General features: G+C 46.2%; 1 protein-coding gene across 1 annotated transcript; it reads right to left on the reverse strand.

Moving 5' to 3' along the window:
- Nucleotides 1-11429: 11429 nt before the first annotated feature.
- On the reverse strand, nt 11430-117149 carry Pxdn (peroxidasin). The gene is made up of 23 exons (XM_004656870.2): nt 116929-117149; nt 64900-64971; nt 63918-63989; nt 59731-59802; nt 56394-56465; nt 56014-56085; nt 52840-53009; nt 52458-52575; nt 49321-49490; nt 42182-42454; nt 40779-40895; nt 39444-39602; nt 35731-35843; nt 34750-34906; nt 33245-33353; nt 32481-32638; nt 27107-28610; nt 23328-23462; nt 22321-22529; nt 17164-17284; nt 16757-16886; nt 14559-14672; nt 11430-13648 (listed from the first exon to the last, which is right to left on the reverse strand). Exons 1-23 carry the CDS (start codon nt 117117-117119, stop codon nt 13547-13549), a joined length of 4410 nt encoding a protein of 1469 aa, XP_004656927.1. The 5' UTR covers nt 117120-117149; the 3' UTR covers nt 11430-13546.
- Between the last annotated feature and the right edge of the window lie 19730 nt (nt 117150-136879).

A 136879-nucleotide genomic window follows, 5' to 3' on the forward strand; every position in this document is an offset into this window, starting at 1 on the left:
TAGCCTCAAACTCACAGCGATCTTCCTGCCTCTACCTCCCAAGTACTGGGATTAAAGAAGTGTGCCACCCCGCCTGCCTTGAATCTGATATAAAATGATGGCTCAAGTATCTTTTCTCAGGCTGTGCAGGGCCTCTTAGTCCAACATTCACTTTCTGCCCACAAGGGTCCCTCATTCTGAAGTGTGACTCTTTGAGATGATATGTAGTTGACATGTACTTTAAAAAAAAATCATTCAGTCACATTTTTATAGAATTTAGACCATGAACATATAATGTCATCACTAATACAGCTGGGTTCTGAATGACCACTTCAATTTTTTTCTGTTTTCATTCTTGTTTCTGCTCTCCCTTAGATCATGTCATCTTTGTTTACATGCTGACATTTTACAAACCCCTTGGAAGTCTTGTTCAGCAGCTGCTCTAGGGCTTGCAGTATGTAGTAACCTGTCTGCTCTGCTTGGCATCGAGGGGGTTCCACCTTGTGTAACTGAGGGAACCTTTCATCTGGAGTCACGGATTTCACATGTGTGAACAGTGAACACCGCAGTAGTGCTGTGGATTTAGCTCCCCACGCTCATACAAGTGTAGAGACCCAAGGGGGATAAAAATACTTGCCCAGATACCTATCATTTCTGTTCTTTTTCTACATCCCTCAGGGGCCACATCTTCACCAGCACTTTCTGTTTGCCTGAAGAACTTCCCTTACAACTTTGGTTATACTATCTGATTGGTGACAAATCCTTTATTTATTTTCCTTTATTGGGTCAAGTGTCAGGACTTCGTAATCATCCCTGGTGGATGTTTTTGTTGCATGTAGAATTACTGGTCACTTTCTCTCAACACATCACAATATTTAGCCTTCTAAGAAAGTACCTATCATCTGGATCATTGTTCCCCTATGTAGAACAAGTTTCTCCCACTTGTTTGTAGAACTACAGTTCAAGGAATTAGACTGACCTGTGTGGAGTATGTTAGCTACCACAGAACTTTCACATTGGAGCCCACCCCTCCCACCCTACCTCATCCTGTGAGAGGCTCAAGGCTTTTTCAGCTGCTGCACCTCCTAGCTGAGGACACTGACGCCCAGGGAGGCCAGGCTGCTTGGAGCTCTGAGACTTCCCCACTCTCAGGCCACAATAAATAAAAAGCACATGCCATACTGGGAGAGAGGAGAGCAAGGGAGCAGCGATGAGTCATCCCTGGGAACCAGCAGCAGGGCACTGGGGAAACAGCACCAACACAGACCTGGATCATGAGCTCCCAGGACACTCCTGGTAATGCAGAAGTGGAGATGAAAATGAGGTGGAGTTTATAAAGCAAACTTGGGATGGAAGCATCTAAACACATTTGGCTTGTGGGTAAGAATCTAGGCTCTGTGAGCAAGGGGAACCTTTGGTGAATGCCTGGCCTCTTCTTCCTAGAAGAGAAAGACCAGACTTGAAACTAAGACTCATAGACATGGGCCAGTTTAACACTCACCACACAAAAGCTCATTTCAAATGTAAGTTGCTTCAAGGAATTTGGCTGTGTCTCTGGGAACATTTATATACAAAGAGCTGTGTTGGACCTCAGTATATCTTCCAAATATCAATTTTTGTGCCCATCTTATGACAAAAGGCATAGGCCTGTAGTATTAAAATTAACTTCAGACAATTTTGATAAAAGAAAAATGTTTTCTGAAATTTTAGTAAGTGTAAAAATATCTTAATTATTATTTTAATTACTCTTGAAGGAATTGTAAACAAAACAGAGCCAACCCTTGTACTCCTCAATTAAGCATGACATTGGAGGAATGGAATTTGAACTTCCTCGAAGCTTGCCAAGGGTTTCCACAGGCTTCTCAGCTGTAATTAGTGTTGCCCTGCTGAGGACTGAGAAAGAGAAATGAGGGAGGGAGGGAGAGGGGAGGAGAAAGAGAAGCAAAGACAAGTGGGGAAAGGAGAATTAGAGTCAGAGAGAGAAAGAGAGAAAGAGAGAGAGAGAGAGAGAGAGAGAGAGAGGGAGGGAGGGAGGGAGAGGATAGAAACAGAATGAGAGGTGGAGAGAGATGAATTATTTAAGGAAATTAACCCACAGGGGGAAATTCTACATACTGTCCACCCTTGCTTTTCTAGAAACAGGGCTGCTGGGTCCTCTAACAAGCACACAGTTAAGTTCTTAATGAACTGAAAACTTCCAGAGAGGTTGCCCATCTGCATTCCCACCATAAATGAGACTTCCCAATCCTCTACATGCTTCTTGGCATCCATTTTGTCATTTTTTTAAAATTCTGGCCATTCAAAGCAATTTCCCTTCCTGCTGGCTAACTGCTTGACCATCTGTTCAGATGTTGAATTGCTTTCCTTCCTTCCTTCCATCCTCTGTGGTGAAGTGTCTGTTAAGATAGTTGTGCTCATTTTAGACTGGATTGTCTTTCTTCTATTAGGAGCTCCTTACCCAATACAAGACTCTTGGTGAATATGTGATTTGCAGACATTGTTACATACGCTGTAGTGCGTCTTTTCGGTTTCTTCATGTGTTTTCATGGAACAATTTTGGGGAGAAGGCACAGTGGATTAAGTGCTTACTGTGTGAGCATGAGGACCAGAGTTTGAATCCCCAGCACTAATATAAAATGCTGGGCATGGTGGCAGGAGAGGGTGACCCCAGCACTGGGGAGATAGAGACAAGGGGATCCCTAGGGCTCACTCGCTAGCTTGCTAGCTAAGTCAGTGAGGTGTGGGCTCAGTGTGAGACCCTGCCTTTCTCTGGTTCCCACTCGCTCACACATTCATACAAGCATGCATGCACACCACACACATATATGTCAGTTCTTGAACTTTGTATTGACAACTTCCATAAGTACAAACAATATATCATGATCATAATACCTTCCCCCCACCCTCCCAACACACCCCTCCACTGAATCCCTTCTTTTTCCATCTAGTCTGTCTTCTATTTTGATCTCATGATTTCAAAAAACAACAAAACTACTTTGAGGAAAAATTACTGATTTTTTTGTCGATGTGTAATGTTCCTGTGAATATGTTTCTGTGTAGCCCAACATGACAAAGACTTCTTAAACCCCGTCTCCTTCTGGAAGTTTTAGTTTTGCGTCATACACCGAATGCTACGGTGAGGAGATACATAGATGAACCGCCTGTGGGACCGGTGCTCTAGGATCCAGCGAGGAGGCTCCTGAGGACTACTTCATATTCCTTGGAGAAGCTTGAGGGTGCGGCCGTTCTTTGTTGCCCAGACTCGCCACAGTGGCACTTTCTGGGCTTCCTGTTTCCTGAGGGCTAGCAAGACCATCATTTCACAGCAAGGGCCTGGACTTGGTGGCGTGTTAACCCTGGTTTGTGTTGCGCACCCATCAGTATGCATGTGACATCACCTTCCCACACTGCTTCTCCTCAACCTGGGAGGGAAGGGCCACACAGATAACGGATTTGTCCTTTGTGATGACTGCAAAGGCCCCCAGTGCTGCTCCCAGATGCCACAACTGCTTTCCTGGTATGCTCGAGGCCAGCCAAGGTCTCCTGTTTCCTGAGAGGGGTTTGTCTCATAGAGGCATAGGCCATGGCAGGCTGTCTGCCCTTTTCCTCTTTCTTCATGGCTATAGGTAACTGAACTGACCACGGGGTTCTATTCCTTCCTCCAGAGGTGGGTCTCATATGAGGACCACACATATTGGCTTGAAGGAGCTGATGTGAATTTGGAAGTTGAGGTAGGTTGAGAAACAACTGTTTTGATTCCTGCCTAAGCTGCGTAAGCCTCACCCAAGGTGACTTGACTTCCAGTTGAGCTTGGGCTTCTGTCTCCTCACCTGCTCTTGTAGTATTCTCTGAGATCCTTGACGCTCCCTTTCTTCCAGCACACAGGCACCTGTCCTGGGGAAGCTCTCAGCCCCACTGTCAGAGCCCTATAGTCAACAACTTCCTCCCTAGTCTCAGGGATTTCTGGGACTGTACTTATCTATCACACATCTTCTGGATGGGCAAACATTATGCATTTCTCCGGCCACTCTTCTATTCCTCAGTGTGATGCCTGCGTGTGAGCAGTATTACCACATCATCCAGAACTGAAGGCTACACCTCTGAGAAGCAGCAGATATAAGACTTTACTCCAAGCAGTTGGCTGGGACGCTGTGCAGAAAGAACTCTTGACCTGTGCATTTTATGAGAAGAAATGTGGAGACCATCTATCCTGGAGGCTAGAAAGTGACAGAAAGAATCTGGGGACAGGCAGAGAAGAAATTAAAGTATTTTGGATGGTCGTCACTTGGGCACAAACAACCACCATGCTCGCAGCTGGAAGGCTGCTCTTCACACAGTTCTAAGTGCCAACTTAGCCTGCACTCACTTGCACTGTCTCCTCATGCTGGGCCATGCCAGGAGCCCATGTACTTGTGGCTCTTTATGGGGTCCTTAGGACTGGTGAAGATACCGCCTTCCTATTCTAATGTCTTTGTTGTACATTTCCTTCATGTTCCCCTGCTCCTTCTTGCCTATGTAGACCTTCCACCACTCTCCTGAGTTTCAGCAGATACTAGCATCCTAAATGCTGTTCTTGCCCCAGAGGTCCACCAGGCCCTTTTCCCCACCTGTGGCAATGTAGCCAAGAGGGATGTCCTCTGGCTGTGTGGTTGACATAAGGCTGCTAATTGTGGGCTCTAGCACATCACCCCTCTCCAAATACTTCAAATCCCTTAAGGCATCCCTAGAGGCTCAGTCAACTTATAATTTAGGACAACCTTCCCTTGCTAATCTGCTGCCTCCCTGGGAACCCTTGATCTCCCTCTTCTAGGACACTTTGATGGCTTATACTGACTGTCCATTTGAAGGAACTTGAATCCTGTTAGGGATTATGTAGTTTAGGCTAGCCTCTGGGCATGCTCATGAGGAGGGATTGTCTTGATCTGGATAATTGAGGTGAGAAGGCACTATTCCGTGGGCTGTGGTCCTGGACAGTATGAAAAGGAGGGGAACACCAGCATTCCTTGCTCTCTCCTTCCTCACCGCGGCAGAATTTGACCAGCCCTTCCATGCTGAGCTACAACCTGAAATAAACCTGTTCTCCCTTACATTAGCTTTGCCAGTCATTTTGTCCCAGCAACAAGGTTTGTTTGTTTCTAGTCTACATGCAATCTACATTTAATCTGTTCAGTTTATAGCCAACCCATACCAGTATGTCTTGTCTACATCTTGGGCAATATCTAGTTTGTTTTTTCTCTATCTTTATCTAGTCTGTCTTGTCCATATCTAGACTACATCTACTCAATAGCTAGCCTATATTCTATATCTAACATGTATCTAGCCTATATCCAGTGTAAATCTACACTCCACTGACACCCATGCAGGCTACATCTATATTAGGTTTACATTTGCTTACATATCTCTGGAGCTCGACTCTGAGCCAGAGATAGATAAATATGGGCTGAGTGAGCAACTGAAGGAAGGGTGGCAAGTTGTGACAGTCTTGAAAATTTCTTGGGATTTGGTATCACTATGGAAACAAACCTCCAATTTGTCTGTCAGAGAGTTTCTAGATTAGGGTAACTGAGGCAGGATGACCCATCCTGTAAGCAGCACCATTCCACAAGCCCAGGTCTGGAGTGTATGAAAACAGGAAGCGAGTGGAGCACTGGCATTCATCTCTCTGCCTCCTGAGTGTGGCTGCCCCGTGACCATCTGCCTCCTGCTCCTGCGGCCATGCCTTTCCGCCATGATGGACTGTATAACCTCAAACTGTAAGCCTTCCTCCCTAAGTTATTGCTTATTCTGTCACAATAACAAGGAAAGTAACTAATTCATCAATGACAAGGTACACCTAACCTAGGGCACACTTTCAGTCTGTTACCAGATTGGGGGGAGGACCTCACTACTTCCTGTTTGCGCAGCCAGTCCTGGCAGGAGCATGTGCACATAGCAAAGCTTTGAGTCCCTGCATACAAAAACACAGGGGCACTTGTCCAGGGTCCAAATGAAGAAAAACTCATGGACTTTGGGAAGGAGAGATAGCTTAGTGGTTAAGGCACTTGCCTGCAAAGCCTAAGGACCCAGGTTCAATTCCCCAGTACCCACGTAAGCACAAGATGGCACATGCATCTGAAGTTCATTTGTAGTAGCTACAGGCCCTAGTGCATCCATTCACTCTTTCTCTGCCTTTTTCTCTTTCAAGAATTAAAAAGCAAAGAAAAAAATCTCATGGACTTTATTTTGAAGAGGTAGGCTTCCAATTAACCTCACACACAGAGCTGTTTGACCCCTAAACTCTCGCATGTGCACAGGTTGAGTTTTGCCCAAGTTTGCAGGCCAGGCCCTGGTCAGGGTGCGAAGCACTCCAGGGTTTCCCACCAAGCTGTTCCCTGGCAGCAGACATATTTGCATTCCTTTCTTTCCCACTTGCATTACCTTGCTTAATGGAAAGAAATCATACAAGTTAGGCAATTATATATGAAGACATTGAGGCTACCACTGGGTTATATAGCCTGCCTGAGCTCCAACAGCAATTAACTCTTCCCCAATTTCAAGTGTTCAGAGGTGTTATTGGCTGTGACTGCCCACATGCACAGACGCAGTCAATTAGGAGGAAGCAGAGTCAGTGAAGACTCTTAAACAAGGTAAAAATCCAGGGAGAAGATAGGATGTGCATGGTGCACTTGTCTCCATCTGTCTAGAGATAAGGGCTGCTCAGGAAGGATAAGCAGGGACAAACGCATGCTGGGCATGTTCCCAGAAACTGCTCACTGTGGACAGAGGTTGAATGCTGGAGGAGACGCAAGGGTACTTCAAAGAATGACAACGAAGACAGACTACTGACACAGAAAGCTATGTTTGGGAGGCAATGGGAATTGTCCCATAGGAAGGAGGGGCTCTGATGGGCTGGGCCACTGGGAATGGCCTGGGTACAAAGGGCAATGTTGGCCTCTGGGGGACCTAAGCTATCAGCCACTGCTCTCTGATTAGACAGAATTTTTTTTTTTTTTCTAACTTCATTGCCTTTGACTGAGCATGTAAAGGAAGCACGGTGCCCAGCATCTCTTCCCTTGTCTGAGAGGACACAGAGCAGGGTCTCTATGCCAGACGTCCACAGGGGTGCAGTTGTGTTACAGTGTGCATGCAAAAGTGGCCTAGGTGGGCGAGGGTGGGCACCTCATGTTGTCTGCATAGCAAGCCTGCAGGGCAGGTGTGTAATCACCTCTGCCTTACAAATGGAAACAAAACAGGATTTTAAAAGGCTGCATGACTCAGCCAAGGTCACAGAATGAGCACATGGTGGTCAGGCCTTTGGCTGGCAGGAGAGAAATCACATTTCAAGCTTTTATGTTCTCAAGGTCAGTGATTAACCTTCCCACCCAAGGGAGGTCCAGTGAGCTCTGCAAGTTTACTGAGACCCACAGTTTGAACACAGTGTACAATGAGTCAGTTTTAATTTAATGCGGATGCTTAGGCTTGGGGAAGTGAAGAGCGCCAGAGAAATGAAGGCTGACACTCCTGACTTACAGAAGAGCTCAGGACCCTGGGGGGGGGGGGTGGGTGGAGATAGAGCCCCTGACAGCCACACCGGGACCCCCAAGAAACCTTGTGGCCAGGTGCAGCACAGAGCCCCTGGGGACCTGCCCCTTCCTCCTGCTGCCAGCTCTGAGTCAGTGATGAGCAACCGTGACCAGTGGCCTCCTCTGAGATGAGTCCCCTTGCAGTCATGTTTAAGGAACACAAACACAATGTCTTCCAGGAACTTCCTCGGAAGCTTCAAGGCCAGGCTCAGTGTGTATATCCTGCCTGGCTGGGCTTAGTGAGGACAAAACAAGGAAATCCATTTGCATGCCGGGAAGCATGTAGATGACTTAGAAGCCATGGAATAATGATGTCTGGGGCCATTTACTTTACGACTTTCAACTGTGTGTTAGTTAACCAATAAAGGCTTTGGTAAAACACATAAAAAATAAAGCTTTCCATGACACTTAGAGATTCATTGTTAGAAAGGGAAAGAAAATATAAAAATGGCTGTGGATGCCATATAACCAGCTTTCTATGTCTTGCTGCCTCGCTTCCCCAACATCGTACATCTCATGTTCACTTGGTAGCTGTTCCATAACGGTCTGCCTCGTGTGCCTTCACGAAAGCTTGTGTCAGCTCTGCAATCAGTTTCTGTGTTCTGTCTGTCTAGACTATACACTTTTGTTCTTTACCTTTCTTGGACTTCTGTAATAGAAAATTCACACTAATTTCTTTTTTGTTATTATTTTCCGAGGTAGGGTCTCACTCTAGCTCAGGCTAACCTGGAATTCACTATGGAGTCTCAGGGTGGCCTCAAATTCTTGACGATCCTCCTACCTCTGCCTCCCAAGTGCTGGGATTAAAAGCGTGCACCACCACGCCTGGCACATTGGTTTTTATTTTTATTTTTGTAATGTGTGCATGTGGGTTTGCTTAGGCGGAGGCCAGAGGACAACCATAGGTGTCATCCCTAGGAATACTGTCCACCTTAAAAAAAAGAAAAAGCTTTTATTTATTTATGACGGGACAGGAGTGGGGGGACAGAGAATGGGCACACTAGGGCCTCTAGCCGCTGAAAATAATTCCAGACATATGTGCCACTCTGTGCATCTGGCTTACCTGGGTTCTGGGCCTTAACCACTAAGCCATTTCCCCAGCCCTGCCTTTTTTTCTTTTGAGATGGGGTTTCTCATTGGTCTGATGCTCACCAATTAGGCTAGAATGGTTGGCTAGTGAGCACCAGGGATCCTATCTGCCTCCCTAGTGCTAGAACATTACTATGCCCAAGGTTTATTTTTCTTTGTTCGTTTTGAGGTGGAGTTTCACTCTAACCTAGGCTGACCTGGAATTCACTATTTAGTCACAGGGTGGCCTTGGCCTTGAACTCAGGGCGATCCTCTTACCTCTGCCTCCTGAATGCTGGGATTAAAGGTGTGTACCACCACAGCTGGCGACCAATGTTTTGATGAGTTCGGGGGATCAAATTCAGGTTCTCCTGCTTGTAAAACAAAGCACTGTACCGACTGAGCCGTCTCAATTCAAGGCGTACCAATTCAGTTAGTATTTGACAGTCATTGCACAAGATGAAGACACACAAAAGCTCCATCCTCACAAACACTGAGCCTCCTGCAGCACAGCTGCATCTGGTATGTGGCTTTATGGACCAGGTACATTCAACATGATAATGGAAAAAATGTACTTCAAGGTCTTTGGTAAACTGGAGAAGTTTTAGGATGTAATGGAAAACACAGCGGAGCAGATGATGGGGTTTTCCAACTTCACTTCCTTCCTCTGGAGTCCCAGTAGTTTGAGTAAAGAAAACCAGACACTCTAATAGGAAATGCAGACCGAGCTATTTGTAATGAAACCCACAAACAAAGAGGCCCAGTCTTAACTAGATCCAAGCACACCACCTTGCCATAGATGCCGCCAGGTCTAGGGCTGAGAATGTTTGTTGCTATGAACACAGACCAAGAGAAAGTTTTAGCCAAAAGGCACAAACCTCCACACCTGAAGTAGGGTTTAGAGGCTCTTCCAGGCCTTTGTCGCACTCACCAGGGCGTTCAAGAAAGCTGGGGACGCCCTTGCCAGGCACGTGGGGCCTGCTCTCCTGTGCTCAGACTGCGCCCACACGGGCTGTAGGGCCATTTTCAGTGGCTTTACCCAATCCCTCCCCTCACCGCGTAGCTCGTCAGTCTTGAAACTCTTGAGATCTAGTCAAGACAAAGTACTCCACATTACACTTGTCATTCTAAGAAAATAAGGGGTGGCTGCACTCTACTAGTAATCCATTTTTTAAAACTTTTTATTTTTATTTATTTTACTTTATTATTATTTATTTTTATTTCTGGTTTTTCGAGGTAGGATCTCACTCTGGTTCAGGCTGACCTGGAATTAACTATGTAGTCTCAGGGTGGCCTCGAACTCATGGTGATCCTCCTACCTCTGCCTTCCAAGTGTGGGGATTAAAGGTGTGTGCCACCACGCCTGGCCTATTTATAATGCATTTTTTAAAAATATATTTTATTTTTATTTATTTGAGAGAGAGAGAGAGAGAGAGAGAGAGAGAGAGAGAGAGAGAGAATGGACGCACCAGGGCCTCTAGCCACTGAATATGAACTCCAGATGTGCATGCCACCAGGTGTATCTGGCTTATGTGGACACTAGGGAATTCAACCTGGATCCTTAGGCTTCATAGGTATGCTCCTTAACTGCTAAGCCCTCTCTCCAGCCCTATGTGTAATTTATTTATTTATTTAATTATTTTTTCATTTCTCGAGGTAGGGCCTCACTCTAGCCAAGCTGACCTGGAATTCACTATGTAGTCTCAGGGTGGCCTCGACACACAGTGATTCTCCTACCTACCTCTGTCTCCTGAGTGCTGGGATTAAAGATGTGTGACACCACGCCTGGCCCTATGAGTAATTCTTGATGGCTGTAAAAGTTGATTCAGGGCATATGGCTTCATGTGAGCAGGCTCCACCACCCAGTGTGGCCCAGGTATGGCATGCTAGCTTGCTGGTACAACTCGGCACAGAATTCTATGTAGCCTCTCCTATAGCAAGGAAAGTTCATGTAAGCATTTTTTCCTTAAAGTTCTGAGATGATCTGGCAATTTCAAAATCCACACTGCATCTTCCTTCCCATGACAGACACAGAACTGTCTTTCCTGCCACTGTGAAGATGGCATCATCCCCTGTGCTTTCTTCACAGCAGCATTCTCTTTGAGCTCCACCAAAGTGTAGGTTACCTTGGAACAGCTGAAGGCCACACACAAGCCAGGTGCACGGAAAACTTGACGTCAGTGCGAGGTGACTTCCCTAACCTGTGCTCCTGCTTGGGGAAGGTAGAGGCTGCCCACCTGCCCACACTTCCCAGGGGGCCAGATGCACTGTGCATTTCTTGACAAATGAACATCTTGGTCCACACCACAGAAATTCAGGCTTGTCCTGGGAGCCCAGCCCACCTGAGTTATATATAAAACATGGTGCAGGTCTGGTTAATGTATCCTCAAAAAGAGGAGCCCAACTTAACGAAGGCCCTTCTCTTTTGCTTTGTGTGGTGTATATATGCATGTTGTGTGTGTGTACAAAAGTGTGTATGTGTGTGCAGTCCATGGTGTCATCCTTCAGTTACTCTGTATGTTTCTTTGTGAGACAGCTCTTATTGGCCTGTAGCTTACCAGTTAGGCTAAACTGGCTGGCCAGCAAACTCCAGGGACCTTCCAGTCTCTGCCTCCCGAGCACAGGATTACAAGCACACGCTCCATGGCTAGGATTTTTATGTAGGTCCTTGGTGCTGTAGGCACTGTAATGACTGAGCCATCTCCCCAGCCCTTCTTGCACGTTTGTTCCTCATACCGACTCACGGTGCAGCTCTGGATGGTGCAGGGCTGACTTTCTTAGCAAGTTATTGTTTCCAGGTAAAACACAAACAGCATTCGCCACTTGACAACGTGGCCCTTTTATTTGAACTGAAAGGCATCACTACAAAGTGCAAACACCTCTTTGGTAATGTACTGAATACAATGAACATGAAACTGGCATTTGGCTGCTGGCAACAGTTAGAAGAGAATTAAATGTGTACACTCCGCTTCATGTCCCAGCAGCCTCAGAAAGTGGATGCTCGGCGAGGTCGCCTGGACACTGCCCACTGCGCTGGCAATGAGGCTGGGATGTTGCCACGGCAAGTGCACAGATTTGAGTTGCAGAAGTTAACGTTCAGCTTCCCCCATCGGTTCAGAGCACAAAGCCCTCCATACACCTGCCTTGCGCCAGGAACACCTGTCTCAGCCACTGCCCCCAAGACCTGTGCGAGATGGCACCGCACATGGCACAGGCTCTGCTGTCATTGCTACGCCTGAGCAACTACACAGCCATTACAGCTCAAGCCAACACGTTTTCTACTTCAAAGGAGTCTGTTCTGAAATCTGATCACAAATTTGACTTAATATTTCAAAAGACATCTCAGCTCCCAGAAACACCAGCTTCTGATTATCATTCTGATATGAAGATAAAACAAGGAAACCATGTCTCTACATGCAATGCTGAACACGCCCATGGCTGGGTGTTGCCTGCGCCTGTGGCGCCCAGCAGTCCTGCACACCAAGCCTTGTGTCTGGGGGAAGATGCCCCACCACAGGGATCACACAATCTTCATACTGGGCTTCAGCCTCCCTTCCCAGTATGTTCCAGATGCTGCAGAGAGCCTCACTTCTCCCCACCCCAAAATAATCTCGCTAAAATGACCCCCATTTCACACCTCTTCACTTGGCACTGACTCTCCTGTATCCTCAGAGTCTTCCTCTCAGCCCCTGGGCAGGTGGTCCAGACTTTCATGTTCCTGAACTCACAGTGGCTGGTACAGTGCCTGACACAACGTGTGTTGAGTGACATTTGCTTGTTCAGGGAAGACTGCTGAACAAAGAGAACTTTGTTGTGAGAACAGAGTATAAAGTTTTGGTCAAATAAAAAAAAAAAAAAAAAGACCATGAGGTATGGTAGTTGTTTTTCACTGAATTAAAAAAACAACAAAAAAAAAACCTTTTTGCATAGTGGAAATGATTTTTCTGCTACATCTAACATCTAAAAACTGGGCAATTTTTTAATAAAGCATTATTCATTTGAAAAGCACACATGAGGTATAGGGATTGTCTTGTTTAAAACATTCACACAGTATGAGTTTCTGACATTCAGATTGCCTGCATGTCGCTAGTTGGAAGGACCTGGAAAGTAGCTCACACTCCGCGCTGCGTGCTCTGGAGCCAAAGCAGGCAGTGGTTAAAGGCAGTCCAGGAGGTCCCCAGACACTGCATGGCATGTAAGGATGTCATATTCAGTTCATAGGAGCAACAGAAATAATCCTATGTCTGGATGTGGCAAATGATGTGACAACTGTGTGTAGAAGGAGCCAACAAGTTCCCAACATGAGGAACTGCTTGGTTTCATTGTTAAATGCTAATGGGCTGAGAAATGTTAAAGACACTGAAGGGAAAGGTGGCAGACATTAAGGAGAGGACAGGAGAGAGCCCGAGAGTCCCTGTGGGAATTCTATTCTAGCTCAGGACACTCTTAGAAGGTTCTGTTCTGTTTGCCAAATGATTCTCTTTAAATGCAGCCTGTGATATTCTAGTGGCTCCTGCCATGTCACCACTTGTGGGCCACACCTGTGCAGAAGGCTCTGCCCTCAGAGCCAGGAAGAGGGACCTCCAAAGACCTCCGGCATCAAACAGAATTGGGGACATTGGGCAGAGTCAATTTAGGAGTCCACGTGACTTAACTGTGCGACTTAATGGTAGCACCTATTTTTCATTTCAAAAAAATTAAATAAAAACCTGAGAAGTCTAACATGAAGTGAGGAGCAGAGCCTGCACCCCTTCCTGTCTGCTGAGTTTCCTTCTATGAACACAGGTCCAAAGCAGCCTGGGTTGCGTCTGTGACAGCACAGTGGAGTCCTGAAACGTCTGGGATCCTGACATGGCCTGTAGTCTGCAAGTCCCTGTTTCACCGTCTAAGCTGATGAAGACTGCAGACCAGCGTGGAGGAGCTCAGCTTAGGGAAGCCTAAGGCTTTGCACAAACTGGACAACACACTCCTTCCACTTTCACGGGCTCTGAACAGGCTGCAGGTTGGCAAGCTTCCACGAAGCAGGTGACCTGGCCATCCTGGAGGAAAGAGATGCAGGCCCATCATTCCTGGGATCCCCCACATGCCCCCACTCCTCCTATTGTTAGCGTGTAGCTGCTCTGCCCAGGTCCCACCTCTGCTGGCACTGTGACAGATGACAACTCTCAGTGGGTTTCCTGGCTACCAACACTTCCTCTGAAGGCTTTGGCTACCACTGGACCATCCCTTCTCACACTGCGAGGCCCAGGCTCACAACCCTGGTCTGCACCCCCACCCCATCCCCTAGACAATGCTGCCAGAAAGAAGGCCAGGGAGAAGTGCAGGGCCCAGTTCTCCCCTCTTGTGGACTGCCTTTCCCCACCCAGGTAGTCCAGAGACACTGGAGTACTCTGAAGGGCCCTGCAAAGGGACAAAAACTATCTTCTGCAGGTGCTTGGTCAGCCCTCACCCTCATCATGCTGCCCGCCAGGTGCTCGGTTCTGAGCTAACCTCTTCCTGACGCTGCAGCTGGACCTTTGCCCACAGCCAAGACCAAGGCACTCCTAGCTACCTACCTGGTTGGTACCTCTTCCAAAAGACAGACTTGGCTACCGTGGTGACCTCAAGTAAGGCCAAGGCAGAGTTGTGGGTGGGGGGCAGTAAACTGCTCCCTTTGGGAGGAGGGAGAGCCCCAGCTGCTGAGTTGACATGCATTCCGTCCATGCCATGGGAAGCTTGTGCCCACCCAAGTGCCCCTGCTTGCCCTTCCAAGGGGCCGTCCAGTGTCTGAGAGCAGCCATGCTGAAGGGCTGGGCCAGCAGCACCTCATGTGCAGCGCAGCAGCCACTGAGGGGAGCGCTTGCTGGTGCTCCCACGGGAAAACAGAGGCCAGCGCCAGAGGTGACTTGGTTCAACATTCGGGCCACCCACTCCCCAGGTGTGATGTGTGAAGACAGAACCCATACTCACTTTACACTCACAAACTGTGCATGTGTCTTTTTTCCACTTTGTGTTGTTGGCATGTGACTCTCCACTGGCATCCACACACTCTGTGGTGCTGAGCCGAGACTCCAAGTTGTTGATCTGCAGCAAGGCACAAGGCAGGCCTGGTCACTTCCGAGCAGAAGCAGAGCTCGTACCGAACATACGTGTCAGAGCAACAGTGTGGCTCTCACTAAGCACATTCTTTTTTTTTTTTTTTTTTTTTTGAGGTAGGGTCTCAGTCTAGCTCCCTCTGACCTGGATTAAAGGCATGTGTCACCATGCCCAGCTTTCACTGAATACATTCTTAAGCAACAGTATGGTTGGTACTTGCCCATTCCTAACAGCAGAGTTCTGGAGTGATCTTATAGAACACCAAATTTCCTCTACACAGATGGGGGCCATCCAAAGTGCCTGACCAGATGATCTGAGCACGGAGGATCTGATGTCAGAGGGCATGAAGTGTAAAACAGGTTACAAAAAAAAAAAAAAAGACGGGCTGGGGAGGTAGTTCGGTTGGCAGAGTGCCCTGGTTCCTTCCCCAGCTCCGCATAAAGCTGGTCCCAGTGATGCATGCCTGTATTCCCTGCCTCCAAGTGGAAGAGGTAGGAAGATGGAGTAGAAGTTCAAGGTCATTCTTGGTTACATAGTAAATTTAAGATGAGCTTCAGCTACACGAGAACCCTGTGGGGGGGGGGGGTGGGAAGGAAGGAAAAAACGGGAGGGAGAAGGGAAAAAGGGATGGACTTTGGAAATAAAGATGCACTCTGCGAGTGATGACAGAAACCTTCTGCACCTGTAATTTCAAAGCAGTGGAAGATAATGACTGGCCATTCTCAAAAGTGTGAGAAGACTGGTTATCTCTAGGTTCAAGTGTCCTTCTTTTCCTAGGGATAGAGCACAGCTTTGCAGCCAGAAAACAGGATGCCCTTTCTGCCTCCCCAGTAGCCAGGTGTAGTCACTGACTGAGGCAGGGGTTGCCCATGGGCAGTGTCCTGATGGGAGTGAAGCATGGAATGCCCAGGGTTATGTCCTCCCTTTCCTGGGCTTTCATGAAGAGCAGTAAGAGGCCAAGGTCCCTGCTACAGAGGCCCAACAGCCCCAGACCCACCACCACTGAGAGGGTGGAGTGGGAACTCATGGCCACACTGGCAGATGGTCAGTCTCTCCCACAGCTGACGCCTGAACAGCCTCGGCATAGGGACAGAGCCAGACTCAAGAATCCCAAGAACCGGGCTGCAGAGATGGCTTAGTGATTAAGGGCTTGCCTGTGAAGCCTAAGGACCCCGGTTCGAGGCTCGTTTCCCCAGGACCCACGTTAGCCAGATGCACAAGGGGGTGCATGTGTCTGGAGTTCATTTGCAGTGGCTAGAAGTCCTGGCTCACCCATTTTCTCTCTCTCTCTCTCTGTCCCTCTTTCTCTGTCTGTCACTCTCAAATAAATAAATAATAAACAAAAAAGTTTTTTAAAAAGAATCCCAAGAACCAGCTGCTGGCATCAGGCCACTTCCTGGCACCATCTCTGTATGACCCAAATGCACATATGTCTCTACACCACAACCCAGGCAAATACACACACATGTGCGTGTGTGTCTATGTGATCACTGGGTGCACACTCCCCTTTATTTAGCCTAAGGTCTCAGCCTGTACTTTCTTAAGAACAGGCCTTTGGTATAACAACCTGGGGACTAGAAGAGGCCTAAGGAGGCTCCTTGGGCAGAGACAGACAGAGAGAGAGAGAGAGAGAGAGAGACCTATACATCCTCAGCCAGACGTCCTACTCCGGCACACAACCTGGATGCCAGGTACAGTCAGCCCAGTTATTCCTGAAAAAGTAGTTCACCAGCAGGAATTCAAGTTTGCCTTCTCCCATGTTTAGGCCTGTTGTTTCTGGGAGCTTGGGTCTGCACCAGCTGACCTCTTCAACAATACCCCCTGTCTGGCAGCCCCAAGTCCAGAGACACTGAATACCCACTGTGTACCCGTGGGAGACTGGAGGATGGAGGCTCTATGCAGCTCAGCTGGAGAAAACCACGCTCAGAAACAGCTGTTTCTGCAGGCCCTGGGCACAGCTGGCACCTTCAAGGTTACCCAGAATCAAAAGGTCTCTGGGCAGCTGGGAGGCAGAAGGCCTGCTGCTGAGGGGCTCACTCACAGAGGTAGACTGAGGCTTGGGCTGGCCTTACCTGTCTTCTCAGGTCTGTGATGATCTTTTGCATTTCCACAACAAACTCCTTGAAGTCATTTGTCACTGGTCCTTCCAAGTATTCATGGGAGATCGATGTGGCATTGCTGTGACGTTTGGCATGCTTTACACTAAAGGGAAGGAGAAGCAGCAAACTGTCAACCCACGGGTTCCAGCTACCACTACTGAGTGTGTACCCTCTGTGGGGCTCCCAGCACAGAACACTGCTGCCCAGCATGGGTGGACAGGACATAGGACCTGTTCCCCTACGCACCATGAGACATCCCTGCTGGAGCTGAATTGGGCCAGCAAAGAGCATAAACAGACAGAAAGACCTCAGCTTCGGCCAGGTACCCCCTCCCCCGACCCATGGGTGGACCTCACTTCACAGCCACCCCTGAGATGCACCTCAATGCCTTCCGTGGTCTTGTTCTCTTGGTAGGCTTATCCTCCTCGTAGCTGAATTCCAGAGATCGTCTGCCCCGGAAATGGAAGGGAAATGCGTTGAATTGTCCCCTGGTCCTGCAGTCTGATGAGAACGCAGAAAGGGGCACGTCAAACACAGAGGATTCTAATTTAGGATAAACTTCCATCAGGTTAAATATGAACATTCTTTTGGCACGTGCATGTGTGTACTTATGTGTGAGCTGGTCTGTGTGGTGTACAAGTGTGTGCAAGTGAAGCACCCCATGCACACACAAAGACCAAAGGAGAACACCTTCTGTCCCATCCAACTCTCCTCCGCACATTTCCTTGAGGCAGTAGCTCACTGATTTTAGGAGCTTGCTGGGTTGTTTTTTGTGTGAGCCCCAGTAATTCTCTGGTCATTTCTCCTCACAAGACTAAGGTTACAGATGTGTGTAGCTACACTCAGCTGTTTCTGTGGGTGCTAGAGTTTCAAACTTGGGTGGTCTCAGGCCACTCAGGCCTGCATGCTTGCACTGAGGCACTTTTAACCAGTGAGCCATCTCTCTAGTCCACCATGGACTATTTTTTATGGCACATGTCAATGCACCTCTTGGGACACCTTTTGTCGGAAGGGAATGGAGGGGTCTCATGGAACCAACAACGGGTCTGTGGATCTGGTCCCCTGCTGCTTTGGGATCAGTGTCCATGACTGCCAACAGCTGTAAGCAGGTCTTCCTGAGGATAGACAACCCCATTCCATGGCATCCTAGACATTCCCAGTGCCCTCCTGCAACCCACACAACAAGACCTAGGCACTCTTCCTGAATCTACTCTCATCTGTGGTCCTCCCAGCCATCAGTTAGCACTTTGAGCTCTAAGGTCTTATTATCAAGCTCACATCCATCTACAACAAGCCCTGGTGAATCCCAAACACCTCCTTACCTTGGCTAAGGCCACCTTCCTAAAGCACAGATATGGGGAGGAGCTCAGCGTTCCTGCCTACATCATCCATTCATCTAAGCCCTTGGTTTTTACTTGTGTCTTGTGTCTCCTCTTCCCCCAGGAAAAGCCTAGCTCAAAATGAAGACAAAAGCCAAAGGGAATCTTTCCAAATTCTAAAGTCTTAAGGCAGCATGGGGGGCAGAAATACTACAAGATAAACACTTAGAAGAAATAAATGGAGGCCACGTGGTCTCCCTCAGCTGAGTAGCAGAGATGTTCTGCTCTTGGTGCTCCTGTCTGCGACTAGAAAGGAAAGGGCAAGTGTTCAAGACACTCAGGGACTTACTTCTGACCACGTAGCGATCCCAAGCAAACTATAATTTATAGTCACAGCTCATTATCTGATCTGATCATTATCAGATTCAGGAGGCTAGATCTGACCACTGTACCTGTTCACCAGTTAGCCCTGAGCAGAGACACAATGGCTGCCAGGTCACAGCCATGAGGACAGTCATGTCTCCCCAAGTTTTCCAGCACCTGAGGTCAGGCAACTCCAGGCTCACCATTCTGAAAGGGGGCAAGAATGATTCAGACTCTAAACCCTTCCCCCTACGGTGTGGCTTTCTGCAGTCATGAACATAGCTGGGCAGCAAGTGCCTTCACTGCTGAGGTTGACCGGGCCTAGCAGCCCTGACCTGAGAGCTACGCATTCACAACCCAAGAACAAGGCTATAGACGGCACTGAGGTGAGACTCAGTGGTAGCTGTGAGGTGTGGCTCACCAGTGGTGGACACCAGGCATAAGCTCACTGTCGGTTTATGCTCACTGCTGGGACCCTGGGACAAGTGTACTGACTGCCTTTTCCTCAGGCATGGGCACAACTGGGCCACACTTCCCAGTCCTGGCATATACTAGCTGCATCCTGCCTGCCCCCAGTGCAGCCCCACATCCAATGCTGGTGTTGATGTGAAAGTAGATGTGTTCACAGCTCAAATACACTGGACCAACCAAGTACCTGGGAAGTTCTGTGTGAATAGCAGAAAGTGTACTGTGATCCTAACCACCACTTAAACAACATGTCCTACCTAGGAGGCAGCAGTTTTACAGGTGACATAGTCTTCCAGCCAGGGCTTTGTATGGCTGGAGAAAAAGCTTGCTGAAAGGGAGGAAAATGTTCATATTCTAACTGAGGTCCCATTTTTAACCCTTCATCATTCACTTGATCAAACACTCACTGGAATGTTAGGCAAACATTTTTAAGAAGTCATCAATGATTTGACACACTAATGCCGCTTGCCTCCTAATATGGTATGCTGAGAAGAACACAGCCCTGCCTGTCTCAACGATTCCCCAGTGCTGCCTGTCGGCAAAATGTGCATAGACCCACTTGAAAGGTGATCAACAAAAGGGCCCAGATGAAGACAGATGGAGAACTCTTTAGGTTTAGTCCAGGCTAGGAACTTTAGGAGAAACTAAGTCAGGGCCTGGGTGGAACGTAGCAATAGGACACAATATAATACAAAAGAGCACTGGATCAAATGGAAGAATCTGAGTAAGGTTAAGAAGTTATATCATGATTATATCTGTGTTAAATTTTCCAGTTTTTATGACACTTAAGCAAATTATTTAGGAGCATAATGGCAGAGTCTCTGCTACTTTCTGGGCTGGCTCAGAGAAACATGGACATTTATTTATTTACTACACAGAGGTATATGTGCACAGCACACAAAACATACACACACATGCAAATAGTTAAAAACCAACTGGAAAATGTTAACAGTAGGTGACTCTAGGTAGGTGAGGCAGTGGACTTCTTTGCAGTGTTTCAGTACTCACTGAAACCATGTAACACTGCATGTGCACGCAAGTCCTCACGAAGAGGCTCCCATTTTCACCCAGGCTGAAGGAAAGGTCCCTGCCGTGCCTCAGGAGAAGCTGCTTGGGGCTCTTGGGTTCATGGCTATCATTGTTAGTGCTGTGATGGAGGGGACGTGCCAAGAAGTGTGTCAAATGCCTTTTTCAAAATTGAGTTACAAATAAACAGCAACTGATACTTGACCCTGTCAGACTTTAACTCTTTTCATTTGCTACTACTATATTGTCAAATTGGCTTTGAGTTAAAGTAAAAGCCAGTAAATTTGCAAAATTTGGACTTACGTCAGGCTTGGGCCAAGCCTGCTATTTTAAGAGGCACAGTATCTGGAAGAACTGTGTCAGTAAGAGCTTCAGACACTGAGCCTCAGCGGCAGCCTAGGCCAACAGGGCGTAGGAGACCAAGACAAAGCCCACCCCAGAGATAGCCTCTTCCAAGACTCGATTTTGTAGCGAAAGAGTGAGACCTGGCTTCACTCCTTCTAAGCGAGTGAGACCTGGCTTCACTCCTTCTAAGCAGGGCCTGGTAATGTTATCACCAGACAGAGGTTCTGTATCTGAGAATAAGAAGAATTGGCCTTTCCCACGATTTTCCAAAGAGCAGTTTTCTGCAAACAGAACTCTCTGCTATGCCTGTGGAAAGGCAGTTAAAGTGGAAAAACCAAGGAGAACATAAAAAAAAAAAACAAGCAAAACAGATACTACTTTCCCACAAGTGTGATCACATGATTGCTAAGTGATTGAAAAATTGGATATGCAACAAGCAGTATTCATTTTTATACAACTTCTAATATATAAAGATTCTTTTCTCTCAGAGAGGAGACAGACAAAAAAAAATCTGATTGTGGCATACACACACACACACACACACACACACACACGGCATATTCATATATACTCCCAGAAAGATGCACACACACAAACACACATCCTCTCAGGGGACATTAAAGGCAGATTTAACCCAGAATCAATACTTACTAGGTTAAGCAAAATTCTGAACGACTATCTTAGGAGAAAGGGTAACACTAGTGCTGAAGTCTCCCTGCCTCTGCTCAGGCTGTAAGTGCCTACTTTCTCCAGGCCATCTGAGGAGCGAGGTAGGGCTGAGTGGCAGGTATATATACCCTGTCCCATGTGTGGCTGGGTCTCTCCATCCTCCTGACTCCTCTCCTCACCACAAACTGTAGGTCACTCACTCAGTTTGGATTGCAAACATGCCTGGCTTTAATATCTATAGGGCCCTGATCATAGTTTGAATAAAGCCAAAATTGCATACAAGTTAGAAACTGGAAGCTGAGGTTAACCACTTGAGGGACTGTGGAATGCAAAGTGAGAACAAGGCTGTAGAACAGTCCCCACAGGAAGTTTGTGGCTGCTAGAGCTGCCAGCTCACGGTGGCCCAGTGCATGAGATGGACAGCCACAGCAAGGAGCAGACGTTCCAGGCTGACCACACCACAGAGCTTTCACCATGGGGCTTCGAGTCCTGATGGCCAAGCTCCTTATGTCCACGGGACAGCCTTTACTTCTTCAGAAGGAAGACACTCTGGAATTCTTCCCCCCGTAACTTAGCACAGCAGCTGTCTAAGGGTAGACTGCTATGCTTACTGTTTGAGTAGATGCTTATTTCTCAGCCTTTGTGAGTATGGATACACAGACTAACACAGGAGCAGTCACACTCAGATAGATACTGGGTTAAATTTTAGGAAGGACATACTCAAGTTTTATATTTAGTTGTCTTGAGTATCAGGTGCTTCTGAAAATGATAATGAGCTGAAAGGTTCTTTTAGTGACATTCTAGTCCATGTATTAATGATGATATTGGAGTCTAACCTACGTGCTGACAGAAGATACTCGGCATATGCAACTATTGACAGTTACGATCACAAACAATTCTAATAGTAGTGGGTGTGTTTACTCTGCACACTTATGACTCAGTTGCTGGTACATTTACTGTGCTATACATTTATTGTCTTTCAGTGTACTCCTACTTAAAGTCATGAAGCAATCCTCCATATCCTGTAGGCAGTAGCCTAGAGCTTCTGGTGTGTCTTAAGTCTCCTGAATGCAAGAGGCAATTAGGAGTGACTTCCCCACACAGCCTCACTCTATGCTGCCCGCACAGTGAAACCTCCTGACAACAACCCATTTCTTAGAACATGTATCCCCTTTTTAAGTGATGCTCCCCTTTGGAGATATAACACAATTAAGTACCACCAAACGCCATTTCCCCTGCTCGCCATCATGATAATACAAGCATTCAGCTTTCACAGAATGGGGAAAAAAAAAAAAAAAAAAGAACCAGGAAAAGGTGGGGAGGGGGCAGTGTGCTGACACTGTATACCTTCACAGCAGTCCTGCCATACCCGGAGGTCCACCCTGGGGATGTCCTCACAGCTGCTGTAGCCATGTGGGAACTCTGCCACCCTGAACACATCCGGCTGCACACGCGTGATGTTGTCTGAGTTGTCACACAGGACCCTGGCCAGGGACGTCTGTTTGAGCTGTGTCAACTGAGCGGGGGAGAACACACCTGGGTTCTCGTACCACAACCTGTATGAGAAGAGAGTGAATTCACTGGGGTCTGCAGCAACAGGGACACACCACAGGTCACAGGGACTGAGAAGGTTCCTCCAACCATACAGAAATGGTGGCTTCCATCAGCAGCAATTAAAAAATGCATCAGTGCCGGGCGTGGTGGCGCATGCCTTTAATCCCGGCACTCAGGAGGCAGAGGTAGGAGGATCACAGTGAGTTCGAGGCCATCCTGAGACTACATAGTGAATTCCAGGTCAGCCTGGACCAGGGTGAGACCCTAAATCTAAAAACCAAAAATAAAAAATAAAAAAATGCATCAGATACTGCCCAATTTTCCAACCCCCAAAATTAGAGAAAGCAAAAAGTCTGGTATGTAAAAGAAAACAAATTAACCCTTCTGACTAGCAAGAGAGAAAACATATCACTTTTCAAAACCACAGTGATGGTAGGAAGTGAAACTCATGTATCACAAATCCACCACCTTTCCTCTACGTTAAAGTAAACTAATTAACATTTATTAGACTGAAAATGAAAATAAATTTTGTCAGAACGTGTAAACCTCCCAGCACTTGGGAGGCTGAGGCAGGAGGTTTGCTATGAAAAGAATGAATAAAAAAGAAAGTCTAACCCCTTAGATTCCCACAAAGATTCAGCTGCATGGCCATCCCTTGAAGGCTTCCAAGAACATTAATGTTCTCACTGGCTTCAAGGATCGACCACGCCCAGGTCATAGATCCTCATTCTCTGCAAGCCCAGCTCCTCTCTGCCCAATCACAGGAACAGTGGCAGAAAACAGGGTCCTCGAGTGCCTACCTGTCCCCGTCCCGCAGTCGCCGAAACTGTGTGCTGAGCAGGCACATGAGTGTAGGCCCCAGGCGGCTTCCAGGGACAAGGTCTTCCACCATGAGGGCTGGGAACAGATCAATGTTCAGAGTCGAGCCATACAGCCTGCGGTAAAAGAACAGAAACTGAGATCTGCCTAGCAGAGCTGCCTTACGTGACACCAGCAAGTGTGAAAAGTCCCTGTTCCCACCTTATTACACATTAATGTTTCACTTACCAGAAAATTCATCACTATTTCTTTTTAGAGTAATTAATTTATTTCTTTGTGGGTGTGCACATGTGTGTGCAAGAGCCTTCTGCCATTGCCTGTGCCACCGTTCAGCTTAAGTGGGCGGCTTGGGAATTAAACACAGGCCGACAGGCTATGCAAGTACAAGCAAGAGCCTTAGCCACTGGGTTATCTTCCCAGTCCCTCATTGTTAGTACTTTCAAACATCTTGCTATCATATTTTAAATAGTTTTCAGGGGCTGTGGAGCTGGCTCCATGGGTCAAATGCTTGATACACCATTATGAGAACCTGAATTTAGGCTCTAACACCTATAGTCAGTCATTGTGGCATGTGCCTGTAATTCTAGCACTGAGAAGGCAGACACAAGGGATCCCTCGGATTTGCTGACGAGGTAGTCTAGGCAGACTGGTGAGCTCCATTTTCAGCGCAAGACCCTGTCTCACAAACTAAGATGGAAGGAGACATCCAATGTCAATCTCTGGCCTCCACATGCATGGGCACGTACGATACACATGTACCTATGCACATGTGAATACAGGTAAAGCAGCACAAAAACCACACCCATGCCAACTAAAATAATTTTCTATTTTCTCTTATAGATTTCTATGAATAAATAAATGTATATGTATTTTCTATAGAAGACAACTTGAAAAGGCAAGAAAAGATAAGAAAATTAAAGTACAGCCTTTCCTGCGCTCCAAGGAGAACCAGCCAACTTGCCAGTGCATGCTGTCTTTCTCCATAAGCACATAAACAACATGCATATTAAAGTGCATAAATACAGACATAATTGAAAGATGATACTGCATTCTACCATCTATTGAAAATGTCTGTACTGTAACATAAATGCTGACTAATCAGACAGGGTAGGTGTCTGATGAGGTTTAAGCTCTCAAAAATATTAAGGACAAGTAGTCCCATCAGATCCTTCAATCACATTCAAAGAACTGCAAATATCCACACCTCACTGTTATCTAATCATTTACAGTTTCCTAGGAGCTCATGAAGCAGCATGTGGTACTGGTTCCACCTGCTACTCAAAGCTTTGCTAAGAGTTTCTGACCTCCATCACTTTTCCCACCAAGCACAGCGGCAGTGGAATACCACATGTGACATGTACCACTGAACAGACATGATGCATTTAGGGCTAGTGACCAAGGTTGTTCATCTTGCAAGTAGAATCAACCTGCTTTTACCTGCCAAACACAAACTGCTCATTTCTGTCAATGTTCTTGCACTAAAAGCTCCAAAACGCTCTAGGAAGTCACCTGTCAGGAACCTGGAGTGGTTCCAGTTTTGCTGTGTGGACATCAGACACCAATGCCTTCCCAGAACACCTGCTTCTCCTCACCTGTCCTGCCTCCTACCTGTAAAGGGATTCCAAGGGGTTGAAGGACGTGCCCTCACACCTCTTGGAATAGTCTCAATGGTACGCCAGAGCTTGTTTCAGAGGGGCCTGGGGACCCTGGCTTGCAGGTTGAAATGCACACCAAGGGGGAAGCCCAGGCTCGGCTCAGCCCTCCACCCCAGGATGCCCTGAAACAAAGTGGTTGCTAGTACAGTAGAAGAATGCCCAGCTCCCCCATGGAAGCAATCTTAGAAGGCCCAGCTTTCATCACCACTCAGCTCTCCTGTTTACATCTGGTTTCTCCTCTCAGGAACTAGTCACAGAAATAAATAAGTTGAGTGATTCCGTGCATGGGAGAGGAAGATTTATGTTTTCCAGGGGCCTCTTGCCTGTGACCAGCCCAGGGCTGCCATGTCCAGCAGCTCTGAGAGGTTCTGAAATGGTCTGTTAAGAAATAAATGACTGGAAAAGTCGACTGCAGCCGTCTGGACGGGAACAAAGGGGGACATTGAACTGTATGAGAAACACAGACGGAGAGCATAAATCCTAATTAAGCAAAACTGTGACAAAAAATATGTTCTCCCTGTGGAGAACCTGCATGTTTCCCCTGCCAGTAACCTAACACGGTGGCTTAAGTGAGCAGTGGAATACAGGAGGTGTAACACTCATTCAGAACTTGTAGAAAATTACAAGTAAGAACTCTTTACTGGAGAAGGCCCAGGTCTGACCTGCACTGGTATCTTATCATTGCTGTTAGTTACGACCATGTAGGGTGAGCCACGAGAAGTTCTAGAACGCTCGGGAGGTAGGGGGGAGGAGGAAAGTTCGTTCTCTTTGTGGGAACTGGCAGCTCCTACATGCACAATGGCTGAGACTGGATTTGCAAATCTAAGGACTACAAAGAACTGTTCCAGGAAAACTCTCATAAATGCTTTTAAGTTCTCAGAAGACCAAGGCAGGGCTGGGGGGCGGGGTGCTCCGAGGGATAGCACTTGCCATTGGAGCATGAGGGCCTGAGTTTGATCCATAGCATCCATTGTAAAAACAAACAAAACAATACAATACAATGAAAAACAAAAACTTGAGGGCTGGAGAAATGGCTCAGTGGTTAAGGCACTTGCCTGCAAAGCCTAAGGACCCAGGTTTCAAGTCCCCAGGACCCACATAAGCTAGATGCACAAAGTGGCGCATGTATCTAGAGTTTGTTTGCAGTGGCTTGAGGCCCTGGTGTGCTCATTCTCTCTATCTGCCTGCCTCTTTCTTAAAATAAAATAAGGCCATGCATGCCTATAATCCCAGTCCTGTTGGGAAGCAGAGACCAGAAAAAAATCGCTGACCTTGCCTAGTCTGACTAAAAATGCCAGCTCCAGATTCAGTGAGAGACTGTCTCAAGGACACGAAGCTGAAGTGTTGTAGAGGAGGACACTGAAGTTCTCCTCTAGCTTCTGCAGACATGCACACAGACCTCGCACATCTCCCCCCACACGCATGCATATACAACACACACACACTAAGTGCTAGTAAACTGTTATAAGTAGATGAGGAACCAAGTTAGTATACAAAAGATAGACGTGAAGAGCAGAAGGGAGAGTCTGTAAGGTCCTGAATGTCTGTGCATTGGAGAACATCAGGGATGACCAGCCCATCAAAGGCCATTGGCTCCAGAAGAGGTGGCCTGATCACCAGGTGGTGGGCAGTAGGTCTGTTTTTGAATAAAACTCCCCCAGCCCCTGGGGTCAGCTTTCTTCAAGATGATGTCCAGTGCCTCTAACACTCACTTCCATTACAAAGGAATGGGCAGCACACACGGGCTTGCAGACCGAACAGCAGGCCCACCTGAGGCCATCTCCCAGGCACTCTGTGCCTGTGCAAATATAATACTTGAGGCACAGACTTCCACTATCTCAATTCCAGGAAAAGAGTTCATTTTTGTCCAGTCTAGCCCTGTCAAGGTCTCAACAGAAAACACCTTGCAGCTCACAAGGTCCTTCTCCTGAGCATAGAGAAGCTGGACAACTTGACTTCACCATGCACATACAGCTTATAGCAGCCCAGCCACTGGACCACAGTTGTCTACTCTCACTTCACCACAGGATGCAACAGAAACTTGAACCCAGAGCCATGTGACCTGGCAGTCACATAGAAGGCAACTCCCATTTCCCAGAACTGACCTCTGTAGCTTTTCCCGGATCTCAGGGCTCTTGATTTCATTTCTCAGGTCCTCAAAGGTGTAGGCGGCCGACAGATTGCAGTAGACCCTGTAGTCATGGTAGGGTGGGATGCCATGGTCCCGGCCTCTCTGTATATTGATGGCGGCCAGGTCGAGGGCCACCGTGTGTGCCATGGAGAATAGCCGTTCTGTAAGCTCCGTGTTCAACAGCTGGGAAGGCACACGCATCTTCCCTGCCACCCCGAACAGCCCCCGGAGAAGTGGGTCGATGCCCCCCTCATTGACAATGCGGAAGGGTGAGAAGAAGGCCTTGTGGAGGGGCACGTGGCCCTGCGGGATGGGCTCGAAGTTCTCATCGAGGCGGTGGAGCACGGGGTTGATCAGTGTGTGGCCGAACCTGAAGGCCGCGGTTGCGAAGGCATTAAAGATGCCAGCATTGACGCTGGGGTCATAACCCCGGTACTCCCCCAGCATCTTCATGCCTACCTCCCCCAGGACCTTGGGCAGCCAGTGCTGGTAGGTGATATGCTGGATCTCGGCCCCAACGATCTTCCGGGTCTCATGGTAGATGGTGTCCCCATCCCAGTGCGGGTTCCACCTCAGCAGCTCTGCTGCAATGCGGTTGTGCTCTCGGAACCACAGCGTGTGCATGCTGGTCAGGCCCAGCTGCTCATTGGCGCGGTGGTCACCAGCCAGGAAGCAGGGGATGGGGCTTTCGTTCTCATCTCGCATGCACTCAGTGGGTGGCCCTGTGGCAAAGGGGAGTAGTGGCTTCCCAGACCTTTGAACAATGCCCTGCCTCAGGAGGCCACGGTGGCTGGCCAGGTCCCGGATGCTGCGGGCCTCATGGTCAGTGCTGCCATACACATTGGACGCATCGATGTAGGAGGTGAGCTGGTTGATCTGTTCCCGTGGGTACACAGAATTCATGAGCAGGGACGTCATGCCGCTGCCACACACGGGGCTCGACCTCACAAAGAACATGCAACGTGCGCCACTCCTCACACGGGGGTCATTGGGGGGAATCATGACGGAGAAACAGGGTGGGTCATTGCTGCACACGGAGCTGCAGTGCTGTCCATCAGAGAAGCGAGCCTGGCTCAGGGCCACCACTGTGGAGTCCAGGTCATGGTCGAGGAACTGGCCCCACTGCATAAGCATGTGTGTGAACTGCTCATCAGGCGTCACCACCTCGGTCCCGATCAGTGTTGTGGACACAAGGCGGGGCATGGGGAGCACATGCCCATTGTACTGACGCAGGGGGTTGATGCCGCGGGGAGTGTTGAAGCCGTTCTCATACACGGCCTTCAGCAGGCGCTCGAAGGCCGTCAGAGAGGCGCCCCACATCGGGTGCTGCAGGTTGTTGCACGTGCCATCGTGCGTCCTGTACTTCTGGTGGAAGCACATGTCCGAGCAGTTGTTCTCGCGCCGGTGCGCAGTGCAGCCCGACAGGTTGGCGATGAGGCTCAGGTACTGGGGAGACACCAGGTCATTGTAGTGGTAACCTGCAACACAGTGAGGCAGCACTAACTTCCATCAGCAACGGTGCAATCCCGAGCCCTCGGCGCCTCAGCTGACACCTGCCAGGCTGGAATGAATTCCTCACCCCACCAGCCAGCCTCCTGGTTTCCATTGCCAGATCTAATGGGGTGACCCCTGGAAAAGCCAAATCACATGAGAAGTCCAGTCTTGCACATTTTCAGCCTCCTTTTACCAGTTCCGTGCAACAGGTGGAGAAGCCACCTCCCTGTCACCACAGACAGCAGGTGGTCTCCTCACAGAGGAAGACAGCTCCCCCTACGGTCATCACTGCACACTGAAGCTGACTCTGATGATCTGCTGCTTCAAAGTCCAGCCAACGGCCACCTCCATTGTGAGGCCTCCCATAGGTTCCTTGAACTCCCACCTTCCTCTCCACTCTTTTGGCATCACCCTAGGACATGTATTCATGATGTTCGCCTTGAATTTCTCAGAGGCCAACACAAACAGATACTTCAACTCATCTATCCAGAGGCAAGTTCCAATTACCTCACCTTCATGGTCAAATCCTCAGTGACCACAGCAGCTATGCGAGAATCTCAACCTCGTGGCCTAGGGCATATCTCCACCGGGCATCACTCACCATGACTACGACTCCTGCTCTTTACCTTCAAGACACACAAGGACCTAGAATCCCATGCTTAGAGCCCCGCTTCCACTAACCCTGACCCAGACATTGACACAGCCAAGGCCTTTCACCTGCTCAATGCCTCTCCCCTGCAAGGTGTGCTAGGACCTGCAGAAAAGCCATGCATGCACACACTCATGCACACTTTCACAGACATGTGTGAACTCAGACACCTGCACACTCATATGCACAAAGACATGCTCACGCTGCCAGACATGTGCAGTCAAATCCTGCATACACACTCATACTAACATGATCCTATGCAAGACATGCACACAGAGACACTTGCTCAAATACGGGTAACACCCACATTCACACATGTGCTCATATCCAGACAAGTATGGGACCCATGTGCGTGCATGTATGCGCACACTGCTGGGACCAGCCGGGATCCAGCTCTTGAGATCCTATCTGCACTCCTTAAAAGGACAGAAGAGGCAGTCCCTTTTGGCAGCAGATGACCTCTAAAACAACTACACTAAAGCCCAAGCAAACAAAGGGAGTTAGTTAAGGGCTTTCAGGCTAGTAGAAGTAATCAGAAACATGATGGCATACTGGGGCAGCCACAGGGCTTACAAGTTCTCCCTGTGTCCTCTATTTAGCTGCAGCCCATGCCTTCCACAGATTACTGTGTGAAGGTGAGCATCTGTCCTGTTTTCATGACAGTCTGGGGAAGTCTCAGAAAATCCCCAGCTTTGAATATCAAATGTGCCAAGGATGCAAAGAGGCAGGAAGGAAAAGACTTCCTCCCCCACATCCACTGAGTCAAAGGCTTTCCTGGAACATGCTCATTTTTCCAGAGCACTGAGCACAGATGACAGAGGCAAAATGTACTGGCATCCCCTAGGGTGGCAGCCTGGCCCCTCCCCCTGCTTCTCAAGGCCGGCCTCCCTGCGTCTGCATTGTCTACTACTCATGCTGTGAAATCACACAGCATCCCACTCCATCACTTCTCTGCTTGTGGCCCTTTCTGGTTGGGCTTTCAAAGGCTCTTGGCCCCTCACCTTCCCCATACTCACTTGCCAGAGGTCATTCTAGCTACCCTTGCCTCATGATGCCCCTCATGATGTGGGATTTCCGCTAAAGTTCCATCCTTACTGTGGAGGTGACATCCTGTCCAGCTAGGTCCCTTACCTCTCACCTGCTACTGTCCACTTCATTCCCATGGCTGGCTATGTGCACTGACCTCTCTTCTGGCTCAGAGTCGACCCTTCTCTGGAGTGCTGGATCTTTTTTTGTTGCGCTTCTTTATTTTGAGATAGGGTTTCAGTATATAGCCCAGGTGCACGAGCCACCACATCTGTCCTAGAATGTTGGTCTTTGAGACTGAGGTTTTTATTTATTTTGTTTTGCCTTATCCCAAGATCTGCACAGTGGCTGACACAGACAGGGCTTGTGCTCAGAGGAGTAAAGCAGGGATGTGGGCGCACTGCTCAGGAAGTGCAGAAAGAAGCTGATTATGCAGGCTTCTCTTTGCCGGTCCAAGTTTCTGATTATTTCTTTAACAAGCTGAAGTGATACGAAACTGGCACGCAATTGCTCACAAAGAACAATTCCAAACAGCACTTGGACTGGAGGTTGGGTTTCCAGGTAAACTTGGTGTACAGGAGCCCCAGAGGGCGATGGGTAGATGTGATCCCTTGTTAAGGTCATCACAGCTACCTGAAGACCTTTAGAAAGATCTATAGCTGGGTTGAAGCAATGGCTCAGTGGATAATGGGCTTGCTATACAAGTGTAAGTACCTAATTCAGAACTTCAGGGTCTGTGTAAAAGCTGAGGGTGATGGCCTGTGCCTGTAATCCCAGCACTTGGGAGGCAGAGATAGGAAGATTCCAGGGATCACTGGCAAGCTAGTCTAGTTAAATCAAGGACTACTAGGTACACAAGATACTCTGTCTGCAAGGATATGGTGGAGAATAACTGAGAAAAACTCCCCTTGTCTCCACACACATGTGCACCTGCACAAACACATACACCCCACACATAAAATCACACATATACAACCACACACAGAGACACATGCAAAAGAAAAACGAAGAGCTGAAGTTTTAGATATAAGCAAAGACAGACAGGTGGGAAATTGCAAGAAGTAACACGTATTGGCAAACGTTACTTTGTTCTATAAAGAAAGAATGAGGTGCTTTATGCCAGAAAGATACGTTGCACCAGGGGACATGTGAGAGGCTAGGAAACATCACACAGACAGGGCTCTGTCTGCTGCACCCCCACCCAAGGCTTATTCTGTACCCATCGAGCACCTAACAAACCTTCACTGAGAGAACAGAACAGCCTGGGGGTGGGAAGCTGGAATTCCATCTCTGAAGAAAAGGCAAATGTTCCAAGGTCCCAATTGTGGCGGGGGGGGGGGGGGGGGGGGGGGGGGGTGGGGAGCTGCTATCTACACCCATGTGAACTTGTCAGTGCCTGGAAGCCTTGGCACATAGGAGGTTCCGCATGACAAGACAAGGACTGGCCCACTCACTGTCCTGTGCCCCATGGGGAGGCATGACCGTCCAGCCGGCTCTCCATGCTCCTCCACCTCACACGCTGTTACTCACAGCAGTGAACTTTTGAGTAACTTTATGGAAAGCAACCTAAAAACACACACAGAGCAGTCCTCCCATGCCAAAAGCAGCTGCTATAGGTATTCTCCTGGCACCGTACATGTGTGTGGGTGTGTCAAACACACACACAATCAGTCACAGTGAAATTATTTACACAGTAAAAGTTGCGGGTATCAACAGCAGTAGCACACAAAGGTAGCTCTGATGAATGGGCAGCAGGCAGAGCTGGCACACAGTGCCGAGCCACACACTATGTTACCCACAAGTGGCTTTATAGATGCCAAAACTTTGTGAGGTCCCTTTCTGTGAGCCACACATCACTGAACCATGGGGGCATGACACCAGTTGCTACTAACCTATTGCCCCACAAGGCCTTCCATTATATTTTAAATTGCTTTGTTACACAAGGACACACAAACCACCACAGCCTGCAGGACACACAGCTGCCTGTCACAGGGTGAGTGAGTGGATTGGCCACAGCCTATGGTCACTGAGAGCCCCCTTGCCCATTGACAGCCTAAACACAAGGACAAAATGCAATGGAAAATACCAGAACCTCTCAGGAGCTGTGTGCAGAATATGGCACATTTGGTACCTTGTGCTGGGGTGAGGAGGGGGAGGGGAGGAAGGATGTGGTACTGACTTGTTCCATTTAAGTCAACCATCAGGCCATGCTGAACATGTTCCTGGATCAGCTGTAGAGTCCGCTCGAATATCTCTCCTGCCCGGGCTTGTCCCACCGTGTATGGGTCCCGTGGGTACCGGAATAGGGCCAGCAGGTCATTTGGAGAACGTGGACGGCTGGCAGAAGTGAGGGAGGGAAAGGAGCAATGAAACAAATTACTAGAGACAAAAATCACCAGAATCTAAAAGTATACTTATTCTATGAAATTTCTATCTCTACTGTTGACAACGTGATGTACTGTACCTTACTTATCCCAGGTGGAAGGCGACAGAACAACAAAGAGACAAACAAGAACCAAAGACACTGAAAACAAATCATTAATAAGTCAAGAGAGAAAGTCACACGTATTGCATTTCAATCAAGGTGCAGAAAAACAGCTAGAGTTGCCAACATGAATACACTAGCCACTTTAGCAATATTTTGTTTTTGCCAAATCATTTCTTAACAGCCACAAGAGTTAAGTCGAATCTTCTGGAAATGTTTTGATTCTGAATCACAGTCCAGAGCCCATGAGGAAAGTATACCTCCTTCAAGCACCCTAACACCCAGAGAGGCCAGAGTTGATGCTGCTTATGGCATTACATTAACTGTTTATGACTTTTATATTACAATTTTCGAGGGCTGAAACAGGCAAAAGCTCCAAGCACTACAAAAGCATGCATTCCAACCCACATGCCCCTAGCTCCTCCATCTCAGATCAGCACCATGCCCCACCCCCATACCTGTCAAACAAGTGTGTCCGAGTGGAGTTGATGGCTCTGTCAACAGTAGCAATGGCTTCCACAATTGAGGTAGCAACAAAAGGGTCCCCGTTTCTACTTACGTCGGGAACTAGGAAAATACGAACTCACATCACCAGAAAAAACACTACACATGTTACTCACAGAGCCACGTCTAGACACGACATCATCTAGACGTAGCTGGGCTCTCTTCCAAAATCTGAATATATTTTTTTGAACCAAAGCTTGAATCATTCCATCACAAATTCTACCAGAAGCTGTTTTTAACGAGTATGGAAATTTCACATGTCTTAGCTTTTGAAATCAAGGACATTTGGTTTAAAAAAGGGGGTGGGGCAAAATGGGTAATAACACAAAGCAGAGAGGTCCTCATACCCAGCATGACAAGACACCTGTGGGAAATACCTCCATTCGGGTGTAAGTGATCTCCTAAAAGGCCACTGCCCCTGAGGCTAGCCTCGGCTCCTTACCTCTCAAAGGCTCTGTGATTTCTTAATACCAGTCCCTCAGTGCTGGTCACAATGTACCCATCAGAACATGTACAGGGGGTCTCCAGCTTTACATGCATAACCACACCACACAACCTCGCTGTACATGCCACACAATATACATACTACACAGGATACCATATACACACTACATTCCATAGACATACACCATGCCCATGCAGACATCACACAGGACACCACAGTACACAATACATCACAGAATAAACACTGTTCACAGCACAGACACATCACATCACACAAAATCACAGAACATGTGCATCACACACATTCACACCACACCACAGCATGCAGCCCAGGACATATAACACATGTCACAACACACATCACACCATATACCATATATACCTCACACTATACATACACGCACCACATGCAGATACACTAACAACACAGCACACACAGTATGCCACAAAATAAACATGTCACATACCATGCCACGTACACATGACAGTATATAGACACACCAAGCCACAGCACACAAAACTGAACATACATAGCACACACTATAGTGCATGCATCATACACATGCTACATATATCACACACTACAGTAAACACACATATTATAGACAAGTGGAAATATACACAAGTGTAAATATACACCACAACATACCTGACAGAACAAACATGTTACAGAATGCACCAAAATGCACAGATCCTGCACCCCACACACAAGATATACATACACAGGGCACATACATTCACACTACAGAGCACAGGACAAATACAATGTATGCACAACACACAGGTATATATCACACATATATACCAAATATCCCACGCCACACCTGTCCTCCCTAGAGCGCTACACTTTCTAATTCTTGCTCCTTGTTCCTCTTGTAAGCTAGGACGGTGACTTCTGTCCGCCAAATTATTCTAACACCCTAAACAAATGCTGATGGGATTATAGCAGAGGCCTCCCCATCCTGCCTCCCCAAACCATCAAGGTGAAACCGTGCACCTCTCACGGACATCTTACCATTCACACTAAGCACCATGCTAACTGAAGCATATCCAATTGTGTTCCGGGCCACACACTCGTATCGACCAGCGTCCGCAGGTCCAACATCATTGATGGTCAAGTGTCCTTCAGGGCTAATATGAAATTTTCCACTTTCTGTTACCTGAACTCCATCCTGAAGCAAAACAATGAAGATGAGATTGCAGTAAGACTGGGACATGGAAGCTGCTTTACTGGGTGGGAGGGGATAGGGGATATCTGTACTTAGGACTCTAATGGAAATATCTAGGAGGCCGTGCTCACATCGGTACAAGCCTAGGAAGGAGACTTAACGTGACTCTTCTGGGTTGAAGTCAGTGCAACAAGGTCTTCCACACACTTGTTTGTTGTTGAGGACAAAACTGCATGCAAAAAATGAACCTTACTATGTCAGGAGGGCACACGTGTAACTCTTGGGGAAATGAGCTGTGGTGGGAAGGGTGACGGGCACCTGGTAATAGCCCTAAAAGAGAGGGTGCTCAACCAAAACACAGCACAATTCAGGGACAAAACAAAGAAGCCATGTGTAGATTACAGGTGTGCAGGGCAAGGAGTGGAGCAGGAGAATGCTGGTGGGCGTGAGTGAGCTGGAGGTCAGGGAGGCCTTCACCTGTCCAGAAAATGCTTACTCAGTGTGGCCCTGGGTGTGGCCACCCCATTCTCCCAGCAAGCTCCCCGTGTAGTGTGTGAGGTCTGCGAGCAGTGCTGTACTGCACTGAGCATGAAGAGCAAGGAAAAGTGAAGTAACAATAAAAAAAATTATCTGGCGTGCTCACAAGCCTGTGAAGTTTGTCTTTGCATCCAATGCTAGAGAGAGTGTCATGTGTTTTCTTCATATGGGAAGGAGTCCCTCCGGATATGCTCTGCTTACAACATGAAATCTCTCTTTGGAGTGAAAAGTCTACAGCTACATCATCACACTGCCCACATTAAAAGGTTAGGCATAGTGTCAGCATTTACCTTATTCCAGGTGATGACTGGCTCAGGCTCCCCCTGGGAGCTGCAGGGCAGCTGGACATTGGTGCCCACCTCTACAGTCATGTCGCTGGGGATGCTGGCAAACACTGGGGTGACTGGAAGGCAAGCATGGAGCAGCTCATGGGTGATACCAAGAAACTTCAGAAACAGAACCCACACTCAGGCTGATCCCAGGCCCTGAGGACTCTCAGCCCCAATGACAGGCCTTCCCTGGCCCCAGCCCCTGTGGACCGTGTGTTCCACCTCTCCTGCTTCATGCCTTGCTGCTTCCTGCCCCAGCTTCAGCAGCAGCAACAGCTGAGAGGGAGCTACACCAAGGAAACAAGCCCCGGGGCTTGCTGGCAAACCTGGCTACCTGAACCTTCCTTCCCACACTCATCACCAGTAGGCAGTCAGTGTGGCCCACTGAGGACTCAATGACTTCTGAGGAGAGCCTGATGCTTGAGAGAAGGAGACAGAGTCAGAGGTAGGAGACTCCTAATCTGATAAGAGAGGAAGAAACTGGACTCCCTAGGTAAATTGTAACCTTCCTGAAATCCCATTCCAGGCACATACCCAAACAGGCGTGAGTCTGCCCAGTAAGAACAGGAAGCCTATGGTCCATGATGCCCACAGTAGATAGAACAGGTCTGTAAGTGACAAGAAGCTGCTACAGCCACAGGGATTCTCCATAAGGGCCCCAGAGAAATCAAGAACTGTCATCTGGGCTGAAGAGATAGCTCAGCAGTCAAGGTGCCTGTCTGTAAAGCCTAAGGACCCCGGTTCAATTCTCCAGTACCCATGTAAAGCCACATGCACAGTGGTACATGCATCTGGGGCTTGTTTTCAAGGAGCTGAAGGCCCTGACAGTCTCTTTATCTGTCTCTCTTCTTTCTATCTCTCTCTGCTTGCAAATAAAGAAATAAAAATAAATATATAAACTGATGTTACTCTGTAGGCGATCCTTGTTCCTACCCACGGAGGCAGCAGCTAGAGCTTTTTCGTTTTGTAAACAACTGTCAGCTGACTGTTGTCTGGCCGCTCCATTCTTCACACATGCTCAGGCTCAGGGCCTAGACTGCCGAAGCTCCAGCTCCTGGTCTTGTTATCTGGGCTCTGGTGAGTGGGTTAAGAGGCAGCTGGAGCTCCTCTGACTCGAGGGACTGGGCATGGGCAACAAGCAGAGGACAGAAGGGATACAGGTCTAGTGGGGAGAGGAAAAGAGATGGACCAGTGGCCATTCTGCAGAACATGGCTGACATCCACAATGCATTTCCTCAGGAGTTACGTGGGGGTGTGCTCTTGGCAGCCTACTTCTAGTGTGGGCTTGATGAGCCAAGGGGAAATGAGGTCAACAAAACGAACAAATATTTTCTATTCAAAATTCTTTTTGCACATCCATGTGTGTATGCAAGTAGGGGCATGTGTATGAATATTGTGCATGCATGTGGATCACGTGGAGGCCAGAAGTCAACTTGAGGTATGCCTTCCTCAATTGCTCTCCACTTTATTTTTGAGGCACAGTCTCTCACTGAACCCAGAACTCACTGAGTTAGCTAGACTAGATACAGGAGGCTCTGGAATTCTGTCTTCTTCTCCTAACCCCTAGCACCAGGCATGTGCCACCAACATGGCATTTATATTGGTTCTGGCCAGCCAAAGTCAGGCCTTTGTGCTGTCTTTAGCATTGAGCCATCTTCTCAGTTCTGAAAAAATGTTGTCATGAGGTACAGGGAAGGGATTGGTGCCCCCACCTTCTCCCAGTCCAGATGCAGGTAGGATGCCCAAGAGCCACAGGGATAAGGCCCATTGGCATGGCCCCTGCCCCTGGTGGTAGTGAATACTACAGAGACCCAAGACTTATCAGAATAACAAGAAGAGAAAGCCCAGTGCTTATCACTGAAAGAGTCACCTCTCACAACTACCATGTCTCACAGAACATTGCAGAAAAGGTATCGGAATGAACGTGAGTTCTGCTTCTGCTGCTAGCCGGGGAACTCGAGGGCTCTTTGGAGATGGTGGTAGGCACCAAGGAGGATGAAACCCTGCCCAAAAGAAAGAAAATACCTTTGGGAGCTCAACAGGAAAGGGGACTTCTAACATGTCCTCTATGGTAGTCTGATTGTAAACGTTCCCCATAGCCACAGGTATTTCTCATTAATAAGCTTCCTACTTAAGGTATGTCACTGGGGGTGGATCTTGAATTTAGCTCTAAGATGCATTCTGAGCCAGCTCAAGCTCTGGCTGTTTTCAATCTGTGCTGTGGATTTATGATGAAGGGAGCCAGATTCTTCTGCCATGATGAAGCTTCCCCTGAAATCTGTAAGCCTGAAATAACCCTTTTCCTTCCGTAAGATGCTTCTGGTGAGATTTTTGTGCCAGCAACAAGAAGGTAACTGCAACATGTTCCAAGTCTCAGGGAAGACTGCAGAAGAGGGAGTGGAAAGAATATAAAAGCCATAGGGTACAGAGGCATACTTTGGGGCACTGTCCTCCTGGCATGAACTAACTGATGCATTCATGGCCTCACAGTGGTTCAGATAGCTCTGAAAGACCTACAAGGTCCCGAGCTCATCAACATGTTGACATGTAAGATAAAAGAGTATATAAGGGGACGGGAGAGATGGCTTAGTGGTTAAGGCATTTGACTGCAAAGCCAAAGAATCTCAGTTCGACTTTCCAGGACCCATGTAAGCACAAGGAGGCACATACACCTGGAGTTTATCTGCTGTGGCTGGAGGCCCTGGCATGCCCATTCTTTCCTTCTCTGCCTCTTTCTCTCACTGAAATAAATAAATAATATATGCACTTTAAAAACAGACAAAAGGAGCTGGACATGGTGTCTCACGCCTTTAATCCCAGCACTTGGGAGGCAGAGGTAGGAGGATTGCCATGAGTTCAAGGCCATCCTGAGATGACAGAGTTAATTCCAGGTCAGCTGGACCAGAGTGAGACCCTACCTTGAAAAACGAACAAACAAAAGGTACAAAATGGAACTGGCATGGTGGCGCACACCTTTGATCCCAGAACCCAGGAGGCTGAGATAGGAGAATCACAGTGAGTTTGAAACCAGCCTTAGACTACATAGTGAATTCCAGATCAGCCTGAGCTAGAGAAAGACCCTACCTAAAAACACATCCCTCCCCCCAAAAAAGAAAAGGACAAAAGGAATGAAACTACAAAACAGAGGAAAGACTACCCTGAAAGAGGGAGGGTCCTCGGTGGATAAAGGAGAGGGGAGAAAATGGGATAACTAGAGGGGAACATGCTCAAATTACTGTATGTATAAAAGACATTGGGCTGGAGGATGGCTCATTGATGGCAAGAGAAGGCACTTGCTTGCAAAGCCTAAGGACCCAAGTTCGATTCCCCAGCACCCACGAAAAGCCAGATGCACTAAGTGTTACAAGCATCTGGAATTCATTTACTGTGGCATGAAACTCTGGCATACCCATCATCACTCTTTCTGTGACTGTCTCTCTCTCTCTCCCAAATAAATAAATAATTTTTAAAAAAGAAAAAAAGTTCTCAATAATTAATTTTTTTTTAAGTATGTGAACACCCCCCAGGAATGCAAGTACAGTGATGCTAAACCAAAGACTAGAAGCTCAAGCACTATCATAAACAGTGATACCTAGCTAGGCTGCAAGAAGTCCACATTTCCTGATGACTGAACTGAACAAAGAACTGATGAGTCCCAGGGCCCCAGCACCTACCTCTGGGCTGCACGGTCAGGTGGGCCACGACCTTCTGGGAGCCGATGATGTTGACAGCTTGGCATTCGTACTGACCCTGGTCATGCAGGGCAATCCCAGAGATCCTGAGCGTGCCAGAGGACAGCACCAGATGCCGTCTGTCTACTGAGAGCTGGCTCCCTGCAAGGAAGGACACCAGCCACGCTGGGTATGGAGGCTTGCCAGGTCAGGGCAGAAGAAGGACACCCTAGATTCAGGAAGAATGTTATCCCTAAAGCCCGTCAATGAGAAGGCCTTCCCTGGGTCAGGTCATGACAAACCACTTTTGCTCTAGTAAGCAGGCTCTTGTCCAGTGCCCACATGGGCTACAGACTACACCTGTTGCAAGTATACGATGCCTCTCCAAGCAACTCCTAGGAAAGGCATGGACAAGAGCAGAGTGAACAGAAAAGGCCAGGTAAGGGGCCAGGACAAGGCAGAGACTCAAAGTACCTGAGGGTTGTTCCCAGTCAGTGTGTAAGGAAACAGACCTGGAGATACAGGGCCCAGAACCAGGCCACTTGGACTATCGTGCTCTATGCAGGGTCCCAGAACATTCCTCTGTGGGGAAGCCTCTCCTGCCCAAACAGAGCTGCCCTAGCTTCCCAAGGAGACATGTGGAGCTGGTCTCCACCCCAGCATGCTCCTCAGGAGCCTGAGACAGGGTGCCTCAGTGGAAGGATTGGACATGATGTCCCTCTGGTTAACACCAAACTAACAGGTGGTGTCCAGAGTCCTTGGCTGACTACACGGCAGGCACACAGGGCACACCTACTCTGGCTTCTCTAGTGGATTCTGCACTGTCCTCACCACTACCTCGTCCAGCCTGCTGAGCCTTCATCAGACAGTGGGAACCTGAGCTATGGAGGCCAGTAGTCACACATCAAGTCAGAAATGGCAGAGGGAGCTCTGGGAGTCAGGAGAAGCTGGAATCCTACTTTTGTAGAATCCATGCTACATCACAAGGGAGGTCCTCCCACAGTTGGTATGTGAAGATCCACCTACAGCTTAGCCCTGTGAGGAAAACACTAGATTTACATGACCCAGGGACAACAGATTATTATTATTATTATTGTGTTGTTGTTGTTGTTTTTGGTTTCTTGAGGTAGGGTCTGGCTCAAGCCCAGGCAGACCTGAAACTCACTGTAGTCTCAGGGTGGCCTCGAACTCACAGCAATCCTCCTACCTCTGCCTCCCAAATACTGGGATTAAAGGTGTGTGCCACCACGCCTGGCTAATTATTTATTTATTTTCCTGTGTCAGCTTGGAGGTGAGGAGGCAGATGAAGATCCCAGACAGCCCAGAGGGATATCTTACCTCCCTTGGTCCAGGCGATGACTGGCTGGGGGTAGCCGGTGGCCTCACAATGGAAATCCACTGTCTGACCCTCAACAACCACTCTGTTCTGAGGGGTCACCGTAAACTGGGGAAGAGCTTTAGAACAAAGATATTTGAAACAGCACAGTTAGAGACAGCACTGGACCAACTGACTCACAAGAAAAGGGCCAGCACTGCAACAGGACGCTACTGTGGGAAGTGTGTCCATGAGCAGGGAGAGACGGAAGCACAGTGAGCAGAGCAGAACGCACACAGGAGCAGGCAGCGCCCAGGCGGAATCCCGTGGCAGGCAGCAGCTCCCCAAGCCACTCCAGCAGCTCACTGCCGCCTGAAGAGCCCTGAAGAAGCCTTACCCCATTACCGTCTACTCTGTGCAAATGGTTAAGCGTGTTCCAGGGACTGCGACCAGATGGTGACTCCAAGTTAAAGGACACTGTGTCCAAAAGGAGCCCATGTTATAAAGTGACAAGTTCAAAGAAGTAAAACCTTTTTCCATGGCTGCACAGTTGGGTGTGAATGGAAATGAGAAAGGCAGAATTATAAGCTGTTAGTGAGATAGGGGACAGCCAAAGAGAGGAGCACCTCTGCACTGTCCAGAGCGACCCACCACATGTCCTTTTTCATAGCTTACCTGCAACTGAATGAGCCAGTTTAAAGTCAAATTTAGAAATAAAACCTGAGACTACATAGTGAATTCCAGATCAGCCTGAGTGAGAGTGAGAACCTACCATGAACCCCCCCCCCCCGCCAAAAATATAAATAAAACCAGCAAAGTTTTAAGCTATATCCTCCCAGAGTCCTAGGTGTAAAACCTCAGGAGATGTTCATGACTCTCCGCAAGGTATACAGACCAAGTCACTACCACTGTGACCTCAGCACACATTCAAGCTGTGTAGACTGTGCACACAGCACTGTGGCATCAGGGAACATCCGTAGCTGTCCGCATGGTTACACACTGAGACTTACTTCCAACGCCCAGGCATTTGGGCACATGTGTACTCTTGCACACCAGTACTTGGGTGCTCTAGACTCTGCAAACCCAGAAACTCCAGAAGAAAGTCTACCAGTCATTCAATTCTGTGGCATCAGTCATATGGAGTGAGAATTATGGATTTACAAAAGCAAGTTAGCAAGGCATAGTGGTGCGCATCTTCAATCCCAGCACTCGGGAGGCTGAGGCAGGAGGATAAAGAATTCAAGGCCAGGCCATATAGCAAGATTTTTTTTTTTTTAAAAAAGAACAAGTTAAGGAGCACAAAAAGGTAGAATGGTGGAGCCAGGGCGGAGGCCAGGGTGCACTCGGACGAGTGGAGGTGGGGAGCCAGGTGGAGCAGAAGAGGCATTACAAAGCCAGACGTTCAGGAACACTCGAGGAGGCTCACCTTGCACAATGATGAAGGCCGTGGCGTGGATGCTGTCCACGCTGTTGGATGCAAAGCACGTGTACTCCCCACTGTCAGCCTGCTCGACACTCTGTATGTACAGGCCACCAGAAGGAGTAATATTCACTCGAGGGTCAGCTGGCAAAGGTGTCCGGTCACCTCGTGTCCAGGTGATCCGTGGCAGAGGATGGCCCGTGGCACTGCACTCCAGAGTGACACTCTCGCCCACCAGCACCTCTGTGTTCTGCGGCTGGATTACAAAAGCAGGCCGGGCTGTCACGAATAGAAATTGTCCATTAATTTCTTCCAGCTTCACGAATGCTTTGCCATATATATATATATATATATATATATATATATATATATATACACACACACACATACATATACATATACATACATACATATATATATATATATATATATATATACACATACACATACATATACATACATATATATATATATATACACACACACATATATATATATGTATATAATTTATTTATTTTTGTTTTTTTTTTGAGGTGTGGTCTCACTCTAGCTCTGGCTGACCTGGAATTCACAATGTAGTCTCAGGATGGCCTTGAACTCATGGTGATCCTCCTACCTCTGCCTCCCAAGTGCTGGGATTAAAGACATGCGCCACCATGCCTGGCTTGCTTGATATTTTTGACGTCCAGACTACTTATTCGTTCCCTTAACTTAACAAATAAGCAAAACCAACAATATTTAATTGCATACTTTCCTTTTTTTCATTTATTTGTTGGCAAGCGGGCGTGCGGGGGCATAGGTATATCACCACTACAAATGATCCCAGATACATGCACCACTTTGTGCATCTGGCGCTATGTAAGTACTAGGAAATTGAACCTTTGCCAGCAAGCTTTCCAAGCAAGCGCCTTTAACTACTTAGCCATCTCCCCAGCCCTTTCTTTCTTTTTGAAAGATATGTGTAGACAATAAAAATGACCTCCACAGGGAGGTTAACCACAGGCAGACATGGGCACTGACTGCCACAGGAAGAGTATTTGCACATTATATATATCCTAAATCCCACAGAGAACTGTTGCCTTGTGTATTACAAATATACAATGGCCGCCTTGTCCAACCTTGTTAGTAGTTCCTGTTGACATAAAATTTTTGCAGAGGACTGGAGAAATAGCTTAGCAGTTAAGGCACTTGCCAGCAAAGCCTAAGGACCCAGGTTCCATTCCCCAGTACCCACATAAGCCAGATGCACATGTGTCATTGTTTATAGTGGCTAGAGGCCCTGGTATGCCCATTCTCTCTCCATCTCTCTAATAAATAAATAAAAATATTACAAATTTTAAAAACTACAGTGAAATATTCTTTCATTTCTAAATCTAGAAATAAATCCACACACTAAATATGTTTTATAGATGGGTAGTTTGAAAAGAGAATTCTCACACACTGGCTTTGGCTGTAGATGGACATAGCCCACCCAGAGATAGGCAGTCATGCAGATCAGAATAGATGTGGATCTGGAAATTACCCTCCTGGGAGCTCAATCTACAGATTTTTTTTTGTGTGTGTATAAAATAACACATGTTTAAATATCTTTTCTGTGTTGTACCTTTGGGACGCAGCCCTTATACACAAATGTAGAATCTACAAAGTTCCAAAGATCAATTTATCTTTCATTATTTATCTGCACAAAGCTAATTCTAGTCTCTATTGTGACACCTGTCCAACTTGCTGTCACCCATAATGCTGTGATTCATGCATTGTCCCAGACTCAGCAACATTGTGTTGGTACATAGATTGCACGTTATGTTGCCTTCCTTTAAATATTTTAGTTATTTATTCTTTGAGAGACAGGGGGAAGGAGAGTGAAAGAGAAAGGAGAGGCAGATAGAGAGAGAATGGACACGGCAGGACATCCAGCCACTGCAAACGAACTCCAGACACATGCACCACCTTGTACATCTAGTTTATGTGGGTACTAGGGAATCAAATCTGAATCTTTAGGCTTTGCAGGCAAGCACTTCAACTGTTAAGCCACCTCTTCAGCCCTATGTTGCCTTTCTAAATATAATAAAATTCCCCCAAATTTCTGAAATTCAAATAATTGGCCCAAGGGGTTTTAATTTAAAAGTGGGAAAGTACTCCAACCAGAAGCTCATTGAGTAAAGACGGCTAATGGAATTCAATGCAGCTGTGAAAAGGGATAGAGCAAAGACCCTCTACTGTGTAGGAATGAGAGACTAGAAAGGATTCCAAGACTCAGGAAGTGGAAGAAACTCACCATGCCTGTGCCAATTTGGTCTAGAAGGAAGAAGGATGCAGATTATTTTGGGCAGAGGAGGAAAACACAAGGTGAATGAAGGAAAAAACTGGAGTGAGGTTTTTCTGCAGTTTTAAAAAAATATTCTTATTTATTTATTTATCTGCCAGAGAGAGGGAATGGGCATACCAGGGCCTCCAACCACTGCAAACAAACTCCAGATGCATGCACCCCCTTGTGCATCTGGCTAACATGGGTCCTGGGGAATCGAACCTGGGTCCTTTGGCTTAGCAGGCAAACACTTTAACTGCCAAACCATCTCTCTAGCCCTTTCTATAGTTTTTAATGTCTGTTTAAACTTCATTAGTCAAATATATAACAGTAAGTTCTAGAAACAGCAAATCACATTTAATGCCAGCATTTGCATCTGATGGGTAGACAAGGCTGTGAAGTTACCCAGAGGTGAGTATAATTCCAAAGTCAGGTTTGCTTGAAAGCACTGCAGACTCTTGTCAATTAAAGGAGCTCTGGGGACATCCAAGATGAGACAAGACAGGTAGCAGATGAGGACTCAAGGAAAACTGCAGACCTGGGCAACACTGGTACTAAGTCACCAGTAGGCGAAAGAACTAGAGGGGAGGTTGATCCCAGGTCCTACTGGCAGACACTGGTGAACAGAGGAGAGAAGATTCTCACCAAACTAGTCAGTGCTTACAAGGACAGACCAACAATGGAGAGCCTAAAACAAGGAAGTGATGAAAGGTGGGAAGCCAGGCAAAGACAATAGTACAAATATTGTATAGATTAAAAATACACAAAACTCACACAGCACATAAAATGAAGTGAGCAATTCCATTTTGGATAGGAAGAAAGACAGTAACTTTAGACTTCAGTAATTTAAGAATATATTTTAAATTTTCTAAGATACCCACAAAAACATCTAAACAGGTGCTAAAAAGTGAAAAAAACCATGAATAATTTTAATAATTTGATATTCAAAAGTTTAATTCCTCAGAAAAAAAATCACATAATTTTATATTTCCCTAATAACAGTACATCAAAACAAATACCTGTTTAGGAGCCAGGAAGACCTAAGTTACTCTGTTACTGTTGCCACAGGCTACTGACAGAGTCTGGGACAGGTGTTGACTCATCTTCTGTACAGCTGATGGTGCCCTGTGCCATTTGGCAGGTACAGGCTTTGTTACTAATACAACTCCTGCAGCTATAAAGGCAGCCACAGATGAGAAGTGAAAAAGTCAATGTAGTTATATCTGAATAGGACTTAGATTACAGGTGCTGAAATGTAAAATTTACATAACTGTAGCAGACAGCTTTAGGTTCACTGAGATGAACTTCCAGGCCAGGCACAGTTATGGAGGAAGGGATATTTATTGAAGCCTACAGATCCAGGGGAAATTCCATAAATGGCAGAAGAAGCTGGCCTGCTTTCACAGGACCAAACACAGAGAGAGAAGCACAAGCCTAAAGGTCAAAAACCACAGCACACTTCAGGACCTCCAGCTAGGCACACTTTGCATATCTTTAGATTGAAATCTGAAACCCACCACCACACCTTAAGATCACCCAGTGACACTGCCTCCATCACACATTGTCAATTGTACTCAGTTTAACTTCAAGTGTCTTGACCAATTTAAGATATTAAGACCTGTAAAATCAAACCAGTTAAACATTCCTAACATATAAAGGCACAGAGTAAACATTTAACTTGTATAAGGCATAGCAAGGAGAGACTAAAACAATGCAAACTCAACCACCATCAAACAAACATCAAACTTCTGCAGTTCAAGTCCAATACAACCAAAGACTGACAGTCTCTAGATTTTCCAGTTTTACCCCTCTACCTGGGCAGAGTAGCCAGGGAACACGTCCATCTCAGGCCAACAGTGTGCTCTATGGGAGCACTTGCTTAGTCCTGGTATATCCAAAACATCATAAGGTCTTCATGCAAACTACGGTCCATCTTCCAAAGTCTCTTTTAGCCTACCAGGCATCATGCCCTGCCTCATGCTGCATCTTAGCAGCAGCTCCTGGGACCATGTGCAATTCACAACCACTCCTCGCATTTTTTACGTTTCTGAAACCAGTACCAGGTGTGTAGAACACAACCATATTCTTCACTTACAAACAAAATAAATCATAACTTTGAAATGCAGGTTCCTTCTCTAGTCAATTCTTTCTAAAAGTGTTTGTATTTCTATGATAATCTTTTCTCAGGCATTTTCTCAGTCCTTTCCATGGTAAAGCAATTTGACCATCTTCCTTTAAGATTGCTAATGTGTTTGAAAATAGAAGATTCAGTAACCTAAAATTACAGTGCCTCAGTCTCAGTGCCTGTAATTTTAACTTGCTTGAGGTTTTCTAGCTTAAAATCTTAAATCTCTCAGTCCAATATCTCCAGCCAAGCACATCAGTACATTACAAATTTAACTTTGATCAAACTCTCTGGGCCTGGGCAGCAGGACACAGCCAGCCCTTATGCAAGTAGCCCAGTTCCAACAAAGTCCTCTGCAGTCTTTCCTTCCCCTTAGAAAGCTCATAAGCCAAGCCTCGAAGTTCAATGCTATCTGCACTTAGTATTCTCAGACTCTCATCAGAATAGTCCATAAAACTTGGCTTACCACTCCAGAAGATATCTTCATTTGCAAGCACCAAGTCCATGCCTATTCCTCCAAAACAAAGGTTCCAAAAGATCAACATCCACATAGTCAGGTTCATCTCACCCCACTCCTGGTATCAAGTTCTGTAGCAGACAGCTTTAGGTTCACTGAGATGAACTTCCAGACCAGGCATGGTTATGGAGGAAGGGATATTTATTGACGCTTACAATCCAGGGAAGTTCCTTAGTGGCAGAAGAAGCTGGCACCTGCCTTCACAGGACCAAGCAGAGAGAGAGAGAAGTACAAGCCTAAAGGTCAAAAGCCACAGCACACTTCAGGACCTCCAGCTAGGCACACTTTGCATATCTTTAGATTGAAACCTGAAACCCACCACCACACCTTAAGATCCGCCCAGTGACACTGCCTCCAGCCAGGTGGCTAGGGATGCAAACTACAAACAAATAAACAATGAATATATTGGGAGCCATCTATTCTATTCAAACCACCACAATAACTATCATGTCTTATAAACTATTAGTCAAGAGTGTTAATAACTTAAAAATGTAACAACCAGGGCTGGAGAGATGGCTTAATGGTTAAAATGCTTGCCTGCGAAGCCCAAGGACCCAGATTCAATTACCTGGTACCCACGAAAGCCAGAGTACATGGTGTCACACCCATCTGGAGTTCATTTATAGTGGCTTGTGGCTCTGCACACACACACACACTCTCTCTCTCTCTCTATTGCTCAAATAAATAAATAAATAAACAACTTTTGAAAAATGGAACAACTATACTTAAGTCACAAACTTTAGAAGAGTGTGGAGAAGGCATGTTTGTTCCCCAGAATGTAGTCTGTACCCCTATAGTCAGACTTCTAGGCTGAATCCCTTCTGTGCTATCCAGGCTTAGCAGCAGACTATAGGATGCCCTCCATGAACATCTGTGCCAGCTATGCCAGCTCACTCCTACTAGTTTGTTAAATAAGGCTGTTGGCCTAAGAAAGAAACATAATTCAGATCAAAAGGAATTAAACTCAGAACCCTTGGGCCAGAGACAGCTGTCCAGAAATCAGAGGCCTTGTTCACAACGCTGCTCTCCTAGATGAGTTCATTACCCAAATCAATTGTTATTCCCCCATGTCCCATCACACTATTATCCTGTTGCAGAGCCCACTTGATAGGCGATATTGTTGTGTATTTTTTACATGTGTGTGTAAAATGCTTGTGCATGTAAGCATGTTCATATGTGGATGTTAGTGGACCATTTTACTCCTTGTAAAGAGTATGTATCAGCCTCCTATGACCAAGAGATGTATCTTGTGTTTCTGTGTAGGTCTTCTGCAGTGAGTCTGCAAAGATGCTAACTACCTGGTGTTGAACTTAACAGAGTTATTTGCCTAGGGGATTTAATTCAGGAGCAATATATTCCATCTAGTTTCCTTTGAATGAAATTAGTTAGGGATTCTCCTGCATTAATGTGACTGGGTGTCTGTTGGGCTGCACAACAAAGGCAAAGGTGAGATATCAGTAAGGAGCTACGAATAGTAAGGAGCAAACAAACAAACACATGAAGAACAGGTGTACTGCCATCAGAAGGGCTTTACAGAGACCAAAATATAAACTACCGTGAAAAAGCCAACCCTGGAGCACCCTGTGGACAAAGCTAAGGTGACTTCCCTGGAGTGAGAACTTCAGGCGGCCTGGGTAGGATGGCAGCTCTACTGCCCACTCTCCTACCTGTGCACTGGCGATGGGTGAGACCCCAGAACAGCACTGTCAGGGCAGAGGCAGATGCAGGCCATGGGCTGAGCACTTGAGCGAGAGCGGGGCTGACCCACACAGCCTATGTGCACAGGACACAGCTGTGGCTCCTGAGGTATGGACAACTTAACCATGGAAATCCTACGTAAAAATTAGCTTTTTAAAATCTCCTAAGTAAAGAAAGCCCTTGGTAGAACAGGGGTCTCATTGTCAAAAACTACACATTGGCCTTCAGTGGGAAGCTGCCTGGTCTCTCTAGGTTTGTTTGCACAGCCATCACCTATATAGCATAGTGACTCAGAGCATCAGCATGTGACCCTCAAGCAGGCCGGGCCATGGGCTTAGGCCACACACAGATCACCTGTGGCCCTGCACTTCAAAAGCCCAGGGCCACCCTGATGCAGCTTCACTTTAAGACCGTAATGTTTCATGCTTTGCTGAATTGGGGGCAAAGAAAAGAGGAAGTGGATAGTCAGGTGCCCCTCACATTAGACACTCTCCACATACCTGGAGATCCAAAGTACCTGAGGGTCACCTCCTGAGTTTTCGCCTCCCCGGCCACATTCTTGGCCATGCACTGGTACACGCCCTGGTCTGCCTCCTGGGTGTTCTGGATCATCAGCGTGCCATCGTCCAGCAAGTTTAGGCGCGAGTCTGTCTTCATGCTCAGCTCGTTGCTACAAAGACAGAAGGCAGTACCCTCAGCCGCTCACGTGCTTCCGAGGGTTAGTCCTGCGGGGGATCAGTGCCAGGGAGTATAGGAGGCACATCCAGGTGAGAGGACCTCAAGAGCTGGCCTTCCATCCTCCCCAGTGACCGATGCAGCAGCACGTCTGGAGAAGGACACACTCATGTGCACTGACACCTGATGCCCAGCAAATTCATTTGTCATATGTTTACATACTTTAATGTGCTTCTAATTCTACAGGGAAAAATATAATGGAGAAAATGCAAATTGAAATATTTTCCTTCATTACTGCAATTAAATCAAAAGAAAAGGTAGAAACATTTTTATTTCTTTGTGAGTGTGTGGTGTGCTAGAGTGTGTATGCATGCTCATATGTGAGTAGGAAAATGTGTGTTGTGTGAGAGAGAGAAGGCCAGGCGGGGTGTTGGGTATCTTCCTCCATTGCTGTTCCCTTTATTTACTGAGGCAGTGTTTCTCTCTTTGATCACAAATAAATAAATACTAAAAAGAAAAAGAAAAGAAAAAGAAGAAGCAGGACATAGTGGCTCATTCCTTTCATCTTAGTACTTGAGAAGTAGATGTAGGAGGATCAGGGGCTCAGGGTCAGCCTCAGCTACACTGTGGGTTTGAGGTCAGCTTGGGCTACATGAGACCCTTCCTTCCGCATTTGTAAAAATAAGGCAAAGTTGGCATGGTGGCATTTATCTGCAGTTCCAACCACTCACTGAGGTAGGATTGCTTGAGCCCACCAATTCAAGACCAGCCTAGGCAACAAAGCAAAATCCTTTTTCAAAAATATAAAATGAGCCAGGCATGGTGGCATGCACCTTTAATCCCAGCACTCGGGAGGCAGAGGTAGGAGGATCACCATGAGGTCGAGGCCACCCTGAGACTACATAGTGAATTCCAGGTCAGCCTGGGCTAGAGTGAGACCCTACCTCAAAAAAAAAAAAAAAAAAAAAAAAAGAAAACATAAAAGGAGTAACACCTACAAGCCATTGATCAGTCTCTTTTGGAAAACAGAGGAAGACCGAAGTGTCACTCCCAGCCTCAGTTCCGGGGACTTTTCCACTTGGGCTGCAGTACAGACTCTGAACATGTGGTCACATGTGGCTAGTTCTCACACAGTAATGACCTCCCATGGTGTCACCGCCTGAGAGTCTCCACACCTTTGTCCTTGTCCCAGCACCTGCATTCCCTACCCTCGCCCTCCTGTGGTTTCTCCTGAATGAATGCCTTTATAGAAGCACGTAAGAACTGACAGGTGAAGTCTGTTGCTAAAAGAACAACAGAGTATAAGAGATGCCATGGTGTGGTGGCCTGTGGAAATGGCACGGACCCAGGAGGATGCCATGCTGGCAGGGGCAGGTCAGGCCTTGCAACACTGGCTCAATTTCTGTCATACTTGGTTCTGTGGTTTTAAGTTTTAGCATCAATTCTTTCATTTATAAAATGTGGGTGGGAAGGTTTTAAACTGTATTTCTGCTTCTCTACCATTTATAGCCGAACTCCTAACATTTCAGAATTGCTCATGTTCAATTCTGGATTTTAAGTCTGGTCAACCTAAGGGTTACTCAAGACAGGAGGTTTATGAAGATGGATGGCATCTCATGTTTTCCCTGCAGTGTGGGTCCAAGGTCAGTGTGACCTGACAGTTACAAGGATAATAAACTCTAGACTTGGCACAATTCCCCGAGGTCTTCACAAGATCTCTTTCAACTGTGCCCTGGATCACTCTTGAATGCCACCTGGTGATTCTCCTGTTCATCTTATCTGCAAATAGCTTCACCCATGAGAGATCCCCACATACTGAGATCTGAGCCTCTCTGAAGGATTATAGTGTCTGGACCTTGTGACTCTGAACTTTCCACATACTGATCAAGAGGGCCTCTCTGCTTCCACAAAACTGAGCACAGCCAGTGAGCTTGGCACAAAAATGCCAGGAGCCTGACCAAGAATTCAGATTGCATCTGGCCATGTCTCCTGGTATGAATGGACTTGAGAAGTGACCATAAGGTACCTTTAAGTTTAAGGTTTCCTTTTAAGTACTCCATTGTCAAGATGCATGCTTGTATGTGTTTTATGTCAACACAGACAAGGAACAGCCCCAAGTCCCCTGCACTGATGTGACCCCCAATCCCTCCTGGGCCTCTGCCCCCATGCCACAGTTAGCCCAGCCACTTAATCCTCATCATGTCAGTGTCTCTCCCCATGTCGCTCTGCCTTCCCCCTCCACTTAACCTATACCCAGCTCTCCCATACCCAGCAGGGGCCTCCTGGGCCCACACTCAGGCCTTAATAGAGGAATGCAGGAGATCTCCTCTGCAGCCCACAAGCATCTGTTGCCAGGGTTAAGGTTTCCAACCACCACCGTCCCTTAGGATGTCTGTGGAAGCAAGGGAGCCCCTTTTCTCAGGACAAACGTGAGAACCCCAAAGGCCAAGGGCCCTGTACCCACTCAGCATATTGGCCAAGGCCCCATGTTGAGCCTCACAGAGTTGGCTTGCCCAGCAGAGGTCAGCTGTCCCTAACCCTTCTTGTCAGTCTGTCACCACACCAATGACCAGACACCAGAAACCCTGAACAGAGAAAGGAAAAGCAGTGACCAGACAGACTTAGAGGTGGACAGACTGCTCCCACCCAGCAGGGCAGGGCAATCTATCTGCCAAGTCAATGGTGACCTTGGAAAAATGAGCTCCAACCAAAAGGAGGTGTCACTCCCAGGGTCCTTGGCTACAGGAAAAAGTTTCCCAGCCAGTGGTCAAATGATTTAACATGGAAGCTTAGGCATCCTTTCCCAGTTACACCTTCCTACTTGAAAGGGGAAGGTGTCTGTTAGGGGGATGGGAAGACCCAGTCAGCAGAGCAGCATAGTATGTGTCTAAAACATTTCTGGAAGACTTGGTGCTCCCTGTGTACTCCAGTGACATTTCTGCTCAACACCTGACCAACTCACTTGTTTCGAAGCCAAATGATCTCAGGTTTGGGGTTGCCTTCAGCTTTGCAGGTGAAGTAAACAGTGTTCCCTGAAGTGACATCTGCATCCTGTGGCTCTGATGTGATCCGGGGTCTTTCTGTACCCAAAGAGAGGACACCAATGGAAACCCAAGGCATGTGTACACAAGAGCCCAGACCAAATCCCTGTGCCTAGGGAACATCACGATGCCCAAGCAGACACCTCAGCCAAAGACACTCCCACAAGGAAAGCAGATAGTTTTTCAAGACTGTCAGCCCCAGATTGCAAAAGATGCCCCAGGACCTGTGGAATGTCAATCTGGGAACAAACAGCCTGCCAAGGCTATCCCAGTGCTCCAGCATGGTCTCTAGGACCCACTCACCACAGTTCAGCTCTTCTGGGGTGATGGTGGCCACGGAACGTCCCTGGATGCGTCTGGGATACTCACAGGTAGCTGCCGCCTGAGCATTCCCCGACTGGGCATAATCTTTCAACAAGTCAGCCAGCCACAGGATTTCACAGTCACAGTGAAGTGCATTTGAATCCAATCGCCTGTGGGAAGAAGCCATCAGCAACAACTCAGGAGTCACAGAGACAGTGGCACATGCTGGATAGACCAACTTCCATGACCTGAGGCCAGCCATGCATGCATGGAGCACTTCATAAGTTACCAGGGTGCAGAATCTGAAGCTGGCCCTTGCCAGCTGGGGAGAGGATGCAGCAGTGCAGGCATCCACAGACAGAGCCCAGGAGCACAAACTACCATGAAGGCCTCCATCACAGGGGCAGGGCCAGTGAGCAGCAATGTGCTAACATCCAAGCCCAACGGCAGGCAGGAAGGTTGTTCAGTGGTACAGTAGTTGCCCAGCACACTCAAGGTTTAATTCCCAGCACTGCAGACAAAACCAACAACCGGGTTCGACTGCTGCTAGAGGAATCAGAGGTGTTCCTGATCACAAGAGCTGGACTATCATGTATGACCAGCCAGGGCTCCAGATCAGCTCAGTATACCCATTCCTTAAGGAATATGAGACAGCTGAAATGCATCTCACCTGTGGGCCAACTCCAGAGTACCCTGAGAGATCCCGGTAACAGCACTGTTAAGCCAGACCTTATCAACAGAGGTACAGACAACGAGACACCCCACCTCAAAAGATGATTTCTGCACAATAGTAGTCACTTGGGATCCCGTTGGAATCGCTGCTACCTGACGCATGTCATGAGGGACACAGCCTGAACTTTCACTGTCAGACACAGGGGGCAGTGCCACGCCCACCCAGAGAAGAGCTGAGATGGTGTAGGAACTCACTTGCCCAGAAGCATGGACCTACTGGTGGCCGCATGAGGGATTGACCTGTGGCTAGTATCACAACTAGGTCCACAGTCCACTGCCTGACAACTCCAGGGAAGACCTCATGCTTTTCTGCATTTTCCAAGGTATTAGTTTGGAAGAGAGGGGGCCCAATGAGGGGTGTCATTACAGAACTCAACGTACTCTAGCAGAAAATGACTTTCCTCCTTGGAGACAGAGGGCAGCTCCCTGTGCTCACATGAGGGGGAGGCAGCCAGGTGGACTGGGATCATCACTTGCCTGAGCACCTAGCACTCTCTCCCAGAGCCTGCAACCTACTGCTGAGTAACAAGACCCTGCAATGAGCACAACACCAATGAGGTAGTGGGTGAGCCCAGATGGACAGTCCAGCATAAAGTACCTGGCCACTGTGTTCCAGCTGACCAATGAGCCAGCTGAGTCACATACTATCTCCATGGCAATCAATGGGGAGTCAGGCCAGTGCTGGTGGGTCACAGACTCCCAGTCTGGGGCGTTCTGTTTAGACATGTGCAGAGGCCAGAGGACAACCTTAGGTGCAGTGCCTCAGGTGCTTTGTGCTTTGTTCTTTGTGCCTTCTGTGAGACAGAGTCTTTCATCAATCAGGAACTCATCAATTGGGCTAGTGTGTCTGACTAGTGAGCCCCAGGATTGGCTTGTTTCCATCTCCCCAATCTTAGGATTACAAAGCATGTACCACCACTTCCAGGTTTTTTGTTTTTTTTTTTCGAGGTAATATCTTGCTCTAGTGCAGGCTGACCTGGAATTCACTATGTGGTCTCAGGATGGCCTTGAACTACCTCTGCTTCCCGAGTGCTTGGATTAAAGGTGTGTGCCACCCTACCCAGCTATTTCTAGGTGCTTTTTTTCTTTTTAATATGTGTTCTAGGAATTGAACTCAGGTCCTCATGCTTGTAAGACAAGCACTTTAGCTACTGAGCCATCTCCCCAGTCCTAGGAAGTAAAGGGAGCAATTAAGGGGCGCACCAGGGTGGGAGGGCCAGCATTCCCCTAAAAGTGGGGTTTGTCTGACTTTCTAAGGTTGAGAGCAGGAAAAAAAAGCTAGCTACAAAGTGCCCCAAACAGATAGCCTCTAGTCTACTTTCTGTAACATTCACCTGGTAATGCCTTCCTCCTCTCCTAGCCACCAAAGATGGCTGTTTCCATCCTATCTCCCCACCCAGAAGTGACAGTTACCTTGCCTGATGATTTCTTTCCTAAAAGAAGAAACAGGAAAGCCTTACTGTAGTGTGTCTTACTGAAAAGATAAATAAAAGTTGGGATGAGGTGAGGCCCTCTGAGCACTGCAGCTCATTAGTATCTCATTAATATATCTAACTGGGAAAATGCCCTCAAGACCAAAGAAATCATATCAATGCTGTCAAAGCTCCATCAGGACAAAAAGCCTTAACTCTATCCTAAGAATTAGCATAAAAAGATTGTTTTCAGAGACCTTAAAACAATGGGAAGGCTTTAGTCAGCTTAAGTGCTTCAGGTAAGTGTGTGCTAAGAAAAGGAACTGAAAGCTACAGTATGTCAATGCTTCCAGATGGTTTTTGTTCTTTCCATAAAATATACTCCATGGAATTAATGAACAACTTGAAGAATTTAAACATGAATTTTACAACTGTCTCACGTTAGTGCTGGGAAGATGGCTCAGCAGTTAAAGGCATTTGCTTGCAAAATTTGTCAGCCTGGGTTTAATTCCTCAGCACTGATGTAAAGCCAGATGCAAAGTGGTACACACATTTGTGACCCCAATGCCTATACAACAGTGGAAGATGGCGCAAAGAGACTCTGAAGTTATTGGGCTAACCAGGCTGACATTTGTTTTTAGTCTGGCAGATCACCTGCAGTAGTGAGAGACTTTGTCTCAAAGAAGGTAAGAGCACAGACACCTTGAAATTGTTCTCTGACCTCCACATGTGTCATGGCATGCATGCCCACACAGCTGACATATTATACATAGACATAAATAAATATTTTTAAAATGTTTCATGTTGTCTATAAAAGATCACCTTGTTACCATATCTGAGTCATCTGTTGTCTACTTTGTGTTCAAATGGATATAAGTAGCACTCCCTCCTCCCCCGACCAAACCCTTGTACACACTGCACAATAGAGCTCTTCTAAAGCTCAGGAAAATCCACTTGTCTACAGAAAGGATGGAGAAAGGGAGAGTTTGAAGAGAGAAGGATGTGAAGGCACCACACTTACAACACTTACAATCGTTTCATGGATTCCAAATGATTAAATGTCCCCGGAACTAAATGTGTGATCCTGTTGTTATGTAAAAATCTGTGGAAAGAGAAAATATAACCAACTGGCTAGCCATGCAAAAGAGAGACAAGCAGACACATGTCTCACTGACTTCATTTACTTTATATGAATGAAGTCAGAGTAGTGCTCTTTAATCCAGAAAACAACTGACCTTTTTTCTGTTTTACTACTAGGTACAGATACAGACAGAATCTAAAACCCCACTTCTGGTTGTTAGTTAGGAGATGGATTTTACAACAAAATACCAAGCAGGTATAGCAGATGTTAGTACGACTCCATCCACCTACCATGACCATATACAATTAAAAAAAGAAAGCAGGACTCACAGTCTCTCTAGCTTTGGCAAGTGATGGAAGGATTCCGGGTCCAGCGTTTCTATCTGATTAAAGTGCAGGTACCTAGAACATTAAAGAAGAAGCAATGTGAACGACTTACCATCTTCTTTAGACCCAGACTTTCTGCTCAGAAAGCTTTGTACAAGTCACTTCACATCCAGGTGTCACTAGGTACTTCTCTGCATTCCACACAGCGTGAAGAGAAATGGAATATTCGAGAAGGAAGACAAAGCCCAACAGACAAGACAGTGTCTTGCAGTGGGCGACCACAGGGACACCTTGAGACTGATATCCACGGGCTCTCCCTGAGCCTGCATGGTACAAAGTGGTCTGCTGCCACTGCCCAACACACTCACCTCCACAATACCTGGTAATAGTAAAGAACAAAAACCAAAAACAACCTCAAAGACAGCATATATGTATGCATGGAATCTCCACACTCCAATCTTGCCACTTGCTTATAGTTGACATACACTTCAATGTGACACCAAATAGAAGAAAAGTAGCTTTGAGCAAAGGGAGATGATGTAATTCCTCAAGTTTCTCAAATAATACAAAATACCCTGAGTTGACACTTCTTTCCATTAAAGAGATTTCTGTTGCATAATTTACCAATTCAGGATATAACCAATTTCTTTCAGTCTCCCAGATGCTAGCTGTCTAATTTTGGTAGAATTTTGCTTTCTTCTCGTTCTTTCTGTCTTTTTTTCTTGTTGTTTTGCTCAAGTAAAACACCAACTAAGTCACCCTTCTCAGTGGGTGAGTCTGCAGGGAGACCTGCACTCACTATCACAAAGAAGGCCTCTACTCGAGCGGCCACTGTGACAAACTAGCGTTCCTGTCCAATGAGAGGCCAAGACACTTAAGCTAATAGCAAAACCAATATGCCAACTGCTTCAGGCACTTTTCACAAGTCCAGACCAAAGGATGTTCTTAGAATGCATGCTTGGGATCATTTCATTAATTCTGAGATTAGCAATACCAGCAGGCCCCCAGATCTGGATTTCTTTCCCTGGCAGAGCCAGTTCTGAGACTTTTCATCACTGAAGGCCATAGTGTACTGGCCACCAACCCGTCCTTGGGGACCAGGGTACCATGCCCTCCCTGATCTTTCTCATGGGCAGGTCTATGCTTACCCACCTCCCACATGAGGACAAGGGTTCAAGGCAAGGAGTAGGAAGAAGAAGGGCACTGAGGTCAGTAGTGACTGACCCAGGACAGTGTCTGATGTCGGCAAAGAATACAAGACCAAACAAAAATCCTCAGTCCACATGCTGGGCATGTGACATCAATAGGCATGACCCTCATGGTCCGTGGCCTATGGCTCACAAATGCTGTTGACAAAAGAAAGCTTCTGGGGAGACTTTAGTTAGACAAGTAAGGCAGGGAACTAGTTCTGAGCTAGGCTGGATGACAAGCCAGGCCACATGAGAGAAAAAAAAAAGGGGGACATTCATGTCCCAAGGAAGCAGGTAGCCTGGTTTGTCTTTAGAAACCTTTCACCTGGGCTCTACAGTGAAGACCAGCTAGCTAGGAAGGAGGAACAGGTGGGCCTCAGACTCCCTGCCTTAAGACACTCTAAGGATGGTGCTTTCAGAGTTTCCAGAACCTGGACTAGCTGGGGCTCCAGGGAACTTCTGTCTCCATTCCCACTCCTTGGAGAGCTGAGGGAAAAGCAGGAAGTGACACCTCAGGCACATGACACTAAATTCAGCTTCCGACTGGCTGGGTGGAGCAGCCTGGAAGATGGTAGGGCCTTCCTGAGGAGCTGCTCAGGTACACCTGGCATACCCAGTACTCTCCAAAGCCACTGATCCAGTTTCCAGGCCTTGTGCTTCCCAGTGTCCCCAAGGGCTGGCATAGATACATGTCACCAACAGCTGAAGCTGAGGACCTGTGAGGCTGTAGGCAGAGTCAATGGGAGCTGTCCCTCGGGGCTGTAGGTCTGCACGGTGTCAGAGGGAGCGTGAGGCCCAAGTACTGCTGGACACACTCATTTCTGACATCACCTGCAGGGGTCCTTATCCCCTAGACAATGTTCAGGTCATGGCAGGAAACCCAAGACCTGGCAGCACGGACCCATCCCTCCTATTCCTTGGCCACAAACCCAGGCTGTCCAGAGGCCCGGCTGATTTGGGATGGTGTCCTTCATCATGGATACATATGAGCAGGAGGCCCCTGGCCACCTCACAAAAGCCACTCATGTCCTCTTGCTCTACTTCCTCCCAGGCTGGGCACATTCACTGGACTCAGCTCCTCAGGAAATCAGGCTAGCACCCTGAGGAGCAGGTACACAAAGAATGCATCCCTTTGTCAACTCTGCATTCAGAGGGTCTCCAGGTATTCCCATAAATTTCTACAATAACATGGATTTTGTTCTATTTTCTTTGAAACCAACTGTATATCTTATGGATGAAACTTTCATCGATATTCTTCCTGTAAAACCCACTCTGATGCAAACAGATGACTGTTTTTATTTGGACAGAGGTGTACTGTGTACACGGACGCTGCGTGGGCATCACAGGCTGTCTGCCACTGTCCTGACGTGGCTCCTCCAAGTCTCCCAGTGAAAAGCAGAAACAGAGTACTCGTATGTCCAACAGGTGTTTTCCATCCTTGTGGATAGCACTCTCCCTGCAACAACCTGAAACCCCACAAAGACTGCCTCGGCTTGCTGAAAAAAAGGCCACTGGCCAGGCACATAAACCAGAAAAGGCCCTTGTCATTTTATCACAAAAAGCATGCTGACTTCATAGCAAAGTCCACATTTACATGTAGCCAAAGAAACAGGAAGCACTTCATCACACGCCACACACGCTAACAACAGCTACAGGGGCAAGGGGCCAGTAGTCTCCAAAACAGTGACACTGTGACTGAGCAAACGAAGCCCAGTGTGTGCAATGGACACAGCTTTGGTCCCGCTACTCCTGCCGCCCCAGCCCTTCCTTGATCCCGGCTGCCTGCCTCTGCATACCAGGTAGCTGCACAGTTCTACTGAGAGACAGGGGACAGTTCTCAGTTCTACTGAGAGACAGGGGGCAATGATCCTAGTGTTCTTGGAATCAGGAAGGCACCTTCAGGGCTGGGTAAACAGAGCCCTAGGAAATGTCTGCTCTAGGACGGACATGGAAGGCCCCAAGCAAGATGGGACAGGTGAGTGGAGACCGCTGCTGCTGCTGCTGCTTCTCCTCATCATGCACGTCCTCCCTGCACCCCAGGAAGGACAGGCATGCATCATGCAAACAGCAGCATGGTTTTGGTCTCTACAGGAGGAAATGAGGCAAGTAGCATGAAGGACATGGAAGCACACGTGGGGAAGGGCACTTACAGTTGTTCTAGAGAGGCAAGTCCCTTAAATGCTTGCCTGTCAATTGACTGGATCTCATTCTTGTACAAATAGCTGAAACAAGAAACATGGAGGAGGATTAGCACACACACCAGAGCTCTCAACTCCAGGTGGAAACGAAGAATTAAGGTGACACGCACGTGGAGACAGTTTAAAATTAATGATCATATTAGGATGCAAACACAACATTACATGGTAGATACAATGCCACTCACAATGGTCCCTGCCCTTACATCTCAAGGGTCAAAAGCAATTGGTCAACAGAGTCCCTATGGGGCTAGTGGATTCCTGACGTTTTTTTCAAAGTCAAAAGGAAATACAGTGATTTCCCCACACATGTAAAATACACCAGAACTTTCTACTAAACAGAAATGCTGACACAGCTCTGAAAAATCAAAAACAATTTGGGGAGCAGATAACAGGGAGCCCAGGATGTCTTGACTTGTTCAGCCACCTGGAGCCCCGCTCTTACAGAGTACAAGTAGCAAGGCTTCTCAAAGAGCCATGCGGCCTGCAGACTGTTTCTGTATGGCCTGCAAGCTATGAATTGACTTTTCTTTCTTTTTTTTATTTGACATTTTAAAATCATTGAAGTTTTCATAAAAAAGAATCATATTGCATAAAACATGAAATTTCCATGAAGCTCCTGCTCCACAGTCTCTTGGCAATGGTCTGAGGAGGCTTTCATTCAGATTCTCTACTGTACGTTTGAGTTGTGTGGACAGCTGAGCGTTGCTTGTTCCTGGAGCCTCAAATATGGCCCAGGCATATGCGACTCCTCTACAGAGAAACCCTGGCTATGAAGACTCACACCTAAGAGCCACAGGTCCATCTCAGTATAACATCTTGACATGCTGGTCCTGTACCATCCCTCATGGCACAGTCCCTAGCATCTGCAGGATGTCTGGTGACCCAAGAGGGTGCTGTGAACAGAGATGGCTGGCTCTTCCTGAGTGTTATGGAATGCTTTCTTCATAAACGTTTGCAGCTGTGGTTTCCTAAACAAGACTGAGCTGGTCAACATTCTATTATGGATGGACAAGGCCCCACTGGAGGAAGGGACGTCATGGTCAGCCACTGGGAAATTGCTCATACTCCATCAAATAAGCCTGTATCCATGCTCATGCTAGCCTCTCTGATTTAACTCAGTGGGTCACCAAAAAAAGAAGATAGGAGAGTAGGAGGAGGATTAGTTAGAAAGAAGGGTTTTACTAGCAGTAGAAGGGAATAAGTGAGGATAGTAGGGGTCAAATATGGTCAAAATACATTACATATGAGTACAACTGTCCAAAACAAAAACAATTTTAAAAATGAGATGGCTGATGGCTCTTCCCTTCAGGTATGGTGCTGTCTGACCTGTCCTTTATTAAAATCAAACTGGCTTCACCTGTGACATAGGCAGAGGTACAAGTCAAATCACTTCTCCCACTCTCCCCATTAGGCAAAACTTACACTTCAAATAAATGTCTGGCGTTACCTACCTGTTAACCCTACACAAACAACACTCTTTCTTATGTGTGTGTTTGTAGGTCACAAAACTAGAAAGGGGGGTCATAAAAGGGGAGGGCAAGAGATAGTAAGGAAGGTGGGAAAGAGAGGGACTAATGGATGGAATATATATATGGAATGGGGAAGACTGACTGGGGAAAATCAGCGAGAGGAGGAGAGTGGGCACAGTGAGGATGGGGGACAGGAACAATGAGTCCATATGCCCAAGGGTGCCATCCTGACACCATTAATCTGCATGCTAATTAAAATTAATAAAAGTGCAAAAAGAAGGTATGAATCAAAATGAAGCAAAAGATGTGTAAAACCGAACGGTAAATAGAATAAGAAGACTGAATGCAAGCTTCCACGTCACTTCTTAAAGCAAAACACCAGTGAGAACATCACTTTGCATGCCATGTCGTTTTCACAAGGATTCTTGAACTCGAGTCCTCAGGTTTGCACAGTAAGTGCTCTTACCTGCTGAGCCATCTCCTCAGCCCTTGGGAGAGCTTTAAACAATTAAGATACCATTATCGTGGTGCTTTATCCACATTGCTGTAACATGACATCTAGAGAACTAGAACCAGAAACCAGAAGCTGGCACCTGCATGCTGCTGGCTCAAAGGAGGACAGCAATCCACCCATCTCCCAGAGTGATCCATCTCTGAGACCTACTGCCATGACTGCGTCCCAGCACTTGCGGCCACCACCTCCCCAAGGGGGAAGGGGAGATGTAAAAGCACGGCTAGAGGGTTAGCAGCCAAGGGACAGGGCCAGCAGCTACTGCGTAAGGGACGTTGTAAGAAGCAGTGTCCTAAGCCACCTCATACTGACAGTGTTCTCAGAATACACAAGGTGATCTGCAGTTATTTAAAACCAATAGCAAAAGAACAAAAATAAAATGAAGCACAGAGACACTTAAAAATACAGACACATGCATGCAGCCCAATGCTGGCCATCAGCTAACTGCACCTACTTTCCAGGAAACCAGAGCTCCCTGGTGGAAATTGGACAGCACTTAAAATAACAGCAGCAGCAGGAAGGCAAACAAACAAGAGCTCACAGGAGAACTCAAAGGCCTGTACTGTCCCTTGTTCTAAAAAGTCAGCAACAATGCTTAGTAATGTTCATACAGCATTAAAAATCAACATTCCAAGCCAAAGAAGCAGGGAGAAGCTCAATGGTTTCACAGAGGAAAATTCATTTTAATATACAGTTATAGTAGTCTGTAATGAGAAACCGCTAAAGTCTAAAAGCAAAACAAGAGTTCCAACCTGAATTCACACTGACAAAATGATTGTTTTAAAAACTAGCTTAAGCCAAGCATGGTGGTGCACGCCTTCAATCCCAGCAATCAGGAGACAGAGAGGTAGGAGGATCGCCATGAGTTTGAAGCCACCCTGAGACCACATAGTGATTTCCAGGTCGGTCTGAGCTAGAATGAAACCCTACCTTGGAGGGAAAAAAAAAGAAAAAAAAAAAAAAAACTAGCTTAACTTAAAAGATTCAGTAGAGCATGATTTTCCAACAACAATAAGTGATAAAATGGCTGGCTTTGGAACATTATCTAAGTCCTAAGAAGAAGAAGAAAAAAATGCTACATGCACATGATAAGAGCTTCTAACCTGCCTCACCTAGGATGCAATCTATGTAATCCCAGCGTTTCACTCAATCCTCTTTTACAGTTAAGTGTACTGCATGGTAACTAAGCCAGTACTTTAGAAGGAACTCATTTTCTTAATGTTTTCTAGTGCTTTCTTTTCTTTTCCATCCTTTCTATGTTTTATTTTAATGGAACCATGGAACTCATAATAATCCTCCTGTCTCATCTTCCCAAGTGCTAGGATTACAAATATTTACCTCCATACCCACCCAATTTATTTTGCTTGTATTGTGAAGGCAGACCATCTTTTAAAAAATAATTTATTTATTTGAGAGAGAAAGAGACAGAGACAGAGAGAGAAAGAGAGAGAATGGGCATACCAGGGCCACTAGCCCCTGCAAATGAACTCCAGACACATGCACTCCCTTGTGCATCTGGCTTCATGTGAGTCCTGGGGAAATCAAACATGGGTCCTTTGGCTTTGCAAGCAATTGCCTTAACCACTAAGCCATCTCTCCAGCCCCTTGAAGGGTGACTATTTTCTAAACTACAAAACTGATCCAACAAGCAAGAGATGTTTAAAATGATAACAAATTAATTCAAGTGAATTGTTAAATATAAAAGTCAACAAGATAAGAACAAGAAGCAGCTAACTTCACAGAAATTAATGACATTTCAAAAGAAGAAGTTACACCTTATACTCCACCTAAAGGTGGAAAACAAGAAGGCTTGTATGTGCAAAATACATCTCTATGCACATATCCCAGTAGGTGGTGTGTATCGAAGCTCACTGTGGGAGTCTGACTGCCTGAACCTCCCACCTCATAATGCTCTCATCACCCAGACCACGGCTGTCAGGGGTGGTTAGGTGAACTTCATTCAGATGACTCCCCTATGCAAGATGACAACTCATTTTAAAATCCCAGCCAAAATTTCACTCACCTTTTGAAACTAAAGACTCTTGGGATGGTGTGTTTTTACAATAACTGATAAATGGGAAACATAATGGTTCTACACTTAAATATTCTAAGTACATAGGGAACCAGCTTATGGGGTAAAGAACTGGTCATGAACTTACAGATATTTTAAGTTTTCCAGGTCTTCAAACGCACCACTTGGTATTTTCTTGATCTGGTTATTGTTAAGAAGCCTGTGAAAAAATATTTCAACACAAGTTTTGAAAACACATCTAAACTGTTCTAAGGAAAACCATTTCTGTAGCCTTTGGAGTATCACAAATGGCAGAACTGCAGACCTGGCAGAGTCAGTAAATGCCAGCTGCAGTTTAATCCCATGATTCCCAGATCTCTCTCTACCCTACTCCATATTTTTTACTTTCCTATGCATTAGAGACACAAGGTCATGCTTTTTTATCCTGCTATCTTCATGGTACATTAACTACGCTGATGGCCAACCTGACAAAATTATGGAATTATAGGAGTGGCCCACCACATCCCCGAGGCAGTGCACTCATTCCGACAGGTAAGGACTCGATGGCCTCGATGGATGGAACCATCTCCCACCCTGCCCTGTGAGGACCCGAGTAGTTCCTTTCCCCCACAGCCCAGCACCCAGGAGTGGCTTTTCACCATGCTCAAGGTACTCTCAAGAGCTTGGAGTTTGCTGTTACTATGTGTCCCCCTGGGATGTCTAAGCTCTGTGGTGTGGCTGAGTGGTCCCAAAGCCCTATCCGTAGCTAGACTGAGCTCAGGACATGCTTGCGGGGGGAGAGGGGGGTGGAGACAAAGTCATGCACAGAAGCAAATCTGGCCAGTAAGAGAAGGTGTGATGCTGGAGCAAGCCAGGAGTCCACAGAAAGCCAATGTGCTGGCTCTACTAACCCCAACGGACACACACTCAGGATGGGCAGGTCTCTGCCTTGCTGGCTTTCAATGCCCCATTCTAGCCCCCGCCCCCCACCACACACTCATTCCCATTCACTGAAATCGTCAGAAGATGATCAGAGAACTTGACTCATTTCTTCAAGTAAATGGTACAAGATTTCTTTTTCTTTCTTTTACCCTTTCTGTCCTACTGGCTAACAATCAAATCTTACTTACAGTGTATTCAAGTTCCTCAGGCGTCTGAATGCTCCAGGCTGGATCTCTCTGATTCTGTTGAACCGAAGGTCTCTGCAAAGAGATGAAATATGTTTTGAGAGGCAAGAAATGCAGTTTTCCCAGCTCCTGTGCTTCGCACACAAATAGCTTCAATGGACAAGGCCTTAACTGAAAAAGCCAATGAGTATATGAGTATTTATCTGAATGGCGGACCATGTCACTTTAAGGAATCTGTTTAAACAGTGAGTATGGGGAGATAAAAATCGAATGAAGCCAGGTGTCCTCCAATCCCAGCATTTAAGGAGGTGGAGGTAGGTGGGTAATTGTGAGTTCAAGACTACATCATGAATTCCATGTCAACCTGAGCTAAAGAGAGATCTTACCTAAAAAAAAAAAAAAAAAAAAAAAAAATTAAAAATCTTGTGAATTCCTACATATCCCAAAGCCCAAAGCCGATGCAGCAGGCGGATCAGGCAAGTCTGCATGCAGGCTGCAACCTCACTCTGTGTGTACTGTTAAAACTATTTCTCAGCTGGGGGTGGTGGCTCCCACCTATAATCCCAGGAGGCAAGGGAAGAAGGACTGCCATGAGTTAGAGGCCAGTGTGGGCTACAGAGTGAGTTCCAGGTTAGCCTTAAAAAATCTGTTTCTCATTCCCCCTAAGGTAGGGCATAGACCTAGCAAGCCCTCAGAGGACAGAACTGACTTCCCATTGGCAGAGCAGGAGTTGAGATCCACAGAGTAAGTGTGGGGAGGCTACAACCATGGGTAACAAGCCCAAGAGGAGAACGGAGTAAGGAGAAAGGCCTGCAGTTAAGTAGGAGGTGACCACTTGCAGGCAGCTTCATCATCCTCTTTGCAAAGCTCATCCTCAACTCAATAAAAAATGAATTTGCATGCATGAAAGTCACTGAGAAATAAACAGAAGCCCCTGTCTTTATCGGATCACCTTAGAAGATTACACTAACTCCTTCTTCTTAATACAGTGGTGATTAATATGGGTTCAACTGTGTCTTCCCAAAATGCCCCCCTGTGAGGCCCAACCCCAATGCCTGTGATTGGAGATGAGGTCCTTTCACCACCCTGCGTGTAGCACTCTGCTAGAGCCCCAGGACAGGAACACAGGAACCCCAAGTCATGACCGGTCCTAAGTGGGTGCTTCTGCTGCGCATCTTTGGAACTCCTAACCATTTACAGTCTCTCAAGGAATCTAGTTATTTTGAGCTGATTCAACAGATGTTGGTGATTTACTTTATTCAAAGTAGCTTCACAGAACACATGGGAGTCACTAAAATGAACTGCTGAGCTGAGGAGGCAACAAAGGAAATGCGGTTCTTTCCTGGCACTGCTTAGGTCCAAGTTCTCGAGCAGGGGAAGGGCCGGTCAATGCTGTTTCTCATTCAGCCTCTGTCCTCTACCCCTTGCTGTCCCAGCCTCATTCCAATCTCCAACCTGCACCCTTCCCCTTGTTAGCATTGTGTTGAACTCCTACTCCCCACCAATACTCAGCTCCAATGAGAGTGAAGAGATGGTGAACAGAACCCCACAAAAGCTAGAAAGCAACTGCCGAGGGCACAGGGTGGTGACTTGAGATGGAGCCCCGGAGAATGCTGGGAAAGCTACCGACCAACTTTCAGCCCAGGAGCTCTGCTGCAGCCTTCAGTTGGGATCACCACACTTCCCAGCCCTGGGACAGAAATGCTGGCTCCGAGCCCCTGGCTGGTGGTAGTGCTGAGATGGCTGGGGTTTAGCCACATGCTGCAATGTGAACATGTTCGACAAGCCAAGTCAGATAAGAAAACTGGCTGGGCATGGTGGCACACGCCTTTAACCCCAGCACTCAGTAGGCTGAGGTAGGGGGATCATTATGAGCTCCAGGCTAGCCTGCAACCACAGAGTGAGTCCCAGGTCAGCCTGGGCTACAATGAGACCCTACCTCAAAAAAAAAAAAATAAAAAAGATAAGAAAGATGCTTGTTGTCCTTGTTTCTTAGCGTGACTACTAGAGAACATAATAGTACATCATACACCTCAGTCACACCACACCCCTGCTAGACATGGCTGGCCCACGTTCAGGGGCTACTTCACAACCAGTGTATAAGCAAACAGAACTCCTTATCCCTAGACTGACAGCCAGACGTACTAAGGCCAAACACAGTCCACTCTGCAATGAAGGGAGACTCTTAACTATGAAGTGAAACAACCACAAAGAACCAAACTGCAATTCTAGAACTGTGAAATGGAGTAGCCAAGATGAAAAGCTCACTACATGGACCTTGCAACATATGGAACATAGGAGAGGCATAACTTTGAAAGTAAGATACATAAATTACCCACAGAGAAGAAATCATTGACATTCCCAGTAATCACCTCACACATATCTTTCTATTTTAATCTTCTATCTAATGACCACAGTACTTAAGAGGGTGTACTGAACAGGGGTGGCCTCAGGCACTGTTATCCTGCATAGAAAGGAAAGGGCAGGGCTGGGGAGACTGCTCAGTGGTTAAAGGTACTTGCTTGTAAAGCCTGACAGCCTGGGTTTGAGTCTCCAACACTCATGTAAAGGCAGATGCACAAAGTAGCATATGCAGCAGTTCATTTGCAGTAGCAATAGTCAGTATGATTATTCTTTCTTTCTGTCTCTATCTCCCTCTTTTTCTGTCTCTCTCTCTCTCTCTCTCTCTCTCTCTCTCTCTCTCTCTCTCTACATGCAAATATAAATAAATAAAACCTTTTTTAAAAAGAAAGAAAAGGAAAATGCAGATGGTAGAGGCCTCTGTTCTCCAATCCAGAGACAACCTTGGAACACCCAAAGAGAAACCAACTGTCCTTTCAAAGATGAGTCCCAAGTTAAAGGCATTTAGGCACCATACAGAGCTGCTTTTCTCCACAATGAACTCTTTCTAAAGAGCTACAGGAAGAAGTTGGCTCCTAACAAGTTTTCTGCAGTGTTCTTACCTGGGAACTCTCAGAAAAGCAAGTTCTAGATCACACTCGCATACAGAGTGGAAAACCAGGTAGGGGAGTGAAGAGTATGTTTTAGCAAGCTCTCCAGGGGAAGCCAGATGAGGCTCAACAACAGCTGTCCTTTAGTAACCATAGGAAAGTGAAACCATATGAATGTGTATTTATACATGTGCACACATGTGAGTAGATACAGGAATACACATGCTAGTGTGTGCACGCTCACCACAGCAGTTGCTCGGTGCTTCTGCATTTCCCCTCCAATCCTAGGCTTACCTGTCACTGCTGGAAATTTGTGAATAGACTAAATGCCCCAGTTATAATGTGCTCAAGGAGCCAGGCGTGGTCATGCCTTTAATCCCAGCACTCTGGGAGGCAGAGGTAGGTAGATGGATCACTGTGAGTTTGAGGCCACCCTGAGACTACATAGTGAATTCCAGTTCAGCTTGGACTAGAGGGAGACCCCACCTCAACAACAACAAAGTGTTCAAGGCCTGGGGAGATGGGTCAGTGGTAAAAGGTGCTTGCTGGCAAAGCCTGCAGGCCTGAGCTCAATGCCTCAGCACCCACATCAAGCCTAATGCCAAGTGGCAGATTTATCTGTGATCAAAAGTGCCTATGACACTGTGAGGTAGAGCCAGGAGGATCTGAAGCTGGTCTGATGTTAGTTGAAGTCTAGCAGCTCATTTGTAGCAGCAAGAGATTCTGTCTCAAAGAAGGTAGAACAAAGACATCTCAAAATTTTCCTGATCTCCACATAACACACCATGGCACATGAGTCAATACACACACTACATATACACAAGGTTTTAAAAAGTTAAGTGCTCAAATCCATGAATGTAAAATAAATAGACAGGTTTGCATACTTCTTGGGAGACAGACCTAGGTGACAGGAGTGAGAAGGGTCCTCCATCCTCATCATCAAAGAGTTAGGTACTACTCAGCTGACAGAATCATTAAAATCATAATAAATATTTCCAAAGAAAATCCAACTGAAAAAAAAAACAAACATTGTTCTAAACTTCAAAAAAAAAAAAAATCAAGAGTACTTCAAAGAGTTGTCCTCACTCTTCTCTGAGGCTCCCAAGCCTCACCCACCTCCACTGGGTGATGAGCAGGAAGGGGAGCTGCATGGCCGAGGACCATGGATCACTGTGCCCAGCCCACTTTCTAATGACCAGGCCATCTGGAGCCCACCCTCAGTCAACCGTGGATCTACTTCCCCAGCGGACAATGAGTATCTCAAATTTCCTTCCTGAAGTTGGCATGAAAAAGGAACAAAAGTGAGTTCTAGAAAGTTCTGGGAAAACCACAAATGGAACAACTACTGAACAAGAACTTGGAAAGCCAATCTCAGAAGGAGCATCGGTGACTGTTTTGCCACCAGAACTAAAACCCTAGATTGTACCCTGAAGAGCGCTGGTCCTTTCTAAGCTCAGGGCAATTAACCATGAATCACCAACAGAACCAACACCAGGGAACACGGCACAGAGGACAATGAGACATGAAGCTTCTTGAATGTCCACTGTATTACCTATGTTCTAGAAGGAGCTCAGGGATTCATCCATTAGTGTCATGAAGTTAGTTAGTAGTAGGTGTTACAGTCAGGTTCACATTGCTGGAAGAAAACACCCAACCAAGAGCAGCTTGTGGTGGTTGGGGGCGGGGGGAAGGAATGGTTTATTTTGGCTTACAGACTCAAAGGGAAGCTCCATGATGGCAGGAGAAAATGATGGCATAAGCAGGGGATGGACATCACCTCTTGGCCAACATCAGATGGACAACAGCAACAGAAGAGTGTGCCAAACACTGGCAAGAGGAAGCTGGCTATAATAACCACAAGTCTGCCCCCAATAATACACTGCCTCCAGAAGGCTTCAATTCCCAAACTGCCATAAGCTGGGAACCTAGCATTCAGGACAAGTTAGTTTATGAAGGACACCTGAACAAAACCACCATACTAGGTGTCAATCTCCCAGTTAAATAGGCTCTACAAATGGGGAGTGGTCAGAATGCACAGGTAATCCCACCAAAGTTCTCAGAATGACAATCAGTATAAGATCATGGCCTGCAGCACAGTCTCCATTAGGCCAGAGCAGTGAGTGAGGTTCCATCTGGGAATAGCTAGGGACATGAAGTTAAGACATACTGAAAGTGGAGGACTGGAGGGAAGGATGGAAATCAGCTGGGCCAGGAGAAGTTCACTCACATGGCTGGTAAGATTCCCTCACATGGCAAGTAAGAACTCAGAAACTAAGAAAAGCTGCCTGAAGTCACTCAGCTTGTATAGAGCAGAATGAGAAATACAATGGCTGGGCGTCAGGCCTGGGGCACAGACCCACTCCAGGAGTGAGAGGCTCAGCTGCGGGCACACTCCAGACACTCCTGTCCCAACAGCCCCTCTATTCATCCATGCCTTCTTCCCCAGGTTTCAGTGCCACCCTTCAGACCTACTGACTGAGGGCCATGGCAGAAGGTGGCACAGACCTCTCATGTGCAAAGAGCCTGCAGCAAGTATCAGAAATGAACTGGGAAAGCCCAGCATAGTGGAGCATTCCTGTGATCCCAATATTTGGGAGGTAGGGCAAGAGGTCAAGAGTTCAAGGACATGCTTGATAGGCTCACGGATCATCTTGGGCTACATGAAACTCTATGTCAATGTCAAAAAGAACAGGAAGGAGTCAATGTTGCTCCTCGCAGAGCTGGGGAAAATGATCTAAGACTTCACAGGGATACACAGGAGACTGAACAGCCAAAGTAATCTGAAGGAGAGAGAACACAGCTGGAGGCATCACAACACCTGATCTCGAATTGTACGACAGCAATAGTGACAAGGACAGCATCACGTTGGCACCAAAATGGACATGCAGACCAACGGCACACCACAGAGGACCCAACCCATGGAATGGCACCTCCCTAATCAAGACAATCCCTCACAGGTGATTCTAGGTCCTGTCTCGTTGATGGTCTTGTCACAGCCCCTGAGAAGCGGGCCCTTCCATAATCCTCTCCAGAGGTCCTAGCTCCCATTCCTGGCCTTCTCCACCCTCTCCACATCAGTCTCTATCAAGAGATTGGCACATGACCACTGCTGCTGGGTCCTGGCACCTAATGTCCCCCTGTCCCAGAAACACCTCACCACGCACCCCACTAACTCCAGCTCAAGAAAGCTTGACCTGGCCTCCAACACGGTGATTTAAAAAGCAGTGACTGGGAGCAGGCATTTCTGCTGTGACTTCACATGCCTTTCTGGGATTCTGAATCTTTCAAGTATTAAGTCTGAATTAGTAAACTCCCCATGGCTCCCCAACACCCCCCTCAACATGAGCAGGCAATGTGCCAAGGCCCATGATGAACTGCTGAAGTTTGTTGAGGATCTGGAACCACATAACATGACTTTAAAAGAAGAGCTCCACAATGTGCCTTCACAAATGAACTTCGTAAGAACAACAATTTGTTAAGACAAGCTTAAAATCTTGAGCCATCCCATAACAACAACAACAAGAAAACCTCTAATAGGTCAAATCCTGCCAACATGAGGGGTTTTTGTTCATGGTTTGGGTCCCCATCCATGATGGTTTTTAAAAATCTCAATCAGGGACTGAGAGATGACTAGAGTGGAGACAGTTCAGTGAGCAAAGTGTATGCCTCATAAGTATAAGGCCCATATAAAAAAAATTCAGGCATAGACTGGAGAGATTGCTTAGTGGTTAAGGCACTTGCCTGCGAAGTCTAAGAACCCAAGTTCGATTCCCCAGAGCCCACATAAATCAGATGCACATGGTGGCACATTTGTCTGGAGTTCATTTGCAGTGGCTAGAGGCTGTGGTGTGCCCAATTTCTCTCTCTTTAATAAATAAATAAATAAAAATAAAATATTCTTTAAAATTCAGGTGTGATAAAGGCATAACAACACATGCCTGTAATGCCAGCACTGGAGAGGCAGAGACAGGTGAATCTGGGACTCACTGGCCAGCCTGTCTAGCATACTTGGAAAGCTTCAAGCTAATGAGCAACCCTGTCTGAAAAAAGGTGGAAGGCACCTGAGAGGAATGACACCTAAGTTAGTCCTCTGGCTTCCACACCCATGTGAACACATGTGCACAAATGCTCACGTGCACACACAAACAAGCACACTGACGGTGGTGGTTTGATTCAGGTGTCCCCATAAACTTAGGTGTTCTGAATGCTAGGTTCCCAGCTGATGGAGATTTGGGAATTAACACCACCTGGAGGCAGAGCATTGTGGGGGCGGGTTTATGGGTATTTTAGCCAGTTTTCTCATGCCAGTGTTTGGCACACATTCCTGTTGCTACTGTCCACTTTACAGTGGCCAGAGGGTAACTTCCACCCTCTGCTCATATCATCGTTTTCCCCTGCCATTGTGGAGCTTCCCCTTGAATATGTAAGCCAAAATAACCCCCCTTCCCCCCCCAAAAGCTACTCTTGGTCAGGTGATTTCTGCCAGCAATGTTGACCTGACTACAATACTTACACATACAAAAATCTCAACCAACATTTTAAAGTGAGATTTCCTTTTAAGCATCTTTTTAAAATAATTCTAAATTTGGGACAACCACCTTCAAAACACACATTAAGACTTAAGAGATGGCTCAGCAGCTAAAGGCACTTGCCTGCAAAGGCTGATGGCTCGTGTTCAATTCCCCAGTACACAGATAAAGCCAGATGCACAAAGTGGAACAAACTCCTGGAGTTTGTTTACAGTAGCAGAAGGTCCTGGTGGGTCCATACTCTCTCTCTCTTTCTCTGTGTGTGTGCACACACCTCTTTTTCTCTTTCATATATAAATAGATAAAATATGTTTGAAAAAAGACACATTAGTCCCAGTGCCAGCTGTCCCTAGAGGGAGGTATGTGTTCTAGTCCTTCATACCGTATTTCTAGTAGTTCAGCCCACCCTAGCTCCTAGCACTTCCTAAACTCCTCCCTGCTATGTACTGGGCATTTTTCACTCCAAAATTCTTATGCTGAACCCTAACCCCCAGTGTAATGGTATTAGAATAGGGCCTTTGGGGGAGATTAAGTCATGAGCTCACTTCTTCACCATGGGACTTAGAGGTCCCAGAGTTGCTTCACCCTTCCATCATTTGAGGACATGAATCAGATTACAGGTCCTCATCAGACAAGGAAACTGCAAAGAACTTTGGCTTTGGTCTTCCAGCCTCCAGAACTATGAGAAGTGAATTTCTGTTGTGTACAAGCCACTCAGTTTATGGTATTGTGCTACAGTAGCCCAGGACTAAGGCATACTACATATTCAAAAGCAATGGTATCAGGGCTATAGAAATGGCTTAGCACTTGCCTGCAAAGGCTAATGACCTAAGTTCAATTCCCCGGTAGCCATGTAAAGCCAGATACAAAAAGTGGTCCAAATATCTGGAGTTTTGTAGTGGGTAGCAGCCCACATCCATTCTCTTTTTCTTTGCTTGCAAATAAACAAATAAAAATATTTTTTTATAAACAAACAGCTGGGCGTGGTGGTGCACACCTTTAATCCCAGCACTGAGGAGGCAGAGGTAGGAGGATCACTGTAAGTTCGAGGCCACCCTGAGAATACAGAGTGAATTTCAGGTCTGTGGAGTGTATTCCACATTAGGTTAAGGTGTGAAGATTCACCCTGACTGTGGGTAGCTCCATCCCATGGGCGGGGTTCCCAGACTGTGTAAACAGGAGAATGTGGGCTGTGCACCTACGTTCATCACTCTGTGTCCTGACTACAGATGCAATGTGACTAATTACTTCATGTTTCCATGCTTAAGCATAGTCCAGTACCCTGAGCATCAACTTGCAAGACAGCAAGGACACCCTCTTCATGCACAATTACATCTTTTCCCAAAACACTACCTCCAGGAAAGTTGGATGTGTGGTAGTGAAAGGGAGAGATAAGTAGCATCGGCTAATTCCTGTAACCTGTACGCAGGGTGCAGCTAGCTGTGACCAGGCTGTAGAAAGCCGTTCCCCAAATGTAAGACACAGTTCTCTATAACCCAGATATAGGGCCATATCCTCAAGACTCAGATATGGAGTATAGTTCCCCATGGCCAGAGTTACAGGGCTAAAGCCATTTTCTTTTATCTGTATTCTGCTGTGACTCTATAAACATGGAGCCCAACCACACTGTTCCCAAGCCACACGTGTGTCTTCTGCTGGCTGAAGCATCTATGCATCATACACTCCTGTGACCCGCTCTCCGAGGGCTCCTGGGGGCAGAAGATGCAGCTAAGGGTTTCCATGGGGAGTAAAGCCACAAACGACAGCCCTCTACCAGTAAGGACATGAGAAGGCCCTACTCTGTTGGCAGTTGCAATCCCCACGACACCGGCCTGCCATTTACCCCAACCTTGAGGAGGCTGCCTTCCCTGCCACCTTCAGGTGGCAGCAAGAGTGAGCGGAACAGGCTGGACACTTGCAGCAGCTCTCTCCCACAGGGTTCTTGGTTCATCAAACCCGGGAATGGGCCTACGCATCTGTCCTAGCATCTCTGGACCTGGCAGAGTGAAAGGTAGAAGATCCAGGCTATACATGGATGTGGAGCAGGCCTGGCAGAGCATGAGATGGAGAATACTCCTGTCCCAGCTCCTCTGAACAGCCTTGTGCCCAGCTAGGCTACAGTTCCTCTTCATACCCCCATCAAATCCTCCAGCAAGCAGATTAGGTAAGCACTACAGAAGCCTCAACCATCAGCAGCAAAGAGTAGTGTCCTGTTAGTCTCCTGAGCCCCTAAGTACTCTCAGGTCACCACTCTTAACTTTACGACTCCACTAAGCAGAAAACTCCGATGGAAATACATTTAAGCCAGGAGTGATGGCGCACACCTTTAGCCCCCGCTCACTAGGGACTGAGGTAGATCACTGTGACTTGACACCAGCCTGGGGCTATAGAGTGAGTTCTAGATAAGAGATATTTTTTTAAATACTTTTTTATCCATTATTTATTTACTTTTTTTTTAAATTTTATTTATTTATTTGAGAGCAACAGACACAGAGAGAAAGACAGATAGAGGGAGAGAGAGAATGGGTGCGCCAGGGCTTCCAGCCACTGCAAACGAACTCCAGAAACGTGCGCCCCTTTATGCATCTGGCTAACGTGGGACCTGGGGAACCGAGCCTCGAACCGGGGTCCTTAGGCTTCACAGGCAAGCGCTTAACCGCTAAGCCATCTCTCCAGCCCAGATAAGAGATATTTTTAGGGGCTAGGGACACAACTCAGTTGGTAAACTGCTTGCCTCACAAGAGGATCTGAGTTCGATCACAAGAAACCAAATAAAAAATGCAAGGTATGGTGGCAGATGCATGTAATCTCAGCACTGGGGAGGTGGAGACAAGAAAGTCCCTGGGCCTCACTGGTCAGCAAATCTAGCCTGCTTCGTAAGCTTCAAACCAACGAGAAAGCCAGTCTCAAAATATGGATGGCATTCCTGAGGCCACACACACATACACCCTACATACACAGGAACATGAACACAAACATTAAAATATAGAGGTGCGTTTTAAAACATTTTTATTGACAACCACCATACATATACAATGTACACTGATCATAAACTCCTCCCACTGCAGTCTTTTGCTCCCCCTTGTGTGCCCCTTACTCTGAACCCCCTTTTCTTTCCAACTAGGTCCTCTTCTATTTTAATGTCACTAGTTGCCCTCATATTATGTAGGAATCAGCCCACTATGAGGTCATGAATGCAATGGCCACTTTGTGTCTGAAAGGCAGGTTCCAAAACTGCATTTTTAATCAAGCCCAACTGTTTTATCTGAGCCTTTTGAAAACCAGATTGTCAAATATAAATAATCAGGAAGCAATTCTACTTTAATCTTAGGTACCTTTCCTTTGGCTAAAATGACACACCCACACATCCAGTTCCCCCCAGACTGCCAAGCATGGCCCGGAAGCAGTGTTGCCAGCCTGCCACGATGGGACGAGAGTCATGAACTGCAGAGGAGCTCCCCCGAGTCACAAGGAACAGGATGCCAAGGTGTGACAAGGTGTGCATAGCATGGAACCCACTCAGTCAGAACTCTAGGAAAAAGAACTGTACCCAAATGCTCAAAGCAACCACATGCCAGTCCCTTCCCAGAAGATACCAAGAGTCTCTCCACAAGGAGCATGTGCGGCAGTGTTAACACTGCCCAGTACCCTGCTGGTGGCGCCAGAGGCAATTCCTCCTGGTGCTGTGGCTCCACAAAGCCAGAGGATGGAAATGACCTGATAACTCTATCAGAACCCTTGCTCCAGCCAGAACAAAAAGCCTTGTCAGGCTAACAGGCGTGGGAAGAAAGGCTCTACTAAGTTATCTTCCCATCTCTGAGCTAAATGAGCCCAGAGGCTAGTATTTGCTTTGGATCACTGTCCCACAGAGAACTCCCAGGGCCTAGACAATTTCACACATGGCTCATCTCTACATTTCTCTGTTCCAAGAGCTCAGTGGGGGGAAAATGTATCTCCCTCCCTCCAGGGTGCTTAGCCCATAGTTATGGGGAAGTGGAAGGAGGGGATCCCTTTACCAGCCATGGGCATCATCCCTGACCTCCAGTCCAGGGAAGGACTTCACCTGTGTGCTCTGACCTTACCCTTGCCTGACTCCAGGCAGATGCCATAGTTCCCAAATTTTCTGCCATTCCTGAACCCTTTTTCTCACTGAAATCACAAGTCTTAGGACTCCAAGGCGATCATCCACTCACTTTTGCATGGCAGCAGGCGTTCTGGAAGGTTCCATTTCTGACCCAGGATGGTGAAAAACACACATACACACACACACACACACACACACACACACTCATACACACACACACACACACATATACACACCCTACATACACAGGAACATGAACACACACACTGAAAAATAGAGGTGCATTAAATTTTTTTTATTTTTATTTATTTATTTCAGAGCAACAGAAAGATGAGAGAGAAAGAGGCAGAGAGAGAGAGAATAGATGCACCAGGGCCTCCAGCCACTGCAAACGAACTGCAGGTGCATGCACTTTCTTGTGCATCTGGCTTATGTGGGTCCTGGGGAACTGAGCCTTGAACTTGGGTCCTTAGGCTTCACAGGCAAGCACTTAACCCCTAAGCCATCTCTCCAGCCCTAGAGGTGCATTTTTAAACATTGTATTGACAACCACCATACATATACAATGTACACTGGTCATAATCTACTGCCATCTTTGTTCCTGCCCCGTCGTGTGCCCCTTTTCACTGTAGAGATGAGGCTGCTCTAAATTATCCCAGATTATATATCAGGTGGAACAGTGGCTTCAGGCTATGCTTTATCCTAGAAGACTCCACTTTACAAAGCAGCCAGCAGCTGTCAATTTTTAAGTACAAACACCCAGGCAAAAAGACTGGATGCCACTGAGCCATTTCTCTAGTCCCTGATGTCATTTATCTTCTAAAAACAATTTTATAAATTATAAAAATATGTAAAAGACTTGGGGGGACTAGAGAGATAGCTTAGTGGTTAAATGCTTGCCTGTGAAGCCTAAGGACCCCCCACTAAAGGCTCGATTCCCCAGGACCCACGTAAGCCAGATACACAAGGTGGAGCATTCATCTGGAGTTCATTTGCAGTGGCTGGAGATCCTGGCTCACCCATTCTCTCTCTGTAAGCCTCCATCTCTCTCTGTCTGCCACTCTAAAAAAAAAAGAATAAATAAATAAATAAATGACCTGGGAAATGCGGGAAAAAAAAAAAAGACTGGACGCCTTTTGTCCATGTAGACATCACTACCACAAGGCACAGACTGATAACCAATTCATGAAAGTAAAAAGTAATACTTATGAGCTTGTCAACATAGATGGGGAATATGGGTAAATCAAAACCAGATCAGAAAACCAGGCCTGGGACAGGGGAGACAGTTCAGATTATAGTGCTTGCTTACAAAACCTGCTGGCACAGGTTTGATTCCTCAACACCCCTGTAAAGCCAGATACACAAAGCGGTGTGTGCATCTGGAGTTCATTAGCAGTGGCAAGAGGACCTAGCACACCCATTCTATCCCTTAACACATGCACACCCTTTTAAATAAATAAATTAAATTAAAAATAATAAACAGGCCTGTTAACCTACAAACACACCAGATGTAACTGCTCTACAACTCTGAAAGGAGCATTCAAGACTGACCTGCGGCTTGACACAAGCCTTGTCCAAGAAAACAGCCTCAGTGAAGGACATCTGCCTCTGTCCCTGGATTCTACCACTTAACACTCAACCTTTGAACTGCTTGTTACTAAGACCTGCTGTCTGGCAACTTTACACTAGAACAGGTGAGCCCTGAAGGGCCAGTCATGGAAACTTATCTGATCCCCTACTGAGTCTTTTCCTGGAGTCTGCTACTTGCCACTGGCTTCCATGCAGCTTCTGTGGCCTACGTATCATTGGATGAAGTGTAATGTGTGATGAGAATGAATTGTAATTAAGATCAGAATAAAAGGGCCTATCTCACAGCATACCCTGTTCTATGTTCATTGGGCCCATCAACATATCATCATGGATGGTGAATATGGTGGTTTGAATCAGATGGCACCCATAAATTCATGTGTTCTGATGCCCAGATGGTGGCAATTTGGAAGATAGGCCTTGCTGGAGGAGAGGTGTATTGTTGAGGGCAGGGTTAGGGGTGTGTGTTATATCTAACTTCCCTTTGTCAGAGTTTGGCTCACTTTCCTGCTGCTGTTGTCCACCTGATGTTGGTAAGGACAACCTTTCCCTTGCCAACATGGAGCTTCCCCTGGAGACTTTAAGTCAAAATAAATACTTTCCTTCATCAGTTGCTATTGGTCAAATGTTTTGGGCCAGCAACACGAAGGAAACTACAACAAAAACTTGTCATCAGAGAAGTGGGGTTGATACTGCTAAAGCCCTTATATTTGGCTTTTGGCCTTTTGGAACTGACTTTCAAAAGGAATACCAGGGGCTGGAGAGATGGTTCAGTGGCTAAAAGTACTTGCTACCAAAGCCTGATTGCCTGGGTTCAATTCCCCAGTCCCCACATCAAGCAAGATGCACACAGTGGTGAATGCATCTGGAGTTTGTTTGCACTGGCAAGAGGCCCTGGTATGCCCATTCTCATTCTCTTCCTCCTTACAAATAAATAAATAGATGTAAACATTAAAAAAAGGAATATGGAAGGATTTGAAACCTTGGCTAATAGATACCTTGCAGTGCTCAAAGTAGCATTTGATGGACCATTCTGGTCAGAGTTGAAAGACCTAAAAGAACTATGGACTGTGAGGTTTGTTTTATGAGGGGAAGAGCTATTTCCAGAGGAGTCTAGAAGCAGCTTATGTGAGAGGCTTACTGCACCTTCCCATGTCCTGAGAACTTGTGCAGGGTTACATTATGTAGAAATGGACTGGCGTGAACAAATGGACATGGCACAGGAAGAAATGAAAGCTTTAGGCTGGAGACAGTGCCTTTTTAGATACAATTGTTAGAGGGATTACCACCATTAAGAATGGGACAGCTGTTTTACATTGGGACAGCAAAAAGGAAGGTGCCAGGATGATGAAGTTCTCCTGCTCTTCAAAGTTGGCTTCATTCCCTCTGGAGGAACAAATATGGTAACCCACCTGGTATGATGAGAGCATAACAAATGCAGGAAAGAAAGGGTCATTGGATTTGCAACATAATTAGAAGCTGGATCAGGGTCACAGTATTTAAATAGAGGCTACAGAGGCCGTGGCATGGATGAACCATGGGTTGCGGTGGAGAGCCCGGGATTCTGTTGAGATGCCAGGACAAGTACTGCCAGCTTGGGATGGGTTATTCCCCAGGCTGTGAGAAGCCTAGCTGAAGGGGCAGAATTGGAACTTCAGAAACTTTATCACTGGTTAAAGATGTTGGACTTGGAGCTACCCTATTTCTTTTGGTGTTTACCCTATTTATTTTAAATCTTATATTGGGGTTCAATATTTCTCTGCTATGCCCAGCACCATATTTTGCAGTGGAAATATTTACTCCATGCCATTATGTTCTTTTGCTTTCACAGCTCACAGTTAAGAAACCCTGGACTATGGAGATATTTGAAAATCATTGGCATTGATAACCACGGAAACTTTTAACATTTCTGGTGTTTGATTCATGTGTCTCCCATAAACTTAGGTGTTCTGGATGCTAGGTTCCCAGCTGATGGTAATTTGGGAATTAACATCTCCTGAAGGCAGAGTATTGTTGGGGCAGGCTTATGGGTTTTATAGCCAGTTTCCTCTTGCCAGCGTTTGGCATACTCTCCTGCTTTTATTGTTCATGTGATGTTGACCAGGAGGTGATGTCCACCCTCTACTCATGCCATCATATTCCCCTGCCATCATGGAGCTTCCTCTCAAGTCTGTAAGTCAAAATAAACTTTTTTCCTACAAGCTGTTCTTGGTTAGGTGATTTCTGTCAGCAATGCAAACCTGACTGCAACAATGTTGGACTGAAAGCATTGCATTTTATGTTATGAATGGTCATCAGATAAAGGGGTCAGGGGTGGAATGGTGTGGTGAAGAATGGTTTAAAAAAAACAAACAAACTGGGGGATAGAGAAATTGCTTGTGAAGCCTAATGACCCATGTTCAACTCTCTAAGTCCCACATAAGCCAGATGCACAAGGTGATGCAAGCACGCAAGGTCATACATGCTCACATGTCTGGAGTTTGCAGTGGCTGGAGGCTCTGGCCTCAATCTCTCAAAAAAAAAAAAAAAAAAAGCCAGTCTGTTGGGCTTGCCTCCAAAACATGCAACATGGGCTAGAGAAATGGCTTAGTAGTTAAGGTGTTTGCCTGTGAAGCCTAAGGACCCAAGTTCTCCCCAGAACCCATGCAAGCCAGGAGCCCATGGTGGCAGATGCTTCTGGAGTACACTTGCACTGGCTAGAGGGTCTGGCACACCCATTCTCTCTCTCTCTCATATAAACAAACAAATAAAAATTTAAAAAAATATATTTTTAAAAAGACACCAGGTGTGGTGGCGCACACCTTTAATCCCAGCATTCAGGAGGTACAGGTAGGAAGATTGCTGTAAGTTCAAGACCACCCTGAGACTATATAGTGAATTTCAGGTCAGCCTGAGCTACAATGAGACCCTACCTTGAAACTCAACCCCCCCGCCGCCAAAAAAATGACATCAAAATAGTAAAGCTATTAGTCAAAGGAAGGAGGTTGTTCAGTGGAAGGAGTACAGAGAAAAGTAGACAAGAGATTGATAGGGACTATGATAAAAATACATTATATAGATGAAAGAAGGTTGTCAATAAAAGTTTTTGTAGTTGTTGTTTTTTGGTTTTTCAAGGTAGGGTTTCACTCTAGTCCAGGCTGACCTGGAATTCACTATGTAGTCTCAGGGTGGCCTTGAACTCACGGCAATCCTCCTACCTCTGCCTCCCGAGTGCTGGGATTAAAGGCATGCACCACCATACCTGGCTTACAATAAGTTTTTTTTAAATAGGATAAGAGCCTGTGATTGCTAATGGCCACACTATCCAGCAAAATCAAGATTATTATGGTTTACAGCCAAGAAAACTAATGATTTTATGGTATTAAAAACTGATGAGAGATGCTATTTCAGGATATTTGCTTAGGCGGGAACAAACCAATGGAAGATGGTAGAGAAAATCGAGGAGAATCAAGATTGATCAATAAGACAAGACAGCTAACTGCCCACCACAAGATATGCCCACTCTAGCACATCTGTCAGTGCCCAGGAGAAATTGCAGAGGAAGCAGTGACATGAATACTGCTCTTACTGCAAGCCTGACAACCAGCTCCAGGCCAATAGTGACAAACACAATGCTCAATCAAAATCTATCACTGCAAAATCCAGAGGCTACAGATAAGTCAACACTAAATCAGACTGCCAACAGGCTTGCCATGACTCAGGGAACATTGCAGAAGTAGGGGAAGAAAAATCATTAGAGCCACAGAGGAAAATCCTGAGCCACACCCCTGCCACACACACACACACACGAGTATCCCATAGGACTGAATGAGGCCTTCATGACCCTACAGCGAATAGCATAACTCTACTATGGAGTGCATCCAGGGCAAAGGGAGAAGGGGTAAGGTAGTTTGAATAGATGGCCTCCAATATAGTCACTGTTTTATTAGTTTGTAGTTTGTATCTGCTGCCACCTGACTGGAGGTGGTGTCACTGGGTGGATCTTAAGGTGTGGTGGTGGATTTGAGATTTCAATCTAAATATATACAAAGTGTGCCTAGCTGGAGTTCCTAAAGTGTGCTGTGCTGTGTGGCTTTTTGCTTTTTGGCTTGAGCTTCTCTCTGTGTTTGGTCCTGTGAAAGCAGGCCAGCTTCTTCTGACATTATGAAACTTCCCCTGGATCTGTAAGCTTTTATAAATCCCTTCCTCCATAACTGTGCCTTGTCTGGAAGTTCATCTCAGTGAACCTGAGGCTATGTGCTACAAGGGGCAAAGGGATAAAAGAGTATAAGCTGGCCGGGCATGGTGGCACATACCTTTGATCCCAGCACTCAGGAGGCAGAGGTAGGAGGATCACCATGAGTGTGAGGCCACCCTGAGGCTACATAGTGAATTCCAGGTCAGCCAGAGCTAGGGTGAGACCCTACCTCAAAAAAAAGAGTATAAGCTATTAAAAATAATATGTGTGTGTGTGTGTGTGTGTGTGTGTGTGTGTATGCGCGTGCGCGCACATGTGCGTGTGTGTGTGTATCTGTAGAAAAAAACTGTTGACATTATGGAAAATTCTGGAAGTGTCTATGTTTCTGACATAGCATACTTATGAGACACACAGGCACCTTCAGCCTTTTTCCCAGGCCCCAATTCCAGGCTGCAAGTTACAGTTACAGTGTGAATTCACTTCAAAGGTTCAACAGAGCATGGGTAATTCTTTATACAACTTGCTTGCTTCACTTATGTGAAACCCAGACACCATAAGCATCAAGTTTGACATCTGGTGGGGTCCACAGAGATCCTTTGCTAAATGAAAACTTTTACAAAGGTTAGTTCTTATCACAGTGGCACCCTGTAGAGCCCAGGTCACTTTTTCACCTGATAGACAGGAGGGTATGGCATTCCAGGACTAAAATGCTTGATAGAACTTTCTGCCATTGCCTGGCCACTCATTCCGGCACAGGCTCCTACCCTGCCCTGCCCTGCCCTGCATCCCTGGGGCTGGTATAACCCTTGCCCTCTGCTAGCCACTTGCTCCTTTGGGTGGGCTGTATCTTTTGGTGTTCACACATGATGTGGATGCTTGGGGTATGGAAACCATCATCCCATGGGCTACCAGCTTATGCTGGGAAGAACCATAGGGAAAAGTGTGTCCTGTATTAGGAGGCAGGGAAGGCCCCAGCATATGGATAATTAAGGAGCAAGGCAGCAGAAGTAGTGGTTTGCCAAGTGGACAAAGATAGATTTAGTGAGGGGTACCACAGCCTTGGGGTGTGGTAAGGTAAGCCACACAGGAAAGCTGCACCACATCCAGCAGCCAGAGCAAAGTGAAAAACAATGCTAACCAGCTTTGATGATCACATTTCTAGTGCACAAAAGGCTCCATGTCAAGTGTTCCAGATAGCAGCTGGCACCAGCCTGTCCCAGAGCTCCTCCCTCCCCCAGGACAGTTTTGACTGACAATTCTAAGGCCTCTCTGGAAGTACGAGCAACTGTGCACTACATTCTCTCCCATTATTCACAAAGGTGGCTTGTTATGCACACACTCTGGAACTTGACTTTTCAATGAATACTGTGCAGTCACCCCCACCTCTCCACTGCAGGACTTGACAGATGTTCACACAAATGCACCCACCCCCCAGTGTGAGGGAGGTAATCGAGTAAGATCTTTAGGAAGTGAGGCCCTTAACTGAGGCCCTAAGTGGACCACACATGGAATGAGTATTCTGAGAAGCCTAGAACATTGGCTTCCTCTCTCATTACCATGAGAGGACATAGAAGCAAAGAGCCAAGACCAGAACAGGACTACACAAAAGGGACTCTAGGTCAGCAAACAAAATGTGTATAGTGACAGCACTGACTAAGCAGACACTTCTACAGACATGCTATTTTCCTCTGCAGGACTCTGAAGCAGCCAGGGGCAAGGGATGGAGCTCAGGTTCCTTCCCTAAGTACTATAGGTTGTGAGCTGACGATGAGCAGGCAAGGTTAGAAGAGTATGGAATGTGACCCTAGCATCCCAGAGAGAGCTGAGAATCATGACCTTAGAGTATGGGGTTGTGGTGGTTTGATGCAGGTGTCCCCCATAAACTTAGGTGTTCCGAATGCTAGGTTCCCAGCTGATGGAGATTTGGGAATTAACGCCTCCTGGAGGGAGTGTATTGTTGGGGGCGGGCTTATGGGCATTATAGCCAGTATCCCCATGCCAGTGTTTGGCACACTCTCCTGTTGCTATTGTCCACCTTATGTTGGCCAGGGGGTGATGTCCACCCTCTGCTCATGCCATCATTTTTCCCCTGCCATCGTGGAGCTTCCCCTTGAGCCTGTAAGCCAAAATAAATCTCTTTTTCCCAGAAGCTACTCTAGGTTGGGTGATTTCTACCAGCAATGCAAACCTGGACTGCAAAAGTAAAGTGGTACCAGGAGTGGGGTTGCTGCTAAACACCTGACTATGTGGCTTCAGCCTTTTGGAACTGATTTTCAAGAGGAATGTGGAAGGAATTGAAACCTTGGCCTAAGAGATGCCTTGCAGTGCTTTAAGTACAGCTTGATGGACTATTCTGGTCAGAGCAGTAAGAACTATGGACTGTGAGGTTTGGCTTATGAGGGTGAGAAAGAGCTTTGCTTGAACTGGGCTAGCAGTTTGTGTGAGAAGCTTGCTCTTTTGCCCATGTCCTGAGAAGTTGTGCAGGGTTGCTTTGCGTAGAAATGAACTAGTGTGTGCAGAGGGATATGACACAGAAAGAAAAATCTTTGGGTGAACTGTTGCCTGTTCAGCTGCAACTGAGAGATTACAACCTTTGAGACTGGGCTAGCTCACCTGCGCTGGGGCAACAATAAGAATGTAGACTCTTTTGAAGGAGCTTGAGTGCTCAAAGAGTGTCCTGTTCTTCCAAGTCTGCTTTATTCCCCCCTGGATTAATAAATTGGCACCCTACCTGGTATTGTGGAGTATAATAATGCTGGAAAGAGGGTCATTGAGTTTGCAACATGTTCCTGTGTTTTGGAAATGGCCATGGGCATTGTGAAGCGGGTTTGCTAGTTGCCTGCATAGAGACCCCATAGAGCCACGAGGATGAACCGTAGCTTGCAGTGGAGACCCAGTGGAGATGCCAGGATCATGAGATGGCTGCCAATGAGAGCTGCCAGCCCCGATGAAGTTTCTCAGGACTGTGAGTAGCCTAGCTGGAGGGGCAGAATTGGAATGCCAGAGACTTGTTGCTGGTTAGAATTATTGGTCTTGAAGATTTGTCACTGACTAGAGTTGCTGGACTTGAAGCTACAGTTTGGTACTTGCCCTGGTTGTTTTAAATCTTGTATTGGTTGAATGTTTCTTTGCTATGCCCAATGCCATCTTTTGCAGTGTGAATATTTATTCTGTGCCATTATGGGTTTTTTGAGGTTATTTTTTGGTATTATGGCTCAGTTAAAAGATCTTGGACTATGGGGATGTATGAACATCAGTGGGATTGATAAAAACTATGGGGACTTTTAAAGTCAGACTGAATACATTGTATTTTACATCATGTATGGATATCAGTTTATGAGGGCCAGGGGAGGAATGTGGTGGTTTGATTCAGGTGTCCCCCATAAACTTAGGTGTTCTGAATGCTAGGTTCCCAGCTGATGGAGATTTGGGAATTAATGCCTCCTGGAGGAAGTGTATTGTTGGGGGTGAGCTTATGGGTATTATAGTCAGTATCCCCATGCCAGTGTTTGGCACACTCTCCTGTTGCTATTGTCCACCTTATGTTGGCCACGGGGTGATGTCCACCCTCTGCTCATGCCATCGTTTTCCCCTGCCATTGTGGAGCTTCCCCTCAAGCCTATAAGCCAAAATAAATCTCTTTTTCCCAGAAGCTCCTCTTGGTTGCGTGATTTCTACCAGCAATGTGAACCCGGACTGCAACAGGGGTCATCTGCTCAACAGTCAACAATGACATCCATAGCATTCATAGCAATGTTGCATTTTGATCCAACGATCCATTTTTATGTCAGCTCTTCCTATCGTGGTGTACTAAAGTCACTGGGGAACCCAGCTCCTACCTGGGCAGCCTAAAATAAAGTGATTATTGTGTCCCCAGGCCTCAGGACAGGCAGTATGGTGTCTCTGGAAACATCTGGCACACAGACAGGGGTACTGTTACTCTGACACCAAAGACATATCCACCTAGCCACTCTTACTTAACGTTCTCAATTGTAAAACATGGTGACCAGAGCACAGCCCACGCACTGGCAGCAAGTTGTGGAACCCACCTGCGCTGCCCAGAGAGACTGGCAATGTGCCTCAGCCCAAAGCTGCCTCCCATATTCCTGACAGAGAACCAGGTCTGACTCCGCCTCACTTGTGCCACTCAGAACTACAGTTACAATGGGCAGTCTTGAAAGATGTAGCTGTGTTGCTTCCCTGCACGGCTGCCACACTTCTCCATGAAAGTGGTTCAGTGTTCCTCTCCAGTGACCAGCAATCACTAGGAAGGGTGTGGGGGCATGCTACATGGGATTCACACTCTGCTGGGGTAGTAGTGCCCTGTGACTCCAGCTCAACACTCTCACATCTCAGCTGGCATCCAGGAAGTAGAGGCAGATCTGCACTCACCTGGACCTGAATGTGGTCCTTTCTATAAATAATGCAATTGCATCAGGTTTTCATGCCAGTCACAGCTGGGGATATTGGTTTAGATCAAGAATGCAGGCTGGGCATTTGGCATGCAGTTCAATGGGAGAAAGAGAAATCACCAGTGAAGATACTCAACAGCGGACACTGCAAGCCTTATATTTGGCCAGCTAGGCCAAATGAGCCAACTGGTGCAATAATGGCACATCTGTCATCGTAGAAACCAACTGCCCTCTAATTGGACTGGACGTCTGTTCCATGCGAAGGAATACATCCCTGATACTGAAACTTAAAACAGGGGTAGTCATGAGCCCTAGGGGTGTGACATCTGCTGCTATCTGGCTAAATGTATTACTATGCTTATCAAACTGCCCAGGAAGCACTTCTCTTAATGTTCATAACCTTTTATTAATGCTACTCTCAGTTTTGGTAGAGAATCTTCTCTTTTCAGATAGCAGTAACCTTGGGACGACTCAGAAGGTATCATGATGCTGGAAAGAAGTGACCACAGTGCTCAGTACTGCAATATCTCTATCACACCTTCCAAGGCTCAGGGTCTAATGCAGAAGAGATGGTGGAAAGAATATAAGAGCCAAAGAAAGGCTAGGACTCCTTCCAACATGCTCCCTCCAGACACAAAATGGCCTAGATATCAATGACCTCACAGTGCCTAACACTACCTACACAAGGCCATCCTAAGAGGAGGAAAAGATCATGACATCAAAATAAAAGAGAGACTCAGAAGGGGAGGAGATATGATGGAGGATGGAGTTTCAAAGGGGAAAGAGGGGGAGGGTAATACTATGGGATTTTTTTATAATCATGGAAGTTGTTAATAAAAATTTGAAAAAAAAAGAAAAGAAATAAAATAATTTTAAAAACAAACAAAAAAGAATGCAGGCTGGGGAGATGGCTCAGCAGTTAAAGGTGCTTGCTTGTTGATCTGGAATTCATTATGTAGTCTCAGGCTGGCCTCAAACTCACAGCGATCCTCCTTACTTCTGCTTCCCAAGTGCTGGGATGAAAGGCATGTGCCACCACAAATAGCCCAAATATTTTAAAAAATATTTTTATTTATTTATTTGCAAATAGAGAGAAGAGAGACAGACAGACAGACAGAATGGATACACCAGGATTTCCAGATGCTGCAAATGGGACTCCAGATGCATGCACCACTTAGTGTATCTGGCTTTATGTGGGTACTGGGAAATCAAACTCACCAAAATGTTTTGGAGTCAGACGCACTGCCATTGCGCCATGAGGCCGACCACCAAAATGTTTTGAACAGGCGTCCCCAGCTGAAAGCTGTGGAACCTTTAGTGGGTGGGGCCTCAGCACTAGGGAGGCTGAGGTAGCTGCTGAGAGCTATGAGTTCAAGGCCAGTTTGGAGTTCTACATCAGCCTAGGCTAGAGTGAGACCCTATCGCATAGAAACAAACAACATAGGAGGTGGGGCCTGGCTGGAGAAAGTGAATCACAGGCAGGACTCTGAACCCAGGTTCCAGAACCTTCTCTGTTTCCTAGTCTGCAGGGATATGAGAAGCCTCCACCACATGCTCCTTTACTCCACCGTGCCTTCACTGCCACGGACTGAGACCCTCTGAAGGTCAGCCAAAATAGAAGCCTTCTCCCTTAAGTGCCAGACAATTTTGTTAAAATGACACAAACGTGACTAATACGCCCAACCTGGGTCTTTATGCAGCTACTTTAAAAAATATAAGTACAAGGGCTGGATGGATGGCTTAGCTATTAAGGCGTTTGCCAGGTTCGATTCCCCAGGACCCATGTTAGCCAGATGCACAAGGTGGCGCAAGCTCCTGGAGTTTGTTTGCAGTGGCTAGAGGCCCTGGCATGGCCATTCTCTCTCTCTCTTTTTTCTCTCTGTCAAATAAATAAATATGTGTGTGTGTGTGTGTGTGTATGTATACATACATACATACATACATACACACACACACACATACACATATAAGTACAAGCCAGGTGTGGTGGCTCAAACCTTTAATCCCAGCATTCAGGAGGCAGAGGTAGGAGGATCACGGTGAGTTTGAGACCCTGAGACTATATAGTAAATGCCAGGTCAGTCTGGGCTAAAGTGAGGCCCTACCTTGAAAAAACAAAAACAAACAAAAACGGGAAAAAATTATTCCTAATTTAGCATATGCTGGGCAGTTCTGAAAGAACTCAGACATGCACAGTGACCAACAAGGTCACAGTGATTACACACAGTGACCAAACAACAGTGTCACACTGTTATTACACAGCTAGACAGACACTGATTAACTCCATTTGTTTGTGCTCAAACTTATCTTATTTCTTATACAAATAACTGAGGCACCATACAACACACTTAGACAAGGCAACAGATAAAAGTTTAAGAGCAGAAGAAGAACAAGACTAGTGTGGAGGTGCTGCAAGTACCAGTGTTCCAGCAGTCAACGGAGAATGTAAAACCAGCTCAAGGGCAAGAATCATTAGCTCAAAAAGAGCCAAGTGGCTGGGGAATGCCAAATGACACTGAGTCATCTGAGGGGATCCACATCCATGAGAGTCTGCTCTAAGCAAGCCCTGCATGGCCCAGCAGCTGGCTTCAACCTCACTGCAGCCTACGCACAGTCTGAAAGCACAACTCAGGAAGAGAAGTGATGTAAAATGTTTGAATATACTTATGGATTTGAGAGACAAAGAAAGATAGAAAGAATGCATGTGTCAGGGTCTACAGCCCCTGCAAATGAACTCCAGACACATGTCACCTTGTGCATCTGATTTACATGCACACTGGGGAATTGAACTTGGGTCCTTAGGCTTCGCAGGCAAGCATCTTAACGGCTAAGCCATCTTTCCAGCCCAGTTATATAATTTGTATTATGTTTCTCCCTTCAGGGGCCTTTGTGAACCCTGCTTTGCTTGTAAGTATTAGCAAATCCTGTCAGGCATGCATTCCTTACCATACCTAGACACATACTCTCCTTTATCCAGATTACTGAAATTAAAACAAAATGACAGATGACCAAGAAACAAGATTAACCTCTGGAGAAGCTGAGGCTGAGTTTGTGGCCTGTGTCTTCACTGGCTCCCTGGTCACCAGACAGCTTCAGATATTATGGAACCCCACCAGCGCCATCAGATGGGTTCCCGTGCTACCTACTCTACAGCCCCTTGACAGGAATGTCTCTGCTGATAAGGACATGGGTCAAGGCAGGCTGAACAAAGGCAAGAGGCCACCCTCCCAAGAGGTTGAGGTGGCTATACTTCCTGGCTTGCTCGTGACATGATGACCCCAGGATCTAGCTCATAGCCACAGGACTACCAAGAACCCACCACTCCACAAATGTCCAACTTGAATCTACAAACAACACGTCCCCATAAACACCACGCTGAGATTTTACACATGCCATTCCTAGAAAGCCACGAGGCAACTGAAGGTGACCAGCCTTCGAAAGTACCAGCAGGGACTGTCCTTGAGCCTGGTCTTGCAGTCTTCACTTTGCCAGGGATCAGAGAAGGCTGTGGCTCTCCTAATCTCTGGCCTAAAGGAGTTCTGTAGATCTGTTTTTCCATAAGCAACTCCAGTTTCTTCCTAAGAAGTAGTTCCCTTTTCCTAGAATTAAGATTTCTGGAAGGATTAAATCGGAGCCTTGCATTGTGGTTGGTGAGCTCAGCCCCAAAACTTGGCATCAGAGCTGGTGGGTTCAGTCCCAACTTAGAACCTATAGGGGATCCTAATTTGGGTCTCTAGGTAAGCTTTACCCACTCCTGCCTTCTCATGGGCAGGACCTCTTCATTCTCTCTCTTCTTTCCTTCTCTCCTCTCCTCTCCTCTCCTCTCCTCTCCTCTCCTCTCCTCTCCTCTCCTCTCCTCTCCTCTCCTCTTCTCTTGATCTAATAAAATCTCTCTAAACTTTACCCTCTAGTCTATGGATTTCAATTCTTTGAAATAGTAAGATAAGAATCTGTGGACACTCCAAAATTCTTATCATTTTGGCACATTGCCAAGAAACAACAAAATTCCAGTTTCAGACACACCATTCACATGTGAGCGCTCAGGGCTGACATCAAAGGGTATCCCTCAGGGGGGCCAAAAGTAAACCAGCCATGTCTGCCCTGGGCCTCCGGAGGGGAGCTAAGCAGAGGCTCAGGACACGCATGCATGCACACAGTGAAACATCACCCAGAAATGTCATTCCGTGTCTGCCCTATTATTCAGATGGTTTTCCAGTATCAACACTGAGTCAGAGTATTTTTTTGGACTGCACAATATCTTAGGTCCCAAATGACTTTGGAAACTGCAGTCATGTTTTGCTATCACAGAGCAAAGAAAAATGTCTAAAGTTATCTACTACTATATTTATGAAGTTTAGGTTAAAAAACCCTCCCCCACCCCCTTGACTGAGGTGAGGGGCATGAATGTTCTTGGGGAGAAGGTTCAACAGGGAGAGGGTTCCAGGTCCACACATGCTTCATGGGAAGAAGGCTCCACAAAGAGAAGGTTCCACTGGGAGAGGGAGCTCAGGGTCCACATATGATCCACAGGGCGAGGGATCCACAAAGAGAAGGTTCCACACAGAGAGGGGGGCTCAGGGTCCCCACGTGATCCATGGGGAGAGGGCTCCATAAGAAGAGGTTACATGAGGGGGCCTCAGGGTTGACATGTGATCCATACGGAGATGACTCCACAAAGAGAAGTTGCTACAGGGAGAGAGTTCTATGTTCTCTACCATCTTCCGTGGGAAGAGGGACTGCAGTCTGCACATGATAGGTATGAAGGCCCAGCCATAGGTAGAGGCATCTGGGACCCCTTATGATCCACAGGAGAGAACTCCATGGGGAGAGGATTCTGCTTGAGTGAAGTTTACAGGGAAGGGCTCTGAGATTGTCTGAGTGTCTTAGGGCCCATTGTACTACCCTGCCATCTACTAGGTTTGCACTGCTGGCAGATATCACCTGCCGAAATTGGGGGAAGAAGGGAGGGTATTTTGGCTTACAGACTCAAGGGGAAGCTCCATGATGGCAGGGGAAAACAATGGCATAAGCAGAGGGTGGACATCACCCCCTGACAAACATAAGGTGGACAATAGCAACAGGAGAGTGTGCCAGACACTGGCAAACTGGCTATAAAGCCCATAAGCCTGCCCCAGCTATACACCACCTCCAGGAGGCATTAGTTCCCAAATATCCATCAGCTGGGAACCTACCATTCAGAACACCTAAGTTTATGGGGACACCTGAATCAAACCACAACATTCTATTCCCGGCCCCCATAAACTGATAACCATGCATGATATAAAATGCAATGCATTCATCTAATTTTAAAAGTCCTCATATTTTTATCAATCCTAATGATGGTCATACATCCCCATATTCCAAGATCGTTTAACTGAGCCATAATACAAAAAAAAAACCAAACAAACCCGTAACAGCACCAAATAAACAGTCACACTGAAGAAAAAGGGGGGGCATTGGGCATAGCAAAGAAATATTTAACCAACACAAGATTTAAACGTGGCAAACATCAACAGTGTAGCTCCATGTCTAATGACTCTAGCCTCCATGTCCGATGATTCTAACCAGCAACAAGTCTCTAGATTTCCTATTCCACCCCTCCAGCTAGGCTACTCACAGTCCTGGAAAAACTTCACCCGGGGTGGCAGCTCTACTCAGCAGTCATCTCACGGTCCTGGCATCTCCACTGCTCACAGCTCTATCAAGTCTCCATGCAGGCATCCAGCAAACCTGCTTCACACTGCCCATGGCCATTTCCAAAACAAAACAATGCATTACAAACTCAATGACACTCTATTTCCTGCATATCTTATACTCCACAATATCAGGTAGGGTGCCAATATGTTAATCCAGGGGGGAATAAAGCAGAGTTTGAAGAACAGGACATTCCTTGAGCACTCAGGCCCCTTCAAAAGAGTCTACATTCTTCCTATTGCCCCAGTGCAGGTCACCTAGCCCAATCTCAAAAGCTGTAAGCATCAATTGCAGCTAAATGGGCAACAGTTTTGGCCCAAAGATTTTTCTTTCTGTGCCATATCCATATGTTCACACCAGTTCATTTCTACGCAAAGCAATTGTGCCCAAACTCTCAGGACACAGGCATAACAGCAAGCCTCTCACACAAACTGCTTCTAGCCCAAGTTAGGCAAAGCTCTTTCTCACCCTCATAAGCCAAACCTCACAGTCCATAGTTCTTACTGCATTCTGGCCTTTCAACTCTGACCAGAATAGTCCATCAAGCTGTACCTACAGCATACGAGGCATTTCTTAGGCAAAAGTTTCAAATACTTCCACATTTCTCTTGAAAATCAACTCCAGAAGGCCAAAAACACATAGTTAGGTATCTAGCAGCAATCCCACTCCACTCCTCTGGTACCAACTTTGCAGTCGGGTTCACATTGCTGGCAAAAATCACTCAAGAGCACCTTGTAGACAAAAAGGGTTTATTTTGGCTTATAGACTCAAGGGGAAACTCCATGAGAGGAAAAACAATGGCATGCGCAGAAGGTGGACATCACCCCCTGGTCAACATAAGGTGGACAATAGCAACAGGAGAGTGCACTGAACATTGGCAAGGGGTACCCATAAGCCCACCCCCAATAGTACACTCCCTCCAGGAGGCATTAATTCCCAAATCTCCATCAGCTGGGAACCTAGCATTCAGAACACCTAAGTTGAGGGGACACCTGAATCAAACCACCACATGTGCCCATGGAATCCCCATTATTTTTTAAAATATTTTACTTTTATTTATTTGAGAGAGAGAAGGAGAGAGAGAACAGGCACACCAGGGCATCTAGCTACTACAAACAAATTCCAGATGCATGCACCATTTTGTCCATCTGGATTACATGGTTCCTGGGGAATTGAACCTGGGTCCTTCAGCTTTGCAGGCAGGTGCCTTAACTGCTTAGTCATCTCTCCATCCCAGCTTTATTTTATTTTATTGAGATACAGTTTCATGCATACCAGGATGACCTAAAACTCACTGTCTAAACAAAAATGGTTATGAACTCCTGATCCTCCTGCCTCAACTTTCCAGTTCTGGGATTACAAGAATACACCCCAACACCAAGTTTATGTAGTGCTGAGGAACAAACCCTGGACGTCATGCATGGTAGGCAAATATTCTACCAACTGAGTTATATCGCCAGTCCTTGAATTGTCAATTTCATTAAATAATACATTATAAAGTATTACTGTTCTTTTTTTTTATTTTTCAGTCATTTTTAAAGTGAAAGCAAGCCAAGCACTGGTTAGATCTGTCTCTGGTGTTGAGCTCAGTGTCTGGATTCACCTGGATCTGGCATGTGGTCAGAGCTGGCATGCTGCAGGTCTGGTCAAGTGCTGGGCCTTGCCCACTCTGGGCCACTGTAATTGTCTGTAGCTTTTGATTGGGAAACACTGTTTTCAGGCCACTGGCAAACAAAACCAATTATGCAAAGCCTCCTGCTGTGCTTTATGAATACACACAATTTTACTTGCCCTGTATATAGTTTCCTTAAGAATACACCCAACACACCATCCACGGGAGTTGAAAAATAGAATCAGTATTTTGGTTTATAGACCTCAGCACCACCTCAAAAAAAAAAAAAAAAAAAAAAAATGATGCTGGCCAGAACCACATCATACCAAACCAACATTCTAACAAGGCCACTTTATTTTCTCCCTGGAGGTCCCCCCAACTGGGGTCAAGGGTGAGAACAGCTCAATCAGAGAAAAAGGGTCCCAAGTTTGTCTCTTTATTTTTTTGGTTATTCAAGGTAGCTAACCTGGAATTCACTACACAGTTTCAGAGTGGCCTCGAACTCACAGCAATCTGCCTACCAGTGCAGGGATTAAAGACATACACCACCATGCCCGGTCCAAGTCTGTCTTCTTAACCAACAGTGAGATCAGAAAAAACAGAGCAGATGAGCATGAAATCCATCACTTCCCAGTAAGTGTGTCAGTGACAACATAAGCAGCAGGAGGACATCTTCTTAATGGAAACGAGTCAAGACAATAGTTGGTATCGGGAGCCCAGCAGAAGCACAGACACAATCCTAGGGGCTGGGAAACAGGAGCCTGGGCTATACTGCAATTGTCGAAGTCTTCCTGTTTATGAAAACAGGACACAGGTGCAGAGTAGTTGCATCTTCTAATGGAGAGAGCAGGCCCCGGCAGGACTGGGTGTCTGTTGCTGACCTCCCAGGACCCAAGGGTGGCTCACAATCAGCAATCGGGGTCTCAGTCTCCACACACCTCCAGAACTATGACAGATTTCAGCTCTGGCCTCCGTGGTGGCCATCTTATCTCTACTTCTCAAAGCTCCAACCCCTGGAGCCTTCCCGGTTAGCTTTTGTGCCTGGGAAATGGGGCTAAGAGCAGTGTGGTGGAAATTCCTTTGGAACACCAGCCAGTGCTCAGCAAGTGAAAGGAAGGATGTCCTCCAGTGAGCAAGGAAGAGGTCAAGGGTCAAGGAGCCCTGCCCCTGCTTTACAAAAACTCTTAAGCACGCAACTGGGCCTCAGTACAGGGAAGCCCAGGGAAACGCCCACATTGACATAAAGACACACACACACACACACAGAGGCACATAGAAACATACACACAGAATATGTACACAGCATATCACACACACAAGCATGCACACACAAAGAAACAAGTATACAAGCAAGCAGAAGAGAAACACAAAATCAGAAAAACAAAACACTACATGGGGCCAGGGGGATAAAGGCAATAGAGGTCTTCTTATGTTAAACCACCCCATTCATGTGCCTGAGGATTACAAATATTTCAATTAAAACATTTCTTAATTGTTAAATTATTCTGCACTTATTGGACAGGGTATGACATGGCATGTGTGTGGAGGTCAGAGGACAACTTTCAGATCAGTCCTCACCTTCTACCTCCTTTGAGGCAGTGTTGGTCACTACTGTTTACTGGTCCCTTTGCAAGCTTCCTGGACGTTCTCCTGCCTCCACCTCCATTTTTCACCATAGATGCACTGGGATGACAGAAGCCTGCCATAGCTTCCGGCTTGCACATGGGATATGGAGATCTGAACTTGAGTACTCAGAGATGTACAGCAAGTGCCTTATCTTCTGAGCCATCTCCCCAGCCCATAAAATGTGTTTTTACTTTGCTTAAATCAATGGCCTTACTTAATAAGAGTCTTCCTTCATTCCCTACCTCACTTCTTTCTTCCCTTTCTCCTGACTTCCTTCCTTCCCTCCCTTTTAATTTTTGAGTGTATCTCTTGCCATTAACACTGGGTGCTAATCCACGAGAGGTGGCAGTGGATTGGCTCCACACAGGATGCTCTCCAGTCAGAGGCCTTCTGGGATCGCTGCCCAGAACCACCCTCCCCTGCTGCTCAGCCTCCTCTGTGCCAAGGAGCTCATGTCCAAGAGCTGGTGCTCTCATACTCCTGTAGAATCTAGTCAGAGAGTGGGCTTCGGTTTTCATGGCTGGCCACTAGGTTTTCTGTTTGGGTACTTTATTCTCTTAGCTTGTTGAGTTAGTGAATTAGTGGGTTTCATTATGGGATTTTCAAACACTTTGTTCTTATTGGCTTTCCCTCCCATTCCCCTTTCCCCCATACTTTTAGAGTCTCCTCTTCCCCTCTAGACTACCTGGTTGAAGATCCTAAGAGACAGTGTAGGCCTGAATATACGTGAGGCCACTGTATACACTGCCAGTTTTGGTCACGTCCCAACCAATTCAATCAGCTGTGATCTGGAAGGACCAGAGCGACATGTGGCACACCAGGTGGACAGTGTCAGTCAGGGGTGCCAGTGAGATGCGTGTACATGGAGATGTAGCAGTAAAAATAAGAGCTGAGATTACATAACAGGGGCACAGGGTGAGACAGACGGGGAGAGAGATAGAAACTATCTTAAGGAACAGGTCTGGAAGACAACAAAAGCTTGGCAAGTCCAAACTCAAGGTGTACAGGCAGGCTAGAGTCCCAGGGAAGAGATAGGGCTGCACTTGTTCTAGCAGAACTCCTTCCTGCTTAGGGGAGGCTCACCTCTGCTCTATAAAGAACTTCAGCTGGTTAAGGCTCACTGAGTTCTGGAAGGCCATATGCCTTCCTCACAGGCTAGGGATTTCATGCTAATCTCTGTGCCTTCCTCACAGGCTAGGGATTTCATGCTAATCTCATCTAGACGCCTTCCCAGAAACATCCTAAACCTGACCATCATGGACAGACAGGGAGCAGGGCAGTCAGGCCTCTCACTTGTACAAGGTGGGAACGGGGCGTGCCACAAACACTGTCTTCGAAACAGCTGAGTAGGTTAACTGAGGTTAACAGAGACCAGTGCACTCTGGGTGCAGCCAACAGACGGATAAATCATGTTATCCCACTGGGCACACATCCAAGAGTCAGACACCAGCCAGAGGAAGGCCACAGGCACGCACCGCGCCTGGGGAGGAGCTGACCCCAGGCTCCCTGAAACATACTGATCCTTGCTGCTTTCTTCAGACCTCCATCAGGATCATGGTGTTACCTCTGCAGAGGAAATGATCATGGAATAGAACCCACAAACATAAATACCAAGTAGGGAGGCCAGAGGCTCTGTGTCCCCAGAGTTCCCTAACATTGAGCTTACTCGGGATGACAAGTACAGCCAGGGGAACTAGCCACCCAGTGGGACAGCATTTTAAAGTACTCAGTAGGCACCATTTTCATCAACCCGAAAGCAGAACAAAAGAGGTATGCTGGAACAGGCCACCCTAAAGAGTTTTGAAGAGGGGTGGGGGCTGCTGGCAAGGAGGCCTCTGAGGGCACTGAAAGAGATGAACCCTTGTGTAAAGAGAACAAGAGTCACTTTTAGCCAAAGCAGTCCCTCCAGGAGTTTTTTAGGACTTCCTCATCCCTCTCAGGGCTTCGTCCTCACCCACCGAACTTACCCCCACCCCAGCCCAGGAGCCAGAACTGCCAGGGAGTGACCCTGGAAAGATGGAATACAATGCCCTCATGAAAGAAACCCCTCCCCCACCCCATACACATATACCCCGTGCTAGCCAGAGATGACCCTGGGAGGACGGGAGACCAGCCAGATTACATTCTGTAGGGACCCCACTAAAAAGGGCTGCTAGACACAGAACTCTGGGGAAGCTCACAGCAAAGAAGAATCTCTAGGACTAAAAAGAAACATTGCGAGCTCAGGACACAAGAGGCCTACTAGTGGGGCCCATCTGCAGCCATATAGTCCTCTATATGCATCCTCTATAGTCCTGAAGCTGGACACCGGTCTTATACTCAAATCGTGAAGACGGTACTAGGAGCAGGGTCAGGGTGACAGGATGGGGCAACTGCTGCCACATACTCACATTTTTGGATGTGCCTCACAACCTGGGTTCTCCCCAGTCAGTGAGCAACTAACCACGGAGTTGCACATACCAGCACCTGAGGCTGAAAAAGGATTCCAGCAAGAAGGGGTGGTGAGCGGATGGACTGATGCGTGAGCAGGTGGACAGATGGATAGATAAATGAGTGCGTAGATGTGTGGGCCAATGGATGGCTGGGCAGATGGATATGTGGGTAGGTGGGTGAGGTGATAGAGAGATGGATAAATGGTTGATAGGTAGATAAATGGTTGATAGGTGAATGGATGAGTGGTTAGTTAGATGAAGCAACACAGACATTGATTTTTAAAATTACAGGATGGCTTAACGGTTAAGGCATTTGCCTGTGAAGCCAATGGACCCAGATTCAATCCCCCAGGGCCAACATAAGCACAAGGGGCACATGTGCCTGGAGTTCATTTGAAGTGGCTAGAGGTCCTGGCGTGCCAATTCTCTGTCTCTCTATCTCTACTTACAAATAAATAAATAAAAATTATTTTTAAAATTACAGAATGAAGACAATACACACAGATGTTCCAAGATTAATGTTGATCTACTTGTTGCCATGCCAACACAAACATCCCACTTTTGAAAAAGTAACAATGACGACTATTTTAATTGCTATTATTTTATTCAAAGTGCAGCACCTCTGATTATAGAATTTTAGAAACATTTGCTTCGCTCCAGGAAGCAACAAGTCTAACCTTCCTCCCTAAAGGAAGTCTGGCAGTGACTAGGAAGAGGACCATAACGTTAATGACAAGGACTTCCGACACACTGCAGCTCTTGTTTTCCACTGGGAGAACACACAGGCACTCACAATTTATCGGAAAGCTATGCTTCTTTCCCATGTTTCTTCTCTTTATTTTAATTATTTGAGAAAGAGAGAGAGAGGCAGTTAGAGAGAGGATAGGCATACCAGGCCTTCCGCCACTGTAAAGAAACTCCAGACACACGTGCCCCTTTGTGCATCTGGCTTACATGGGTCCTAGGGAGTCGATCCTGGGTTATTTGGCTTTGCAGGCAAATGCCTTAACTGTTAAGCCATCTCTCTAGCCCTTTTCCTGTATTTCTGAGTGAAGAAAGAAATCCTCTTGCCCAAGAGCTGACAGTCTTATATTTTTTTAACCATAAAAAGAAAAACAAGCCGGGCGTGGTGGAGCATGCCTTTAATCCCAGCACTTGGGAGGCAGAGGTAGGAGGATCGCCATGAGTTCAAGGCCACCCTGAGACTCCATAGTGAATTCCAGGTCAGCCTGGGCTAGAGTACAACTCTACCTCGAAAAAACAAAAGAAAAAAAGAAAGACAATATTAATTTAAGAGCTCAAGTCATTGCTCAAGCAAAATCTTCTATCTCCACGAAGGCCAGTCTTCTAGTTGGAATATGTCTAATTTCCACTCTGATAGTTTTGTCTTCTCAGAAAGTAACCAATGTTAGATTTGTGGTATTTTAGGAGTTGTTTCCAAAAATAAAGAAGGGGGTTTGGGGAAGATGTCTACAATCATGAGCATTTCTGTGTCCCATCCTCAAAAGGAAAATTAGATGTTTCTAAACATCTGCTTTGGCAAGACTGCCAATCTAGTATGCACTGAAAACTATACTCTGGGCGATTTCCTGTCTGTACTACAAGTCTCTCTCTAAGGCTGCCAATGAAGTCCACCTAAGAACTAAGGAGAGGATCTCACCTTGCGCGCTCACCACCTGCTCCACAAGCTGCAAGGCCACCACCCTCAACATGGGTTCATCCTGAGCCAGCTCAGTAAGACTCACCTGCCTGCACCATTCATCACACCTCTCAACAGAGCCAGACCCACCCCATCACAGCTTGGAGCAACACCCCTGCAGGGAGGAGACAGGCCAGCCTTACTATTTGCAGATTCCCAAACTGCTCCCTCTTATATGTGCCTCCCAAAGGCAGCACTTGGAGTTCTTTTGCCATCAGCTGAGAAGAAGTGCAGAGTGGTGGGAAATTTCAGTCACCTAGCACTCACATTCCCAGCTGAGATGGAATCAGTGATGGGTAGCCTGTTTTTATTTTTGTGTGTTTATGAGTGCTGTGTGTGTGTGTGTGTGTGTGTGTATGCACATGCATGTGTACATGGAGGCCAGAGGTCAATGTCAAAAGTGGTGGTGCATGCCTTTAATCCCAGCACTAGAGAGGCAGAGATAGAAAGATAGCCATGAGTTCAAGGCCACCCTGACACTACTTAGTGAATTCCAGGTCAGCCTGGGCAAAAGCGAGACCCTACCTCAAAAAAAAAAAAAAGTCTCATCCTTACTCTACACCTTATTTTTTAACTTTTTTATTAATAACTTCTATAAATGTACACAATGATCATAATCCCCTCCCATGACCCTTCCTTTTCCAGAACCCAAATCCTTCCTCCAGTGAATCCCTTCTTCTTTCCAAGTAATCCATCCTGTACTTTGATGTCATCATTGCTTTTCCTCCTCTATTATGCAGGTCGTGTGTACATAGTGTCAGCCACTGTGAGGTCATGAGTATCAAGGCTACTTGGTGTCTGGAAGACAACAGTGTAAGCACTCCTCCCCTCTCTGACGCTTACATTCTTTCCACCACCTCTTCCACAATGGTCTCTAAGCCTTGGAGGGTATGATAGAGATGTCTCATTCAGTGCTGAGCACTCCATTGTCACATCACTTCTTAACACTTTTTTGCCTTATTTTTTGAGATCACTGAACTTGGAACTCATTAATTTGGTTAGATCAACTAATCAGTGAGCTCCAAAAATTCCCTGTCTCCACCTCGCTAGCATTGGGATTACAGGCACACTCCACCCCATCTGGTTTTTACATGGGTGCTGTGGGTTTGAACTCAGGTCCTCACGCTTGTGTAGCAAACACCTTACCCACTGAACCATCTTCCCAGCCTCCCAGGAGGCTCTTGTTTCCACTGATCTACTGTGAATAAACTCTTTTAAAAAAATACACACACACACACACACACACACACACACACACACACACACACACAGACATATATACGCACATATATATTTGAAAGAGTAAAAGAGGCAGGGGGAGGGGAGAAAAAGAATGAATATGAATGGGCACACTAGGGCCTCTAGCCTCTACAAATGAATTCCAGATGCATTACTTTGTATATCTGACTTTACAAGAGTACTGGGGAATTGAACCCAGGTTCTTAGGCTTGCAGGCAAGTGCAACTGCTGAGCCATCTCTCCAGCCCAGGGTCTTTTTTTGAAGCTTATTTAGTGTCAAAGTTTTAGGATCTTTGTGCTTTTGATTGGTGAATTCACAAACACCCTTAAAACAGCCCAGGTAGCTAGGTGAATATTCTAGAACAGCACATCAGGAATGAAGTGCAGGCCTCTTAGCCTGAGTTCAATGCTAGTGGATCAACAACATGCACATATTAGGCATCTTCTAACAGACATACAACAAAACCAAGGCTATCTTCAGATCTGTTGATGCAAATGCTGTGATACGGCAAAGGCTCAGCACTCATATTCAGTGTCTGGGCCATCCTCCCATAAACAGGGAGAACTAGCCATAAGCTTCTCCTGGGGAGCAGAGGCCCCTCCCAGTGCAGGTTCTCGGGACTTCAGTGTTACCACTGGCTCAGAAGAAGCACAAAACAAAATGGGACCTGTCTGAATCCAGAATAAAGACAGAGCTGCCAAAGGAGTTTCAGGAGCCAGATGGAGAGGCACACACATCTAATCCCATGGGGAGGGTAAGGTAGGAGGATTACTGAGTATGAGGCCAGCCTAGGCTACATTGTGATTTCCCAGCCAGCCTAAGCTACATAGCAGGAACCATCTAAAAATATGAAAAAAAAAAAAAAAAGAGTAGGGTTGGGGAGATAGCTCAGTGACCCGGTAAGTCACCTGCCACACATGCATGAGGACTAGAGTGCAGCACCCACATAAATGCCAGGCAGGCATGATGGCCCACTGTAACCCCAGTATTTGAGAAGGATCCTGGAGCACGCTGATTAGCTACCACTAGCACAACTGGTGAACTCCGAGCTCAAGGGGACACCACCAGACATCAACCTCTGGTTTTTACACTCACCTAGACATGTGTTCACACACACACGCACGCACACACACGTATGCACATGTGTAGGAAGAAAACAAGAGTATAGAAGGAGATGCACATCCTAGGCTGTTCTCAGGGTACACTGACAATGAAGGCATGGGGACCAAAAGCCAACTCTGACAATGTGGATGCAGTCACAGGCAAATCACAGGTTCTTACACCGATTTTATTTCCACAGTCCTTGGATTAGAGGCCCTCATTCTCACCCTGTCACAGGCTTGTTTCAGTGAGATCTGTGCTGTGTTCTTCCTGCAGTGGACAAGTGATCAGGGCTCAGTTAGCGGGAACATCTGTCCTCAGGAAACCCATGTCACGGAAGGAAAGAAGGCAGAGTATCACATCAGATGCCAACCAGGACCTTTTGTGTGGCTCAAAACCATTTATATGACTATATAAACACGCCCTAAAAATAACCCAGACAGACACACATAAAAAACTGCACACATCTCAGAAGTACTGGTTACCAGAAAAATGAAAACAAAGCAATGGCCTGTAATAAGAATTTGGTCATAAAAATTTGGCAATTCCAAAGAAAGAAATTGTGTCCACTAATGAGGATGTATGGCTGGGAGGACAGTCAGTACACAGTGCTCACCTAGCACAGATTTGGTCCTGGGCTCCATCCCCAGCACAAGAACACACACACACACACACACACACACCATACACAAAACAATGAGGCAGACCTTATTACTGAGTAGACACATGACAAAAATAAGTATGCAGGGGCTAGAGAGAGAGGGCAGTTGTGCAAGTGTGAGGACCTGAGTTCGGATCCCCAGCACCCATGTAAATGCAGAGCATGTGAGTATAGCCATGCACATCTGTAATCCCAGCACTGGGGAAGCAGGTGGAGGCAAGGCAGGTGTCCAGGGTAAGGGAGTTAGTTAACATAGTGGAATTGGTAAACCCTGAGTACAGTAAGGTGGAGAGTAATTGAGGAAGATACCCAATGTCAACGTCTGACCTCCATATGCACACACGCATGTGCATATAAACATGCACACATACCACACACACAGTGTGTGGCCAGACTTTAAACCACACAAAGCACATTACAACAGGACATGTAACATGTCCTAATTTTTGAAGAAATCTATGAGACATGTCAACATTCACATATGCCTAAGCACATATAGGTGTCTGTGAAAACGTTCTTCTGATGAAAAAAAACCAACAAATAGTTTTCTCTAATGACAGAATGAGTTGTTTTGTTTTGCTTTATTTACATGTATTTTCAAAAATAAACATGTCCAGCCTATAAAAAAAAAACTCATTAATGTTATAAAAGAAAAATAAAGAGGATAGTGCAATTAGTGGGCAAGGGAGCAAGTTTCACAACTCCTTAGCTGGCAGCTTGTGGAGATTCCTGCAGCAATGGCTAATTCATATGTTTGTGCCCTGGACCCAACTTCTCGCTATAATGAACAGTCCAGAAATGCTAGGAGAAAAGGCACGGGCACATTTCCAATGAGCTTGCAAGTTTATATGCAACATCAGAGCTGCAAGAGGTAACAAGAAAGAAGTGGACAGCCTCCAGCTTTAAGCAGGAACCCATGCAGGCTGTGGGCACAGACAGCAAAAGATGTACTATTACACCCCAAGTAAAACCTGTCCCAAAACACAGCTGACTCCAGGTCCTCAGAAGCTAATGGTCTGACTTTAGGATTAAGAATTCTTCTGGTTTCTTTCTTCTAGCTGTCACCACATCATACATCAATTTCACAATTACTTAGGTGGCAAAGATGTGAAACCCACATCTCTATTTGAGAGAGTGTGAGAAAGTAGATGGGGAGAGAGAGAGAGAGAGAATGGGTACTCCAGGGTCTCCAGCCACTGAAAATGAACTCCAGATGTGTGCATCACTTTGTGCACCTGGATTTACATGGGTACTGGGGAATCAAACCCAGGTCCGTAGGCTTTGCATGCAAGCACCTTAACTGCTATGCCATCTCTCCAGTCCACTTAAGAGAACTCTTAAGTGAAGCAACTGGCTTGTCAGTCATCTAGCTGTGAGAACACAGAGGCGGGAACCATTACTGAAACCAATGTCCCCTTAGTAAATAGAGCAGCCCTCTGCCACACATAAATAGGCCACCATTAATCCCTAAGTGGTACATGATGCAATGCTGATTTCATCAGGAGCTGGGGGTGCACATACAATAAAGGAACATGCACCTCGTGACATCTGGTGGACCTCTCTGAGAGGGAGCATACTACTCCGAGCCCTTCCATGTAAGCTAACAGCAGCATCCTATAGAAGAGCACCAGGAATGAAAAATGAACCACAAAAGGGAATCCAAAAGAGGGTGCAGTAATCATGCCCTCCTTGTTGATGTCCACTGCAGCTGTGGCAGAAACATCAGTGCTGCTTGAAGCCACTTCTTCACAGGCAAATGTTCAATCCACTGCAAGGGGTGAGCAGAAGGTGGGACATGTGACCAGAACTCACCAATGCAGTATGAGCAGCCTTGAGAGTCACCTTGGAAAGCTTAGCATGGTGAGCCTATTTTCCCGGTCACTCTGCTGACTCCACATTCATCACAGCCTTGAGGCCAGTGAAGGAGAAGGACAGAGTTTCAGAATGGACAGAATGAGAAGAATCATTGGCTCACTGTTACAGCAAGTATGACCCAAAACTAGACAGTAAACACTATGAGTGATGATACCCCTCTGTCTGCCTTTGTGGCTAGCAGGCAGCCACAGACAAACTGGGAACCACAATCCTGGCTTGCCCCAACTCCTCTCAAGCTACAACAGGCAGCTGCCCACAGACCTTTGTTGGCAACTCCTGGCTCGAAGTAGAAGCTCTGATGGAAAGCTGCCTAGCCAAGAACATCTTTGTGGATAATTCAAGTGGTCTAACCTGCTGGGGCCCTGCCACTGCTAATCAGTAGAGCTCGGGCTAAATTACCCAAAGACAGATGGAAAACACCGAAACTGAGTCATTTGTAAGTTTTCTCAAAAATCTGAACTTTTGAATGTGAACTCAGAAAATTATTCTGATTATTTTTACTACACTTTGTTGCAAAGGAATTGAAAGAAGGCGACACACACACAAGCTTGGGAGATGGGTAAAGAACGTGCCAAACAAGTATGAAGACCTGAGTTCAGATCCCCAGTGCCCACTTAAAATGTGAGGTATGGAGGCACATGTCTGTAACTCAGCACTAGAGAAATGGAGACAAAAGATTCCCTGGGATTTGATGAGTTGGTTTAGCTGAATCAGTGAGGTGAGCTCTAGCTTCACCAAGAGACCTGTCTCAAAGAATATGGTAGACTACAACCCATATCAACCTCTCGCCTCCACCCACATGTGCACACACACCACTCATACACATACATGCAAAATCATATGCACATGTGCAAAAAAAAAGTGAATAGGACTTCCACTTTCAAAGATGATGGAATAACAGAAGTGAGAATGTCTGAAACAACCAAAAATCAGACAACATATAAGCAAGTACCTCAGGCATTGTACCTCAGACATTGTACTTCAGGCAAAAATAGAGCTGAGCCCTAGGAGGTAGAAATCAAATGAGGGGCTGGGCATGGTGGTACAAGCCTTTAATTCCAGCACTTGGGAGGCACAGGTAGGAGGACTTCTGTAACTTTGAGGCCACCCTTAAAACTATACAGTGAATTCCAGGTCAGCCTGTGCTAGAACGAGACCCTACTTCAAAAAACCAAAAAAAGGGGGGGGAAGCTGAAGAGATTGTTTATTAGTTAAGGCACTTGCCTGTAAAGCCAGAGGACTCAGGTTCGATTCCCCAGAACCCATGTAAACCAGGTGCATAAGGTGGTGCATGTGTCGGAAGTTCGTTTGCAGTAGCTGGAGGCCCTGAAGCACCCATTCTCTTTTTGTCTCCCTCTTTCTCTATCTCAAATAAATAAATAAATAAAAATAATATACATGATATGTATATAAAGAAATCAAATGAGGTGAACTTGTGATTGGCCAGCAAACTGCCTAAGAAAAGATGATGCCAGGAGCAGGGGAGACCAAGCCATCCAGAACTCACAGAATTCACAGGAGAGATATTATAAATAAGACACAGGAACACCACAGGGAAAGAGGAGAAAGACCACCCAGATCTTCAGAGTGGGAAGCTGAGTCTGACATGAAGCTTGTTTCTGGCTCAGAAACAGCAGTGTCAGCACTTATACCAGGTTAATAGTTCTGGTATACACTTATCATACAATCCACACCACAGATGCTGATTACAGTGTTTGGGAGGGCCTCAAGTTGAATGGTTATTGGAAATTTCCCCAGCATCCACCAAGGTGAAGGTCATAATATCTGAGATCTAGTTGTGTGTGTGTGTGTGTGTGTGTGTGTGTGTGTGTGTGTATGAAGATAGAGGAAAATATAACCTATAAGAGTAAATTGTTCAATCAAGCCAATCCCAAATCAATGCAGATGTTACAGTTTGCAAACAGGGACATGAAAATGGTTGTAATCATTGTGTTCCACAGGCTCAAAATATATAGAGTAGGCCAGCTGTGGTTGCACACACCTTTAATCCCAGCACTTGGGAGACAGAGGTAGGAGGATTGTCATGAGTTCAAGGCTACCCTGAGACTACACAGTGAATTCCAGGTCAGCATGAGCTATAGTGAGACCCTACCTCGAAAAACCAAAAACAAAAAAGTAGAGTAAAAACATGAGTACATTTCTTTCAAAAGCCCACATTTTCGAGAGGCCTAAGTTTAAAAATGCATAAATTAATAGCAGTTTACACAATGCAGAACAAAAGCATTGTTCTAAAGACACAAAAGTGGAAACTGTAAAATGTGGTGGCCTAACGTTTGCCTCACTGGAACCTTTACAGAAAGGACACAGAGGTGCAACAGAAAACATATGTGAAGTACTTGTATGCCTAAGTTCTCCAAATTTGATGAAAACTATAAACTCACAAATTGAAATTTTAAAAAAAATGAAAAATATAAGGAATAGGAATAAAATCACATGTGTATATCACAATCACATTGCTCCAAACCAGAGATGAGGGAAACAAACCCTAAAATCAGTAAGAAACAGGAGAAAGGCGACCACAGACATTTCACTGGAAACAATGGAAGAAGACAGTGAGAGGCACAGACATTTCACTGGAAACAATGGAAGAAGACAGTGAGAGGAACAACAGGTTTCCAATAGAGACAGAAAAAAAGTCACGCCCTAGCATCCTATTCACAGCAAAATAACCCCCCAAAAATGAGGTGAATAAAACTTTTACATAAACAAAAGCTGAAAGAACCATCAGCAGGTGTACATTACAAAGAGCGTTTTTAAAAAGCCCTTCACAGTGGATGGAAAGGCATTTCCACACAAGAAATGCAGAGCCTCTAGTAGAACTGAGTGGTTTTTTTGCTTATTTACAAAAATTTTAAGACTTCCAGAATTCTTTTATTTTGAGAGAGAGAGAGACACACACACACAGACACGCACGCGCGCGCGTGCACAGAATGGGCGCACCAGGGCCCCTAGCCACTGCAAACAAACTCCAGATTCATGCACCACTGTGTGCACCTGGCTTAGGTGGGTCTTGGGGAACTGAACATGGCTCCTTACACTTCACAAACAAGTACCTTAACTGCTAAGCCATCCCCCCAGTCCTGCTTATTTAAATTCTCAAGAAGATAAAAAGATAAGTCTGCTTAAACAGAAACAAAAAGAATATAATGTGGCATTTATAATGTATGTAAAATTAAAGCATCTGATAAAGACATGATAAAAGTCAAACTACGGAGGAGTGGAAGTAAGCATCTCATAATATATGTTCAGTTCAGTAGTATAATTTAAAGATAAGCTGCAACAAAATATAAATGGACACTATAAATCCTAATGTAACTACTATAATAACAAGAGATTTACTATGAATAACCAATGAAAAGCAAAATATAGAGTAATTACTTAAAATGCATTCAACTCAAAAGACAAGAAAAAAGGAACAAAGCACAGATGGACCAATAAAAAACTCAGTCATATCAATTATCTCATTAAATGAATATGATCTGAATGTACCAATAAAAAGAGATGCAGTACTAAATGAGACCTCTCTATCACACCGTCCAAGGCTCAAGGACAACTGCAGAGGAAGTAGCAGAAAGAAGGTAAGAGATAAGGAAGGGAAGGACTGCTTACAATGCTGCCATACACACACAAAATGGCCTTGATGTTGATGACCTCCCAGTGGTTGACACTACCTACACAAGACCTGTGTAATAAAGGGGGGAAAAAATGACACTAAAATATAAGACTAGCTGGAAAGAACAGATTCTGGGAAGAAAGGATTTGGAAGGGGATTATGATCATGGTATATTATCTATGGAAGTTGCCAATAAAAAGCTAAATAAATAAGTAAATAAATACAGGGATAGAGAGATGCTCAGTGGTTAAAGGTGCTTGTTTGCAAAGCCTGATTGATGGCCCTGTTTCAATTCTCCCAACACCTTCATAAAGCCTGGTGCACAAAGTGGGGCGTGCACCTGGAGTTTGTTTGCAATGGCAACAGGCTCTGGCTAGCTGGCTTTCTACCTCTCTCTTACACAATAAATATAACTAGAAAAAAAGAAATGAACGTCATCAAAGTATACTACATGCAGTATGAAAATGTCATAATGAAACCCATTATGTATAATTAATATACTAACAAAAACCTTTTTTTCAAAAAAGCAAAAGCCAAAAAAAAAGCAAAAGGCAGAGGTTGCCAGATGGATGAAAAGACAAGGCCTTCCTATGTGCTGACTGCACAAAATGCACTTTGAATATAAGAAATACACATATATATTTAAGAATGGGAATGCATGATAAATGTAGTATCAAGAAGATGGAGCAGCACTATTAATATTAAACAAAATAGGTGTTGGGCCTGGGAAAAATGGCTTAGCGGTTAAGGTGCTTGCCTGCAAAACCTAAGGACCCAGGTTCAATTCCTCAGGACCCACATAAGTCAGATTCACAGGGTGGCACATGCAAATGGAGTTCATTTGCAGTGGCCAGTAGCCCTAGTGTGCATGTTCTCCCCACCTCCCTGCAAATAAATAAAGTATTTTTTTAAAAGAGATGTTCAAGAATAAAGAAAATTACTCCACAATGATAAAGGAATCCCTCCATCAAGAGAACATAAAAATCCTAAACATTTATGCACCTCCTAACACAGCTGCGAAATATATGATGAAAAACTAGTAAGACCTCAAGAAGAAACAGACATGTTTTCAACCACCAAAAGATTCTAACATTTTTTTCTCAATAATTGGTGAAACAAGTATACATGAAGTCAAAGGTTTGAACACTGCTGACCAATTTGGTCTGATATTACAGAATACTTTACCCCATAGGGGCAGGATACATTCTTTTTATTTATTTATTTTGAGAGAGGGAGACAGGCATATAGAGAAAATGGGCATGCCAAGGCCGTTAGCCACTACAAATGAACTCCAGACACTGCGCCACCTTGTGCATCTGGCTTACATGGGTCCTAGGGAATTGAACCCGGATCCTTTGGCTTTGCAGACAAATGCCTTAACCACTAAGCTATCTCTCCAGCCCAGGATATATTCTTTTTAAGTACACAAGGTACAGCTACACAATAAACCATACACTAGGCCAGAAATCTCAGTAACTTTGAAAGGATTTAAGTTTACAACTTATATTCTCTGATATAATAGAATTAGATAAAAAAAATGCAGAAAGAGCTCTGAAAAAGTCCCCAAGTATTCAGAAACTAAATACACAACTGTAAATAACAAAGAAACCAAGAAGAAAATTTAAAAGTATTTTGAACATAATAAAAATGAACTGTTTAACACGAAATGTCTATGTGAGAAAAGAAGACATGACCCAAATCTACAATTTCAACTTCCACCTTAACAAAGAGTTAAATCTGAAGTAGAAGAAGAAACAAAGATGAGAGAAATGAATGAACCTGGAAGCAGGAAAATGAGAAAAATCAACGAATACAGAAGCTTGTTTTTTGTTGCAGTTATTGTTTTTCAAGACAAGGTTTTGTTACATAGCTCTTGGCTAGCCTGGAACTCCCTGTGTAGACCAGGCTGGCCTCAAACTTGTGGCCATCCTCCTACCTCTGGTACTTGGATCAAAACCTGGTTCTCCAGGATGTGGTCCACATCCACCACGAACTGTTGATCAGAGAGACCTATTAGATCTCCCAAAACAAACAAAACAGACTTCTGTCAGGGCACTTGATTACCCACCAGAGGTTAATGGTAAAACCCTACTGCTGAAGATACCATTTGCTGTCAGCAAGGACCATGGAGGACCTGGCTGGAATCCAGCAGAGAGCCAGTCCCCAAACAATTAGCCCATCTAGTGCTGGAAGGTGCTACATGAGCTGGGGGGGGGGGGGGGAGGGGCAACATCTGTCCAAGCAACTCAAAGTCTAAGTGACTCAGAAGCAAACAACCTGATGTGATGCTCACACAAGTGCAATAGTGGCACACAGCCATGGTAGGTAACCAACTGCTCTAGAATGGGCTAACAGATCCGCTCATTGGAAAGGAAACCATATCTGGAACTGGGAAACAAGTCAGAATCATATCCAGATAATGATTCCACTTTCCAGTGTCATGCTCCCATCAACCTTAGACTATAAGAGGGTCTACTCCCTTTTAATTATCTCTAAATTAATAATGGTTATCCCATTTAACCAGCACTGACTTCACTCTGTTGGAGAATCTGCTTCTCTTTTTCAGACTGGAGCTGGGCCTGAGGAGATAAATGACCCAGTGTACTCCATCCACCCTGGCCCCAGCTGAAGCCACAGAGAAACTGGGGAAATGAGCAAGAGTGCTGCTTTCTTAGCGAATCTGATATCAACACAAGGGTGATGGAGAAAGATACTAAGGACACTCAACACCTACCAAACCAGAGATCCAGAGGCTCCTAAGTGCCTATCACTGAAGTATACTTAAAATGCTTCCAGCATGGCTCAGGGAATTTTGTGGAAGAGGGGGCAGAAAGATGGTTAGAGCCACAAGCTGGGACATTTTGCAGAGATACTGCCTCTCCCCCCGCCACAAATAATGCACAACCCACAATCCCCATGGGGTTGACCTGCATCCCCAACAAAGAAGGCCTCTCCAGAAAAGGAGCAGAGGGGAAAAAAAAAGGATGGTACCAACCTGTATTGTTTACATACTAAATATGTCCATTTCTAATAAATAAAGTTAAATTTAAAAATTCTTTTTATAAAAGCTGGTTCTCAAGCATCAATAAAACAGATAAACCTTAAGCTGGCCAATTACAGGGGGAAAGAGCAGATGCAGAAAGTAGGCATCGCTAGATCCCACAGATAGCAAGATGATGAGGAGGAAGTGTCCAGATGATAAACACAACAACTTCTGAGAACTTCTGGAAAGTCTCCCAAAGCTCTCTGTAGCAGCTACAACCCCGAGGAGCCCTATATTTACAAGAGACTTGCAACTGTCATTTGAAATCCTTCCATGACAATTCCAAGAGAAGGGGGTGGCTCACTGGGAAACTGCAAAAATCACTCAGGAAAAAAATGAAATAATAACCCTGACACTCCTCCAGGCATGAGAAGGGGCAGTCATAACTGCTTTGAGGCATAACTTACTCTCATATTCTCAGTCCAGACAAACGTACTCCAGTAAAGAAAATTCAAGGAGGCCAACACCGGTCATAAGAGAGAAGCAAGAATCATGTGCTTTGCAAGAATCTCAGGACAGGAGGAACGGCACACCAGGGAACAGGGACACTGCAGGATGAGAGGTTAAGTGCTCACTGTTCTGCCATGTAGGAAGGAGCCACACAGGCCGACAGAGCAGAGAATCTGTCAAGCCTCCACCTCCAGTATATGCACCTTTTCAAATCCCATTATGTTTTGATAAGGTTTGTTGTTCCTTACACGTAAAATCACCTGGACAAACAGTCCTTGGTTAAGCTCTTACCTCAGACCTGAGGATACACAAAAGATGAGGTGATGTAAGGGTACCCATCATTCAGTTGGGATACAGCTGGGTTCTGAACATAAAGGCCTGAGTGCTTATCAGAGTGGGCTGACAAATGCCCTGCTCAGGGGCTACAGTCCTGCCTGGCTGCACATGGACATATGGCGTGACATGATCCCAGTCTTCCAAGAGTTGATTAGCTGCAGGCAATCAGATCTGGAACAAATCCCCATTGTATAAGGTCTGACGTGACTCCTACAGAACAGACCTGAGGACTCCAGAGCAGACCTGCTCATCTTGCTACATCTCTGGGTGCAAGTCCCTTTAGAGATCTGCTTTGTCTGTGTGGTGTGCTTCGGATGCATGGAGAGGGCAGCTGTCCTGCAGCAGGTCCAACACTCACAACTTCAGATAAACCCCAATCAGCTCCTCCCCACACAATGGCCAATGGACTCCATCCACAGCTGCGGTGGGCTGAGCAAGAGCAGGTATGAGCACATGCAAGCTAGCTCAGGAAGCCTTGCCCACATGCTTGCGTAGTCTCTACTCACAGCACTTGCTAGTTTCTTTGGAAGGGAGCCCACAGCTGCTATTACCACCACGCAGAGAAACCCCGTGTCAGAGTAACAGAGACGGAAGCCAAGTAGTGCATGGGGTTCTTCATAGTGTGGCTCCATCAGCATTAAGTTGATGCCTGGTACAAGGATCAGATGGATGGATTCTCTTCACACTAAAGGACTAAAGTGCCCCTGGGTAAGCATCTGCACCAGGCACTGATGTATGCCACCTAGAAACAGGAGCCCTCAAGCCCTGGTTAGTCACTTAGGGCTCTCTCCTTCTGGCCAGAACCCTGGGGGCCCACAGTGAACATGGTCACCTCCATGCCTTCACAACTGGAACGGTAGGAGAAAACAGTGTGTTCACCTACCTGAACATCCCCCAGCCCAAAGATAAGGGCCACCAGCTGCCTCTCACTCTCAGTGACCATTATGAGGAGGAAAGGGCATCCCAGAGAAAAGAGTCAAGGGTGTATTCAGAGGACAAGGAAATTCTTGTGAACCAAACAGTGGCATGGTCACTCATGGGAGCTTGGCAGACAGCCCCCCACACACCCAGACCCTTTTCCCCAAACCCTCAGGTAAGGAGGAGAATACTTCTTTGGGGAAAGTAACTGACTTTACAAAGAAAGCTGCTGGCAAGCCACTGTCACCTAAGTGCCCCATCTGGGGAAGTTGTGCTAGTAGATGACAAGTTATGGGCAGCTGCAATTCATACAGGGACAATTCTTTACCAAGGGGGACCATTTTCTGGGTTTCATGATCCCAGGGGTGGGGGATGAGGGGTAGCCCATAGGCAGATGGGACCCATGAGATAGCAGTATTCATGAATTTCACCCAAGTGAGTCCAAGGATTAGGTCTTTGTGAGGGTCTATAAAATAGCACAGGCCAAACACAAAAGAGGTGACTAGAAAAATGAAGCATGCAGACTGGCACTCTGGCAGATTCACAGTGGCTGGGGAAGTTTGGGCCAGCCTACTCTGGAGACGGTACATCAACTAAGAAGCCATCCCCTGAGTCCACCCCAAACTTCACAGCCTTAGAACCCCTCATGACAAGGTGACAGTTTATGACATCTCCCTTTATCTGGAGTGCCATGATCAGCTAAGCGGATGTTTCCAAACTTGATTCCCACAACTTCAGCAGTGGAGGCTTCAAGGCATAGAAAAGGAGCAGGGCATTAGGGCAAAGACACAGTGCCCATGGGCTCTGTACTATTTTGTTTAAATGCTATTTCCTCAAGAAGGTTAGCATTGAGGAGACCACAGAGAAGGCATAGAGTAAAAAGATTTGCCTTATCTTTTTTTGAAATTGTTTTTATTTACTTACATGTGTGTGTGTATGGGCACACCAGGGTCTCTTGTTGTTGCAAGTTTGCAGCTTGTTTCTGCAGCCCTACTTTTTCTTTTTTTTGTGGGGGGGGGGGAGTTGGTTTTTCAAGGTAGGGTCTCCCTCTACCCTAAACTAACCTGAATTCCCTATGTAGTCTCAAGTGGCCTTGAACTCATGGAGATTCTCCTACCTCTGCCTCCAGAGGGATTAAAGGCATGTGCCACCATGCCTGACTTTGCCTTATCTTTTGATAACAACATTTAACTACCACTTCTACAATAGTGTTGAGTTCAGCGCACTTTGCAAAAACTAAGCAGGCATTTCTTCACCGGCCTTCTCCACATCCTGGAGGGAGTTGTGGGTGGCATCAGAGGAGGAGAAGCTGTTACTTCATTTCACACTTTCCAGGGTGGCCTGACAGCAAGGTCAGTCCCAACCTGAACCACAAGTTGGGACCTTGGGACCACTTTGGAAGGTCCAAACTCTGAGTCAATCTCTTGGGAAGAAGGGTGGGGGCAAGGTTTTCCATCAAAGGGACAGCATCACAATGTAATGGGGCCAGTTTCTTTGAGGTCACACCTTTTCTGTTTCCAATTTCTACCAAGCTGTTTTATGTTCTATTGTGTTTTGTCTTGTTTTGCAGCAATAGGATTCTAACTTGCTAAGGCCTCTGCCACTGAGCTACATACATCCCCACGCAAGCAGAAAAAAAGAACATCAGCATGTACTGAGGGCAGGGAGTGCGGAGGCAAGCTGAAAGCAAGCGCTAAATGCTTCTGCATCTGGCTCTCAGGCAACCCGGGCCACCCAGCCACAGAACAGCACTCTGCCTCCCACTTACATCTGGTTGGTTCCCAATCCCCACACTGCCAGTACCCCCATCACGAACACCTGTCCACTTGTAGACTCCATCCACATACATTCTCCCAAGGAAAGAGACTTACTAATCGTCATCTAGACAGCACACCTGCCCAGACTTCATTCCGGCTCCTAGCTCTTCTCTCTGCCCGCTCCTCGGCAGTCCTCATAACAGGGAGATGCTAGCAGTCTTCAGAATCTCCTTAGCGCTTTATGAAACCTAACTTTGTGTCACTTCTCTCACAGAATCAGTAACACCAAGGGCAGTCATTTCATAATGTTTTGGAAAACCTCAAACATCCAGGAACACATAAGGTATGAATTTCTGCAAATGCACCTCTAGGGAAATCTTCGAAGAGCTGACTGCAGTGTCACTCACCCTCTCACACCCGCTCGGTTAATTCTGTGGAGGAGTGTACCATGTAAAGCTGGATGGAGGACACCCAGCACTCATTTTAAAATGCTGTTCATTTCAAAAAGCAATTAAAATACACTTCAATTTTCCGATTTCATCAAGATGTGAAAATGGCTCTGGGATTCAAGGTGTGTCCACTGACTCACTAAAGAATTAAATTCTCCAAGACCTGCATAATAAGAGGGGAAAACGACATTGGAAGAAGAGATTCAATGGGAGAGGATTATGATCATGTTATATTGTCTGTATAAGTGGAAATTATCAATAAAAAAATTGTGGTTTTATTGAGGTAGGGTGTTGCTCTAGCCCAGGCTGACCTGGAATTCACTATGTAGTTTCAGGGAGGACTCGAGCTCAAGGCGATCCTCTTACCTCTGCCTCAAGAGAGCTAGGATTAAAGGTGTGGGCCCAGCTAAAATGAATTTTTTTAAAAAAAAATTAAGTTCTCTGCATTTGGAGACACCCCACTCTGGCTCGTTTTAAAAGTTAATTCCCCCATTTAGATACCAGCCTTGGCTGACCATCCACACCCTTTGGGAGAGAAGCCTTATTTAGAAAGAAAATATCCTTCCCGGCAGGGAGACACTCACTGGCCTCCCCCACCGGGGCAGAACATCACCACCCGCACACTCGTCTCCACTAAAGAGGTAAGAACACTGACCGCCCACTTCCCTCAGATTTTTACAACTTTTGCAGGCTCTTCGGGAGTGCCAAAAGTCCTCCAGCCCAGCCACGAAAAGTGAAAACTATTTTTGGAATGCAGAAGTGCAGCTGTGGCCGCTGAATTACAGCAGGCGCCTCGAAGGCTTGCCTGCCTTCACGGAACCTAAGCTTTCTAATCCAAGCTCCCCCAGGCCTGCAGAAGTGAACTCGGGCGGTGCGTGGCGCCGAGCAGCCCGCACAGCAAAGGATGGGAGCTGCCTTGGGATCTGGGATCTAGGGCCTGCGGGGGGGGGGGGGGGGGGGGCAGGGCACTATGCACGACGTCCACTCGATCGCCTAGTGCCAGGGAGGTGGAGCACCTCCTCGACAGAACCAGCTCGGAGTAGAAACAGCTGGGGAGACACTGGCGGGGCAGAAGGCTGCTGTGAGTGAGCCCCAGTTCCAACTCCTCCCCACCTGCCCGAGTGTTCGGAAGCCGTCAAGACACTGCGACCGTCCAGCTCGCCTCGGGGGCAGAAAACGTCCAACACAAGCCCCGTGCCCCGCGTGGTCCCCCCGAATATCCAGCACACTGGAGGCTCTCACGCCCCGGGCTGATGTGGGGACACTTGGGGGTTCATGGAGCCGCGGGAGCCGAGGACCGGCGGCGCAGGGTTCCCGGGCGCAGGGTGGGGGTGGTCCCGCACTCCCGCAGGAGGGAAGAGGGGGCAGGAGGGGAGCGAGAGGATGGAGACGCGGAGAGAGTGGAGGAGGGGCGGGGAGGAGCGGGGCCCGCGCGGAACTAGGAGGGGCGGAGGGGGACTGGGCTGCAGAGAAAGAGGGCGCCGGAGACGCGCGGGGCTTTCCCGGGCAGCTCCCAACCACTTCCCCGTCCAGCAGGGGATTCCGAGTTTGAACAAAGGCGGCTCGGGAGGCCGGCCGCGCACTCAGCGCTAAGCCCGCCCCCGGCGTCCCAGCCAGGGCGGACAAAGGCCCGACGCTCCCCTCTCCCGACTCCTGGAAGCCCGGATCCCCCTGCTTCCGCCGGCCCAGCATCTCCCCTGCAGCCCCATCCCCCAGGCTTCCCATGTCCCTCGACTGACTGCCCTCACTCCCGCGCCGCACTCACAGGATGGAGGTCTGGGGCGCCACGGCGGGCACGGCCTCCAGCAACAGATGCATGCAGCGCACGGTGGTGCGGAAGCACAGGCAGCGGCTCGGACAGCCCGCGCCCGGCTTCGGGGCGACCACCGCCAGCGCGCCCCAGGCGCAGCACAGCACGAGCGCCAGCAGGCTGCGAGGCGCGGGGCGCGCGGCCATGGCCGTCGGCGCGAACGGACGCTGGCACGCTCGGACCGCAGCGGAGGCCCCGGCGCGTCCACCGCCGGCTCCCAACTGCGTCCGCCGGCCGGCCGCGGCCCACGTCCCAGCTGTGCGCGGGGGGCGGGGGGCCGCCAGCTGTGCACATGCGCGCGGCTCCTCCCCGGGCCCTCGGCCGGGCGGAGGGCGGGGCGGGACGAGCACCGGGCCGCAGAGCCGGGTGGCTCAGACCCCGGCCCTCTGCAGCCCAGTCTCAGCGGTCAGGGCGTGGCGGCGTGCGCACACCCTGCTTTGGGTGGGTGGGGGGAACTCTAGGTGCAGAGCGAGAGGTATGGTGTGTGGGTTTGAATCCCTGAGTCTTGCTTTTGCAACCTGAGGCTCCACGCTCCTTAACCTTGGTTTCTCACCGTGTGCTTTAAGAGCTTTGCTGGTGGTGATGTCTTGTTTGCAACACTTTGGACGTGTAGTAGGCACTTTTCGAAGAGGGCTTTCACACTCTTCGGAACCCCTCTCTCTCTCTGTTCACGTCTCCCCTCCTATAAAAAAATCGTCCACCCTTCATTTAGCTTTTCTTATTCTCGGCCCGCCGGTACTGAGGCAGACAGTGGGCTCTCTGGGGCCCGTAACTAAGGGCAAGCCTCACTTACAGAACAGATGGTCTGTTGAGAGCCCACGGGGAGCAGCAGTGCGGCACCCGGGGCTGCTCACTGGCCCCTCGAGCCTTCCCTCGTGAGACTGACCGAGAACAAAACACGAGGACCCTTCCAAGCTCAATTTTGTATAGGTAAGCAGAAGACAAGAAGAGACTGCGCTCTTAAGACAGTTTCCAAAGATTAAGTGAGAGGGGCTGGAGAAGAGCTGGAAATGTAAGTGGTATTATCTCATAGGCTGGAGTGGGATAAAGGGGGAGGAGCTTCCTGGCTGCCATTGTTGTAGGTAGGCTTGGAAATCAGTGAAGGAAAGACCACCCAGGAAAGCATCACAATCGACCCTCCCTGGGACTTTAAATACAGTATGGAAAAGAGGGTGGGGGCTTCAGAGCTATGGTCTCCTGCCATACGAGTTAATTCAACTGAGCCTGTCCATCCCCGACCTGCTTAAGAGGCACCCCACCACCTAAAGGCGTGCTGAGGTGCTTTCCCCTCAGTGAGATAATGTACTATACGCCTCAGAAGCCTAGCCGGAGGTGCAGTTGCTTCCAGATCCTCTCTGTTAAGCCTGCCTGCTATTCTGACTTTTAAGTCAAAAAGCCTAACTTTTTTTCTCCTATTTCTTCCTGGATACCAACCAAAATCTTACGCATGCTTGCCCAGACACTCTGGGCCTTTTTGTCAATAAATCCCCTTTGCTTTTGCACACCATATTTTGTGTACCTTTTTGTTTGTTTGTTTTTGGTGGTCATGGGAAAAAGAACTTGACAGTAAGAAAATCTGTAACATGGGACCTGCTCTGCCTCACCTGGCCTCCTTGTCATGAAGACATAGTCCTGAGCCAACATAGCTTTTCTCCCTTAAATTGTTTTACCACAGTAATGAAATACTAACACAACAAGCCAGATACAGTGGCTTATGTCAGTAATCCTAGTACATGTGAGGTTGATGTAATAGGATTGCCATGAGTTCAAGGCCAGCCAGGGCTACATATTGAATTCCAGTACAGCCTGGAATGTGAAACAGTGTCTCAAAAGGAGGGGGATGGGCATGGTGGCACACTAGGGAGGTAAGGGTAGGAGGATTGCTATGAACTGGAGGCCAGCCTGAACTACACAGTGAATTCCAGTCAGCCTGGGCTAGAGTGAGACCCTACCTCAAAAAAAAGGGGCGGGGGGAGGGTGCTGGGGAGATAGCTTAGTGGTTAAGTGCACTTCCCAAGTAAGCATAAGGACCTGAGGGGGCCTGAAACCACCCAAGTTCAAATCTACAGGTCCCACTTAAATGGCTGGGTGTGGCCAATCATACCTGTAACCCCAGTCCCGCAAAGGGAAGCAGAGGCCAGGGACTCCTGGGGGAAAAACAGAAAAGCACCAAGCTCCAGTATCCGTGAAGAGACTCCCACCCCAATAAGAATGGGTGGAAGAGTGATGGAATGGGACACCCAAACTTCAGCTCTGGCCACCAGAAACAAGTGCCCATGGAACACCACAGATGGCACATACATACATGTGCATGCACCACAAACTCCACACCACACACTACATACAACATATAAGCAACAAAAGCAACTAGCACACACCTTGACCTGACTCCTGTGCTGTTACCAAGCAGAGGTCCTGTCTGACTGGAGGTGTGATTGTTAGAAAAAACGAGAGTAGCAGAAATGAAACAAGCAGAAACACCACGCTCAACAGCTGAAGCAGGCTTTATTGAGGGGCACCTGAGAGGCAAGTCAGGAGCAACTTCCCTTACAGAGTAGAAGGCAGTGGAATCACTGGCATTCTTTGGTTGAAGGGCATTCAGACTTGCCTGGGGGTGGGAGGTGGGTCCTGAGCGACTTCAGGGAAATAATTAGACAGGTGATTTGGGTCATTTCGGGGAAATGACCATCTATTTGCAATTGAGATAGGTGGCCTGGGCAAATAAAAGATTGACTCATGAGTCTGGCGTGGTGTTGTCCGAGGCCACCCTGAGACTACATAGTGAATTCCAGATCAGCTTGGGCTGGAGCGAGACTCTACCTGGAAAAAAAGAAAATAAAAGAGGGGACTGGAGAGATGGCTTAGCAGTTAGGGCACTTGCCTAGAAAAACCAAAGTGTAACAGGGTACTAGGGGTTCAGGAAAGACCTTGAACCCCAAACCCTAGGTTTGTTTTTAAGTTTAGCCAAATAGTTGAATAAAAAAAGACTGAGAAAGATAATTATTAAATTATTATATTTAGTGAGGGAAGTACAGAGCCAGAAAAAGGCATCCATGTGGCTAGAGATCCCACGTGGAAGGCCTGGGGGAAAAGCATAGAAAGAAAAATGAAATTCAAGGAGCTCCTGCCATGAGGGGAGCTGGAAGAGATAAAGGAGCCTATTTGAATAGTAAGGGCTAGGGGCCCAGCCAAGGGAAAAACTCACCCACAGCTGGAAGTTCCCAAATGATCAGAGAGCCTGCCCTCTCCTTGCAAAGATATTTATAACCTTTTAGTGAAGGTGGGCTGTCTTCCAGCTCAGGTGAACCAGAGGAACAGTTGGTTGCTTAGGGCTAGGGACTGTCTCAGGAAGCAGTTAGCCCTGGCACCAAGTTCCAGGGGCTGAACTTGACCAACCACAATATTTAAGTCCTATGAAACACCTCCCTCCCAGGGGGGGTCCTGGCTGTTTGTGGAAAAACAGTTCTAGGGGAACTAGGCAAGAGATAAGAAGTCAGATCATCTTTGATTTCTAGCAAGTGCAAACTTTCCTGTGCTTTTCACCTGAAAGATCTAGTCTCTCTAACTCAACACACCCCTCTCAAAAGGACCCAGGTTCAACTCCCCAGGACCCATGTAAACCAGATACATAAGGTGGCACATGCATCTGTAGTTTGTTTGCAGAGGCTAGAGGCTCTGGTGCACCCATTCTCTACCTGTCTCTCTCAAATAAATAAAATTGGGGGAAAATTTTAAAAAGATTGACTCATGACATGAATCAGTAAATGTGGTGAGGGAGTCCTGGCATGCAAGAGTGAGCTTCTAAAAGAATCAAAGTATTTATTACTTATTTATTTCAGAGAGATAGAGGGAAAGAGACAGATATAGGGAACGGACTTGCCAGGGCCTTTAGCCCCTGCAAAGAAACTCCAGATGCACGTACCACCTTGTGCATCTGGCATACACGGGTTCTGGGTAATTGAACTTAGGTCCTTTAGGTTTGCAGGCAGGTACCTTAACCACTAAGCCATCTCTCCACAGCCCCAAGAGAGTGAGCTTTAACTCAAAGTTGGTAAAAACAGGTCTAGCTTAATAGGATTCTGTCTAGAAGAACTGTAACCCAGAACAACAGGTGCCTCAACTTGTCACAGAAAATACAATAAGTTGGCTCTTATAAAAGGCTAATAGATCCCAAAATAATTTTGGCTCCGACTGGTCACATTTAATTCTCCACAATTGCTGCAGCCCATTGTTGAAGTTGTGGTAACACAGGTGTGGCTTTTGGGAGCCTCAGCTTTCAGTTCCCTTTTTGTCAAATGTACATGGCAAGTTGTTGTCCCATGTAGCTAGAAGGTTTCCTCCTACAGTCGGCTATAATTGAAACTAAATAAGCAGGGAGTCTGCTCTTCAGAAGAGTCATAATTAAGAGAAACAGAGCTGTTATGAAAGGCATACCTGGATCATCTTAAATCTATTAGTTATTTTACAAATATATATATATATAATATAAAATTGTGTATATGACATGACATTTACATGTGACACAGGAAAGGGACAGAGTAGGTGAGGGAATAGTGTCTGTGTAAGGGAAGTTAGTTTGGATGAAAGGAGTTAATTGAAATTTCCGGACATATGAAAATTTGGTTTAGACACGGTAGGAAGTATAAGAAACTAGTATTGAAGCAACATTTGAAATGTATCTGCTGCAGTCAGGTTCACATTGCTGGTAGAAATCACCCAACTAAGAGCAGCTTGTCGGGAGAAATAGGTTTATTTTGGCTTACAGGCTGGAGGGGAAGCTCCATGATGGCAGGGGAAAATTATGGCATGAGCAGAGGGTGGACATTACCTCCTGGCCAACATAAGGTGGGTAATAGCAAGAGGAGAGTGTGCCAAACAGTGGCTTGGGGAAACTGACTATAACACCCATAAGCCTGTCCCCAACAATACACTCCCTCCTGGTGACGTTAATTCCCAAATCCCCATCAGCTGAGAACTAGTATTCAGGACACCTAAGTTTATGGGGGCCACCTGAATCAAACCACCACAATATCAAACAATTCAAAATTATTTAAACATGAAAGAACTTAAGAAATTAATTGATTTTGAAGTGTTTGATTATCAGGTTTCAGATGCAGAGTTCTTTATGATAGTCTATCATATGGATGGTTTGTGAATTTTGGTACAGACTAAAGAACTGAAATTTAGGAGAGCTAATAAAAGTGTGTAAGGCTGAGAAAGCCAAAAGCTATTTTTTTTATTTTTATATTTTCAAGGTAGGGTCTCACTCTAGCCCAGGCTGACCTGGAACTCACTATGTATTTTTCAGGGTGGCCTCAAACTCTCTGTGATCCTCCTATATCTGCCTCCTGAGTGCACCACCATGCCCAGAAAGAAAGCTGAAAACTTTGATTAATCATAATAGTTTATTTTTGGTAGTTGCTTATTTTACCATAGTAACCATGAAATTTTGTATAATTAGAGCCAATTTTGTCTATTAGAGCAAGTCTTTTCTCCATGAAAACCTCATATTGTAAGTAGAGAATCAGATGTCATACCAAACAAATAATGGATTTAACTATTGGTTTTAGAAACTTCCATTAGTAAAAGGATAAAATATAAAATCTTTGTAAGACATTTTTATAAACATTGGTAAGAGTAGAAGAATATTTAATAAATCTTATTGTTGTAAGCAGGAAGCAGACATTATACCACACAAAATAAAGCCTTCATCTAATTAAAACATATAAACTAAACATTTGGATATAACTAAATTAAAGTTTTAAGTACCTCATTTAATAAAAGATAAAACAGGGCTGGAGAGATGGTTTAATGGTTACAGTGCTTGCTTGCAAAACCTAAGGACCCAGGTTCAACTCCCTAGTACCCACATAAGCCAGATGCACATGTGTCTGGAGTTTATTTACAGTGGCTAGAGGCCCTGGCATACCCATTCTCTCTCTATCTGCCTGTCTCTCTTTCTCAAATAAATAAATAAATAAAAAGTTTTTTTTAAATTTTTTTTTTATTTCTTTGAGAGTGACATACAGAGAGAGAAAGAGCCAGAGAGAGAGAGAGAGAATGGGTGTGCCAGTGCCTCCAGCCACTGCCAATGAACTCCAGATGCACCCCCTTGTGCATCGGACTAACGTGGGTCCTGAGGAATCAAGCCTGGAACCAGGGTCTTTAGGCTTCACAGGCAAGCGATTAGCTGCTATGCCATCTCTCCAGCCCATACAAATATTTTTTAAAAGTTAAAGATAAAACATGTAATTCCTATTTGTGCCAGGCATAGTGGTGCACGCATTTAATCCCAGCACTCGTGAAGCTGAGGTAGGAGGATCACTGTAAGTTTGAGAACAGCATGGGACTACAGAGTGAGTTCCAGGGAAGCCTGAGCTAGAGTGAGATCCTACCTTGAAAAAGAATTCCTATTTGTAAACATTAGTAAAAGTAGAGTAATATCTAAGAGAACTATTGGGTTTTTTTGTTTGTTTGTTTTTTCGAGGTAGGGTCTCACTCTGGTCCAGGCTGACCTGGAATTAACTCTGTAATCTCAGGGTGGCCTTGAACTCATGGCGATCCTCCTACCTCTGCCTCCTGAGTGCTGGGATTAAAGGTGTGTGCCACCACACCCGGCAGAGATCTATTGTTATAAGCAGAGAATCAAGCATTTTGTAAACATTACTAACAGCAGAACCATATTTAAGAAAACTTGAATTCTTGACCCTACAAAGTTAGTATTTAATAATATAATCATATTGTCTTTTTAGTTTAATTCCTAAATATACCTTAATCATAAATTTAATAACATTTTTATTTAACTTATTGATTTAGAAATGTATATTATTTCTTTCATATCTCTATTCAGGATGAGTATGTTGGTTAAAAGGGAGTAGTTCTTCTTCTAAATTTACCATGGAACAAGGAAATTGGGCCTGCCCTTAGTGACCTCCAAATCTAGTGTCTGTCTATATATCTTTCTCCCTGTCAAGACTCAAGACCCTAAATTCATTTAAGAAATGGACACTGACTTGATCTATGTTCTTCAGGTCAGAATTGGATTTTTTAGGGCCTCTACTCTTGCTGACTTTTAGGCCTTAGAAGACAAAGGGGACTCAGACTGTTGTAGAACCCTCTGTGAGTGGATTGATGGAGCTGTAGGATTCTTTGAAGACTGTCATTGTCTTATGGAATACCCAGAAGGTCAGTTATATCACTTTTATATTTTTCACTTCCATGTAACATTTAAATAAAGCATAAGCAAAAATACTACACAGTTTAAATAATTTTGTTAAGACTCAGTTTTTCCACCTGTTAAAAACTCGACATACATAATTGAAAACCTAGATAAAAAAATGAATTTTGGGGGCTGGAGAGATGCCTTTGTGGTTAAGCACTTGCCTGTGAAGCCTAAGGACCTCGGTTCGAGGCTTGATTCCCCAGGACCCACGTAAGCCAGATGCACAAGGGGGTGCATGCGTCTGGAGTTCATTTGCAGTGGCTGAAGGCCTTGGTGCACCCATTCTCTATCTATCTGCCTCTTTCTGTCTCTCTCTGTTGCTCTGAAATAAACAAATAAAAATAAACAAGAAAAAAATTTTTAATGAATTTTGCCAGGCGTAGTGGTGCATGCCTTTAATCCCAGCACTCAGGAGGCAAAGGTAGGAGGGTCGCCATGAGATCAAGGCCAACCTAAGACTATATAGTGAATCCCAGGTCAGCCTGGGCCAAAGTAAGACCCTACCTAGAACCCCCCCCTAAAAAAAAAAACTTGAATTTTAACCTGGATATTCTGACACATGCCAACATAAACAAATTTACCAACTTGGTATCTGAATTTCATTCTATCAGGACCTTGTAAAAATAAAGAAACTGTCAAAGGCCATGGATAGTCCAATACCTTATAGGTAAGTAAGACAAGAAAGAAAATACAGAGCACCAAACTCTTCCTATGCTAATCCTTTTTACCACAGACATTTTTAATTCTCATAACACTTTTACAACATACCTTCTGTATTACCATTTGGGACAATCTTTTACCTTACAAAGTCCTTTCTGATCTAAAAATATGTTCTGGGGCTAGAGAGATTGCCCAGTGGTTAAAGGTGCTTGTTTATAAAGCCTGAAAGCCTGGGTTCAATTCCCCAATGCCCACATAAAGCCAGAAACACAAAGTGGTGCATAATCTGGAGTTTCTTTGCAATGGCAGGAGGCCCTAGCATGCCCATATTCACTCTCTGCCTCTGTCTGCTTCTTTCTTTCTGTCTCTCTCTAAGAAATAAAAATATTAAATTAAATAACCAAAATATGTTCTTTCTCAAAAGGCAAGTCATGTTGGAAGTCCTGAAGGTATAACTCAAGAGGTACAAAGGAAGAAAACAGTGGATTCTGGAAAACGGTCTGGAAGCCATTCTTAAAGGCCAGATTTATAGGTGCACTTTGAGCAATAATACCTTAAGCAAACCTGGCCACAGTTTAAAACTGCACTTTTGAAAGAAAGAGAGAAAACTAGAGGGAGATTGCCATTTACCTTGGCACAGTGCAGGAGTGGTACGATATAACATCCATTCTATGGGTCCTAACTCTGGCTGCTTGGCTTCAGGAAGGTCTGGGGCAGGTTTTGGGGAAAAGAGGTCCTAGACCTTTGCCCAGTGAGGAGGGGATGAAGGAAAAGTGTGGGGTGGCTGTGGTCAGCTCTTTAGGCTGAGTAGCTGATAGGAAATGTTGATAATGGGACAAAGAGAGGGTTATTCCCCCAGGGGGAGGTGCTGGGCTGGAAAGCAAGACTGACAGAAAGGAAAACAAAGAATGCCCTGGTATAAAGGACTTCTTGCCATTTGCCATTCTGGTCTTCGAAGTTATCAAGGTTTAAGAATTTGGAAGACACATGGCATTGTGGCAGTGAGAAATGCCAGGAAATTTGTCTGAGGATCAGGCATGCCCAGTCTGAGGCCAGAGACCAGAGGCCTTCTCTTGGAGAAGGGAGAGAGCTTCAGAAAGAAAGCAGACAGCCATGAACAATTGCTTTTGACCTGTGGCTCCCAGGGCAGCCATCAGAGAACAAGACAGGAAAGGAGATGGGTCTGTTCTCCTAGGTACTATACAAGAGACAATTGGGAGGCTGACTCACCATCCCTTTAGGTAAAGATGGTCCAGGGATGAATGTATCCTTTGTATATGGCCTGTCTGTGGCTAGAGCTAAGTAGGGAGAGGAAAAGCTTTAAGGTAGGTGAATTACCCTGTCAGGCTATAGAGAGTTGCAGTCACCTGTGAATTTTGATAATCACTGAAGAGTAGTCTTACCACTGGTCTCACAGTCTTGCCCAAGGGAGTTGAAATTTTCACAGAATTCAATTCATTGAGAAAGAAAGGGATCCCGGAGTTAGTCCAGGATGAGCTACCACTGCTCCCTGGATAGCAAGAGGTTTGGTTTTTCTAGATGTGGATCCTAAAAGCTTAGAATACCAAGGGGGTGGGGGGATGGAGAGATGGCTAAATAGTTAAAGGTAATTTCTTGCAAAGCCTGACTGCCCGGGTTTGATTCTTTAGTAGCCGCATAAAACCAGATGCACAAAGTAGTGTGGACAACTGGAGTTCATTTGTAGTGGCAGGATGTCCTAGCGTGTCCATACTCATACTCTCTCTCCCATAAATGAGTAAATAAATACTGAAAAGAAAGAAAAAGAGGGCTGGAGAGATGGCTTAGCGGTTAAGCGCTTGCCTGTGAAGCCCAAGGACCCCGGTTCGAGGCTTGGTTCCCCAGGTCCCACGTTAGCCAGATGCACAAGGGGGCGCACGCGTCTGGAGTTCGTTTGCAGAGGCTGGAAGCCCTGGCGCGCCCATTCTCTCTCTCTCCCTCTATCTGTCTTTCTCTCTGTGTCTGTCACTCTCAAATAAATAAATTAAAAAAAAAAAAGAAAGAAAAAGAGCTAGGAGAAAATAGAAAATGAAATGAGAGGAAAGAGTGGGCTCAACAGCTGAAACAGGCTTTCTATTCAGGGAACACCTGAGGAGAGCTCTAGCCACCTAGCTCTAGCCAGGTAGGTCAGGAGCAATTTCTATGACAGACTAGGTGGTTCTTATCAGGGCAGGGAGAGTCATTGGAATTATTTTGGGCTACTTCAGGGCAATGGCAATTAGGTGATTTGGGCCATTTTAGGGAAATAACAATTCATTGCAATTGAGATAGGTGACCTAAGACCAGAAACTCACACATTATAAAATGGCAATAATAAGAGTTCTAAAAATGGGAGCATTCTAACAGCATTTTCAAGGGTTCTGCATCTGGGAGCCATTTAGAAAGAGAGCTCCCACGCTGAGGGAAAGTACTGCTCAGGTATCATCACAAGTCTGCAGGTGCACTGCTGGCAGGTGGCATTGCAAGGGGTCCAAAAGCTGTCAAAGGAGGCTGGCTCTATAATGTCAGCACTCTGGTCTCTCCATGACCAACACACCTCCAACCTCCTGGAGCAAGTATACCAAGAGGAGGAGGAGAATGAGACTATCAGGCATTCCAGCCTTACCTAGAGCATGCCATCACTCTGCAGAACCCCTACCACACTCTAGGTGGGACCTGAGTGTGGGCATGGCCAAAGGCTGGACTTATAAGGCCTCTGAGAGGCTGTCTACCCAAACACATTTGAGCTCTGAGTCAAGTCCCTATGGAAGTAGAGCTAAGTAGCCAGGAGGGCAGAACTTCAGGCAGGTGTTCTGGCGTGGTTGAGCAAAGGACAGGACAGTCCTGATACTGACCACCTGTAATTCGCATAGACTCTGTAGGTCAAGAGCTTGATGCACCCCAGCAAGACTGCCCTGACTTCAACTTGAGCTACAAATTCAGGCCTCTCACTTGTCTCACCAACTGGGTACAAAACCAGTGCTCTCACTATCTTCAGCTCACAGGACATAAGAGAGCTACAGTGACCAGTCACTCTAAACATGAGACAGCTTGAGTTGCAGACATAACTGACAGGCAACTTGAGGGACAGATAATAGAAGAGAAGGTTTTAAAGGGAGGGGAAAGGAAGGATGAGGGGAGATATATACAAAACTAAAGCCAACATGGGTTAATACCATATAAACCTTTCTCCTAAATAGAAAATTAAAAGCTATAACCCTTAATAGGAGTGTGGGGGAATCATCTGGGCAGAGAGGCCCCAGAGAGAGTAGGAAAAAGCCTATTCCTAAAACCATTGGTTCTGGCTTGTAACTCCCAGTACCAAAAATGGGTTACACCCCACAGTGAGCTGTTGGCCAAAGAGACCTCTGAGGTCCCCAAAGCAAGGCAACACTTGATTACCCTTCAGAGTTAAAAGGCAAGACCTTATTGCTGAAGACATCACATGCTACTGATATAGGATATCAAGAGATCACGCTGGAATTTGGAAGGAAGCCAGTCCCCCAATGGCTAGCCCTCATACTGCTGGAAAGTGCCACATGAGCTGCTGAGGGAAAATGACCACCAACATTGTGAACAAGCAGAGGATCCTACTAGAGATGAAATCCATGAGCCAGATGAGATATACTCACCTGTGCAATACTGGCACTCAGCCTAGGTATGTAACCAATGGCTCTCTGATTGGATAAGAAACCTCCTCAATGGGAAGTAACTCATAGCTGGTACTGGAACCAAGTCAGAATCCTATGGCAACAAGGGTCATGGACTCCAGTGAGAAGTTCCAAATATTCTTTGGCCAAAAGAAGGGCTACATCTACCAACATCTCTCTTAATTAACTAGGCTTATCCCTTTAACCCATGCTGCTCTCATTCTCCATTACAGAATCTGTCTTCTCTTTCACAGAAGGCAGTGAGAACCAGGAGAACCAAAATCCGTCAACATAACAAGAAAAGATATCTGATTCCATATCATGAGATGAGCCACCTCTTGCATATCCATCAGGGTCCAGGTGACACCACAGAGGAACTGGCGGGTTAAGCATGAGGACTGTTCTCACAGTGAGCCTGACAACACGCACCAGGGAGGTGACAAAACACACTGAGGACACTCAAAACAAATAAAAGCAGAAATCCAGAAATTACTGAGAGCTTAACACTAAACCAGGTTCATAACACATCTGACAAGTCTCAAGAAAACTTACAGAAGAGGATGTAGGAAGAATTTAAGAGTCACAGGGTAGGAAGGACCCTTGTCCCACCCCTACAATGACCGATTGCTGCTCTCATAACTCATAACCCATAACCCGTAGCCCCACGGTGAATAATCCCTCTGCAGTAGTGCCCTCAGCGGAATGGGAGTGGTGAAGAAGGGAATAGGGCCAACACATGATTTGTCCATGCAGCAAAATTTCTAATTAATAAAAAATTAAATAAAAATAGATAAAAGGTACGTATGAAATGAAAAAGTACAGGGGAAGGATAGCAGGGTTTCAGGTGCAGAATCCATGTGGCCTCACCTCAAGGAACCATGTTCTCCAGCCAGTGAGTGCCACCAACCGCCAGTATCTACTCTTGGCTCCATAGCACCTTGAGTGAATAATCAGTCATGTCATCGAACCCAGCCTCTCACTTGCCCCCACTCCAGGGAAGTCAGGCTGACATCACAGGCTCAAAATCCCGGTCCCTGCATCACTTGCCAGACTTTCCGGTAACCATCCCCAATCTGAGTTTCCTCAGTAACATCAGCTCAGCTAAATGAGTAATACTCCTGCCACTAGGGAAATGCCAAGCTGGAAAACAGATGAGACAAATTCTTTCTTACACAATACATAGTACTTGGGAAAATGGCACTGGGGCTTCCAGGTCTGTCATTGAAGCCAGTATCTCCAAACCAATGTGTAATCACTGTCCACTGACCAACCAGATGTCCTGTGTACTAAGGAATCAAAATCTGCCTATAGCATGCTTCTTGGCTCCATGGGCCTTCTGGTCATCTCTACCTGCATCTTGCATGAGAATGTCAAGGTTCTATCAGAAACCCAAAGTATCTCTCTCCCTAAATTTGTACTTTCCTTCTTAGCACTTGCCCAGTCCCCTGTTCACTTTCTCATAGCCACCAGCTTGGAAATTGTCATTGCAGGCAGTCCTCATCTGCACTGACATGGGAGTTTGTTTGCCTCTCTAGGCCCTCAGCTGCTGGAAGAAAAGACATCCTCTGGGCACCCCCTCTGGGTTTGCTTTGTCTTTCCTTCCAGCAGCTGAGGGAACTTTATTATGTTGGCCCTGCCACTTCTTTGCACATACCCCTCTTGTTCCAAGCTAAAGGGCCTCTGGCCTCTACTATCAGGATCTGTTTTTGTTGTTGTTGTTCATTTTTTATTTATTGATTGGAGCGCAACAGACACAGAAAGAAATACAGACACACACACACACACACACACACACACAGAGAGAGAGAGAGAGAGAGAGAGAGAGAGAGAGAGAGAGAATGGGTGTGCCAGGGCCTCCAGCTACTGCAAACGAACTTCAGACACGTGTGCCCCCTTGTGCAATTGGCTAACGTGGGTCCTGGGGAATCGTGCCTCGAACTGGGGTCCTTAGGCTTCACAGACAAGGGCTTAACTACTAAGCCATCTCTCTGGCCCTACCACCAGGATTCTTGAACTCTTTTCTCCATGCCCATCTCTCCCTACCCACCAGACATCAAGTAACTTTAAACTTGCTGGGCAAACTTCTACTGAGCTTCCTAGGCCCAGCTCAGCTCAGTGGCTCTCCCAACGCTAAGAATGCCTCAAGCCCATTTTCACTGCTGTCTCAGCATCTGTTCATGTCTAATGGTGCAGTGTACTTGCTTTAGACCCCAAGCTGACGTCTGTAAGCCCTGCTACCTGGCATGCCCAGGAAAGGGCAAGGTATACTCATTAGAATAGACACCACCAGTGTGCTCTGTATGCGCCCCCGCCCAGCCCTTAATGAACACACATAGCCCCTGTCTCAGCATGTAATCTGGCATAGCCAGAGGTGGGAGACACCTTGTACATGACCAGGCAAGGCTTCTGTGTTCCCAATTATGCTGGTTTAGTTTGGGGACTCATCAGAAAAACCCTAACAGTGGTCATAATGCTCTATGTGCTTCTCATCAGATCTGGTGCCTTATCTGAGTGAGGGAACTCAAGACTGAAGGTATTCAATGACCAGGGTTTAGTTCCACCATAGAGGACACTGATCAGAGGGTCCCTGAGGTTCCCTGACTCCCCAGGCACCTTGTGTCTAGTCAGAATTTGTTCATATGTGGTGACCTCCTACACCTGACATCCTCAGTACTCCCAGCCTCTCATACCTAGACAGGCAGTGGCACTTCAGGGTGCCACAAATCAGTAGCTTCTAATCCAAAAATCATCTCCCACACCAATTGTGGTGACTGATTTTATGCATCCACACGGCTAGATGAAAGCATCCAATGACTTCATGGAACATCAAGCTAGGTGTTTGTTGAAGTATTTTGAAAATATAATTAACCCTGTGATCAGTGGCTTTAAGTAAGGGAGATACCCTTCCCTGATATATTAGGACTTACAGAGTCAGGTGAGACCTTGGGAGTAAAACCTGAGGTTTCTCAAAGAAGAAATTCTGCTACAAGACTGAGCAACCACTCCTGCTGGAGATTCCTACATCTCATCTTGTTCTGGAGGCCAGAGTCATTGTCCCACTTATCACATGATCAGTTTACTTGAAATAGTTCTATCCATCCATGTAACATGTCCACCTATCCATCCAACGACCCATCTATCCACCCACCCATCCATCCGTCCCTCCTTCAAGCAAGCATCTTTAAGTGCTGACCTGTCTCCCCAGTCCCCATCCATCCTTCATCACCTATTCTTCTGTATACCCTTTCATCATCTCCCTTCCAACCACTTACCCAACAAATCCACTCACCTATCTTTTCATATAGCCACTCATCTATCTATCCATCCATGCATTCTGTTGGTTCTGTTTCTCAAAAGATGCCTGGTGGGCATAGCAGCCATCTGCATAGCACAGTGAGGTATTGCCAGAACTGGGAGCCAGTGCCATGATTTAAGCATGAAAGAATGTCTGATTTTCTAATTTGACTCTTACAAAGTCAAATGTTCCTTCCATGCCTTTCTTCATCATCCGCTGCCTCTGCCCTCTAGAGGCCCCCAGAAAACAGGAGTCCAGTTTGACTTCCTTGCAGGTGAGTTTGAATTTCCACTTCCTTGTTTTTTTTTTTTTTCTTTTTAATTAACTTTTGTTCCCTCCATAGAATATACTAGTGAAACTTCAAGCCAGAAATGCATGCTGATTTCCACTTCCTTCTGAAGAGCACTTTCCACATCCGATCTGCCTCATACTCTGTCAGTTGTCCAATAGCAAACATTTCTTCCAGGTACTGACTGCAGTGACTGGTCCTCTTTAGTGTATTCTTTCCTCATGCAAAAAACCAAAATTGGTCAGAGGTGCTCTCTTCTAATACCGCCATTCAGTACTGTTGTTGGCCTGGAGATACTGACGACAATGATACTGACAACAATGGCTACTGCCGTCTAGCTGCCTGTCTCCTCCCAGCTATGCCTGGCTCCTGACATCCATTTATCTGTGAATTTGACTCAAGAATTGGAATAAAGTCCCTCAAAATTGAGAAAGCACACATGTTATGAGAACATGGGGAAGACTTCCTTGCTTGCTATGGTGGTTTGAATTAGGTGTCCCCTATAAATGCATGTGGTTTGAATGCTTTATCCCCAACTGGTGATAATTTGGGGGGGTGGGGTAGAGCCTTGCCAGAGGAGGTGTGTTGTTGGGGGCAGGCTTATATAGCCAGCTCTCCCTTTCCAGAACTTGACTCAGCCTCCTGCTGTTGTTGTTCACCTGATATTGGCCAGGAGGTGATGTCCAGCCTCTGCTCATGCCATCTTTTCCCTGCCATCATGGAGCTCCCCCTCGAGACCATAAGCCAAAATAAACCCTTTCCTCCCACCATCTGTGTTGGCCAGGTGTTTTCTCCCAGCAATGAGAAGGTAACTATAATACTTCCCTGAGAACAAAGGTCACAACATATGAGACTAGATGATTCTTTTAACAGAACATAAATGGTATGCCACTTAGCAGAATGAGGATTCTTAGATATGATATTTTTTTTTTATTTGTGTTTATCCAGGTAGGGTTTCACTCTAGCATAGACTAACCTAGAATTCACTATGTAATTGCAATGCGGCCTCAATCTCATGGTAATTCTCCTACCTATGCCTCCCAAGTGCTGAGATTAAAGGCACGCAGCACCACACCTAGCAGATATGATATTTATAAAAGAAAAATAAGGCCGGATGTGGTGGCACATGCCTTTAATCCCAGCATTTGGATGGCAGAGGTAGGAGGATTGCCATGAGTTTAAGGCTACCCTGAGACTACATAGTGAATTCGAGGTTAGCCTGAGCTAGAGTGAGACCCTACCTTGCAAAAAAGAAGAAAAATCAGTAACTAAAAAATCTTGCTGTTGTTAAGAATCAGCTCTCCTAGTAGTTGAAAGCCTGACGTAGAAACATGGCTATCTTAATTGAGCATTTTAAAGCCACTTTTTATATCTGCCATGATAAGCAAACCAACATCAATGAATTGAATTTCATCTTTGACATTAACTTATTCAAAGGAATTGGAACTGAATGATATCATGTAACAAATTAAGATTACCTATTCACGTGTTGCTAAATATTAAAAGTCTAGCTTGTTGTAAACTTTAGGCAAATCTAGTTGGCCTTTGAATTTTATGCTTTTCTGTCTCACAAAAGTGTGAGAACAACACTCTAACAAACTAACATGGCTTTCATGATCTTGGACAAAAGAAGCAAGTATAGAAAGAACTAAAATGCTATATACTGCTCACCATTCTCTTTTCCTTGTCACAGAGGCAAGTGGACATTTTGCCTCAGGACAATGTCTGGATGACACATGGGTTAAAACTGTTTGGAATCTGATATCAGGGGACAGCCACCCTCCTCGGAATCCAGCTTTCCATGAATTTAGCCAGCATACTGCAACTTATCAATATAATTTACATTGCAATGAGGTTCAAAAAGTAAGAGGAACAGTGAGTAAAGTCTCAGTATGTTAGCCCTGGTTTAAAGTTTTAACAGCCTTGTGTGGCACTTTTATCTAGTTAGAAAAGTCTCTTCGGGGACCTCAAAATCATGCCCCCAGCTGAAAGTCAGCACATGTGGTTCCATGGCAGCCAAGAGTACTGTGGTGGCATCTTAGAGCCAAGAAAGGCTGTACGTAAGACAATTCTTTTGTATTTTCTTTAAAGTAGTTCACTTATTCTAGAAAGAGTATGGGTGCGCCAGGGTGCTCCTCCTGACACTGCAGGTGAACTCCAGATGCATGCCCCACTTTGTACATTTGGCTTTACGTGGGTACTGGAGAATTGAACCCAGGCCATCAGACTTTGCAAGCAAGCACCTTCAACTGCTCCATCTCTCCAGCCCCATAAGGCACTTTTTAGATGACATTCAAGCCCGATGGGTTAGGATGCAGTCTAGAGTAGCCCATACTAAAGACTCATCACTACTATCTATAAAACAAAAAGAAGATACACTGGATCGTCTTCCAAATCTCTTTTGTTTCTTTCTTTTTTTTTTAATTTTTTTTGGTTTATTTTTATTTATTTATTCGAGAGTTACAGACAGAGAAAGAGGCAGAGAGAGAGAGAGAGAGAATGGGCGTGCCAGGGCTTCCAGCCACTGCAGACGAATTCCAGATACGTGCGCCCCCTTGTGCATCTGGCTAACGTGGGATCTGGGGAATCGAACCTGGGTTCGTTGGCTTTGCAGACAAACGTCTTAACCGCTAAGCCATCTCTCCAGCCCTTTTGTTTCTTTCTTTAGAGCATTCTCTGGATACTTTTTCTCTATTTTCCTTGTGTGCAGTCACAAGAGACACCAGACATTTTTTTTTTAATTTTTTTTTATTTATTTATTTGAGAGCGACAGACACAGAGAGAAAGACAGATAGAGAGAGAGAGAGAGAGAGAGAGAGAGAGAGAGAGAGAGAGAATGGGCGCGCCAGGGCTTCCAGCCTCTGCAAACGAACTCCAGACGCGTGCGCCCCCTTGTGCATCTGGCTAACGTGGGACCTGGGGAACCGAGCCTCGAACCGGGGTCCTTAGGCTTCACAGGCAAGCGCTTAACCGCTAAGCCATCTCTCCAGCCCCAGACATTTTTATATTAGGCACAATTACCAATGTAGTCTGGGGTATGCTGTATCCTCATTCCTACCCATTAGCACTTATGAGAGGCAAAGTCTATGGATTTAGCTACTCTTTATCATCATGACTTCATACTAATGCCCATGATCTAGATAACCTCATAGACTGCCTTTTGTCCGGTTGATCCTATCTGTGTCATGCAGGTCCTGTGACTGATCTCTTCAAAATTGTCCAACTCCTTCTACCAGAGCAGTCTTTCATACATTTTAGAACCATGCTTATGGCTCTAGAGATGTCTAAGCCACTCATTTGTAAATTTAACCTCTAAGTTTGTCTCAGCCACTAAAGCAATAGTGGGGGGGGGGAATGTGGAATAAATATTGAGCCTTATGTCAGTTCTAATAACTGCATGAGGGTCAGAAGAAGGGATGGATGAGAGTGGATATGAGGAAGGTTAATCAAAATTTAAGTTGTTATAAATAAGTCATATGGAAATCTACTTCTTCACCAACTAAATAATACATATATTAAAAAAGAGTTTGTGCCAAAGTACTCTGTGGGATTGGATAAAACTGCACCTAGAGGCCATAGATTGTTACAAGAAAATTTCAGGGCCAGGGGTGGGAGACCTTCCAGTGAGTTGTTGTCATGGAGGCCCCTGATACCCCTCAAACATTATAGGCTATTTTTCCAAGGCTCGTGGTTTCTCAGCCAAATTAGATGGTAAGACCCTAGTGCTAAAGACACCATGTTGCAGTTACTTTCACACTGCTGGTACAAACACCCAACCAGAAGCAGCTTATAGGAAGATGGAGCTTATTTCAGTCTTACAGAATTCAGAGAAAACTCCATGAATCGCGAAAGAACCTAGCTACTTCCATAGATGTATCCATAACACAGAGAGAAGACCCAACAGCCAGCAAGCATGAATAGCCAGAATTCCAACTGCTCTGAACACACCTAGCAGGTTGCTGGAGACTTAAGTTGGAAGCATGAACTTAATCAAAATTTTCTGAGGCTACGGGGAACATATATTCACATTCAAATTACCACATACCACATGCTTGGGCTGCAGGACACTGAGAAATCAAGCTGGAGGTGAGCTGTAAACCCCCTCACTGTTGACTAACTATCAGGATTTAGGAAACAGCTATGTGTGCAGCCTGTTCAGGGAGAAAAGTAATCAATCGTCATAACCAACAGTGTACCCTGCAAGCTTTATGGTTGATCAGCCAGTCCACATTCGCCAACTTCTGCAATGGTGGCATGTCTCTTATGAGGAAAACCAGCTGCTCTCTGATTGGATTTGAGGCCTGCTCCAAGGGAAGGAATTCATGCCTAGTATAGATTGAGATGTCATAAGCCCTAAGGGGGAAACTACTATTGTTGTCTGGCTAAATGGATATATTATGACCACCAAGCTTCCTTCTAAATACTTATATTTATGTCCATATTTAATACTACCCTCATTTTTAGTTCTCTAAGCTTCTCTTTTCAGATGGTGGTGACTATTGGGGTGACTCAAAAACTCACCAAAGTGCTAAAATGATATGATAGCAATGTGTTCAGAACAACATGAGACATCGCTATAACATCCTCCAAGGCACAAGGACCATTGTAGAAGAGATGGAAGAAAGAATGCAAGAACCAAAAGAAGGGGAGGAGGGCTAACAATACTGTCTTCAAGACACATAGTGGCCATGGTATTCATAATCTCACAGTAGCTGATACAACCTATACAAGACTTCTATGATAAGAGGAAAAAATGTGATGATATCAAAATCAAACAGAGACTAGTTGCATAG

This window comes from Jaculus jaculus, chromosome 2 (genome assembly GCF_020740685.1).
Source record: "Jaculus jaculus isolate mJacJac1 chromosome 2, mJacJac1.mat.Y.cur, whole genome shotgun sequence".
NCBI classification, from domain to species: Eukaryota; Metazoa; Chordata; class Mammalia; order Rodentia; family Dipodidae; genus Jaculus; species Jaculus jaculus.

What these genes read in the sequence shown, in the direction of transcription:
- Pxdn (XM_004656870.2), bottom strand. Translation starts at nt 117,119, where the DNA reads ATGGCCGCGCGCCCCGCGCCTCGCAGCCTGCTGGCGCTCGTGCTGTGC. An exon ending in CATGGTGCTTAGTGTGAATG is followed by an intron (nt 33,354 to 34,749) that starts GTAAGATGTCCG and finishes GTATTTTCCTAG; the next exon opens with TTCCCGACGTAAGTAGAAAC. An exon ending in ATGGCAGGACTGCTGTGAAG is followed by an intron (nt 17,285 to 22,320) that starts GTATACAGTGTC and finishes CGTTCTCATCAG; the next exon opens with ACTGCAGGACCAGGGGACAA.